The sequence below is a fragment of the Lissotriton helveticus genome, chromosome 1_2, assembly GCF_964261635.1.
Source record: "Lissotriton helveticus chromosome 1_2, aLisHel1.1, whole genome shotgun sequence".
Lineage (NCBI taxonomy): Eukaryota > Metazoa > Chordata > Amphibia > Caudata > Salamandridae > Lissotriton > Lissotriton helveticus.
The window spans coordinates 264,474,119-264,618,297 of record NC_136058.1 but is presented as its reverse complement, the minus strand read 5'-3'; positions in this window follow the sequence as shown (position 1 = coordinate 264,618,297).

Below are 144,179 nucleotides of genomic sequence, written 5' to 3'. Positions count from 1 at the left end.
AGTGCTCGCAAATTGCGAGTCGCAAATGACTTGCAATTTACGATGCGCTATTTTGCAGGTCATACATCTTGCCCTGACCTCCTCCACCCCCTGCTGGCTGTAGACAGCCAAGCCACGGCAGCCCCAAACCCTACGTCAGCGCAAAAAATTAAATAATAACAATATTGTGTTGTTACTTGATTTTTCCTTCTTTGCACTGCTAAAAGCCGTGAGATGACGCTCCTGTGCCTTGGCGGAGGAGCCTCCACTGTCTCCACCTCCTCTAAACATTGAACCCCTCAGTTCCTTCAAATACACCCCTCCGAACATTGCAGCCCCCAGGCAATCATATCTTGTTCCCCTGTGCTGTGATGCTGAGTGCCTCTGAACATCACTTGTCAGCGCCATCTTTCCTCTGGGCATCTTTCCATCTCTCTGGAAATTGCCAGCTAATACACTTCTACACTTCAGGAGCTCTTGACCTCTTGACCCCTCTGGCAGTGCCAGGCCTCAGCCCCTCTGCCCCGTTATATCCCCCTCCATTCCCCTCCGCCCTAATCCCAGATGACTCCCAATCTAAATCCCACAGGCCTCATTTATGAAAAGTGACGCATCGCTGCGTGAAAACAGCGATGCGTCACTTTTCACTGCGCCCTCCTTGCGACACCAATGTTGCGTCATATTTACAGTATGACGCATCATTGCGCAAGGAGTTACAGATACGTCAGTATTTCTGACGTATCTGTATGGCGCAAAAGTGACACATTGCTGGAGTGTGTCACAAAAGTGACGCAACTCCAGCAATGCGTCATTCCACATGGGGCAAGCCCCATGTGAAAGGACCTACGTCAGTCTTACGCCTGCTGTGAGGCAGGCGTAAGAAATTGACGCATTTGTGTCCTAGAAGTGGCGCAGTGAAATCTTGCAGATTTCACAGCGTCACTTCTACGACACTTTCTTGCGTCATAACGCCCCCTTGCATACATTATATCTGGCGCAGGTATAATTTGGCACAGGGGTTTACAAAGTGACGTATCTATCTAGATGCGTCACTTTGTAAATATGGTGCAACAAGGCACATTTTTTACGCTGCTGGTGCGTCACAAAAAGTGACGCACCGGCGGCGTAAAAGTGACGCACGGCCTCATAAATGAGGCCCCACCTTTTTTTGCCTGCCCTGATCCTTGTAAGTCACAGCTGCAGAAGCAATAGGCCCAAACGATGACCTTCCTGGCTTCGTGACTTTCATTTGGAGCGTGGCAGGGAGCGCGCAGGGAGCGCGCCCAACTTCCTCCTCTGACTGAGTTCCCTGAACTGCTTTTCAGGGAATAGCAATGGGACGTGACTTTTCTTATTCGCATGTCTATGGGGAAGTTGGCAGGAGTCTATGCCTCGTCTCCTTGATCCCAGAGGTCTGTTTGTCTGCGTGACACAGAGCACAGCCGCACGCGTCGTCACCTGCATTGTTTGCAGCATCAGAGGAAGGTGATGGCCGAGGAGGAACAAGGTGTCTTTGTAAGAGGGCCGAGCAGCTGAGGATGTGGGGGGAACCCGGGGCCCTCAGATGTGCCCTCGCCTTCGTGGAATCCTCTCTGCTCCACAAAGCTCCCTTGTACCTGTCATTCCTGGTAACCCAACTTCTTTCGGTAATTTCCTTCCCCAAATATCTGTCATAGCAACTTTGTGGTTAAATGTTATTAATAACCATGTGACCGTGCATTGTATAAAACGCAATGGGATTAAGAACACTCTTTACAAAATTTAAGAATATGTTGAAATATACAACAAGCATTGGCAAAGCCAATAGGGTTTGCTCATGCGAAAGCTATTGACTTTGGGGAAACAGCCATATAACCACCCGATGCTGTTACTCCGAAGCTATTACACGCATAAACCTTTACGAAGCATGCCTTTAGCATGCATGCCTTTACCACGCATGCCTTTACAAAGAATTTGTATCAAGGAGGGTTTTGGCAAAAGCACAGTAAGGCTGTGCCAGATACTAAATGAACAAAGAGATTGCCAGTACTGTGCAATTATTTATATTAGTTTGACCAGGTGTTGAGCAGAAAAGTTTACTCAACCCAAAGACCACCAATTCAGTCTTGAGTCTTTATGAAAATAGATTTATTTTTTTATTATATTTATTTTGACTTGTTTCTTTTTTTTCTTTTTTCTCATAAACGAAAGGTATATATAACCAAACAAATTGACCAAAAAATGTATTACAACAAAGAGTGTTCACAGAACGCTCAACAAGTAAACACCAAAATTTTTTTAGGGGCTTTTTAAATGATAACAAAAGCCAAAGACAACAGGGTACAAACCCACAACACAGTTCGCCAATACAACATCAATGGCACATTTCGACAACAATTAGACAATAGACAATCGACAACATATAAAGGTAATAGGGCTAACTAAAGCCACTCTTTAGATGCTAACTATGCAAGGTAAGGCCTATTGCAGAGTTTCTGCTCAAATTTTAAGACAAGGCCTATACATCTAAATGAAAACGTGCCAAATTAGACATATCTTTTTGTATATACGACCACACACTGTGTGTATATTTTCAATATTTTGAAATAAAGGTTGGTCGCAAAAACAGAATGTATCAAAATCAATGAGGAGAGAGGGTCAATTAATGAAGGAAGGGGGTCGACGCGTTTCGAATCTCTACTTAAGTTGAGAGATTCTCTTCAGGACCGACAGACATAATCTGTTTAAGCTTGGTGCAACTATTCAAGTCCTTGTAATTGTTGCGCTGTCCTATTTTGGTTGTTCCTCACTCACACGGAAGACGCCATCTGGTGTGGCTTGTTCCAAACCAGATGGCGTCTTCCGTTACAAGGACTTGAATAGTTGCACCAAGCTTAAACAGATTATGTCTGTCGGTCCTGAAGAGAATCTCTCAACTTAAGTAGAGATTCGAAACGCGTCGACCCCCTTCCTTCATTAATTGACCCTCTCTCCTCATTGATTTTGATACATTCTGTTTTTGCGACCAACCTTTATTTCAAAATATTGAAAATATACACACAGTGTGTGGTCGTATATACAAAAAGATATGTCTAATTTGGCACGTTTTCATTTAGATGTATAGGCCTTGTCTTAAAATTTGAGCAGAAACTCTGCAATAGGCCTTACCTTGCATAGTTAGCATCTAAAGAGTGGCTTTAGTTAGCCCTATTACCTTTATATGTTGTCGATTGTCTATTGTCTAATTGTTGTCGAAATGTGCCATTGATGTTGTATTGGCGAACTGTGTTGTGGGTTTGTACCCTGTTGTCTTTGGCTTTTGTTATCATTTAAAAAGCCCCTAAAAAAATGTTGGTGTTTACTTGTTGAGCGTTCTGTGAACACTCTTTGTTGTAATTAATTTTTTGGTCAATTTGTTTGGTTATATATACCTTTCGTTTATGAGAAAAAAGAAAAAAAAGAAACAAGTCAAAATAAATATAATAAAAAAATAAATCTATTTTCATAAAGACTCAAGACTGAATTGGTGGTCTTTGGGTTGAGTAAACTTTTCTGCTCAACACCTGGTCAAACTAATATAAATAATTGCACAGTACTGGCAATCTCTTTGTTCATTTTTTACAAAGAATTTGGCTCTAAAGGTATGAATGATAAAGGCATATGTGTGGTAATAGAGAAGTGGTAACAGCATCGCAAAAAGAAACACAAATCACAGTAATAATAATGCAGGCAAAGGTAATATTCAAGCAACGACCCCGCCACCGCCAGAGCCAACCTTCACGAAGGGATGAAAGAGGTAGCAGAATGGATGAAGAAGAGCCGCCTGAAACTGAACTCGGACAAGACGGAAGTCCTCATCCTGGGATCTTCACCCTCCGCCTGGGACGACTCCTGGTGGCCCTCCGTCCTAGGCAACGCACCCAAACCAACAGACCACGCACGCAACCTGGGCTTCATCCTGGACTCCTCCCTCTCCATGACCGGACAAGTCAACGCCGTCTCCTCGTCGTGCTTCAACATCCTGCGCATGCTAGGTAAGATCTTCCGGTGGATCCCCACCGAGACAAGGAAGACGGTCACCCATGCCCTCGTCACCAGCCGTCTGGACTACGGCAACGCCCTCTACGCCGGAACCACCGCCAAACTCCAGAAGAGACTCCAGAACGCCTCAGCCCGACTCATTCTGGACATCCCCCGTCGCAACCACATCTCCAGACATCTGAGAGACCTGCACTGGCTCCCGGTCAACAAGAGAATCACCTTCCGCCTCCTCACCCACGCACACAAAGCCCTACACAACGAAGGCCCAGGATACCTCAACAACCGCCTCAACTTCTACGCTCCCAAACGGCAGCTTCGATCGACCGGCCACGCCCTCGCCACCGTCCCCCGCATCCGAAGAGCCACCACAGGGGGAAGGTCCTTCTCGTACCTCGCCGCCAAGACCTGGAACTCCCTCCCGACCCACCTCCGCCTGACCCAGGACCACCTTGCCTTCAGGAAGCAGCTCAAGACCTGGCTGTTCGAGCAGTAGCCGACCCCCCCCCAGCGCCTTGAGACCCCCCGGGTGAGTAGTGCGCTATATAAATGCTTTGATTGATTGATTGATTGATTGATAAAAACAAATGCAAGCATCCCCAGTGCTTAATTTGTGCCGGTGCTCAGCACCGGCACTTAATTGCCAGCACCCGGGCTTATGACTCTCTGCCATATGGTTATGGTGTCTGCCAATTTAGGTATGAGCACAACAACTTCTGTTTATTATTTCAATTTCAATTTCCAATTATTCGAATTTGCCTCCAAAGCCATTCTTATAGCTTTGGGAGCCTGTAATTGTATGATTTTTCACACTTGTAAGAAAGAGTGTGATGTTTCGTAGTGTGTTGGTGCTGTCATTGGCAGTACTGCCAAGGGCAACGGATGGTGCAAGCTCTAGTGTCCTCCTGTCAAGGGCCCCAGCACTAAGGGGCATATTACCAACAAGTAGCGATATTTATCGCTAAATAGGCTTAGCAACGATTTTTTTATCGCTGCCTATAACTGGATATGTTAGCGGAGAAAACATGCTATAACAACATTTTTCTCCATTGTGGTAAAATATCCAGCGATAGCGGCGAAATGAGTGAATATCGCTGAGAATACAGCGATATTCACGCATTAGCGACAAAATGCTCTTAGCCATGTTATCCACCTCCCATTGGATAACATGGCTAATAACTGGTCTGGGCAGGCGTTAGTATTTGGAGATATTCACGCTTATCGGGAATATTTCTATCGCTACGCCTGCCTTGCTAATAGGCGATAGCGACGTTAGCGACTGCTTTCAGTCGCAAACTGGTTGGGTACACCCACTTTGCATGTCATTAGCGATTAATATCGCTGACATGCAAAGCGGGCCCCAAACCGCTCGCTATCATCTAAAAGCTGTCGCTAACATCAGTTAGCGACAGCTTGCTAATAGAGCGATAGAATTGTTGCCGCTTAGCGGCCGAAAACGGCCGCTAAACTGGCGATAATTGCCTATCGCCACCATTGGTAATATGCCCCTGGGTCTTTGTAGGTCTTCCTATTGTCCCTTTGTTGTTCTTCTGAATCCAGGTGGCTTCATCTTGGTACATTTGCAAAGGGTTGTTCAGATTGTGGGATGGGTCTGGGGAAGCCTGTGTTTGACCCACTGTTGGGTGAGGATGATGGAATTAAACCCTTCAGGCTTCCCATTGGGGCTTACCAAAATTGCGTTATGTGTTTTCTGCATTTGGTGGACTATCTCAGGGGTCATGAGGCAGTCAGAGAGGAAAAGGTTGTCGAGCTGGACCTGCTGTGAGGAAAGAGTGGGAGGGGGCGTTGTCACTGTGGGTGGAGGGTGGACCACTAGGACATGAGCTGCGCAGGCGCCTTGCCTGGGATGTGGAATGCAATGGTCATAGTCACATGATAAGGGAGAACCCCTGTTCTTGCTCTGCCCCATGCCTTACAGGGCCTTTCTGGGGGTTTCAGGGTTTCAGTATTTTACACTTGCTCCAGGGTGGTTCAGATGGGTCAAGGGAGCATGAATGGCCTGATGGAGAGTTGTAAAGCTGATGCATAGGAAGCTGTATCCTACTCCAGAGGGCAATTTCTATTCAGAGCGCCTAGATGGAAGGGTATGTCAGCCAGGCATATAGTGGTGGGCTGGGACATTGGCACCATTACATCTTTCATAATCTGCCATAACACCTGGACTTGACTTTTCTGTGCCTCTTTTCCCCCTGGGGCTCAATGTCTGTTTTACTTCCTATCGCTGACATGCAAAGCGGGCCCCAAACCGCTCACTATCGCCTAAAAGCTGTCGCTAACATCAGTTAACGACAGCTTGCTAATAGGGCGATAGAATTATCGACGCTTACGGCCGAAAACGGCCACTAAATCGGCAATAATTGCCTATCGCCCCCCCTTGGTAATATGCCCCTAAATTGTTTACAAATTAAGCACACTAACCGCTGTTCACTTAAAGCTGCTCTCCGGTCAACGTCCGGTCTTCGGTCATGCTGGTCTCTGGTTTTTAGGCCTCAGGGGCTGTCCTGAAGGGTGGTAATTGGGTTATAGGGATGGTCGGACCCGGAAGTGTGGCATTTAGGGATCAAGAACAGGGACAGGATGGTTTTTAGAGCTGCAGAATCAGGGGGTTTGTCACGAGGGTGGGTATTAACGCTCAGGCAGGACAGTTTTTAGAACTCTAGGTATTGGGCTACAGGGCTGGTGCGCGCCAGCAGCAGAGACAAGGAGGGCGTGTCCTGGGGCCTCTGGCCAACAGGGCTCCTGGGATACACCTGCGCATCATTTAATCCCATCCTGACACCTGGTGTGGCATTTCCTGGTCCCAGACTGTGTGTTTGCCCGTTGGATGGGACGTGGAGGACCCACGTCCAGCCTCCACGATACTGATGGTGCTACTTTTCACCCACCGGCATCATCCGGTCACTGGCCCCTTGCAACACGGGGCACTGTGGGGTTCATGGAGGCCCTCGGACGTGCACCACCCTGCAGCTAACTAGGTACCACTGTACACTCCGCCCGCAGAGCCCTGCTTGCGGCGCACATTACCAAGCATGCCAAATTTGCTGCACATTTATGCCTCTACCAATCATGGCTTTACAGCAAAAATGTCATAGTAAATGCCTGGTAAAACGATATGCGCTGTAAAAAAATAGTAGTAAATGCCTGCGTGGTAATAACGCATACGCTACATTGACAGCGTAGTAAAGGCATGCATGGTAGCATCATACAACCATGTCTTTGCCAACGTCTTTTAGCCATGTAATGGAGCGATCGTGGAGTAGAGTGGAGTGGCATGGCACAGAGTGGTGTGGATTAGTGTATAGTGAGTGGAGTAGAGTGGCCTATAGTCCAGTGGCATAGAGTATCATAGTGTACTGTGCAGTTGCGTAGAGTGTAGTGGCATAGAGTAGAGTGCAATGGCATAGAGTGCAGTGGTGTAGAGTAGAGTTGAGCAGCAAAGAGGGCAGTGGCGTTGAGTGGTGCTGAGTAGAGGGCAGTAGCATAGAGTGCAGTGGCGTAGAGTAGTGCAGAGTAGAGTGGCATAAATTGCAGTAGTGTAGAGTGCACTGGCATAGATGGTGCAGAGTAGAGTATGGTGCAGTAGAGTGTAGTGGCATAGAGTACAGTGGCATAGCTCTTAGTGGAGTACAGAAGAGTGGCGCAGAGTAGAAAAGAGTGGCATAGAGTGCAGTGTCATACAGTGGAGTGATGCAGAGTAGATTAGATTGGCATAGAGGCTGGTGGCATAGAGTTCAGTTTTGCAGAGTAGAGTGAAGTAGAGTGTAGTGACATAGAGTGCTGTGGTGCGGAGTAGAGTTGAATAGAGGGCAGTGGTCTAGAGTTCAGTGGATTAGAGTGCAGTTGTGCAGAGTAGAGTAGAGTGGAACAGTGTGCAGTGGTGTAGAACATAGTGGTGAAGAGTAGAGTGAAGTAGAGTGCAGGGGCATAGAATGCATTGGCATAGACCGCATTGGCAAAGACTGCATTGGTCCAGAGTGCATTGATCCAGAGGGCAGTGGTGCACAGTAGAGTGCCGTGGCATAGAATACAGTGCAGTAACATAGAGTAGAGTCCAGTGCCGTAGATTGCATTGGCTTAGAGTGCAGTGGCGTAGAATAGAGTGGTGTGGAGTAGTGTTGTAGAATACAGTGGGATAAAGTGAAGAGGCGTAAAGATCAGGCATTTGGAGTGGTACATAGTATAGGGGTGTAGAGTGAAGTGGCATAAAAAGCAATGGCCTAGAGTAGAGTGGTGCAGAGTAGAGTGCAGTGGCAGAGAGTACAGTGGCATAGAGTAGAGTGGTGCTGAGTAGAGTGAAGTGCTGTAGAGTGGTGCAGAGTAGAATGCAGTAACGCATAGTGCAGCGGCACCGAGTAGCGTGGCATAAAGTACGGTGACATAGAAGGGTGCAGAGTAGAGTAATGTAGAGTGCAGTGGCATAGAGGGCAGTGGTGTAGAATAGAGTGGTGTAGAACAGAGTGGCGTAGAGTAGAGTGGTGCAGAGTAGAGAGAAGTGGCATAGAGTACAGTCCAGTTGCGTAGAGTACAGTGGAATAAATTAGGTTGCAGTGGCATAGAGTGGAGTGACATAGGGTGTGGATTGGAAAAGAAGCACCATGAAAGGGAGATGGGTGGGAGGGGACAGAAGCTACATGGGCGGGCATATGGGAGACAGACTGAAAACACAAGCACTCATGTGGAGTGCTTGAACATAAAGTTAAAAGTAACTCCAAAAACGGGAGTAGTGGATGGACACATGCACTTGTTCCATTCTCCAGGGGACATGATACCACCATGCTGTGCCAAACTGGGACAAAGGAAATGAGATCTATGCTGAAGCTAATAAATGTATGTTATGAGCAGGCTGTAAGCCCACTGTATATAAACATGTCTTGCTGAGACAGCTCATGCGCTGTCTAGGTGAAACGTAAAAAGTGTAATGGTTTCCCAATTAAAGTATCAGCAAAACTCTCAAAATGGAAAATGGCACCCAATAAATGTGGCAAAATGACCTTCACTCTCTCCAATGTCATTCTGATAACATCATAAATGAAAAAAGTAAAGATATCGCTGAGGTCATCGCATGTGGTACTATCCATGACATCACTAAAGTTTCCAGCGGTGACCTCATCAAGGAGACCAGTCACAGTATTTCAAGGTAATAAGCATTTGTACTGTTTGTTGGACCTGTCCATTTTGCAGGATTATGCTCAATCATTTTGCCTTCCTCCTCCTATTCTTCAGACTTTCATTTTGTTGGTTTTAGGACTCTGGGCCCTTTACCACTGCTGATCAGTGCTAAAGTGTACATATTCTCTCCTCTAAAACATGGTATGATTGTTTTCTCCATGATTGGCATATTTGATTTACTGATATGTCCCTAGTACAGTGCACTACAGGTGCCCAGGGCCTGTAAATCAAATGCTACTAGTGGGCCTGCAACACTGATTGTGCAACCCACATAAGTAGCCCTTCAAACAGGTTTCAGGCCTGCTGGTGCAGACCCTGTGGGGCAATTTTTAAACTGCCATTTCGACCTGGCAAGTTCACCTACTTGCCAGGCCAAACCTTCCCTTTTATTACATGTAAAGCACCCCCAAGGTAGCCCCTGGGAATCCCCATGGGCAGGGCACAGTGTATTTAAAGGGTAGAACATATGCATTTGAGGTTTACATGTCCTGGTAGTGAACAACTGCTAAATGTGTTTTTTACTACAGCAAGGCCTATCTCTTACATATCTTAACATTGGTTCTGCCTTGTAACATCTTTCAAGTTTATCTTCCAATTGAGAGCAGATGGAAAATTGGAGTTTGGTGTCTCTGGGGTTACAATTTAAAAACACATCTTTTAGTGCAGTTGGAAAGTTTTCATTTTCTTACTTAACCATTCTGTGCCTCTGCCTGTTCCTAGAATACATGTCTGGGTTGGATGCCAGCTGAGCTCAGTGAATTCACTATAGACAATCACACAGAAAGGGAGCTAAGGTTAGAGTGGTGGAAGCAGGGGCAGCTTCTCTGTAATGGTGGAGGAGAGTCGCCCCACTCCCCAGGTCTAGTAGCCGATAAATAAAATGATAATAACACAATGTTATTATAATTTTAGTTATCGCTGTCTGAGCTGCAATGGAATAAATATTGGGTGGGCTGGGCATGGCAGGGAGGAGTTCTTTGCACATATAAGTGCGCATGTATGTTTGGCCGGCCTTCCTAGGCCGGCCAAACACACAAGCACACTTAGGTTTCTTCAAATTGGCTGTGCTGCACAGCTGGTTTGGAGAAAAGCCACAGGCTCCTATGCACCGTCTGAGGGGCAAGCAAGGCCGCTCAGACCAATCCTGTTGCTCCTCTCACGCTTGAGAGCAGCGTCTGGACTGGGTGTAAAGCCTGTGTCCTGAGGCCTATCTACATCCGGGTTCGGATGAGAGGAGCAACAAGGAGGCTGCCGTCAGCGGGAGGGGAGAGGTGCAGCGCAGCAGGTAAGTCTTCTTTATTTTTATTTCATTCTCTTCCTCACCTCCAACCCCCTTCATGCTCCCTGCGGCCACCCTACCACTTTATATAAGCTGCGGCCACCTCTGGCAGGGAGGAGCTGACACCTGTATATATGGATATATATATATATATATAAATACAAAGAAGTAGCCGAGTGGATGAAGAACAGCCGTTTAAAACTGAACTCGGACAAAATGGAAGTCCTCATCTTAGGTTCATCCCCCTCCGCCTGGGACGACTCATGGTGGCCACTGGCCCTGGGAAACGCACCCACACCTACGGACCACGCACGTAACCTGGGCTTCATCCTGGACTCCTCTCGATGACCAGACAAGTCAACGCCATCTCATCATCATGCTTCAACATCTTACGCATGCTCAAAAAAATCTTCAGTTGGATCCCCACCGAAACAAGAAAGACTGTCACCCACGCACTGGTCACAAGCCGACTGGACTACGGAAACACCCTATACGCCGGAACCACAGCCAAACTACAGAAAAAACTCCAACGCATCCAAACGCCTCAGCCAGACCCATACTAGACATCCCCCGCCAAGCTCACATATCCAGTCACCTGAAAGACCTCCACTGGCTCCACTGGCTCCCCGTCAACAAGAGAATAATGTTCCGTCTCCTCACCCACGCACACAAAGCCCTCTACGACCTAGGACCCGAATGCCTCAACACGCGCCTGTCCTTTTACACCCCCACCAGTCAACTACGATCATCCAATCAAGCCCTCGCCGCAATCCCACGCATCCATAGACCCACCATGGGGGGAAGATCCTTCTCCTACCTAGCGGCCAAAACCTGGAATTCTCTCCCTACCCACCTTCGCCTTACACAGAACCACCTTTCCTTTAGAAAACAACTAAAAACTTGGATATTCGATAAGTAAAGTACCCCCCCTCCCTCAAGCACCTTGAGACCCTCTGGGTGAGTAGTGCGCTATACAAATGTTAAACTTGACTTGACTTGACCTGAATAGAGCTATGCCGGTCCCCACACAAAGAGCTCCATACCTCCATGTAGTGCGTCTGAAGCCAGGGCCAAGAAGGGCAGGGTCCTGTGCACTACAAAGTCCTTTCTTTGAAGCCTCCCTACTTCAAAGGCCAAATGGGTATAAGTACTGGACCGCTGACACCATATACACAGAACAATTCTGCCAGGAAGAAGAGCTGCTGTGCTGCCAGGAGGGGCTGCCACTTTGCTGTTTAGTTTATTGTGTTGGCCTGCTGCCTGCTGCTTCTTGACTAGAGTTCTGCAGTTTTCTCACTGCATCCTGCTTTCTAAGGATCTCCAATGGCTTGAATGAGCTTGACTCCCGTTGCTGAAGTCTCAGGTACATCTAAGACTTCCCCTGCATCTTGCTACCAGCACCTGGGCTTCTCTGCTGTGAGTCCTGTCCTGCCAAGTGGTGCCAAATACAGTCCTTGGCTCTCGGAGGTGTATTTGGTGCTGCAACCAAGAAAATAATGCACCGACTCCAAGCGTCAGTTCGATACTGACGCCTTCCTGTGTAATCGTCACCTCGCCGCTGCCTGCGCCAAAGACATGGACACCGCTCGCTGAGTGTGTGCCGCATGCACCTCGACTTTCTATTCAGCCCCGATTTTGCCTCACCTCCAAAGAACCATTGCAACGTAAGTTTCGAGCACCGAGTCACAGAACTCTGACACCACCCGGTCCGGCTTTCAACTCACATCAAACTTCAGCCCAGTGGTACGACATCACCGTTGAAGAGTCGATGCAGTGTGTTTGCAACCTCAAGGCATCATCGACACCACGTCGCCTTCTGGAACCAAGGTCTCGCACAAGCAACAGACGCAATACCTACTCTGCGCAATGTATCATTCCGGAGCTGAAAAGCTTCAGAGACCCTGCACCATCTTAAGGATCAGAGAACGCACCTGCATCCACGATACCTCACCTCCTCTGCACCACGCATCATTTTTGATTTCCCACACATCCAAGGTACTGTAAGGGGGTCTGCTTGATTTCTGTATCCGGCCCACACTTCATCGAGGTCAGACTGAACTTTTGGATTTGTCTCGGTCAAGCGCAACCAGATAGCCCCAGCTGGTGGTATAGACCTCTAAACACTGCATTTTAATTTAATCTTTGAAAATTCATATCTTGACTTGTGTGTTGGATGTTTGTTATTTTTGTCTTGTTTCACTAAGATACACACTGGTTATTTTTATATACTGGTAAGTAGTACTTTTGTGGTGTTTTCAATGTGTTACTCTCTGTGTGTGGTCAAATGCTTTACACAGTGCCTCTTTAGTTTAGCCTGACTGTTCTGTGCCAAGCTCCCAGAGGGTGAGCACAGGTAAACTTTTAGTGTGTACAACACTTACCCTGACTAGAGTGGGGGTCCCTACTTGGACAGGGTGCATACCTCTGCCAACTAGGTACCCCATTTCTAACACTTTTTGCAATCACTAGGATCTGTAAACCTGGGAATGTGTCAGAACTGCACGCCTCCCCAGGGAAGGTGTAACAAGAAGAAATATGTTCACTTCTCGTTTTTTTCTTTTTCTTTGTGTGCTGGATTCTGTGTTCGCAGCACATCCAGGAAGAGGAAAACGCCTCCATGGATTTTTTTTTGCAGGAAGGTTACCTTCCTGCACAAAAACAATCCTGCCAACAATGCAGGCACCCTGGTGCCATGGTGCAAAGCTACCTGCATTGGTGCTAGGCACCATATTGTGCAACCAGGTGTAGATGAAAGGGCGGGAATGCACCGTATCTCGTAAACACAGTGCATTCCCGCCTTTTTGATTTGGCTAGGGCAGCACTGCAAATCATTGTAAATGAGGCCTCTAGTTCCCACGGACATGCTAGTATGTGGCTATTTATAGGACAGGTTGATAGTTACTGCACCAAGAGACGTGTATGTTTAGTTTAGTTTCATTTAGTTAGTTAAGTCTAGTTTCATTTAGTTTAGTTTAGGTTTTTTTAAGCGTGGAAATACCCTAAGGTTTCCTGGTGCTGATGTTAGAAGGTAATACATTTTTTAAACTCTCTTAAAAAATTAATACAAATAAGAGTACATCTGAGAAGTTTACATCATGCTTGCCAAACCATGATGCCACATCTAGAAATAGGAACTTATAATTGATGGTCAGGCAAATAGGCAGGCACATAGTTAAACAAAGAGAGAGTAAGGGATCAATTCGCAAAAAGCGAACGGAGTGTACTCCTGGTCCCCTAGGTCCAAAGTCTTACAAAAACAAAAGAGGAGTACCATCTAAGGCATTAGCTACGGACTGAGTGAGATGACTACAAAAGGAAGAGAGTCCTTCTTTTATTTAAAAACCCCTCACTCACCAACCTGGTTGGTGACATGCTTCATCATCGGGGTCCACCCTGACAGCCGAATGCCATCAGGGTGTGCTGCGACACCTGAATTACAGTGGAGCGGGTATTTTGTGTGTGAAGTGAACAAAAAAATGTTAAAAATTGTCCTGGTATCCTTGTGTGAAAATTTTTTATTTGCAAGTTACTGGACAATATTAAAATAAAGTGTGTGGATACAGAGAGGTATGTTATGACCGTGTGTATCACTATGTGTGGTTCAGGTCTACATGTTTCAACCCGTTAAAGGGAAAAACCGGGTTTTCATCAGGACCAAAAAAGGAAGATGGGTGGTCAGGACACACTAACGACCTGCCAAGCCTAAATTCCTTAGGACCGTTGACAAAAAATCTGTCACAGTCAAATACTCACACTCAATGGTGGTGAGAAAAGCAAAAGACCTGCGGAGGAAAAAACATAGGGGTCACGAATATGCATGTTACAAGCCTGTAACGTCGTGCCGTGCTGATTCTCACGTGTCTGCTTGCTTACAGTGCATCCCATTCAGAACTCGTAATTGACGTATTGTGTATATGTAGGCTTGCTCATCACTAAAATTAGTGATTGTGCCTTCAGTAGATATAAATTTATAATAAAGCCTGCCGGGGCTACAGCAAGCACACTGTATCAATGACGGCGTGCTCAGTGATCGATAACCGTTAAACCAACAGTCGACAGCACTCAGCGATTATCTGTGCGTGACTCGACTTCTCACTACAAAGTTAGCGTGAATAGTAACGGCGTGAAATCAAAACCCACTAGTACATTCACATTTAACAAACACACAACACACAATAATAAACCCTCATGGTCAACAGGGCTTACTCCTGTTGTGGATCTTTAGGGCTTCACGGGGTGGAGGGAAGGAAAAAACCTCAGAACGTAACGTATTCTGTCGAGGAGAAAAAAGAAGAGATCGTCTCATATGTGGGGCTTACCGGTTAAGGATAGACGATCACATGGTGCTTGAGTCAGATAGAAGGGGTTTAAATAAACTTACAGTTACTGCGTGGTTAGAACGCCAAGTACCTACTCGCCTCTCCGTGCCTCCCCGCTACTGGGCTAAGGCGCCCGGCAGGGATTAGTAGCGTCGGAAACGCTTCCGGTGTGGGCGTGGTTAGCACGTAAGCGTGATGACGCGTTACGGCGGTAGAGACATAGTTGAAGGACTCGAGTAGGGTTGGGTTGCCGGGCAACTCTGATATACATGTATCAGCCGGCGAAATTAATTAGCGAACTAAGCAATTGGAACGGCGGGGTATGCCAGGTAAACGTAACGTCACAAGAAAATCCTTAAAGATGAGGATAATAAAAAGACTAATAGTAATTAACAGAAAAACTGCTTCCAATAGCGGGTACACGGTAAAAAAACACAACGGAAGGACGGGTCAGTCCTCTTTTGTGTAACCCCTGACGGAGCAGATAAAGGTGATGCCCTTTCACTTACTGTACCTATTGGAAAAAAAAAAAAAATTGGGGGGAATGGAAAAGTTGTTTATGTTGCAAGGGAGCATGCGAGTCCAGTTGGATTGATAACAATGTTCCACCTTGTGACGCAAGCGATGGGAGTACTGGTGCTGCTAACTTCGAAAAAGAGACCAAGGTCCAGTGGATTACATGACACTGGCCCACGGAATATTATCGTTCAATCCTGTGATATGAGTGGAAAGCCTGTATATCCATCTTTGTTCCTTCTCAAACAAGCGTTTCTGCAGGTTTGGACCAGGGGTGATTTGCTCGATGACTGTCCACTTCATGTCATTAGGCGTATGATTGTTTTCAAGGAAATGGTCCGTGAGCCTTGTTGCACTTTTTCTGCAGCGGATGGTGCTGCGATGTTCACAGATTCTCTGTTTGATTTTTCTTGTCGTCATTCCAACGTAGCGCTTATTACAGGTGCATTCTATTAAGTACACAACGTTGCAACTATTGCAATTGGTATGGGATTGTTGTCTCCATATCTTGCCAGTCTCAAGGTTCAAAGTCTTGGTGTCACTTGTGAGGTGGCACACGCTGCAGTTGCCACAATGAAAGTGTCCTGTGACATCAGGTAGACCCCAACTCTTAGTTATTGAGTTTTCGTTAGTCTGTTTTTTAGGCTTGGGCCTTGTGTTCACTAAGCTGTCTTTCAAGCTAGGTGATTTTTTGTAGGAAAATAGAGGTTTTTCCCAATGGAGACTACCAGATTGGAGAATGGACCAGTGCCTATTGATGCTTTTGGATACCTGGTTAGAGATGGCATTGAAGGTGGTAACACAAGTGAGTGGTATCTCTTCCCCTTTAGCTGGTTTCTTCTCAAGGAGGGCTTCCCTTGGCTGGTTTCTTGCACGTTTTTGACATTTGGTTATGATCTTTGTTGGGTAACCACGGATCTTAAGTTTTTCTGTTAAGTCGGATGCCTGTTTTTTATAGTCACTGAGTTTGCTGCAGTTGCGCCTGAGTCTCAGGAATTGCCCATATGGGAGATTTTCCCTCAATGGACGCGGATGAAAGCTCTCAAACTTGAGGAGGTTGTTCTTGGCGGTTGGTTTATAGTGCGTTTTGGGATCCAGATGTTCAATGTTCTTTGTAATGACTACATCTAAGAACACTATTTCTTTGTCACTGAAACAGTGAGTGAACCTCAAGTTCGGATCGCATGTATTGATCCAGGTGGTGAACTCGATCAGTCGCTCGACGGGTCCCTGCCAGATGGCAAGGACATCCTCGATATAGCGCTTCCAGAATTTTAAATTGTTTCTGAAGAGATTGTCATCACCCAAGACAAATTTGAGTTCAAAGTTGTGGACATAGAGACCCGCCACGCTAGGAGCAAAAACACTGCCCATTGATGTTCCCCCCGTCTGGAGGTACAGAGACCCTTCAAATTCAAAGAAATTGCGTCATCTTACTAGAACCGTTGTCAAGATTTTGTGACTTCTTTCTAAAGACCATCGTGCAGTCCACATCGACCTACTTACAGGACACAAAGAGCCTACTGAGTCTACTACAGGAAATCACCGTGGATGAAAATACTATTCTGTTGAGCTTCGACATAGAGAGTCTCTACACGAGCATACCCCAAGATGACACACTATCAGTTCTGGAGAAAACACTAGGAGACATGAATTGGACATTCAACACACCAAGAGCGTTTATCATTGAATGTGCTAGATTAGCACTAAAACGCAATTTCTTTGAATTTGAAGGGTCTCTGTACCTCCAGACGGGGGGAACATCAATGGGCAGTGTTTTTGCTCCTAGCGTGGCGGGTCTCTATGTCCACAACTTTGAACTCAAATTTGTCTTGGGTGATGACAATCCCTTCAGAAACAATTTAAAATTCTGGAAGCGCTATATCGACGATGTCCTTGCCATCTGGCAGGGACCCGTCGAGCGACTGATCGAGTTCACCACCTGGATCAATACATGCGATCCGAACTTGAGGTTCACTCACTGTTTCAGTGACAAAGAAATAGTGTTCTTAGATGTAGTCATTACAAAGAACATTGAACATCTGGATACCAAAACCCACTATAAACCAACCGCCAAGAACAACCTCCTCAAGTTTGAGAGCTTTCATCCGCGTCCATTGAGGGAAAATCTCCCATATGGGCAATACCTGAGACTCAGGCGCAACTGCAGCAAACTCAGTGACTATAAAAAACAGGCATCCGACTTAACAGAAAAACTTAAGATCCGTGGTTACCCAACAAAGATCATAACCAAATGTCAAAAACGTGCAAGAAACCAGCCAAGGGAAGCCCTCCTTGAGAAGAAACCAGCTAAAGGGGAAGAGATACCACTCACTTGTGTTACCACCTTCAATGCCATCTCTAACCAGGTATCCAAAAGCATCAATAGACACTGGTCCATTCTCCAATCTGGTAGTCTCCATTGGGAAAAACCTCTATTTTCCTACAAAAAATCACCTAGCTTGAAAGACAGCTTAGTGAACACAAGGCCCAAGCCTAAAAAACAGACTAACGAAAACTCAATAACTAAGAGTTGGGGTCTACCTGATGTCACAGGACACTTTCATTGTGGCAACTGCAGCGTGTGCCACCTCACAAGTGACACCAAGACTTTGAACCTTGAGACTGGCAAGATATGGAGACAACAATCCCATACCGATTGCAATAGTTGCAACGTTGTGTACTTAATAGAATGCACCTGTAATAAGCGCTACGTTGGAATGACGACAAGAAAAATCAAACAGAGAATCTGTGAACATCGCAGCACCATCCGCTGCAGAAAAAGTGCAACAAGGCTCACGGACCATTTCCTTGAAAACAATCATACGCCTAATGACATGAAGTGGACAGTCATCGAGCAAATCACCCCTGGTCCAAACCTGCAGAAACGCTTGTTTGAGAAGGAACAAAGATGGATATACAGGCTTTCCACTCATATCACAGGATTGAACGATAATATTCCGTGGGCCAGTGTCATGTAATCCACTGGACCTTGGTCTCTTTTTCGAAGTTAGCAGCACCAGTACTCCCATCGCTTGCGTCACAAGGTGGAACATTGTTATCAATCCAACTGGACTCGCATGCTCCCTTGCAACATAAACAACTTTTCCATTCCCCCCAATTTTTATTTTTTTTTCCAATAGGTACAGTAAGTGAAAGGGCATCACCTTTATCTGCTCCGTCAGGGGTTACACAAAAGAGGACTGACCCGTCCTTCCGTTGTGTTTTTTTACCGTGTACCCGCTATTGGAAGCAGTTTTTCTGTTAATTACTATTAGTCTTTTTATTATCCTCATCTTTAAGGATTTTCTTGTCACGTTACGTTTACCTGGCATACCCCGCCGTTCCAATTGCTTAGTTCGCTAATTAATTTCGCCGGCTGATACATGTATATCAGAGTTGCCCGGCAACCCAACCCTTCTCGAGTCCTTCAACTATGTCTCTACCGCCGTAACGCGTCATCACGCTTACGTGCTAACCACGCCCACCCCGGAAGCGTTTCCGACGCTACTAATCCCTGCCGGGCGCCTTAGCCCAGTAGCGGGGAGGCACGGAGAGGCGAGTAGGTACTTGGCGTTCTAACCACGCAGTAACTGTAAGTTTATTTAAACCCCTTCTATCTGACTCAAGCACCATGTGATCGTCTATCCTTAACCGGTAACCCCCACATATGAGACGATCTTCTTTTTTCTCCTCGACAGAATACGTTACGTTCTGAGGTTTTTTCCTTCCCTCCACCCCGTGAAGCCCTAAAGATCCACAACAGGAGTAAGCCCTGTTGACCATGAGGGTTTATTATTGTGTGTTGTGTGTTTGTGTTTGTTAAATGTGAATGTACTAGTGGGTTTTGATTTCACGCCGTTACTATTCACGCTAACTTTGTAGTGAGAAGTCGAGTCACGCACAGATAATCGCTGAGTGCTGTCGACTGTTGGTTTAACGGTTATCGATCACTGAGCACGCCGTCATTGATACAGTGTGCTTGCTGTAGCCCCGGCAGGCTTTATTATAAATTTATATCTACTGAAGGCACAATCACTAATTTTAGTGATGAGCAAGCCTACATATACACAATACGTCAATTACGAGTTCTGAATGGGATGCACTGTAAGCAAGCAGACACGTGAGAATCAGCACGGCACGACGTTACAGGCTTGTAACATGCATATTCGTGACCCCTATGTTTTTTCCTCCGCAGGTCTTTTGCTTTTCTCACCACCATTGAGTGTGAGTATTTGACTGTGACAGATTTTTTGTCAACGGTCCTAAGGAATTTAGGCTTGGCAGGTCGTTAGTGTGTCCTGACCACCCATCTTCCTTTTTTGGTCCTGATGAAAACCCGGTTTTTCCCTTTAACGGGTTGAAACATGTAGACCTGAACCACACATAGTGATACACACGGTCATAACATACCTCTCTGTATCCACACACTTTATTTTAATATTGTCCAGTAACTTGCAAATAAAATTTTTTCACACAAGGATACCAGGACAATTTTTAACATTTTTTTGTTCACTTCACACACAAAATACCCGCTCCACTGTAATTCAGGTGTCGCAGCACACCCTGATGGCATTCGGCTGTCAGGGTGGACCCCGATGATGAAGCATGTCACCAACCAGGTTGGTGAGTGAGGGGTTTTTAAATAAAAGAAGGACTCTCTTCCTTTTGTAGTCATCTCACTCAGTCCGTAGCTAATGCCTTAGACGGTACTCCTCTTTTGTTTTTGTAAAATAGGCAGGCACGTCACAATCTCCCCAAGAGAGACTGCGCAAGGGCCATTCTCAACACTCCATAGAGGTAATTTCAGCTTTCTCACAACCCTCTTCTCACAAAGTGCCTCATTAAAGATATAAAAGGTTTTAAAAAGCATGTAAAATGAGCCAGACATGGCAGGAAGAAGATCAATAGTTCCTGGACCACTCCATAATTAGCTTGTTATACATGTTTTCTCTTGTTATTGAAATTTGTCTTAAATGTACTTGGAAATTCCCTCCTCCATGTTCAGGAATTTCTCATAATTACTAAATAGCTAAAATCTTTCTAGGGCTTTTTTTCTGATCTGTGCAAACAAAGTGTCAGTAATGGGAGAAAGTCAGGGGTACCAACTAATGGAGGCAGCTTGGGATGTATCCAATGTATGTGGGACAGCACCTTCATCATATTTCTATAGGCCACCAAAATAGGATTTTTTTCTAATTGCTCTTTAGTGAAACTTTAGTAAACAGTGACAAAACAGAGGGCCTAATTTACTATATTTTGATGCACTGCAGCGCAGCAAACCTTCTTGCTGTGCTGCCATGCTTCAAAATAAAAGGGCAGGAATACGGCTCATTCCTGTCCTTCTCCCCTGCGCTGGAGCACAAACAGCAGCGGTCTGCCAATGCAGACACACTTGCGCCATGTTGCAGCAGTGTGTGCATTGTGGGGATGATTGCTTTTGTGCAGGAACGGACACCTTGGGACGCCGCTTTCACGCAGAATAATACGTGTAAGGGGCCCATATTCACAAGGCAATAAAAAGTCACGCACGGTGACTTTACATGGCCTTGTAAATATGAGCAAGCCCATTGCACTGCCAGTGCGTCCAAAAAAGTGATGCACCCGCGGTGTAATGGGCTTGTAAATGAGGCCCAGAAGTTGGAATAGACACATATCCAGACACAGTGTGCAGGGTTACATACAGTTATCAACCATTGTACATAACAAGCAGGCCTAACAAGGGTCATGTCAGGTCGGGAAACAACCTTTACAACGCAACTTTTACAACGCACTACCATTACAACAAAACTTTTACAACGCAACCTCCATTACAACGCATGCCATTACAACACAACCATTACAACGTATGACACTAAAACGCACTCCAGTACAACGCATGTCTTTACAACGCAGTCATTACAACGCACACCATTACAACGCATAACATTACCATCCAACACTTACCCTACTGTTGCACCCCCTGGAGTTAGAATAGTAATTTTTACCCCTACACTATCCAACACTTACCCTACTGTTGCACCCCCTGAAGTTAGAATAGTAAATTTTACCCCTACACTATCCAATACTTACCAAACATGCAATGTAATGTTATGCGTTGTAAATGTAGTTTTTGAATTTTCATTGTAATGGCATGCGTTGTAATGGAATGCGTTGTAATGGATGTTGCGTTGTACAAAATGCGTTGTAAAGGTATCCGTTGTAAAAGTGTGCGTTGTAGTGACATACATCCTGTCAGGTCATATCCAGATGAATACCGCAAGGCGTGCAGCAGTACATGCCATGTGGAGTGTGCTAGAACACAGTGCACAGCATGATCTTCCAACCTAGTGTGGTTGCACAGTGCAGTAAAAGGTGTTGGGGAGCATCAATGGTAATGGGCACCTTAACAAGAGTAGTTCTGCGGCCAGGGGGCTCTGCGGGCAGCGTGCATGCCTAGTGATGTGGTGAAAGTGGGAATGGGCAGTCGCCGGCCACGTCGAACCTAAGACTGAGTCCGGTCCCACCCTGTAATTTGTGTACTCTGTTTGGCTGTGCATGGCAGCTGCTGCATCACATCATCTTCAGAATGTGCCCTCTGAAAGAGATTGAGAGGCTTATTTACAATCCCCTTGGACCACTGGTGCGTCACTTTTAATATGGGAAAAGTGACTTTCTGGCAGCACAAGGGGCTTGTAAATAAGCCCCTGAGTTTCTAGGTAGATACCAAAAGAGGGGAGCCTCCCTTCAGTTCAGCCCAGCCACTGGTTTTGCTAATGCATGACCAGATCGATGAACTTGATTACAGCCTTCTCCAACTTGGGATGGGGCATACAGCCCAGCAAGTGTGTTTTTTGCGGTTTTAATGTCGTGTCTGCCAATTATGTGTGTAAGGTAATCACAGACTACAGCACTGCCATGTCATGTGATAAACGTCTGCGTGGTCGGAATTGCACCTGTGGTCAGGGTGGACTGGCCATAGCAGGCACCGGGCATTTTCCTGGTAGGCCGCTAGGGTGTGGGCCGGTTTTGGGCCCCTGGGGGCCGTTTTTGTTTCAGGGGGTTGGCAATATTGGAACCCTGTAACAAAATCGTCCAAAACTGGCCCTCGCAAACTGCTCGGCTGTACTCCCCCTCACCCCAGGGGGGGCGGCTGAGCAGTTTGCCATGATTGGTTTCTGTTCCCAGTCCGGCCCTGCCTGTGGTATTTATGCAATGCACTTCAGAACATCCTATGAAGCCACATTGGAAATCAAAATAGGTTTAATAACAGGAGTCTAACATTTTAGTGATGACCCTAGAAGAAATGAAAGAATGAGAGGTAGGGAGGCAGCAGTAGATTATAGGGAAGCAGTCTTAAGCATTGAATGATCCACAAAATGAAACCTCAGAATCGTTCAGTCATTTATTTTCAAATATAACACCTTTAAATGAAGTTAAAGGGTCTGTCAAGTAAATGATGTGATAATTAGTTTCAAACCCTAAGCAGAAGTCATAAAACTCAGGAACATTCTAGAATGCCTGTTAGACCTCTGGTCTTGCGCGCCCCTCCCCCTTTCTGCCGCATAGCTCCCGTGACTGAGACCGCGATTAGCCTCAGCGATCCAGTCACCACTGCCACAGTTCGCGCCCGCTGCCCAGAGCCTGATTCCTGCTGGTAGCTAACTTTTGTTTTGCTTCTTTTGTTTGGCCTCATTGTGAAACTATATTTGGCACTATTGCACCATTACTGTTATTTCTGCATATTTTATAAGGTTAATATTTGTGTCCTGTTAGACGCTTGTCCTGCTGGTTGCCCCACCCATTTCTCCCACCGCTTCTCTCCCATCTACTTTAAGAACAATGGAGCGGTCAATAGTGCGTCAATAAAGAAGCTTGTTCAGTGTCTTCGTTGCATCAATCTTTATTTTTAACAATCCATACGGTTTGTAAAGCACATCAGCCAATGCGTTTCGTTCAAGGATTGAACTTCGTCAGGGCAAAATGGTGGACGAATTGATAAGTGACTATCGAGTAAGAAACGTGAGTTTGACGGGTCCAACCTGGTCCGGACCCTGTTCTGGAAATGAAGCCATTAGCACTCGGTCATGTCACTGCAAAACGGTGTAAGAGCCTCCTTGATAAGGGCCTGCAAAGTGATCCTGTAAAGTCAGTTATAGCGTATCAGCATACTGGCTGCTGTTCCTGCTTCTCGGCCTCCCACTTCCAGCATAGCCCCTAGCACCTCCCAGGGCTACTTATGGAAGCCGCTGTACGGCCTCAGTAGCAGCCCCTGAACTCTGGTCTTGCACGTTGCTCCCCCTCTCTGCTGCATAGCTCCCGTGACTCAGACTGTGATTAGCATCAACGATCCAGTCCCCACTGCCGACAGTTCACTCTAGCTGCTAGAGCCTAATTTCTGCTAGTAGCTAACTTTTGCTTTGCCTTTTATTGTCTGGCCAAATTCTGTCACCGTATCACTGTATTTAGCACTATTGCACTGTTACTGTTACTGTTATTTCTGCATATTTTACGTTGTTACTTTTGTGCCTTGTTAGGCGTTTGTCCCGCTCGTTGCCCTGCCCGGTTTTCCCACTTTCTCTCTCCCACCCATCGCTATTCCTGCTCTCTGCCCTCCTGCCTCCCTGACAGCACCTTCCAAGGCTACATATGGAGGCTGCTGTGCTGTCGCGCCGCTGAGGCACCAAAGCTAAGTCCGTCTGCACCCGCCCATGCCTGGACCATGCCCAGCATCGAACCCCTGGTCTCCCCTCTATCCTCCATTACACCGCTGAGGAGCTCCTTGCCTTGAACCACAGACACCGGAACAACAACTGCTTCACGGCCGCCCATGATCAACCAAAGAACCCTTCACCTATTGCCATTGCTGCTTCATGTGGCACACCGGAATCCCTGCCAACACCAGACCTCACACCGCTCCTGCTCTGAAGACTACAAATGACCCAGCACCACTCCAATGCCTCCTGCTCAATGCTCGATCAATTCGCCACGGAAATCTGGGATACCATCACCACCTTCTCCTCAGACATTGTTTTCATCACCAAAACATGGCTCAACCCCTTCTTGAATCCTGACATGGTCATCCCTACCCTGAAAGGCTACCAGACAATACACTAAGACCGCACATATAAACATGACGGGGGCATCGCCATCATCTTCAAGGCTTAGGCTTAATTGAGACATGTTTCCCACAGTGGTGCTTCTCCTTTGCTTTGTATTTATATTTCTAGATAGATGTTTGGTCAATGTTTTCATTTTCCTGCTACTTGGACTCCGCTACTCACACACAATATTCCATGCACTGATATTTTGTTTAAAGTTACGAAGTTGCCACTACAACGAACAGAAGATATTACTGTTGTGAGATAGATTCAGCACTGGTGCAATTTGCTAATTATAAGTACTGTCCACATGCATTTATGGCTAACACCTGGGACAGTATGAGCAAACAAAGAGTAACTGTGGGTTAAAAAACAATCTGTCGGCTAACCATGTATCTAACACAAAACAGAAAGAAAAAAGAGAATGTATCTAAAGATGTAATACAGGATCAACAGGATACTTTTCAGATGTGAAAAATACCCATCAGTTATCGACCGGTACCGCCCTTGTCATCATCTGGGACCCTTCACACCAGGAAGAGTAAACTTTGCAACCAATTGTGAGTTTGGTCAGAATGTGGGTGCCCCAGTGGGCTATGGATATGTTGGCGTGTACTGATAACTGAAAAGCAGTGCGTGAATGTAAGTGAGGGTGAAAAAACGTGCGTAAAGGACTAAAATTGGAGAGACAGGAGGAAAATAAGTTTAATGAGTACCTCTCAGCTTCCAAAAGATAAAATCAGTACGAGAATATAGTAGTTTCAACAAATAGCTACTATATATATCAGAAGGTCAACATGTTTCTGCAGTCTGTGGACCCAAGTAGGTGTCCGCTGCTTTCATCAGGACCGGAGGTCGCTACTGCTTAAAAAGTGGTGAATAACAAATAAAGTGGTAAAAGATATCACCTGGCCTGGGTATCCTAGGTGTGATCATTCTCCTAGCTGCTGGTGTTTGTCCAAAATAGGATAGCAGTTGAGTCAGATACATAGAGAGACAAACAGAAACAAAACAGATAAAAAAATATTGGCGTTAGACAAATAAAGTGTCAAGCATAGCCAATACTAGGTGTCAAAGAATATTCATAGCACCTCTCGTGTCAAACAAATGTACACCAGATAACTCATCGTGAGTCAAACATCCCGCTTACCTATTTGGTAGGAGAAAAATGCTCCACCTCACCTGGCTGCGGCTCAGGTAAACAGAGCACCGCTCTAATAAGAGAGTACAAGAAAGAGAGAGTTAAAAGGACAGGTCACTAATCACTGACTTCACATAATCACTAAATCAAGAGAGCAACCCCGGGTTCATTGGAAAGAATGTAAACGTATTCCCGTCTTATTTACTTGTTTCTATCGGGTCTAGATTGTAGTATGATCCTGGTAGTAGCCGCATTAGCATACATAGTAGCCTCATTAGCATTCATAAAGAGCAAGGATCTTCTAATCACAATACCCGTGTGCTCCCATCTGCACGCAGTCTGTTTTGGCTGCCCGTTATAGAAAAAATCTCACATGGCGAAATTCGTCCTTGGCGTGCACTGACGTTAAGCCAAATTAAACAAAACCTACTCGTGTGTTACAAAACTTGCCGTGTGACCCTTACTCTTGTTTAGAAGCCTGCGCTCATAGCGCCAAACCTCACCGGCCACTGGCTGCCGAAACCCACAGTGCTCGTACGTCTACAGAACTATTCTACCCAAACCAACCAACGCGCGTTTGCTTACCTGACCGTCGGTACTCCGGGCATCCCTCTGGGCCGATTCAGGGAGGTACCGGGTGAGTCAATCGCGCCATTTTTGTTTGGATTTCGAAAGCGACGGTGTGTCGACGTCACGGACGTTGACGGCGCTCTCCGTCCCAGGCATTCTGGGAATCGTGGTCTTGAGATTCTCTACAGGTTGTATGTACCTAAAAAGATAAAAGTTTTACCGCAATAAAATCACGGGGGTACTCTCAGCAATGGCATCAAAAAACGTCCATACTTGATAGTTAGTATTGCCAAAAATTGCACGTGCGGCTACTATCTACGATCTGATAATTATAATGTAGTATTTGATAGGCCCGACATTTGTACTGGCTGTGTGGAAAAGATGTATATGCGCACTCTTTCAGACACTTGACGCAGAGTCTGCTGGTCATCTGTTGCGAAAAAGAAGAAACGTTACGACGGTGGCTACAGTCCATCGCATGGTTAGTGTGGCCGACAAAAAGCGCCTCATATGCTTTAATGTAAATTCTTCGGTAGTCACGACCTTTTCCAAAAGGGCACGTGCGACGACTATCTCCAATCGGATCTTTATAATATTAAGTGGGTACGACATTTATAATGGTTGTGTGGAGAAGATGCGTATGCACACTGTTCAAACACTTGGCACTGAGTCTGCTGGTCATCTACTAAAAAAATGAACATTGCGATGATGGCTTCAGTACATAGCGTAGTTACTGTGGCCGAAAAAAGCACGTGCAGCCACCACGTGTACTATAGTGTAAATTCTTTGGTAGTCACGATCTTTGCGATGGCTTTAAACAAATTTGTTACGCACTGCTCGGACATAGGCATACAGCATCTGTAGGTCATCTATTTACAAATGATCATCCTTATGAATGTAGAAGGCCTCTATACTTAGCTTAATGTAAACAAGGGTCCCCACCAATATATGTCAACATAAATACGGGTCAATAATGCCCGGAGGTGCAGGTGTCATACTTTAAAAGGGCCTTCATGGATATCTATAGCTAGTCAATGAGATGTATTTTGCTACAGTGATGATGCCCGATCAAATGAAACAGGTCCCTCATGGATTGAGGAACATCCATTTCAATGTTAAGTGTAGGGCTAGTGTGACAGACGCCCATACTGTTAAATATTGATTTTATTGGGAATTCTGGGATAAGAACAAAAGGGACTCATATTGCTCTATGTCTCATGGACGAGAGAGTTCTCAAACTGGAAGTGTTCTACAGACTAATTCTCATGTAGGGGTCTCTATAAGGACATCCAAGGAATGTCCTCATTTAGACCTTCCTTGTCTGTGTTTAATTTATAGACCCATTTTTGTTCTTTTTTGAATAGATATTTGCCGACGTCTACTATCTGCGCAGGAATCAAGGGTTGCTCGATCGATGTCCAAGTGAAGTCCTTAGGTGCATGACCCACCTCTAGAAAGTGGTTCGTGAGGCGGGTCGCCTGTTTCTGGCACCTGATGGTACTTTTGTGATCGGAAATGCGAATTTTCACCTTTCTTGTCGTCATGCCTACGTACTTGAGATGGCACGGGCAGGTTATCAAGTATATCAAATTTTGGCTATTACAGTTGGTGAAACGTCTCTGTTGCCACGGACGATCCCTGCCAATATCGATACTCGTGGAGCTGGAAGTCTCTGGGCAAGCTGCAGAGCTACCACAGGTATGGTGCCCCTCTACTGCTGGCAAATCCCAGAGTGTTCCAACTGTGCGTGCAACCCTACTCTTTGGTCTCGTATGTACAAGCTGATCTTTGAGATTCGGGCCGCGTTTAAAAGCAAATGGCGGCAAAGGTAGGCTGTCAGTTCCTGTATTCAAAATACCCCAATGTTTCTTTATAATCTTTTGTATACTATTGGATTGAGTACAAAAGGTATTGACACAGGTGATCTGCTCATTCTTCTCTTTAGGGATTGGTTGTTCCAATAGGCACTCCCGGTTGTTGTTGGATGCTCTCTTTAAGGACCGTCGTATCAATTTCTTCGGATATTTCCTCACACACAGTTGTTTCTCTAATGTTTTTGCATGATCATAGAAAGTCTCTTTTTTAGAGCAATTCCATTGTATCCGCAAAAACTGGCCATATGGCAGGTTGTCTTTCAATGCCTTCGGGTGACAACTTTCATAACATAACAACGAATTTCGGGCCTTAGGTTTTCGATATAGCTCGGATTGTAAGCCCGAAGATGTTGTTGAGCTGAGAAGGTCTAGAAAGGCCAAATTATGCCTATCGTGTTCGACCGTGAAACGTAGGAAATCATTTCTACTATTAAGCCATTCATGGAAATGTAGAAGATCTTCCATAGTTCCACGCCATACCACCAGGATGTCGTCAATATAGCGTTTCCATTAACGCAGCGAGGTGTAATACGGGTTGGTAGGCGTTAGAACATGGTCCTGTTTGAACTTGTGTACATAGAGATTCACAAGACTTGGGGCAAAATCACTGCCCATGCTGGTCCCGGACGTTTGTAAAAATATAGTGTCTTCGAACCAATAGAAATTTTCTTTCATTACCAGGCTAGCAAGATTCATAATCAAAGACACCGGAGTGATGGATTTCAGGTCTCTTGCTTGCAAAAGATTCTCTATAACTTCCAAAGTCTCGCCTTGCGGAATGGAAGTATATAAAGACTCAACGTCGAAGGACAGTAGTAGATCGGTGTACACGTCAAATTCAATCTCGGGTAGGATCCGGAGCACATCCTTAGTATCCTGCAAGAATGTGGGCATCTCTTTCACCATAGGTCGTAAGAAAAAATCCACAAAGATGGATAAGGGTTCCAAAAGAGAGCCGATCCCAGATATTATGGGGCGTCCCGGTGGTGGTCGTTGTTTTTTATGCACTTTCGGAAGCACGTAGAAATACGGCATGGTTGGGTGTACCGTGCGTAAATACTGTGCTTCATTAGTAGTTAGCCAACCTTCTGCAAGTGCCTCTTCCACTAAGTGGCCTATGGTGTTAGTTAACCTCTCTGTAGGGTCCTCTGTTAGAGGTCGATACGATCTGATATCGTTCAATTGCCTCAGACATTCATCCCGGTAGGAGGTGGTATCCAACAGCACTATGGCACCACCTTTGTCAGCTGCTTTAATCATCACTGACTCATCTCTTGTCAGACTCCTGAGTGCATCTTGCTCTCTCTTGGGGAAATTAACAAAAGGCTGATGTTTTTGCTGGTAGAGTCTCTTGATATCGCATTCAACCACTTCTTCAAAAGTGAGGACCTTAGCCGGTAGACCTATCACTGGTGGATTGAAGGTCGAAGGTCTCTTAAGGCCAGTGTTCTCATCAATTTCTGTCATACAAGTACTCTCCTCATTATTTTTTGCAAAATAGAAATGTAGACGGATTTTTCTAAAAAACTTGCCCATCTCTACTTGGGTAAGATAAGGGTCTCCAGTGTTTGTTGCCACAAAGCCTCGTCCCCTATTGAGTACTTTTTCCTCGTCCTCAGTCAGTACGTGCGAACTAAGGTTGATCAGGAGGCTGTCCCTGTGGTTGGTTCTGTTTGTTCTTGAGGGATCTTCCTCCCACTCCTCAAAACCATTGAGGGGGTGGTAAGTTCCAGTGCACCTGTCCCTGCTGTGTCCGCCTCCTCCCTCTCGATCTCCCCCAGCCATACCCTAAAAAAGGCTGCATGTTGAAATCGGAGTGGAACTGTTGGGGACCAAAAAGGCCCGCATGTTGTGGAAATATCAGCCCACCTTGCGCCCAGGGATTGGGTTGCCACCAAGGAGCGATTTGGGGTTGGTTGTAATTGTACCCCCTCCAACTTCTGAAATTCCCTCTACCTTGATTTTTAGCGGTAGAGATACCAGGATTGGACGAGTCCGAATCACTGGAAACATCTTCTGAACTTGATGTGCCATATGTGGACCCTCCTCTCTGGCTGTTCCTATTAAATGGAACTGGAACATAGGTGTCGCTAGTATATGGGTAGATTCTCTCGGATGAAAACTTCGCTAGATCCTTCTTAAACTTCTCCAGTTTAGTAAAAAGGACAGAGTCTTTAAATTCCTTGTTGTTCTTATTACTTTCCTCTTGATTTTTTGAAAAATGCTTGCCTGAGATAGTAGTTTTAATTTGGCCTTCTAGCGTTTGTATTTCAATCAAGATCTTGTCGGCCACTTTTTTAGCTGTCTTGATTATAAGCACAAGCCAATCACGTGTGCACCTCCAAGCCTTTTGTTAATCTCCGCAAGAGAGAGCAAGATGCACTCAGGAGTCTGACAATAGATGAGTCAGTGATGATTAAAGCAGCTGACAAAGGTGGTGCCATAGTGCTGTTGGATATTCGTGAGAACATCCGCCTTTCAAGCCCTCCGCAATCTTCATTGGCTTAGAATCACGAGTAGAATTAAATTTAAGGCCTTGTGTCACATTTTTAATATTAAACAGGGCACAGCCCTGAAGTATCTACAGGGTCTCATTTAGGCTTATAAGCCCAGTCGCTGCTTGAGATCCTCGGGAAAAGGCGATTGCATTGTTCCCAGATTTAAGCTGGTGAAGATGGGCGGCCGCTCTTTCTCCCATCTAGGTCCTAAGTCTTGGAATGCCTTGCCCGTGACCCTGAAATTGGAGACGGATCTTTTCCGTTTCCGCAGGGGAATAAAAACTTGGCTTTTCAAGCAGTGATCTGTGCAATCCTTTCAAGTAGTTTGCTTGGCAGTTCTTTCCTCCTTTAGTCTGTCCTTTGGCGCCGGGAAACCCACTGCAGGTAGCTGTGCGCCTTATAAGTTTAAATAAATAAATACATAAATAAATAAATACCACCTCCTACCGGGATGAATGTCTGAGGCAATTGAAAAATATCAGATCATATTGACCTCTAACAGAGGACCCTACAGAGAGGTTAACTATCACCATAGGCCACTTAGTGGAAGAGGCACCTGCTGAAGGTTGGCTAACTACTAATGAAGCACAGTATTTACGCACAGTACACCCAACAATGCCGTATTTCGACGACATCCTGGTGGTATGGCGTGGAACTATGGAAGATCTTCTACAGTTCCATGAATGGCTTAATAGTAGAAATGCTTTCCTACGTTTCACGGTCGAACACGATAGGCATCATTTGGCCTTTCTAGACCTTCTCATCTCAACAACATCTATGGGCTTACAATCCGAGCTATATCGAAAACCTATGGGCCGGAATTCGTTGTTATGTTATGACAGTTGTCACCCGAAGGCATTGAAAGACAACCTGCCATATGGCCAGTTTTTGCGGATACAACAGAATTGCTCTACAAAAGAGAATTTCTATGATCACGCAAAAACGTTGGAGAAACAACTGTGTGCGATGAAATATCTGAAGAAATTGATACAACGGTCCTTAAAGAGAGCATTCAACAACAACTGGGAGTGCCTATTGGAACAACCAATCCCTAAAGAGAAGAATGAGTGGATCACCTGTGTCAATACCTTTTGTACTCAATCCAATAGTATACAAAAGATTATAAAGAAACATTGGGCTATTTTGAATACAGGAACTGACAGCCTACCTTTGCCGCTATTTGCTTTTAAACGAAACGCGGCCCGAATCTCAAAGATCAGCTTGTACATACGAGACCAAAGACTAGGGTTGCACGCACAGTTGGAACACTCTGGGATTTGCCAGCAGTAGAGGGGCACCATCCCTGTGGTAGCTGTGCGGCTTGCCCACAGACTTCCCGCTCAACGAGTATCGATATTGGCAGTGATCGTCCGTGGCAACAGAGACGTTTCACCAACTGTAATAGCCAAAATCTGATATACTTGATAACCTGCCCGTGCCATCTCAAGTACGTAGGCATGACGACAAGAAAGGTGAAAATTCGCATTTCCGAGCACAAAAGTACCATCAGGTGCTGGAAACAGGCGACCCGCCTCACAAACCACTTTCTAGAGGTGGGTCACGCGCCTACGGACTTCACTTGGACAGTGATCGAGCAACCCTTGATTCCTGCGCAGATAGTAGACGTTGGCAAATATCTATTAAAAAAAGAACAAAAATGGGTCTATAAATTAAACACAGACAAGGATGGTCCAAATGAGGACATTCCTTGGATGTCCTTATAGAGACCCCTACATGAGAATTAGTCTGTAGAACAATTCCAGTTTGACAACTCTCCCGTCCAGGAGACATAGAGCAATATGAGTCCCTTTTGTTCTTATCCCAGAATTCCCAATAAACTCAATATTTAACAATAGGGGTGTCTGTCACACTAGCCCTACACTTAACATTGAAATGGATGTTCCTCAATCCATGAGGGACCTGTTTCATTTTATCCGGCATCATCACTGTGTAGCAAAATACATCTCATTGACTAGCTATAGATATCCATGAAGGCCCTTTTAAAGTATGACACCTGCACCTCCGGGCATTATTGACCCGTTTTTAGGTTGACATATATTGGTGGGGACCCTTGTTTACATTAAGCTAAATATAGAGGACTTCTACATTCATAAGGATGATCATTTGTAAATAGATGACCAACAGATGCTGTATGCCTATGTCCGAGCAGTGCGTAACAAATATGTTTAAAGCCATCACAAAGATCGTGACTACCAAAGAATTTACACTATAGTACACGTGGTGGCTGCCCATGCTTTTTTCAGCCACAGTAACTTCGCAATGTACTGTAGCATTCATCGCAATGTTCACTTTTTTTAGTAGATGACCAGCAGACTCGGTGCCAAGTGTTTGCAGTGTGCATACGCATCTTCTCCACACAACCATTATAAATGCCGTGCGCACTTAATATTATAAAGATCAGATTGGAGATAGTAGTCGCACGTGCCATTTTGGAAAAGGTCGTGACTACCGAAGAATTTACATTAAAGCATATGAGGCGCTTTTGTCGGCCACACTAACCATGCGATGGACTGTAGCCACCGTCGTAACGTTTCTTCTTTTTCGCAACAGATGACCAGCAGACTCTGTGTCAAGTGTCTGAAAGAGTGCTCATATACATCTTTTCCACACAGCCAGTACAAATGCCGGGCCTATCTAATACTACATTATAATTATCAGATCGTAGATAGTAGCCGCACGTGCTATTTTTGGCAATACTAGCTATCAAGTATTGCCGTTTTTTATGCCATTGCTGAGAGTACCCCCCATGATTTTATTGCGGTAAAAGTTTAATCTTTTTAGGTACATATAACCTGTAGAGAATCTCAAGACCACGATTCCCAGAATGCTTGTGGCAGAGAGCGCCGTCAACGTCTGTGACGTCGACACGCACCGCTGCTTTCGAAATCCAAACAAAAATGGCGCGCTTGACTGACCCGGTACCTCCCCGAGATGGCCCAGAGGGACGCCCGGAGAACCGACGGTCAGGTAAGCAAACGCGCGTTGGTTGGTTTGGGTAGAATAGTTCTGTAGACGTACGAGCACTGTGGGTTTCGGCAGCCGGTGGCCGTTGAGGTTGGACGCTATGAGCGCAGGCCTCTAAATAAGAGTAAGGGTCACAGGGCAAGTTTTGTAACACACGAGTAGGTTTTGTTTAGTTTGGCTTAACGTCAGTGCACGCCAAGGATGTCATTCTAATGGCGAATTTCTCCATGTGAGATTTTTTCTATAACGGGCAGCCAAAACAGACTGCGTGCAGATGGGAGCACACGGGTATTGTGATAAGAAGATCCTTGCTCTTTATGAATGCTAATGAGGCTACAATGTATGCTAATGCGGCTACTACCAGGGTCATCCTACACTCTCGACCCGATAGAAACAAGTAAATAAGACGGGAATATGTTTACATTCTTTCCAATGAACCCGGGGTTGTTCTCTTGATTTAGTGATTATGTAAAGTCAGTAATTACTGACCTGTCCTTTTAACTCTCTCTTTCTTGTACTCTCTTATTAGAGCGGTGCTCTGTTTACCTGAGCCGCAACCAGGTAAGGCGGAGCATTTTCCTCCTACCAAATAGGTAAGCGGGATGTTTGACTCACGATGAGTTATCTGGTGTACATTTGTTTGACACGAGAGGTGCTATGAATATTCTTTGACACCTAGTATTGGCTATGCTTGACACTTTATTTGTCTAACGTCAATATTTATTTATCTGTTTTGTTTCTGTTTGTCTCTCTTTGTATCTGACTCAACTGCTCTCCTATTTTGGACAAACACCAGCAGCTAGCAGAATGATCACACCTAGGACCCCCAGGTGATATCTTTTACCACTTTATTTGTTATTCACCACTTTTTAAGCAGTAGCGACCTCCGGTCCCGATGAAAGCAGCGAACACCTACTTGGGTCCACAGACTGCAGACACATGTTGACCTTCTGATATATATAGTAGCTATTTGTTGAAACTACTATATTCTCGCACTGATTTTATCTTTTGGAAGCTGAGAGGTACTCATTAAACTTATTTTCCTTCTGTCTCTCCAATTTTAGTCCTTTTCGCACCTTTTTTCACCCTCACTTCCATTCACGCACTGCTTTTCAGTTATCAATACACGCCAACATATCCATAGCCCACTGGGGCACCCACATACTGACCAAACTCACAAGTGGTTGCAAAGTTTACTCTTCCTGGTGTGAAGGGTCCCAGATGATGTCAAGGGCGGTATCGGTCGATAACTGATGGGTATTTTTCACATCTGGAAAGTATCCTGTTGACCCTGTATTACATCTTTAGATACATTCTCTGTTTTTCTTTCTGTTTTGTGTTAGATACATGGTTAGCCGACAGATTGTTTTTTGACCCACAGTTACTCTTTGTTTGCTCATACTGTCTTTATTAGGGGTTGTAGCTGTGCCAGGTCGTTAAATATCCCCTTGGACCCTCCCCTCCCCGTTGTGTTCATAACACCTGGGACGCCCATTCATGTCTTTATCAGGAAGCATTGGAGAAAACCTTTGAAGAAGGAATGGTTGATGGTATTGTGCATGCAGAGTTAGATTGTTTGGTTCACGCAGCGCGGATGAAAGTGACAACTTACATGTCTGTGACCTTCTCAACCCTGGGTTTCAGTATATATATTTTTGAATACTGTTGCAGGTAGTTTTCATGCACATTTGAGATTATGACAACAATAGTTATGAAGGGCCAGGTATTTATCATATATATGAATCTGAAGAGGAAAAAGTGCTAAAACCACGCCTATATTCTTTCCTCAGCTATTTCTGTTTTCAAGGTCATGGTTTAAGATAATAGCTGTGGGCCTGCGCAATTGTGCAATTGGTGAAAACGCCCCTTACCTACAGATAGTAGCAGACTACACACATTCCATTTTGAAAGGTGCACACTCTTTTGTTGAATCTGTCTGTGTAGAAACAGTAATTCAGACTTCAACCAAAAGAGGAAAGTGTTCTTTAAATCTAAACATATGCATTCTCATAAGGTCGAGGAGCTTTCTATACAATGCATGTTCTACTCTGACAGTATTGTAATTAACAGTATTAATCCGCCCACAGGTATTGCCACTCAGTCAGTGCTTTGACCCTCACACCTGGAGGATGCAAGAAGAAGAAAGAACCTAATGTTGTTCTGGAGAATACACAAAAGGATGATAATGATAATTATCATATCACTGGTTCAGACAATGCAAACTGGGATGATTCCAGGACTTCCGGTATTGTGATTAGTGGTTCGTTGCAGCCCAACAATAACGCTTAGTCAATCCTTTGACCCTCATGTCTGGCAGCAGAATGCAAGAGAAATAAATAACGTAATGTTGTTCTGGAGAAACTACAAAAGACTGATTTATAATTATAATGCCACTGATTCAGACAATGATAGTCAAATAATTCCAGTAACTTGTTTTTGGCCCTGACCTGCCAAAAGGACAAAAGATGTCCATTGTCCCATCCCTAGAGATAGGAATATCCCAGAATTAGTCTTTTGTTATATATGCCATTATTAACACTATGTTTGATCCATTTCTTAGTACCCCAATTGTGCACAGTTGTCCCTATATTAGATCGTAAAAGTTACCTGTTTTTCACCAAATGGGGGAGGGTCAATTGTGGCCCAAAGGATAAGGGGGCATATTATCAAGACAGGCGATACAATTATCGCCGTTTTAGCGGCAGAAAACTGCCGCTAAAACGGTGATAATGCGCTTGATAATATCATCTATGGAATTCCAATTGAAGCCCATGTTAGATGTGAAGGACATCTAACATGGGCTTCAATTGGAATTCCATGGAGCGTATTATCGAGCTCATTATCGCCGTTTTAGCGGCAGTTTTCTGCTGCTAAAACGGCGATAATTTTATCGCCTGTCTTGATAATATGCCCCATGGTGCAAGACTCTCAGTCTGAAAGACAAGATTTCAAATCCTGTCATCTTCGCAGTCAGGTGTCTGTTTCATTACAAAAAAGTACAAGTAAAAAATTATGTGTTTCTGTGATTAAAAAAAATATTCTGTGTCTCTTGAAAGGACGAGCTTTTATTTTTGGTGGATCAACTTATTGAGATTCTACAACTCTCTGAAGAAGCCAAATGTCCAGGGATTCAGTAACATTTCTTGTCTAACAAGTCTCAATAAGCTTCGTGTTTTGCTGATAATGCCAATGTAGCTATTTTGCTGAAGGCTCAAAGTCTTGTTTTGTGAGTTTATTTACAAATTATGTGAAATTGCAGGCTCAAAGACTGGTCCAGGAGTTCAGCCTTCCTTTTCAATTGCTATTTTAAAAAGAAAATAGGGATTGAGGGCCAGATGTATGAAGCTCAAATGGGTTCGCAAACGCCGAAAATCGCAGAATTTCGGCGTTTGCAAACTCATTTGAGCAAAATGGTATGTATGTAGCAAATTTCAGTGCAAAATAAGGAATCGCAAATTTGCGATTCCTTATTTTGCGATTGCATTTAAGGAATCGCAAAATTTGCGATTCCTTAAATGCAATGTATGATGCAAAAAAAATTGCTAATTGTCCCTAAGGAATCGCAAATTACCACCAACTTCAAGTTGGTGGTAATTTGCGAATTTCTTGAAAAATGCCCATTTTTGCATTTTTCAAAGTGCCATTTGATGCACATACATGCCCTTAGGGCATGTATGTGCACCACATGTGCACCCATGCTTATTTAAGGGGTGCAACAGGGTGTCCTTTGGACACCGCTGCACCCTTGAAATTATTCTCAATTTGCGATTAGCAAATTGCGAATCGCAAATTGAGAATAAATGAATGGGAAATTATTCCTTAATTGCGATTAGCAACGTGCTAATCGCAATTAAGGAATTTTAAGAAATCGATAAAAAATTGCGAATTTCTACATACATACCATTTTGCAATTCTCAAAAAGCGATTCCTTAAAAATCGCTATTTGAGAATCGAAAAAGTGTATCTTGATACATCTGGCCCATAGGTCTTGGCTTTTCCTCTATATACAAGATACAGTGCTCTCTGAAGAGAGTGTTTGCGAAAAGTTTATGGCACATTCCTGCCTTTTACTCGGCGCTGCCACACAATGTGATGCCTGGCGCCTATGCAGGAACCTTTGCACCATGGTGCAAGAGTGCCTGCACTGCCTGCACTGCATGGAGGATTGCTGAGGAAGGGGCACCTTTATCCACAAAAACAATCCCCTGAGCATATTCCTCTTTCTAGTGTGCCAACTGTTACCTCTTGAGCACCTGGGGGCAGATGTATCAAAATACCTATTTGCGATTCTTAAACAGCGATTTTTTGAGAATCGCTATTTGAGAATTGCAAAATGGATTGTATATAAAAATTCGCTATTTTTTAGCGATTTCTTAAAATTCCTTAATTGCGATTAGCAAACTGCTAATCGCAACTAAGGAATAATTTTCCATTCATTTCTATGGGTCAGGAGGCCCATAGGAAGGAATGTGAAGTTATTCTCAATTTGCGATTCCCAATTTGCAAATCGCAAATTGAGAATCATTTCAAGGGTGCAAGGGTGTCTTAAGGACACCCTGCTGCACCCCAGAAATTTACATGTGTGCGCATATGGCGCACATACATTCCCTAAAGGCATGTATGAGCGCCACATGGCACCTTTACAAATGCAAAAAAGTGCATTTCTAAAAGAATTTGCAAATTACCACCAACTACAAGTTGGTGGTAATTTGCGATTTCTTAGTGTAAATTCGCAAAACGTAATTGCTTCTTACATAGCAGTTAAGGAATCGCAATTTGTGATTCCTTAAATGCTTACGAATATATTAAGGAATCGCAAAATTTTCGATTCCTTAATATTGCGATGCGTTTTAGTTGATACATTCCATTTTCTGGTTTTTTTTGTCGCAAACGCTGCTTTTTACCGATTCGCAGCGTTTGCGACAATTTTTTTTTTGATATATCTGCCCCTTGGTTACTATAGTACCCATATGGTGGCCAGTTTCTAAATACCAATTACCCTCCTTCTTTCTGCAAAGGAGAACTGGCCGATATTTCTCGTCAACAGAGGATAAGGAAGAGCTTTTTCCCAAGGTCAACATCCCGTCTTCCCCTCTATTAATTGGTTGCAAAATGTGTGTTTCTTCAAATTTAGCAAACAATTTCAGTGAATCCCTGGGTTCTTCAAACTATATAGGTTGTGTCAAATCCCCTTCTTCATGTCAAGGTTTTCTCTAAGGCCAATTCATTTACATATAGAAGAATTGTAGCCCTTATAGAATATACCTAAGCCTCTTTCCAAAGAAGCCATAGAAAAGCATTCACTCCACCTTAAGGGTGCCTGTGACCAAATAAGAACAGGCACTGTGAAATGGAGGTCATTGTTTATCTCAGGGATGTTCTTTTCCCAGTAGAATGGATGGTAAAGCTGGACTAGGGACTCTCGCCTTTCTGTTCCAATTTGTTTTGACCATAGGAGGATCCTTCATTTTCACTGGTGCACTAGGGTTTACCAATGTATGTCACACCCCTTTGATCCTATCTCCTGATTCACTGAAAGCGGATGAATGACACATGCGGTATTTATGTGGATTCATCGACATCAATGCACCACATACATGTGCTGGTAATACATCTGATGTATTTTTTTATTCTCTTTAATGACAGTAGAGGTGTGATATGGAGTGGAACAAACATGGATGTACTGCATTGGTTGATTGCAGTATTTCATTAGGTCTGGCTTCAACCAAGACCGTGATATTTTACTAAATATGTTATGTACAATATACGCACGTATACAGGCTTTCAGCCAACCCTCTTCATCCATTTGTCTGTTATTGTGGCATCACAATTTACTTCTGCATGCCACAGCATACAGCGTGTGGTAGCGGGTCAGCCCACTTCAGCCATTGGCTAACTTCACTATGAGTGACAGCATTCTTCCCCGTCACAAAAAACACTTCCACACACAAAGTAGTACCCTTCGGTGCGAAACATCTTTTAGCTCTTTGTCAATTGTCAATTTTTGTTTGTTTTGGAGTTCATTTGCCCACATTTTACATATTGCTGGCTACTTTTCTAGTTTACATTACTTGAACCGCACATGCACGTTTGTGAATGCATTATTGAGTTTTAAGAATGGATTCCACTTAGAAAAAACAAAACTAATCCTAAAAAAAGGAATTCAATATTCACACATTCATGCTCCTCAAATGGAGCCAACCAGGCTTGCTTCCTGAATTTGCACCTTTCCCATTTTGCAGATCTTTCAACTTACAAAGCTTAGGTAACAAATTGAACCTCTGATCCTTATAAGCATGGCTGAGAATCTGTCACAGCATTTTCGAACAAACCTAGGAAATCATTAACTAGCATGTTAGCGCCCATTGACGGGATTTGTGATTATCTTGTTCATTATTATATTTTTTCTCTAGCGCCTACAGCTTCTTCACTATCCAGTGCCACCTGATATCTTGGAAAGCTCATTGGTAACGCCATAGAATTTATGGGAGAAAGTTTTCCTGAAACTTCATGGAATGTGCATTTTTGGATTAACATTTGAACAGTTCATTGAAATTAAGATTGATTCATGTAGGCCTTGTGGTTCCTCGGATAGAGGTTGTTGAAGTTGCCCATTCGTTGATTTCAGATGTATTTGATTTATTGTTTTCAATTGATTGTCAAATATAGTGCTTAACTTGTCAAAAACATATGTGCATAGGCCAAAATGTTCCTTTAGGAGCCTGCCGCTGGCACCCACTGCTGCATGCTGTGGCTGCTGAATACAAAGACTTCCTAGTTTTGATTCCACCTTATGCATCTTTCTTCCAGACCCTACACTTCCTCTCTAGTTATCTCACTCTTTTGAGTTTTTTCGTCCCCACTTTCTCCCTTTGTCACGGTTTTCCTGTCTTTGTCTTCCTCGTTCTTCCTCACTTTTCTGCTTTCGTTCTCTTGTTCTTCATCAAAGTCTGGTGGTGAAAAACAAATCCTGGTCCCAAAAACGAGCGCCGGTGCCCATGACCTGCCTGCAATCACAGGCTCCAATTAATGACTGTTCAGATGACTTACCTGGATAGTTCTGGTCCAAACAGTACTTTGCTAAAGGTCTCTCCACACAGCCGAGATGCTCGTTTTTTTTATGTCTTTCGTGCTCAGTCTGCAGAAATGCGTGTGTGGTACTGCAGGAGGAGGCTTTATTTCACACTGTGACCGCAGCCGTCCACAATTCTGCAAAGAAAAAGATTTGAAGAAGACTCACATCAAGGCTCAGTGCCACCAGTATTCCATGTGTGTTCGTTCATATCCATGCCCATTACCAAGAATCCCTCTCCTGCGCGTTCATAGCAGTGTGAAGTGACTGGAGTTGGCTTCACATACTTGCAGATTTTATTAAATTGTTATTGAAACCCAGGCTAACACTGTTCCGCCACTAAATCAGCCAGTTTGGGCTGAAACCCTGTAAGGACAAAGCGATGACGATTACATGTTACATGTCTGTATGTGGTTTCCAAAAAATAAAAAGTATTTTGTAAATTTAAAAAACAAAAACAAAACAGAAACACATTATAATAAATTGGGTTATTAGTTGTGAAGGATCTGAGTCCTTCACAAGTAATAAATGCCCAATTGTCCAAGCACCTCATTGTTGCACTTGGCTCTCTCAGGGCAGTGAAGCAGAGCAGCCTAAGGTCCACTTAGCGGAGGGGGTGTAGGCTGTCAATCGCAATTCAATGGCACACAACAACACCACTCAATAAATGATTGTCCAGTCAGTGCTTTTTACTTTTTAAAAAGAAAAGCACATTTATTACACACACACTACTAAATACTAAACAATAAATTACAAATATCTACATTCGGGTAGATGGAAGTAGCTTTGGTGACACCTTCGTGACACATTACACCCCTAGTTGGTCCCGAACCTCATAATCACTATACCCTCCTCCTATACCAAATGCAACATCACAATATAAGGGGTGTGATTTCAAATAAGGCAGGCCTACTGCCTTTGACAGAGGGTCATCACATTAACAAGAATAACCACAGGTTATACTTTGCCAATGAAACACATTATAAGGGGTGTTAGTAAATATATAAGGCTAGCCTATTAGTTTGGTCAGGGTGTCACCACATTAATAAAATCAGCAAAGTCATGCTTCAGTCTTATAATATCAATAAAATCAGTTAACACAATATTAACAATCTATAGTATTCATTAATGGGAAATGTTCATTGTTCAATATTAGTGCTGTTAATACATCCATTGACTTCAAACTTGCATGTGGGTCTGAGTCATTCTTCAGAATTTAAAGGTAACACATGCAGCCATAGGATTCAACACAAGAAATCTCTGCAATCTAGAGTCCAAGAGCAAATCCTCCAGCTCTGCAAGTGCATGAAAACAAAGCCAACCCGCTCCCGAGGTCAGGAATGTAATTCCCTGGGAGATGCAGGGTTGATTTTTGAAATTCACCATGGGCGGACACTCCCTTTTCCATCCCGCCAAACACTCCCTAGTACAGGCTGGTGGTGCCCCTGCTCATTTTTGTGGAAGCACGAGACTGAAAATATGTAATTTGAACCCACACTTGGCATTATGGGGGCTCCTGCCACATTTGATTAATTTTTAATAAGCAGGTTCACTAACTGTGCTTCCTTCAGGTTTGCATCCTGCTACACATCTGTTTTCCTTAGTTTTTAGGTTTTGCCTAGCGAAAGCTGCGCTCTGCGCAGCTTTTCGCGCAGGCGAAATCCTGTTGAGAACTGTAGGGTGCTTTGGGTCGGCCCTCGTCATTGATTGGCTGGCTCCGTAAACGGAGCCTTGCCATTGGACGAGGGGCCTGTCCGTCAATGCCGGACCAGACACGGGGGCGTTCCTGACATTCTTTGCCTTTTGCCGACGTCACGCGACGCCGGGAACGCCCCCGAGTCTGTTCCGGCATTGCCGGCACCTCCCTTGCTCTACTGTCATCACCACAACACTGCGCCCATTTTATCCCAAGCTAAACACTCGGAGAGGCGCAGTGACCGGGTCTTTGAAGGCCGCTCTCCCAATGAAAACAAGTTTTCTCTCCGAGTCAGCACGAGCAGGAAGACGAGCAGCGCGCCTCCCAGCTGGCCTCTCGCATCAGCATCCAGAGCTGCCCTGCGCGGTGTGTAGCTTCAGTGGAGCTTCAGAGTGCAGAGTGGAGCTTCAGAGTGCAGCTTCAGAGTGGAGCTTCAGAGTGGAGCTTCAGAGTGGAGCTTCAGAGTGGAGCTTCAGAGTGGAGCTTCAGAGTGGAGCTTCAGAGTGGAGCTTCAGAGTGGAGCTTCAGAGTGCAGAGTGGAGCTTCAGAGTGCAGAGTGGAGCTTCAGAGTGCAGAGTGGAGCTTCAGAGTGGAGCTTCAGAGTGCAGAGTGGAGCTTCAGAGTGCAGAGTGGAGCTTCAGAGTGGAGCTTCAGAGTGCAGAGTGGAGCTTCAGAGTGCAGAGTGGAGCTTCAGAGTGCAGAGTGGAGCTTCAGAGTGGAGCTTCAGAGTGGAGCTTCAGAGTGCAGAGTGGAGCTTCAGAGTGCAGAGTGGAGCTTCAGAGTGGAGCTTCAGAGTGCAGAGTGGAGCTTCAGAGTGCAGAGTGGAGCTTCAGAGTGCAGAGTGGAGCTTCAGAGTGGAGCTTCAGAGTGCAGAGTGGAGCTTCAGAGTGCAGAGTGGAGCTTCAGAGTGGAGCTTCAGAGTGCAGAGTGGAGCTTCAGAGTGCAGAGTGGAGCTTCAGAGTGGAGCTTCAGAGTGCAGAGTGGAGCTTCAGAGTGGAGCTTCAGAGTGCAGAGTGGAGCTTCAGAGTGGAGCTTCAGAGTGCAGAGTGGAGCTTCAGAGTGGAGCTTCAGAGTGCAGAGTGGAGCTTCAGAGTGGAGCTTCAGAGTGGAGCTTCAGAGTGGAGCTTCAGAGTGGAGCTTCAGAGTGGAGCTTCAGAGTGGAGCTTCAGAGTGGAGCTTCAGAGTGGAGCTTCAGAGTGCAGAGTGGAGCTTCAGAGTGCAGAGTGGAGCTTCAGAGTGGAGCTTCAGAGTGCAGAGTGGAGCTTCAGAGTGCAGAGTGGAGCTTCAGAGTGGAGCTTCAGAGTGCAGAGTGGAGCTTCAGAGTGCAGAGTGGAGCTTCAGAGTGGAGCTTCAGAGTGCAGAGTGGAGCTTCAGAGTGGAGCTTCAGAGTGCAGAGTGGAGCTTCAGAGTGGAGCTTCAGAGTGCAGAGTGGAGCTTCAGAGTGGAGCTTCAGAGTGGAGCTTCAGAGTGGAGCTTCAGAGTGGAGATTCAGAGTGGAGCTTCAGAGTGGAGCTTCAGAGTGGAGCTTCAGAGTGGAGCTTCAGAGTGGAGCTTCAGAGTGGAGCTTCAGAGTGCAGAGTGGAGCTTCAGAGTGCAGAGTGGAGCTTCAGAGTGCAGAGTGGAGCTTCAGAGTGCAGAGTGGAGCTTCAGAGTAGAGTGCAGAGTGGAGCTTCAGAGTGGGAGCTTCAGAGTGCAGAGTGGAGCTTCAGAGTGGCAGAGTGGAGCTTCAGAGTGGAGCTTCAGAGTGTCAGAGTGGAGCTTCAGAGTGCAGAGTGGAGCTTCAGAGTGCAGAGTGGAGCTTCAGAGTGGAGCTTCAGAGTGCAGGTGGAGCTTCAGAGTGCAGAGTGGAGCTTCAGAGTGGAGCTTAGAGTGCAGAGTGGAGCTTCAGAGTGGAGCTTCAGAGTGCAGAGTGGAGCTTCAGAGTGGAGCTTCAGAGTGCAGAGTGGAGCTTCAGAGTGGAGCTTCAGAGTGCAGAGTGGAGCTTCAGAGTGGAGCTTCAGAGTGCAGAGTGGAGCTTCAGAGTGGAGCTTCAGAGTGGAGCTTCAGAGTGGAGCTTCAGAGTGGAGCTTCAGAGTGGAGCTTCAGAGTGGAGCTTCAGAGTGGAGCTTCAGAGTGGAGCTTCAGAGTGGAGCTTCAGAGTGGAGCATTCAGAGTGGAGCTTCAGGGAGTGCAGAGTGGAGCTTCAGAGTGCAGAGTGAGCTTCAGAGTGGAGCTTCAGAGTGCAGAGTGGAGCTTCAGGAGTGGCTCAGAGTGCAAGGGAGGACTTCAGAGTGGAGCTTCAGAGTGCTTCAGAGTGGAGCTTGTGGAGCTTCAGAGTGCAGAGTGGAGCTTCAGAGTGGAGCTTCAGAGTGGAGCTTCAGAGTGGAGCTTCAGAGTGCAGAGTGGAGCTTCAGAGTGCAGAGTGGAGCTTCAGAGTGCAGAGTGGAGCTTCAGAGTGGAGCTTCAGAGTGGAGCTTCAGAGTGGAGCTTCAGAGTGGAGGCTTCAGAGTGCAGAGTGGAGCTTCAGAGTGCAGAGTGGAGCTTCAGAGTGGAGCTTCAGAGTGCAGAGTGGAGCTTCAGAGTGAGAGCTTCAGAGTGCAGAGTGAGCTTGAGCGTTCAGAGTGGAGCTTCAGAGTGGAGCTTCAGAGTGGAGCTTCAGAGTGGAGCTTCAGAGTGGAGCTTCAGAGTGGAGCTTCAGAGTGGAGCTTCAGAGTGGAGCTTCAGAGTGCAGAGTGGAGCTTCAGAGTGGAGTTCAGAGTGGAGCTTCAGAGTGGAGCTTCAGAGTGCAGAGTGGAGCTTCAGAGTGGAGCTTCAGAGTGCAGAGTGGAGCTTCAGAGTGGAGCTTCAGAGTGCAGAGTGGAGCTTCAGAGTGGAGCTTCAGAGTGCAGAGTGGAGCTTCAGAGTGGAGCTTCAGAGTGCAGAGTGGAGCTTTCAGAGTGGAGCTTCAGAGTGCAGAGTGGAGCTTCAGAGTCAGAGTGGAGCTTCAGAGTGGAGCTTCAGAGTGGAGCTTCAAGAGGGAGCTTCAGAGTGCAGAGTGGAGCTTCAGAGTGGCTCAGAGTGGAGCTTCAGAGTGGAGCTTCAGAGTGCAGAGTGGAGCTTCAGAGTCAGAGTGGAGCTTCAGAGTGGAGCTTCAGAGTGCAGAGTGGAGCTTCAGAGTGGAGCTTCAGAGTGGAGCTTCAGAGTGGAGCTTCAGAGTGCAGAGTGGAGCTTCAGAGTGAAGTGAGCTTCAGAGTGGAGCTTCAGAGTGGAGCTTCAGAGTGGGAGCTTCAGAGTGCAGAGTGGAGCTTCAGAGTGCAGAGTGGAGCTTCAGAGTGGAGCTTCAGAGTGCAGAGTGGAGCTTCAGAGTGGAGCTTCATGCAGAGTGGAGTGCAGAGTGGAGCTTCAGAGTGCAGAGTGGAGTTCAATGGAGCTTCAGAGTGGAGCTTCAGAGTGCAGAGTGGAGCTTCAGAGTGCAGAGTGGAGCTTCAGAGTGCAGAGTGGAGCTTCAGAGTGGAGCTTCAGAGTGCAGAGTGGAGCTTCAGAGTGCAGAGTGGAGCTTCAGAGTGGAGCTTCAGAGTGCAGAGTGGAGCTTCAGAGTGGAGCTTCAGAGTGCAGAGTGGAGCTTCAGAGTGGAGCTTCAGAGTGCAGAGGAGGAGTGGAGTCGATTCAGGTGGAGCTTCAGAGTGCAGAGTGGAGCTTCAGAGTGGGAGCTTCAGTAGTGCAGAGTGGAGCTTCAGAGTGGAGCTTCAGAGTGGAGCTTCAGAGTGGAGCTTCAGAGTGGAGCTTCAGAGTGGAGCTTCAGAGTGGAGCTTCAGAGTGGAGCTTCAGAGTGGAGCTTCAGAGTGGAGCTTCAGAGTGGAGCTTCAGAGTGGAGCTTCAGAGTGAAATGGAGCTCAGAGTGGAGCTTCAGAGTGCAGAGTGGAGCTTCAGAGTGCAGAGTGGAGCTTCAGAGTGGAGCTTCAGAGTGCAGAGTGGAGCTTCAGAGTGCAGAGTGGAGCTTCAGAGTGGAGCTTCAGAGTGCAGAGTGGAGCTTCAGAGTGCAGAGTGGAGCTTCAGAGTGCAGAGTGGAGCTTCAGAGTGCAGAGTGGAGCTTCAGAGTGGAGCTTCAGAGTGCAGAGTGGAGCTTCAGAGTGGAGCTTCAGAGTGCAGAGTGGAGCTTCAGAGTGCAGAGTGGAGCTTCAGAGTGGAGCTTCAGAGTGCAGAGTGGAGCTTCAGAGTGGAGCTTCAGAGTGCAGAGTGGAGCTTCAGAGTGCAGAGTGGAGCTTCAGAGTGCAGAGTGGAGCTTCAGAGTGGAGCTTCAGAGTGGAGCTTCAGAGTGGAGCTTCAGAGTGGAGCTTCAGAGTGGAGCTTCAGAGTGGAGCTTCAGAGTGGAGCTTCAGAGTGGAGCTTCAGAGTGGAGCTTCAGAGTGGAGCTTCAGAGTGCAGAGTGGAGCTTCAGAGTGGAGCTTCAGAGTGCAGAGTGGAGCTTCAGAGTGGAGCTTCAGAGTGCAGAGTGGAGCTTCAGAGTGGAGCTTCAGAGTGCAGAGTGGAGCTTCAGAGTGGAGCTTCAGAGTGCAGAGTGGAGCTTCAGAGTGGAGCTTTCAGAGTGCAGAGTGGAGCTTCAGAGTGGAGCTGCAGAGTGGAGCTTCAGAGTGGAGCTTCAGAGTGGAGCTTCAGAGTGGAGCTTCAGAGTGGAGCTTCAGAGTGGAGCTTCAGAGTGGAGCTTCAGAGTGGAGCTTCAGAGTGGAGCTTCAGAGTGGAGCTTCAGAGTGGAGCTTCAGAGTGCAGAGTGGAGCTTCAGAGTGGAGCTTCAGAGTGGAGCTTCAGAGTGGAGCTTCAGAGTGCAGAGTGGAGCTTCAGAGTGGAGCTTCAGAGTGCAGAGTGGAGCTTCAGAGTGGAGCTTCAGAGTGGAGCTTCAGAGTGGAGCTTCAGAGTGGAGCTTCAGAGTGGAGCTTCAGAGTGGAGCTTCAGAGTGGAGCTTCAGAGTGGAGCTTCAGAGTGGAGCTTCAGAGTGCAGAGTGGAGCTTCAGAGTGGAGCTTCAGAGTGGAGCTTCAGAGTGGAGCTTCAGAGTGGAGCTTCAGAGTGCAGAGTGGAGCTTCAGAGTGGAGCTTCAGAGTGCAGAGTGGAGCTTCAGAGTGGAGCTTCAGAGTGCAGAGTGGAGCTTCAGAGTGGAGCTTCAGAGTGGAGCTTCAGAGTGGAGCTTCAGAGTGGAGCTTCAGAGTGCAGAGTGGAGCTTCAGAGTGGAGCTTCAGAGTGGAGCTTCAGAGTGGAGCTTCAGAGTGCAGAGTGGAGCTTCAGAGTGGAGCTTCAGAGTGGAGCTTCAGAGTGGAGCTTCAGAGTGCAGAGTGGAGCTTCAGAGTGGAGCTTCAGAGTGCAGAGTGGAGCTTCAGAGTGGAGCTTCAGAGTGGAGCTTCAGAGTGGAACTTCAGAGTGGAGCTTCAGAGTGGAGCTTCAGAGTGGAGCTTCAGAGTGGAGCTTCAGAGTGGAGCTTCAGAGTGGAGCTTCAGAGTGGAGCTTCAGAGTGGAGCTTCAGAGTGCAGAGTGGAGCTTCAGAGTGGAGCTTCAGAGTCAGAGTGGAGCTTCAGAGTGGAGCTTCAGAGTGCAGAGTGGAGCTTCAGAGTGGAGCTTCAGAGTGGAGCTTCAGAGTGGAGCTTCAGAGTGGAGCTTCAGAGTGGAGCTTCAGAGTGGAGCTTCAGAGTGGAGCTTCAGAGTGGAGCTTCAGAGTGGAGCTTCAGAGTGGAGCTTCAGAGTGGAGCTTCAGAGTGGAGCTTCAGAGTGGAGCTTCAGAGTGCAGAGTGGAGCTTCAGAGTGGAGCTTCAGAGTGCAGAGTGGAGCTTCAGAGTGGAGCTTCAGAGTGGAGCTTCAGAGTGCAGAGTGGAGCTTCAGAGTGGAGCTTCAGAGTGCAGAGTGGAGCTTCAGAGTGGAGCTTCAGAGTGCAGAGTGGAGCTTCAGAGTGCAGAGTGGAGCTTCAGAGTGGAGCTTCAGAGTGCAGAGTGGAGCTTCAGAGTGGAGCTTCAGAGTGCAGAGTGGAGCTTCAGAGTGCAGAGTGGAGCTTCAGAGTGCAGAGTGGAGCTTCAGAGTGGAGCTTCAGAGTGCAGAGTGGAGCTTCAGAGTGCAGAGTGGAGCTTCAGAGTGGAGCTTCAGAGTGCAGAGTGGAGCTTCAGAGTGGAGCTTCAGAGTGCAGAGTGGAGCTTCAGAGTGGAGCTTCAGAGTGGAGCTTCAGAGTGCAGAGTGGAGCTTCAGAGTGGAGCTTCAGAGTGCAGAGTGGAGCTTCAGAGTGGAGCTTCAGAGTGGAGCTTCAGAGTGCAGAGTGGAGCTTCAGAGTGGAGCTTCAGAGTGGAGCTTCAGAGTGGAGCTTCAGAGTGGAGCTTCAGAGTGGAGCTTCAGAGTGGAGCTTCAGAGTGGAGCTTCAGAGTGGAGCTTCAGAGTGGAGCTTCAGAGTGGAGCTTCAGAGTGGAGCTTCAGAGTGCAGATTCAGAGTGCAGAGTGGAGCTTCAGAGTGGAGCTGCAGAGTGGAGCTTCAGAGTGCAGAGTGGAGCTTCAGAGTGCAGAGTGGAGCTTCAGAGTGCAGAGTGGAGCTTCAGAGTGGAGCTTCAGAGTGCAGAGTGGAGCTTCAGAGTGGAGCTTCAGAGTGCAGAGTGGAGCTTCAGAGTGGAGCTTCAGAGTGCAGAGTGGAGCTTCAGAGTGGAGCTTCAGAGTGGAGCTTCAGAGTGGAGCTTCAGAGTGGAGCTTCAGAGTGGAGCTTCAGAGTGGAGCTTCAGAGTGGAGCTTCAGAGTGCAGCTTCAGAGTGCAGAGTGGAGCTTCAGAGTGCAGCTTCAGAGTGCAGAGTGGAGCTTCAGAGTGGAGCTTCAGAGTGCAGAGTGGAGCTTCAGAGTGCAGATTCAGAGTGGAGCTTCAGAGTGGAGCTTCAGAGTGCAGCTTCAGAGTGCAGCTTCAGAGTGCAGAGTGGAGCTTCAGAGTGCAGCTTCAGAGTGCAGCTTCAGAGTGCAGCTTCAGAGTGCAGAGTGGAGCTTCAGAGTGCAGATTCAGAGTGGAGCTTCAGAGTGCAGAGTGGAGCTTCAGAGTGGAGCTTCAGAGTGCAGAGTGGAGCTTCAGAGTGCAGAGTGGAGCTTCAGAGTGGAGCTTCAGAGTGGAGCTTCAGAGTGGAGCTTCAGAGTGGAGCTTCAGAGTGCAGAGTGGAGCTTCAGAGTGGAGCTTCAGAGTGGAGCTTCAGAGTGGAGCTTCAGAGTGGAGCTTCAGAGTGGAGCTTCAGAGTGGAGCTTCAGAGTGGAGCTTCAGAGTGGAGCTTCAGAGTGGAGCTTCAGAGTGGAGCTTCAGAGTGGAGCTTCAGAGTGCAGAGTGGAGCTTCAGAGTGCAGAGTGGAGCTGCAGATTCAGAGTGGAGCTGCAGAGTGCAGATTCAGAGTGCAGAGTGGAGCTTCAGAGTGCAGATTCAGAGTGGAGCATCAGAGTGCAGATTCAGAGTGGAGCTTCAGAGTGCAGATTCAGAGTGGAGCTTCAGAGTGCAGAGTGGAGCTTCAGAGTGGAGAGTGGAGCTTCAGAGTGCAGATTCAGAGTGGAGCTTCAGAGTGCAGAGTGGAGCTTCAGAGTGGAGCTTCAGAGTGCAGAGTGGAGCTTCAGAGTGCAGAGTGGAGCTTCAGAGTGCAGAGTGGAGCTTCAGAGTGCAGAGTGGAGCTTCAGAGTGGAGCTTCAGAGTGGAGCTTCAGAGTGGAGCTTCAGAGTGGAGCTTCAGAGTGCAGCTTCAGAGTGCAGAGTGGAGCTTCAGAGTGCAGCTTCAGAGTGCAGAGTGGAGCTTCAGAGTGCAGAGTGGAGCTTCAGAGTGCAGAGTGGAGCTTCAGAGTGGAGCTTCAGAGTGGAGCTTCAGAGTGGAGCTTCAGAGTGGAGCTTCAGAGTGGAGCTTCAGAGTGGAGCTTCAGAGTGGAGCTTCAGAGTGCAGCTTCAGAGTGCAGAGTGGAGCTTCAGAGTGCAGCTTCAGAGTGCAGAGTGGAGCTTCAGAGTGCAGAGTGGAGCTTCAGAGTGCAGAGTGGAGCTTCAGAGTGCAGAGTGGAGCTTCAGAGTGGAGCTTCAGAGTGGAGCTTCAGAGTGGAGCTTCAGAGTGGAGCTTCAGAGTGGAGCTTCAGAGTGGAGCTTCAGAGTGGAGCTTCAGAGTGGAGCTTCAGAGTGGAGCTTCAGAGTGGAGCTTCAGAGTGCAGAGTGGAGCTTCAGAGTGGAGCTTCAGAGTGCAGAGTGGAGCTTCAGAGTGGAGCTTCAGAGTGCAGAGTGGAGCTTCAGAGTGGAGCTTCAGAGTGGAGCTTCAGAGTGGAGCTTCAGAGTGGAGCTTCAGAGTGCAGAGTGGAGCTTCAGAGTGGAGCTTCAGAGTGGAGCTTCAGAGTGGAGCTTCAGAGTGCAGAGTGGAGCTTCAGAGTGGAGCTTCAGAGTGGAGCTTCAGAGTGGAGCTTCAGAGTGCAGAGTGGAGCTTCAGAGTGGAGCTTCAGAGTGCAGAGTGGAGCTTCAGAGTGGAGCTTCAGAGTGGAGCTTCAGAGTGGAACTTCAGAGTGGAGCTTCAGAGTGGAGCTTCAGAGTGGAGCTTCAGAGTGGAGCTTCAGAGTGGAGCTTCAGAGTGGAGCTTCAGAGTGGAGCTTCAGAGTGGAGCTTCAGAGTGCAGAGTGGAGCTTCAGAGTGGAGCTTCAGAGTCAGAGTGGAGCTTCAGAGTGGAGCTTCAGAGTGCAGAGTGGAGCTTCAGAGTGGAGCTTCAGAGTGGAGCTTCAGAGTGGAGCTTCAGAGTGGAGCTTCAGAGTGGAGCTTCAGAGTGGAGCTTCAGAGTGGAGCTTCAGAGTGGAGCTTCAGAGTGGAGCTTCAGAGTGGAGCTTCAGAGTGGAGCTTCAGAGTGGAGCTTCAGAGTGCAGAGTGGAGCTTCAGAGTGGAGCTTCAGAGTGCAGAGTGGAGCTTCAGAGTGGAGCTTCAGAGTGGAGCTTCAGAGTGCAGAGTGGAGCTTCAGAGTGGAGCTTCAGAGTGCAGAGTGGAGCTTCAGAGTGGAGCTTCAGAGTGCAGAGTGGAGCTTCAGAGTGCAGAGTGGAGCTTCAGAGTGGAGCTTCAGAGTGCAGAGTGGAGCTTCAGAGTGGAGCTTCAGAGTGCAGAGTGGAGCTTCAGAGTGCAGAGTGGAGCTTCAGAGTGCAGAGTGGAGCTTCAGAGTGGAGCTTCAGAGTGCAGAGTGGAGCTTCAGAGTGCAGAGTGGAGCTTCAGAGTGGAGCTTCAGAGTGCAGAGTGGAGCTTCAGAGTGGAGCTTCAGAGTGCAGAGTGGAGCTTCAGAGTGGAGCTTCAGAGTGGAGCTTCAGAGTGCAGAGTGGAGCTTCAGAGTGGAGCTTCAGAGTGCAGAGTGGAGCTTCAGAGTGGAGCTTCAGAGTGGAGCTTCAGAGTGCAGAGTGGAGCTTCAGAGTGGAGCTTCAGAGTGGAGCTTCAGAGTGGAGCTTCAGAGTGGAGCTTCAGAGTGGAGCTTCAGAGTGGAGCTTCAGAGTGGAGCTTCAGAGTGGAGCTTCAGAGTGGAGCTTCAGAGTGGAGCTTCAGAGTGGAGCTTCAGAGTGCAGATTCAGAGTGCAGAGTGGAGCTTCAGAGTGGAGCTGCAGAGTGGAGCTTCAGAGTGCAGAGTGGAGCTTCAGAGTGCAGAGTGGAGCTTCAGAGTGCAGAGTGGAGCTTCAGAGTGGAGCTTCAGAGTGCAGAGTGGAGCTTCAGAGTGGAGCTTCAGAGTGCAGAGTGGAGCTTCAGAGTGGAGCTTCAGAGTGCAGAGTGGAGCTTCAGAGTGGAGCTTCAGAGTGGAGCTTCAGAGTGGAGCTTCAGAGTGGAGCTTCAGAGTGGAGCTTCAGAGTGGAGCTTCAGAGTGGAGCTTCAGAGTGCAGCTTCAGAGTGCAGAGTGGAGCTTCAGAGTGCAGCTTCAGAGTGCAGAGTGGAGCTTCAGAGTGGAGCTTCAGAGTGCAGAGTGGAGCTTCAGAGTGCAGATTCAGAGTGGAGCTTCAGAGTGGAGCTTCAGAGTGCAGCTTCAGAGTGCAGCTTCAGAGTGCAGAGTGGAGCTTCAGAGTGCAGCTTCAGAGTGCAGCTTCAGAGTGCAGCTTCAGAGTGCAGAGTGGAGCTTCAGAGTGCAGATTCAGAGTGGAGCTTCAGAGTGCAGAGTGGAGCTTCAGAGTGGAGCTTCAGAGTGCAGAGTGGAGCTTCAGAGTGCAGAGTGGAGCTTCAGAGTGGAGCTTCAGAGTGGAGCTTCAGAGTGGAGCTTCAGAGTGGAGCTTCAGAGTGCAGAGTGGAGCTTCAGAGTGGAGCTTCAGAGTGGAGCTTCAGAGTGGAGCTTCAGAGTGGAGCTTCAGAGTGGAGCTTCAGAGTGGAGCTTCAGAGTGGAGCTTCAGAGTGGAGCTTCAGAGTGGAGCTTCAGAGTGGAGCTTCAGAGTGGAGCTTCAGAGTGCAGAGTGGAGCTTCAGAGTGCAGAGTGGAGCTGCAGATTCAGAGTGGAGCTGCAGAGTGCAGATTCAGAGTGCAGAGTGGAGCTTCAGAGTGCAGATTCAGAGTGGAGCATCAGAGTGCAGATTCAGAGTGGAGCTTCAGAGTGCAGATTCAGAGTGGAGCTTCAGAGTGCAGAGTGGAGCTTCAGAGTGGAGAGTGGAGCTTCAGAGTGCAGATTCAGAGTGGAGCTTCAGAGTGCAGAGTGGAGCTTCAGAGTGGAGCTTCAGAGTGCAGAGTGGAGCTTCAGAGTGCAGAGTGGAGCTTCAGAGTGCAGAGTGGAGCTTCAGAGTGCAGAGTGGAGCTTCAGAGTGGAGCTTCAGAGTGGAGCTTCAGAGTGGAGCTTCAGAGTGGAGCTTCAGAGTGCAGCTTCAGAGTGCAGAGTGGAGCTTCAGAGTGCAGCTTCAGAGTGCAGAGTGGAGCTTCAGAGTGCAGAGTGGAGCTTCAGAGTGCAGAGTGGAGCTTCAGAGTGGAGCTTCAGAGTGGAGCTTCAGAGTGGAGCTTCAGAGTGGAGCTTCAGAGTGGAGCTTCAGAGTGGAGCTTCAGAGTGGAGCTTCAGAGTGCAGCTTCAGAGTGCAGAGTGGAGCTTCAGAGTGCAGCTTCAGAGTGCAGAGTGGAGCTTCAGAGTGCAGAGTGGAGCTTCAGAGTGCAGAGTGGAGCTTCAGAGTGCAGAGTGGAGCTTCAGAGTGGAGCTTCAGAGTGGAGCTTCAGAGTGGAGCTTCAAAGTGGAGCTTCAGAGTGGAGCTTCAGAGTGGAGCTTCAGAGTGGAGCTTCAGAGTGCAGCTTCAGAGTGCAGCTTCAGAGTGCAGAGTGGAGCTTCAGAGTGCAGCTTCAGAGTGCAGAGTGGAGCTTCAGAGTGCAGAGTGGAGCTTCAGAGTGCAGAGTGGAGCTTCAGAGTGCAGAGTGGAGCTTCAGAGTGCAGAGTGGAGCTTCAGAGTGGAGCTTCAGAGTGTCAAGAGCAATGCCAATAGCTCTAACTTTAACAAAGGCAAAACCATTGCATTGTAAATGCTTGTTCTTTATTTTGATGAGTGTCCTGGTCCAACCTGTGTCACCCACAGCTTCAGGTTTGCCAAGGTCCCGGTGGCCGCCCCAGCTCCCCATGTGCTTCCCAAGGTGTCATGGAAGCTGGCACCATTCTTCTCTGCTCCTCTTGGGTGGGAGCCTCCTTTCCTTCTGACTCCCACCTGCAGTGGGAGCAATGCAATATCTTCTGCCTGTGAGGAGCTAGGGTAGAGAGGAAAGAGGTCGAGTCAACTCCAGGCAGAGAGAGGCATGAGGACAGGCAACATGCCTGCCTGGGAATAGGGTGCCAGAGTAGTTTTCCTTTTGGCGGGCCCTAAAAGATGTGGTCCCTGGGGCCAGAATTTGACTTGGAAAGTGGAGGAGGTGGGTTTCACACATGCTCCTCTATCAATGATTTAATGAAATAATGTTCCATCAGCCCACAGGAGATTGACCCTTCCCCGGGAAAGTCTTTAAGATACAGTGGTTTTCTTAATTTCTTTTTTAAAGAGGGCAAACCTTTAAAACTTCCTATTACTAGCCTCGTTGGGCTGATTTTCTTGGTAATCAGGGCTTACTACCAGGAGCATTCATATCAGGCATTCTGGCATTTAAAGAATGTTTTGCACGTGGGGCTAGATCATCACTCCTCCCTGTGTCAAACCTGCCCTCTGCCTGCACTCTAGAGCTCCCTTCTGTGTGGGGGTGTTTTCTACAGCCCCTCCACAACCAGCAAGTAGAACATCCTCCCTGCCACACTCCTCATGTACTATGGCCTTCTGGCTATTTTGCAGAGCACCTATGTGTCAGCAAGGAGTCAAGGGCCAATCCACAGATGTTTGAGTGAAACGTTTCCTCAACTTTCCCTCAGGAAGCATAAGTGGGCCGGCCCCACTTGCCCTGGAAATACCCACCCCTGTCCTGGGGGTCAGCTGGAGTCAGAGGCCCCATCTTTGTAGGGCATCTCCTTCAAGATGGGCATCCTTCCGGTTCCGTTGTGTCCAGGTACAGTGTCTTCTCCACTGTCTCTCCCACGTGTGCAGATTTTTAAGTGGGTGTGGAGAGCTTTAGGGGCCAGGCGCCCCAGGCCAATCTTATAATGCCATATCATCCCTACCCCCGTCCAACCTCAACTTTTCAGCTTTATGGGACAATCTAAAATGGCAACTTCAAGATTTCTCTAGCCAAAGCTTCTTTGAGGGCCTCAGCTCTGCCCATGGAAGACACAGCTACCTGACCTTTTCTACTAGAACGTCAAAGGCTAACCCCTCCTTTGTTGGCTCCGGAGGTCTGGGCTCCTTCCTTTTTTCCCATGGGCATGCGCTGCCGCAACCCAGGTGCAGGGTGACAAGGTAATTATCAAATGCAGATTTCCTTGCCACCGCTTACTTTCCCAAGAATGGAGTCAATCACTGTTCATTGCTTCTTTTGTGTGGGGGGACTGCTGTTCCCACTGCTGGGCAGCAGAGCAATTCACTGTATACTGTAGAGGGAACAATGGCCTTAAATCTGATTATGAGCTGAGCCAGATAAAATATGACAAATACTGAAGTCCCATGAGTTGTGGATGTGAGTTAATGAAACATGCAAATTCAACCTTGGTGTGCAGGTTTTACCCCAGTTTTGTACTTTGCTGTGCCTAGTAGGCTTAAGTGGAGAGAAACTGTATTTTAGGTCAGATTTAACCTATATGTGTAACACAGTGAAAACACCAAAGATTTTCTAGTAAGCAGTATAGACATACACTCCGGGCCCGATTCACAGAACTAACTTAAGACAAAATCCTAAACTTACTACCATTTTGCTATTCACAGAAGGCACTTACTCTTTTCGGTATTCACAGAAGTTAGTAGTCCTAACTTTAGGACTCCTAAATGCGTTCTGTGAATACCGAAAGTCTTAAAATTAGGATTTTTCTCAATTTAGTAGTAGTAAAGGTAGGACTCCTAACTTTAGGACTCCCAAATGCCTTCTGTGAATACCAAAAGTCTTAATATTAGGATTTTTCTCAATTTAGTAGTAGTAAAGTTAGGAGTCCTAACTTTAGGACTCCTAAATGCCTTCTGTGAATATCGAAAGTCTTAAAGTTAGGATTTTTCTCAACTTTACTACTACTAAATTGGGAAAAATCCTAATATTAGGACTTTTGGTATTCACAGAAGGCATTTAGGAGTCCTAAAGCTAGGAGTCCTAACTTTACTACTACTAAACTGAGAAAAATCCTAATTTTAAGACTTTCGGTATTCACAGAAGGCATTTAGGAGTCCTAAAGTTAGGACTACTAACTTCTGTGAATACCGAAATGAGTAAGTGCCTTCTGTGAATACTAAAATGAGTAAGTGCCTTCTGTGAATACCAAAATGATAGTAAGTTTAGGATTTTGTCTTAAGTTAGTTCTGTGAGTCGGGCCCATGTATGCCCACTCATATTATAAGGCCTACCCCATGTCAGCACCAATTGTTGCAGAGTTTTTTCCACAACAAGCTACCTGAGCACAGATACCAGGCTGAGTACGATGGTAGGCTAACATGTACATTCCTAGTACTTGCCCATGTGTGCTCATATGTTCACACACAACCAGCCCAGTGCCGCTTACCCTAGCTGCAGAGCTGCAAACTTTTATTAAAAGGCAGGTACTTGTGGTTAGCAAATTCTAATTGCCATTAATTTACCATGAGTGAGTCTCAGATGGTGAGACATGCTCATAGCCTAGTTGTTTTTGGAAGATTCTGGTGGACTAAATGGGCAGAACCTAGGTGCTACACACGTTATCCTCCAGCTCTAGAGTTGGTAGTCACTTCCCATATCAGATTTAACAGCACACTAGCAACTCCCTTATTAGTAGGGGGGCATTTCACATCTGTTTAAATCAAGTTTATAACCTGAAAATTAAGGGTTCAATTGACAAAGGTTTAAACTTGGACTTGAAGTCTAAGTTTACCTTTGTGAATTGGGCCATTAAAATTCAGGTCTAAGCTTAGACTTCATGTCTAAACTAAGACTTCTGGTCTAAGTTTATCTTTGTAATTTGTGCCCGAAGGGCATTTGTCATTTTTTGTTGTAGAACTCCCTACTATGAAACAAGTTAGGTGAGTTATTCCTTACTTTTTCAAGAAAGAGTTCTCAGGACAAGATGAAGAACATCTGTATTTAAGGGCAAAATTACATCACCAATTGTGAGTGGGTGGGATTTATGTGCAGGGATACTGTGTGGCCAGAAATACATTTTTCAGCTGATATCACTGCACCTAAATCAGGTATTTGGAGTTAATCTCCATGTGCAGAAGGAACACCTTCCTGCACATAAACAATCTTAATAGGCGATTTGCTGTTTCTATGTGTGCTGCAAAGAGCAAAACACTTGGAGGAATGAAACATTTCTCCTCGTATCACCTGCTTAAGACTAGGTATTCCCAGACGATATTTTTAGCGCTTCACCATACCTTGTAAATATGGGGCAGCGTCCAAAAGCAATGGGGTTTGCATCGTAACACCCACTGCAACACCCATTGCATGCCCCTTTCACGCTAAGTGCAGCGTGAATAGGGGCATTATTTACAAGGCGGCGTTAAGCCACGTTAAGTGGCTTAATGTCGCTTTGTAAATAGAGCAAAGGACTTAATGCCAACAGAACTTCAAAAAGTGAAATTCTGGTGGCGTTAACTCTTTTAAAATATGCCCCCTTGTTTCTTTCATATTATTGCTCCTATTTTACACCACTTTTCAGCATTTGGTAAATATGGGTGGGGCCGGGAGGGTGTAAATTAAGGAATATGAGAATATTAGGGAGCAGAATGTGGGCTGGAATGGAGGAGTGGGCCTTGCTCCCTCCCCCCTAGGCTTGAGGAGTGGGATGAGGGAGCTGGGCTGATATTGCAGCCAGAGCGTGTTGTGGTATTACTGGTGCACTTTACCCTACCGGTGAAACTGGGCCTATTGGTGCAGAATAAGAGAAACCTGGATGTGGCAACAATTGCCCATTTGTATTCTGGCAAAGCAGCATCCTCCCTATGCATACCACTTCATCCTACACATAAGCAGGGCCTATGTCTGTCTCTATTGAAATGATATTTCACTGGCATCTGACAGCTACACTTACCTTTTGGGACAAATGTATAACGATTTACCCTGTTCTATAAAACAATTTTATGTAATATGCTAATGCAGGTGGTCATGAAACATACATGGGTATGTGATTCCTTTTAAGATGGGCTTCTCATGGCTGCTTTCTGGAGTTAGTGTGGTGCTACCCACGAAAGTGGGCTGTGGACCAGGGACCTTAATATAGGGAAATTAACTTAAATTTAGTGCAACTTTATTTGAGTCCATGCATAACGCCACTCAAGTTTCAATTGGTATGAAAGACATCATTTTTATCTCTCAATTTCTTTCTCTTTCAACAATGATTTGCAACATCACACAAAAATATATATTCTACTTTCGGATAACATAAATACAAATAATAGAACAAATAAAGCTGAACCAAATTTCAGTCAATATACATGGACATATCTAGGTTAATGAGAGAAATGGATTGATTGGGTTCATTGCCTCAATTAAATTGCACATTTCACAGAGCTTTTTACATTCAAATCTTGACGAACTGAGGGGCAGATTTACAAGCCCCTTGCAACACTTTTACGCCGCCGTTGCGTAATTTTTGCGTAAACAATGCGCCACTATGTGCCATATTTACAATGTGACGCATCTAGTGAGATGCGTCACATTGTAAAGCCCTGCGCTACATTACACCTGCCTCAGGTATAATGTATGCAGAGTGGGCGTTCTGTCGAAAGGAAGCCCCGTAAAAGTGACGCAGTGAAATCTACAAGATTTCACTGAGTCACTTGTATGTCCCCACTGCGTCAAAACCTTACGCCTGCTTGTAGCAGACGTAAGGAGTGACGCAGCACAGCAAGTATAGGGCACCCCGGAGCAGTGCTGGAGTTGCGTTGCGCTTGACAAACTTAAGACAGACTTAAGACAAACTTAAGACAAACTTAAGACAGACTTAAGACAAAATCCTAACTTAAGTGTGTCTTAAGTCTGTCTTAAGTTGTCTTAAGACAAACTTAAGACAAAATCCTAACTTCTGTGAATACCAAAAGTAGTAAGTTCATTCTGTGAATACCAAAAGTAGTAAGTGCATTCTGTGAATGCCAAAAGTAGTAAGGGAATTCTGTGAATACCAAAATAGTAGTACGTTTAGGAATGAGTCTTAAATTCATTCTGTGAATCGGGCCCTATATTCTCAGGATGGAGCTAGTATTTTAGCACTACGGGTACAATATCCATTTTCCTGCTACAGCTCTCCCTCTAAACTAAAACAAAACAAAAAGATAAATTTTCATACGAAGGGCCCTATTACAATGTAGGGCATAAGGCCATCCGATAGCTCGTCGGTGGCGTTTGCCCGACATCTGAGGCATCGGTCCGACCACCGTATTATGATAAGGGTGTTCCGACTGATGGGGTGGAGGGCAGATTGTAATCCCCAGAATGGAGGCGGTGCTGACTCAGGCACCGCCGTGGGGATTACATTGCACGATTCTGACAGTCTTTCTATGGCAGTCCGACCGCCATAGAAAGGCTGTCACAAATGGACTTTGGGGGGCCCTAGCAGGGCCTCCTGCAGCGTCCACTAAGAGGTCTAGGGGGCACCGGCGGTGCCCCCCCAAACATCCATGCATCATGTGGCTGCCACCGCCTGGTGCCTGCCACACGCTGCATGGATGTTTAAAAAGTTCAGGCCTCATTTATGAGAAATGACGCATTGCTGCGTGAAAGCAGCGATGCATCACTTCTCAGGGCGCACTCCTTGCGACATGCCTGATGCGTCATATTTACTGTATGACGCATCATGTCGTAAGGAGTTACAGATACGTCAGTATTTCTGACGTAGCTGTATGGCACAAAAGTGACGCATTGCTGGAGTGTGTCACAAAAATGACGCAACTCCAGCAATGCGTCCTTTCACATGGGGCAAGCCCCATGTGAAAGGGCCTGCGTCAGTCTTTGGCCTGCTGTGAGGCAGGCGTAAGATTTTGACGCAACGGTGTCTTAAAAGTGACGCAGTGAAATCTTAAAGATTTCACTGGGTCACTTCTGCGAGGCTTTTTGCGGCGGAACGCCCCCCCCTGCATACATTATACCTGACGCAGGTATAATGTAGCGCAGGGGTTTACAAAGTGACGCATCTGCTTAGATCTGCTTGCGCATCAGGAGGCAGGTTTTACGCCGCCGATGCGTCACAAAGAGTGATGGATCGGAAGCGCAAAACTGACGCAAGGCCTCATAAATGAGGCCCTGCATATTTACTATTGGGGGATGTCTGCAGCCCGCAGCACCTGCCGCAATATGAAAGCGACACTTGTCCGACCGGCATCGTAATAGATCCTCTAATTTGGAGCCATCTAGTGGCGGTGCCCTAAGGCTGCTGGCTTACCCTGCCTTATGCAACAGTGCCCTTGAATGTTCTGTGTGTGAGGGGAACGGCCAGCAGTTCCAGAAGCCGCTCAATAAAGGTCATCATTGTATTCATTTTACCATGGACTAAGCAAGCCAAATAAAAGCTTCCCAGATCCCACCCGACCGTGGGAAGGAGCGATCACTTGGAAACAGTGAACACAGGAAACAAACAGACGGGGACCAATGCCTCCACACGACAGGTTTCACTGCAATCACCACAAAAATATGAGTAAGACAGAGCCAGACATTCCGGGGCTGCCGCACACACACAGATGTGCGGACAAGAGACAAAACACCGCTGCTCCCATGTTTCTCTATGTGCAGAAACCACAATCAGATGGAAACATTGACCAGACTTGGTGCATTCCGAGTATTAAAAGAGACAACTTTCTACAAAACGCGCAAGGGAAACTACAGACCACTCTTCTCTAGAGGCCACAAACCACAAAACATTATCCCAACTTTTGAAAAGTGTGAACGCCAACCAAACCACCATTCAGCTCTGATGAATACATGAAAGTCATTTTCATGGATTACCCTTCACTGTCTACAGTCAACCAAAACATCTAACAACATGAACAGAGACAGTCCAAATATGAGATCCGAGGAACATGAAGGGATGACAAGTCCAAGGTTTGTGCTTCAGACAGTGCAGGAAGCAGTGCTTAATTTTTAGATTAAAAAAAAAGGAAGTGCTGGTGCCCAATTTTTTTCTGTGTGTGGCTTTGGCGGTGATGCCCAGTGCCAATGGTACCTAGTCTCGACTCCCGCACATGCCTCGTTCTTCCTCCACCATACACCTCCAGTCTATTCAGCTCACTCTTGCTGGTTCTTTCTATTTCTAGCTTTTTGGCTGTTGTTGTTTTCCTATCTTTCTCTTCCTGCTTGCTTTTCCCTTTTCTACCTTTCTCTCTCTTGCTCTGGGTGGAAGCCGGGTTCCAGTACCCACAACAGCCACAGTCAACAGTGCTTAATTTGTAAATAGAGAAGTGCCAGGGCCCAAAGTATTGCTTGGGAGGCTACTGTAGGCTGCACTACTGACTGGAACTGCCATCACTATCACATGCCAGTATAAACACTCAGGGGCATATTACCAAGCAATAGCGATAATTATCGCTATGCATGGTTAGCGGCTAAAATTATATCGCCGCGCTCCGACGATTTTTACCACTGAGATACCTTGATATTATCAAGGTTTATCTCAAAAGCGGTAAAAATCGGCCGAAATGCATGAATATCGCTGTAAAGTCAGCGATATTCATGCATTACCGAGCAAATGCTCTTAGCCATGTTATCCACCTACATTGGATAACATGGCTAAGAACTGCTCTGGGCAGGCGTTAGCTTTTGGAGATAATCGCGCTTAGCGCGATTATTTCCAAAAGTAGGTAATAGGAGATAGCGATGTTAGCGACTGTTTCCAGCCGCTAACATCTTGACACGCCCATTTTGCATGTCATTAGCGATAAATATCGCTGACATGCACAGTGGGCCCCAAGATGATCGCTATCTCCTACTAGGTTTCGCTAACTGGTGTTAGCGACAGCTAGGTAATAGGACGATAAAATTATCGCCGCTTTAGCGGGAAAAATTCCCGCTAAAGCAGCGATAAGGCCCTTGGTAATATGCCCCTCAGTGCCTAATTTGAGCTGGTGGTTTACTTAGCTCGGCACCAGCACTTGTCAGCACAGGCACCTATAGCAGTCTGCCACATGGTGGCGCTGTTTATCCTATTTAGAAAGTAGCATAACATAAGTTATTATAAATTCAGTGTACATTGAAAATGACTAATACCCGCCACCCAAGCCATTCAATTAGCTTGGGTGGCCTGGAATAGTCTGAATTCTCACACTTGTAGGAGTGTGATGGTTAGTAGGTGTGTTTGTAATGTAACTGGCAGCGCTGGCATGGTCAATGGGTGGGGCGAGCTCGAGTGGCCCCATGATGAGGCCCCTGGCACCTATTTTTTTTACAAATCAAGCACTAAATATAACAGTCCTGTAAATGGGACAATTTAAACAATTAGGGGCCATTTAAACCAGTGAGAATGGTTTGGACTTCTGTAGAATTATTTTTTACATTTGTATTTCATTTTTAATGTGATGTGCTCTATCCAAGAATAGACAGATAATGCCACCATGTGGTGGATTGTCGTAGGTAATTGCAGCTGTCAACAATTAAGTGCTGTTGCTGAGCACTAGCAAACACTGGCACAAATTAAGCACTGCACTGGCACAAACTGAGCACCGGCATGAAGTCACCAAAATAACACTTTAAAAAACAGATAGAACAGCAATTGCACACCAAAATAAACCCACCGGTGCATCACACAAGAAATCGCAGCACTCATGATCAGTGGACAACCACTTGACACAGGAGGCACATACTGTCTGACCACTTGGTTAGATTAGATGACAGTATGTTATATGGAGATGGGCAACTCAACAAATTAACACGGAGAGCCGAGCCAAAGGTCTGGCTTGGCTCTAAAAACCCATGCCTGTGCCAAGCTTGTGAAATATTCAGCATGTAAGTCAAGCAACAGATATCAAGTAAAATATGATAAAGTCTCATCAAAATTCAAGAGTGTATTTTTTTAACATGCAAGGTGTTTCACCTTATTACATCAGATTATTTCACTGCATTGTGAGGCATTTATTAAGAGTGATAGGATTTAAAAATGAACTTAGAAACACGCATGCCCCCCCTCCACTGAAAACAATGCCACTAGAGAACTAAGAGGCAGGTCAGTTGTCATGTATGCACTCTGTGTAGCCTAGATTCTTAGGGCCTCATTTATGAGGCTGTGCGTCAATTTTATACCGCTGGTGCCTCACTTTTTGTTACGCACCAGTGGCGTAAAAAATGCGCCTTGTTGCGCCATATGTACAAAGTGATGCATCTAGGTAGATGCGTCACTTTGTAAACCCCTGCGCCACATTATACCTGCGCCAGGTATAATGTATGCAAGGGGGCGTATTGACGCAAGAAAGGGTCGTAGAAGTGACGCAGTGAAATCTATGTGATTTCACTGCGCCACTTCTAGGACACAAATGCGTCAATTTCTTACGCCTGCCTCACAGCAGGCGTAAGACTGACGCAGGCCCTTTCACATGGGGCTTGCCCCATGTGAAAGGATACATTGCTGGAGTTGCGTCACTTTTGTGACACACTCCAGCAATGTGTCACTTTTGCGCCATACAGATACGTCAGAAATACTGACGTATCTGTAACTCCTTGCGCAATGATGCGTCATACTGTAAATATGACGCATCATTGGTGGTGCAAGGAGGGCGCAGTGAAAAGTGACGCATCTCTGTTTTCACGCAGCGATGCGTCACTTTTCATAAATGAGGCCCTTAGATTCTTATTATACGTGACGTAACACTACATGATATTAAATCAAACGCAATAGTTGTTTTTACAGTGTACATCCTGAACTCACACATTTGAAGGTGCTCTCAAAGGTGATAATGAAGAAAAAAGCTTGATGAAATGAAATATTTATTTAGAATCACACAAATTGATCAAGAAGGGAACCCGGAATTGACTCCAGGTTTTCTAGTTTCACATTGTGCATTTCAAGTCACTGCTTTTTTAAAATTCCTTGTGCATGAGATTACAGTGAATTGTAGGCAGAATCCACAGACAAATGTGGCTCATTTTGGACTCGAGGGTCCAAGGGGAGCTCGAGCTGAGCTAGAGCCAGGCATTTAATATTTGCTATCTCAGCCACCAGCTGCCCCGACTTGCGAGGTGGGTCTCCTCTGCAGATTTGGAATAGCGGTGGAGGGCAACGAGGAGAAATCGAGGAATCCGGAGGTGCGGGCGGCAGAACAACTGTGTTGGTGTTCGCGCCCGCCTGATGCCTCGTGACCGCTGTTGGTAGGAGCTTGGAGATTGCCAGCGTGACCCCCTTTTAGTGAAGAGGACAGCCTGGAGGCAAAATGCCCATAATTGAGGTTTAGGAGCCTGGGCGGCTGAGAAGTACAGCGGGGGCGCCCAAACACAATCTGCCTGACTTAAAAATGGCGCCCCCCACTTACAATGCTTATACGCAATTTTGGCGCGCTGGGAGTGCCGGGGCATCACTGCGGGTGCTTGAGGCAGGCGGGAGACTTGTCTTCGTGGCACAGTTCCACCTGCCCTTGAGCGCCCTCCTCTATCCACAAGATGGAGCCCCGCATGACCTCAAGATCAGCCCGGGGATCCAGCATGCTGCTTCCCCCACCACCATCTGGCCTTCTACCCCTATGGACATCTCCAACTCGGGGATCCCTCCAGACCCAAGACCCTCACCCTTGAGTGCAACACCACCTGAACACCTGGCTGAACGATGGCAAGAATTTCCTGCTCTGTAAATATGTAATACATAATTGTCCAAGCCTAATCGCTGTTAAAATGTAATCCTGAGTGAATTTGCATATATATATCTAACTCTAACCACTAATTTTTGTAGTAGACCTTTGTACTTACTACCATTCCATGCGATTTTAGAGTTTATCTGTTTGTATCTCTTCCTTGAGTGACTTTACAACTTGTACATTTGCATTTTTTTCTGTTTGTATCTCTTATGTAACTCATGTAATCCAAAGTCCTTATGTAACACAACTGGTTCTTTTGTACAGGGCTCTGACACCTTCGGGTAATGTTCGCGGTATATACAATCGCATTAAATAAATAACTAAATAAATAAATTAATTTGGCTTGAACCTCGCTCGACCTTTCAGTGACTTGCCGACCTCAGTTGTTAACAAACGCGGGACTTGGCTGCCCGCAATGTGTTGGGTTCAGGGAGGCCAGTACACGTTGGCACATTTGAGACGTCATCACTGCTGTAATCAATGCTGCTGTTTGATATGTCATGAGTGATGTAATATGTAAAGGCTAAGGAGGGAATGACAGGGCAAGAATTCTGGTGAGTTTACCTGCTCATTACCGGATTAGTTTTTTGGTATTGTGTTGTAGCCAAAACTTCATTTTAATTGTGTTTTCTTCAGTGAATTTTTCAGGGGGTTTTAAAACCTATGTTAAGGTGTTAGAACCAAAGGCAAATGTCGCTTTTTTTTTCCAGAACTGGAACAGTTATGAAACCACCACTATAAAATGTGGGTAACTATAGATTAATATGTATCACAACACTTCATGAGCCCCTTTTTTGTTGTGTCCAGTGCCTATTGCAAAACATTTCATTTTTTCATTTATGTCTATTCCTTTGTGGTTCTTCTTGTTTTTCAGTATTAGCTTATATTTTGGGATAGATTTTTTCCTCCCTTAGGTCCCATCCTCTTATAATTTGGTACTGGGACTTTTCTTAAGTTACCCTGATACCTATCTCTGGTCCTGGAGAGGTGATAATGGCACCTGGGGAAGGTCCTCCTTGTGTTCATTTGTAACTCCGGCGATTTGGAAATCATGGGCAATCAGAAGACCATGTAGTGACAAGTTGTTACTACAGCTTGTATTGGATCAATATAATAGTGATCCACACATATTCAAATTTATTAGTTTTCAAAATGATTTACCTGTTTTTATTTATCAATTGTAGTTTATTTCCGTTTTTACGAATACTGTTAACTCTTACCAAACACAAAAAAAAATCACATTTAATTGTAGAGATACCATATATTATTATTTACTTTATAAAACACATTTCTGGGGGCTCTGACAGATGTTTATAGCACAGAAGGTCATCTTTAACTTGTGGTCCTGAGGAAGATACCATGATTCACCAGCGGCCGAAACAGACGGTAGACAGGAATACTGTTTTCTGGTGGGCACCATGTGATGGTGCCGGAAAATGTACATATATTGTGTACCAAAAAGACTTTTGGCCTGATTTAGATCTTGGCAGATGGGATACTCTGTCACAAGATTAACAACTTGGGAGTCTTTGCCTACATAACTTGCAGAGATTTGTTGTGGTTTGCCCATCTTGGAGCATATCCACTTTGTGTGTCTTGAACTCAATGGTGACAATTTGTGTTTGCAGTGCCTTTTGTGCTGACACTTTCCCCAGCATCCCGTCCCTCCTAATGACCATGATCAAAGCTATTTTATTAGAGAGCACATGTGCTTGCATCAGATTTGTGATCTACATTATTTCATGGCATCGTTTCCTGGCTATACTATCTATTTTTCAATTAAAAAAAACTGAGAACTGAATGGGACCCACAGATTCCTGGATCCCTACACAGAAAAATAGATTTTCCGCGACGTCTTGGCCATGCGTTTTTTGTAGTTGTGAATCATTGGTGCGGATGCTTTCTCTCCATCCTTTAAAGGGAATAGGCCACAAAAAAAAAGCAAGAGTCAGGTGAAGAGGAAATGTTTTCCAGGCACTTATGACACTTAGTGATTGAGCAATTGTCTGAGAACCTTGGCAGCATAACTAACCAGGGTTGTTAATGCTTTAAAAAATGAATGCCCTTGCACAGGGCATTCTCAATCCTATTGAAAAAAAGCTTTCTATAACATAAGAGGTGTATTTGTTAAGCGCACAATTACCCGTAGGTGTCTTGGCGCTGAATAACAGATGTTTATTGTTACCCAACTCAATGGTACTCATTTTATCGACCTTTGATGGATGAAAGGCTGAGTGGACCCACCGGGATTTGAACCTGTGACATTGAGGTCGAACACAGGCCCCTGCAATGAACACATTAGTCCACTGAGTCACCAGACCCGACTACAAATTGATTGATAACTTTGCCCACTCAAGGTGAATCACACATTTACCCGTCCAAGGAAAGGCGTCAGAAAAAGTAGCACGCATCCAAATACAAAACCGAATCCACAACAATTCCTTCTTTTTTGGGGACAAGTCAAATTTCCAGTGTCCAAAGGGCTGGCACACACTTTATGGAAAGTGATGGCATTCCCTGCCTTTTACTGCTGCTCTAGCCAGAGTTTATGTCATTGACTCAAATGGATTTCACAGGCTCTGTAGTGCACTGCTTCACCTCCTTTCTCCCCAATAGACCTTCATTGGGTGACTTGGGACCCTTTAGGTTCAAGAGAAGACCTGTGACCTGCAGAAAGTTCTAAGAACAGCTTAGAACCCCTCAGCTCCTTCCTGGCTAACCATGCAAGCCAGACCCATGAATGTGTTGCTGCTTCCAACAAGCATGATTTGTCGCTCAGCACTACTACAAGTGGCCTTACATTTAGCGCCGGGACCCTCCTTGGAGAATGCGTGCGCTTTATAAATCTCAATATTCATCATATTTCCATGCAGCAAGGCAGCAGGCCTTCTCCATCTAGAATCCGGACCAGCATTCCTGTACCCCTCAGGGCTGCCCCAACCCTTTTCAAATTCAGGAAAAAGCAGAAGACCTCACCTCTGTGAAAACACTACATCACAATGAAGTAATGGCCATCTCCACTCTCAGGAATCCAGCTCCCTGAATATATCTGTGGCTTCGACCCAGCACAGCACTCTCTGCCTTTTGGCTGCTTTACGCTGCACAAATACTACATGCATCAATACAGACACCACTGATCCTAGCCCTGGGGGCAGCAGGAACAGCAAATAGCTATTAAGCATGCAATCCCTTTTTTGCGGCAATCTTTGCTAGCTTCAGACTTTGTGATGTTTTCAACATTTAGAAAAATAAGATTACACAAAGGTGGGAGTCACGAGAATTGAAAGTTTTGCACCACCCCTGGAAAAAACGCAAACAAATGAAATATGTTGCATTACAATTAGAAAGAAGCAGCTAAAGCAATGGAATGAAATGACTGGCCATTTGTGGCACTCCAAGGGAAAGTTGCTTGGCTAAAACCGCACACCAGGGGTTGTGAATCACAACTTTGCAAATTCATTCTTTAAACACCTGCATTTCTACACATCAAATGAGTATTACCTTAGTACAATTTATTTTATCGTGCATTTGTATCCATTTTCTTTGTTCATCAGGTTTTGTGTTGGAGTGCTGTACGATGACTATGTATAATTTATAGTTACACATCCTTACACCAGTTAAACTTAAACCTGCCTTTGTGCACAGACCTTTCATTTATGTTTCCTTCGTCTAATGTGCACGTTTTTAACTTTAATGTCTATTTTCTCTACACAGCAAAAAAGGGGAAGGGCAGGCTCAGCTGTAGACCTCTCCAGGCCTCTCCTTCTCTCTCCCAGCTTCCTCCTCCCCCCTCCCAGTCTGTGGAGTTCCCGCCTCATCCTCTTCATTGTGTCCTTGTTGATACTCACTCTCTCGGCAGACATAAAGTCGAAGCTCTCAAGCTTGTGGAAGATGTGTCCTCGGTTCTCTTTATCCCAACCAGAACTTGGCAGAGTGACTCATCATCTCCCGGCCCTTACCCTGGCAGCGGCCATATTGCCCTGGTGCCATGGATCGGCCATCTTGCCCTGGTGCCCTGTGATCATCAAGTTGTATCTCCCCATCCCGGCTTGTCCACCCCTATGCATGACTAAGCAGATATTCCTATTATCCAAGCAAGGCCATCTGTCCTTTGCGCTTACATTTAATGCCTAGCCTACTAACTCCCTGGGATGCCTCTAGTTTTGAGTCACCTTTTCCATAACCTGTACACCTAAGGAGACCATTTTCAAACTTTGGGCAACTTTGACATTTGGGCAGGCACCACAGGATAAAGTGAGATCCTTATCTCCTTGAAGCTTGTGCTGTTGTCTGGAAGTGTTAGAAGGCAGCCGAACCTTCTCAGCACGTATAGATATATGCATGACCAAATCCAATCCTCTCATGATGCACTATTTTTACAGAAACTTAGGTGATGTGGTCTAACCAACCTTCAATGATTTTCAGTCTTTGTCCTGGTCCAACCTTTACTAGATCTGCCTTTGCAGGTCTTGCCTTTAAGAAATGTTGAGTTGAGGAGACCTACACCAGGCTTATGCATCATCAAGTAGTAGAGCTCAATCCAGCGGCTAGCATTGCCTCATTCAGACTGCTCCTAATTCTTCTGAAGAGGCTTTCAAAATAGTTTTCAAGTTTGTACTAAGATGTGCACATACTATTTTCTACTGAACTGTTTTGCTCATTTCTAGCCACAGTTAAGCTTTCTTGCCCACCCTCCATCACTACATCTTCTTCCTCCCTGTCTCTGTGACTCTCCTCTTTCAGCTTTAATTCCATTATCCAACGCCTGAATGTGTTTTAACCTGTCCTTCATTTCAACAGGTCCTCTGCTGGGCACTTGCCCTGCGAATTTGTATGATCTCACTATTGCCTCTATTACCACCCCTCTCATGGATAATTGAAATTTTCCTTTGAACCCAGCCATTTTACAGTGTCTTGGAAACAAAGTGGTGTTTTAGTGTTTTTCCTCTCTTAAAGACAGCAAATGCTGATGTTTTTGTCCTTTTAATTCCCTCCCCAATTGCTATTCTCCCTTTAATCTCCGTGGGCCCGATTCACAGAACTAACAAGACAAAATCCTAAATTGACTACCATTTTGGTATTCACAGAAGGCACTTACTCATTTTGGTATTCACAGAAGGCACTTACTCATTTCGATATTCACAGAAGTTAGGACTCCTAACTTTAGGACTCTTAAATGCCTTCTGTGAATGTCGAAAGTCTTAAAATTAGGATTTTTCTCAATTTAGTAGTAGTAAAGTTAGGACTCCTAACTTTAGAACACCTAAATGCCTTCTGTGAATACCGAACGTCTTAAAATTAGGTTTTTTCTCAACTTTACTACTACTAAACTGAGAAAAATCCTAATTTTAAGACTTCCGGTATACACAGAAGGCATTTAGGAGTCCTAAAGTTAGGACTCCTAACTTCTGTGAATACCGAAATGAGTAAGTGTCTTCTGTGAATACCAAAATGAGTAAGTGCCTTCTGTGAATACGAAAATGGTAGTAAGTTTAGGATTTTGTCTTAAGTTAGTTCTGTGAATCTGGCCCCAAGATATCGGAAACAGAGCTGAATTCCCAACTTTCATCTTATCTGGAACCAAGCTCTCTCTTGCACCTGGTACCAAGCGAGTATCTGGCTCGTCAAAGGACAGAATCAGTTCTGACTAATACCAGTTATTCTTGGTATGGGAGGTTCAGCAGCAGTGGTGGTAGTCCTTGACATATCTATGGATTCTGATATTGTCTTTTATACCATTTTATTATCTGGACTATCTAAAGTTAGGGCAAGGCAGCGCAGAACGGTGGCTGGCTTCCTATCTTGAGGACAGCAGGCAGGCTATACGCTTCCCTTCTTTTGGCTCAGTCTTTCCTCCTGTTCCCTGTGGATCCCTGCAGGGTTAGCCTTCAAGTCCAACATCAGTCAACCTCTGTGTTACTCTTCTTTTAAAAAAAAAATATTTTATTGGATGTCATCCGACCAGGATAATAATACATTTATGACAACTTTAAAAAAATACAAACCATAAAGTTACATATGGTGTACATAGAAAAAAGATAATACAACCACCTCTGCGAAGGATCTATTCGTACTGTATTGTATTGTAATTGTATTGTAATCACATTTATATAGCACTTACTACCCCTGACGCGGCGCCGAAGCGCTTTTTCGGCGAGTACTCTGGGACCCATAGAGGATTAGTGTTGAATTAGTATAGTGAAACATGCAAGTACATTTTAAGTGGTGGATAGGTTTGTCAGTTATTTGGATTTGGAATGATAGCAGAAGGATAGAGGAGGAAAAAGGTTTGTATTTATATAGCACTTGTTACCCCTGATGGGGTGTTGATGCACGCTATTCAAGATGCCCATAAAGGATTAGTGGTGAATTAATATGGTGAAATATGAAGTAATTTCAGTGGTGGATATTAGTCGGTTATTTGGATTGAGAAGGGTTGGGGAGGGGTAGAAAAGAGGGAAGAGTTTAGAAAGGTTTGTTTTAAGGGCTCGGTATAGTAAAATAGGTGTCAGATGATGCAAGGAGGGATAGAGTAGGAGAGAGTCTAGAAAGGGTTATTATGGGGATCATAGTAGTGGTATGGGATTTGGGATAAGAGAATATATTGATAGATGTATAGGGTGAGAAATAGGGTAGTGCATTGGAAAGAGTAGTAGAAAGAAGTTTGAGATGAGTCCGAAGGTTGGGCTAGAAGATATATTGAGCGAAGTATAGGCTGAGAAATAGGGTAATGCATTGGAAATGCTTCATTTGAAGAAAGTGATAAATATATAGATCCATAAGTACATTGAAAGTATATAGATGCATACAGGAGGTAAGTATATTGGGCAGCATTTCTGGCCCTGGTCCTGGTCAGTCTCGAACAGGCTCAAACAGGCAACTGCCCTTGTCCTCTCTGCCCTTAGCCTTGACGCCCGGGCTGAGACACCCTAACCCTGGCCTTTTATAGCCCTAATAATCAGGTGACCCCTTTAGCCAATGGGAACCCTAGCCCTAACACTATCCAATCACAACACTAGTCCTAAAATCTAGAACCAATGGGAGACCAGGACCTTACACCCAATCTTAGCCCTAGTCCAAACACCCAATCAGTTAAAAAACCCTGATCTATACGTCCAATAGAGGCCCTAGCCCTACCAGTAGTCCCAACCCAAGTCCAAGCAACCAATGCACAGGAAGTCCTAGTCCCTACTTCCAATAGACAGGCTAACCCTACTCTTAGTCCCACAACTAGTCCAGCAACCAATCACACCAGAAGCCCTAATCGCTACTTCCAATTAAAGGTCTAACCCTAGCCCTAGTCCCACCCTACTCCCAACAACCAAATAACATAGGAAGCCCTAGTCCCTACTTTCAATAGAAACCCTAACCATAACCCTAGTCCTAACCCTACATTGATTGAATCACAGACCCAGAAACCAATCAGAACCCTCAAATACCCAACCAGAACCCTAATCCAATAGAAACACCAGATACAACCACCATTCAGTGTACACATGTACCAACCACTAGCAGACCATATAAGGTCCATGCGACCTCAGACAAGGTTTGCTGGCCAGGGAGTTGGAAGCTGCTTCTCCTGTTCAGAATCACCTAGGAGACAGACAGGCTCAATCCACACTTTGGACGTCTGCAGGTAAAGGCTTCACTAACTTGAAATCTAACAATACTGTTTGAATAAAACTGTAATCCCTCTCCTGGCCAAAAAAAACTGCACAGTCCCTTGTAAACACAGTTTAAGCAGCTCGCAGAAGCACCTTCTGAGGTAGAATATCCCTGTTGCTGGGGGGGGGAGGCAGGGGCGGTGGTTTCACTGCTTGTGAACACAAAATGGTGCCTGGGGCTACACTGTTTGAGCATACAGGTCTTAGCACAGAGGAAAGGAGAAATTTGGAGGGAAAACTGAATTGTCACCAGGAATAAGAGGAATAAACTACAGAGTTTGGACTGCAAATCCCACAACAGGTTAAATGGAAGCAATAATGGGCAGGAAAAACCACAAGTTTAAAACACAAAACAGGTGATAAAATATGCAATAACGGGCAGGTTAATACTACAATTTTAAACTGTAACAATCACAGGCAAAGACAGTAATCACAGAAAGGGAAAATCGTTTTTTTTAGCAACTTTTGTTTTGGGGAAGAGACAGAACTAGTCTGCCTCCTTACCACTTCCTGGACTCTGCTCACTGCAATCTGGGGCACAGGTAGGCTGCAACTCACAAGATGGAGGAGAATGATTTAGGGTGCACCCAGCAAAGCCTTAAGGGGCCTGAGCAGGTGTGAGGGGAGAGCTCAGAATTGCCTGGTAGCTGAATAGCCAATTCTCAGTCTGCTACCTGGGGTGGGGGCTGGGGAGCTACTTCTCCTGTTCAAAATTTCCTAGGAGCCAGACAGGCTCAATTCACACTTTGAACTTCCGCAGGTAAAGGCCTCACTAACTTGAAATCTAACAATACTGTTTGAACAAAACTTTAATCCCTCTCTTGGCCAAAACACGAAGTGCACAGTCCCTAGTAAACACTGTTTTAACAGCTGACAGAGGCACCCTCTGATGTAGAATATCCCTGTTGCTGGGTGGGGGGGCAGCAAGGGGGCTAGTTTCACTGGCTTCTGAACACAAAATGGTGGTTGGGGGTGCACTGTTTTAACATACAAGTCTCAGCACAGAGCAAAGGAGAAATTTGGAGGAAAAACTGAATTGTCACCTGGAATGAGAGGAATAAAATACCGAGTTTGGACTGCAAATCCCACAATTCAACACGTTAACTGAAAGCAATCATGGGCAGGAAAAACCACCAGTTTAAAACACAAAATAGGTGATAAAATATGCACTCACAGGCAAGTTAAAACTACAATTTTAAACTGTAACAACCACAGGCAAAGACAGTAATCACAGAAAGGGATAATCAATCTTTTTTAACAACTCTTGCTTTGGGGAAGAGACAGCACTAGTCTACTTTCTTACCACATCCTGGGCTCTGCTCACTGCAATCTGGGGCACAGGTAGGCTGCAAATTGACCTCATATATTAGTTGGATATATCAGTTGCTCTCCCATTTTTAAAACCCAACAACTCCAACTTGTCCCTTCCCGCCACCCACTCTCCCCTGAGTGACACGTAAGAATCATCACCACTTATTCTATATTCAGGTCACTGGGTTACATACTATGGGCTTCTAATATATAGTAAAACCAAAAATTGCACCCTGCCTACTCCCTCTCTTCTTTTCCGCTTCTGTCATCCTGTGTTCTCTAAGTTACTACAAACTAGTTAAAGCTAGTACTAGTAATATATTTAAATACACAACAAACCCCAACCCTTATAACCCTTAAAAGATCTTTGCAAAGTTACGTATTTGTCGTGAAGAACAGCAGCACCTTACAGTGATCTGTTTCCGAGAAAATTGACAAAAGTACCACAAATAGAAGGTAGCAGTAAAATAAAATGACCACTAAAGGAAACTAAAAAAAGACTATCTCCCTGTGGAAATGAATGGGATAGCATGTAAACAAAAGTTGTTAAAAAAGTATAAATTAAATAATAGAATAAAATATATACAATTATTTAATATATAATAAAAAAACATTTCTTTAAAATGATTTTAAAAATATGTACTTAAAACAATGTAAGAAATGTTTACAAAAAGTGTTAAACAATGGAAAAAAGTGGAAAATGTACACCATACAAAATCATGAAAAATGTTTTATTCATTTCATATATAAATGTGTACTTTTAGGTTGAAATATATGTTTATAAATGTGAAGTTATATATTAAATAAACTTTGAAAACATAAATAAAATGAGAAAAATGTGTTACTTGACTTTACTCTATAGAAAATGTAATTTGTGATATTGTTGTTGACAAACATACAACTAATTAATTTATCATTATATTTCAAAATACCAACAATACAAATGAAATAACACAAACTATTTCTAATACATGCAAATACATTTAAAACAAAGGATTTCAGCCTAAATGTATAACATTAAATAATCACACTCCAACATAAATCATTTTTAAGGGGTGACATTTACTATTCCCATTCCAATCTAAACCAATTTCTGGACAGTGTTGGGCACAAAAGGGGTGACATTTACCTTTCCCACTCAAATCAAAACCAATTTGGGGAAAGTGTTGGACACTAAAACAGATTTATGCCTAGATCTCTGAACTGGGGTGAATGTTTGACATTGTTCAATACTCTGTCCATCAATTGTTCTTTAAGCATTTGTCACCCTGAGTGGGATGGGTATGCACAGACATGGTTCCTGTGCTCTCCATGCCACTGGAGTCAAGCTAGCCTGGCTCATGAGGGGTGAAACCCCTAAGCCGATCCCAGGATTCCCATTTCCACTCCAGGGTGGACCTAGCCTGGCAGTTCGGGCTGGACTGTTCCCATGGAGAGCAGCTTCAAGAATGATCTGCATATGGTTGGGATAAACTGGAATGGCATGGGGAGCAAAGAAAGAAGGACTTAGGCCCAGACCTCTGTACTGCAGTGAATGTTTGACATTGTTCAACATTCTGTCCATCAATTGTTCAACATTCTGTCCATCAATTGTTCTTTTTGAACTAAAACGGTGTCATTTACTATTCCCACTCCAAACTATAATAATTTGAAGAAGATGTTGAACACTAAAGGGGTGAAAAATACTATTCCCACTGCAATCTAAAACAATTTGGGAACAGTGTTGAACACTAAAAGGGTGTCAGTTTCTATTCCCCCTCGAACCTATACCAATTTGGGGAAGGTGTTGGACACTAAGGGGCTGATTACGATGCGGCCCGGAAAGAACAGCAGCACCTTACAGTGATCTGTTTCCGAGAAAATTGACAAAAGTAACACAAATAGAAGGTAGCAGTAAAATAAAATGACCACTAAAGGAAACTAAAAAAAAGACTATCTCCCTGTGGAAATGAATGGGATAGCATGTAAACAAAAGTTGTTAAAAAAGTATAAATTAAATAATGGAATAAAATATATACAATTATTTAATATATAATGAAAACACCTTTCTTTAAAATGATTTTGAAAATATGTACTTAAAACAATGTAAGAAATGTTTACATTGTTTACAAAAAGTGTTAAACAATGGAAAAAAGTGGAAAATGTACACCATACAAAATCATGAAAAATGTTTTATTCATTCCATATATAAATATGTACTTTTTGGTCGGAGCCTTTCCGGGCCACATCTTGGTTTACTTTCCGACCGCCGCATTCCAATGCTGGCGGTCGGAAGCTAAACCGGCCAGTCATTCCGTCTGGCTTCGGACTGGCTCAAGGAACCTGTTGGCAGGTCGGAGGCCGGCCCGTAATCCCTAAGGGCGTTCTTTCTTCACTTGGGATTATGATACTTGGTCTCAGGCAGGCTTTCCATGTCGTGCTTTCCGACATTAAAAGCCTGTCGGAGAGCGAGTATGGGGGCCCCTAGCAGGGCCCCCTTGTGTGCGCAGCCTCTGTTTGGGGGATGAGGGAGCATTTATGGTGCCCCCCTGTCAATCCCTGCACCCCGTAGCAGGCAACAGAAGGTGCTTGTCACGGGGTGCAGGGATAAACACTGCCTCCCATTTCCCTTTGTGAGCATATACTACGGCCGGTTTACAGCTATAATACATGCTCCCATTGGGAAATGTCAGGATGCAACCGAACAGCGTTCGGTCGCATCTTAATCAGGAGGTCGGGCCACCCCAATTCCAAGACGGTCTCAACATCGTAAACGGCCCCATTGGGACTTATTTGCAAGAGTACTGCGCCGCCGGAGCATCATATTTTTGATGCTCTGGTGGTACAGGCCTCTCAATCATATTTATGAGGCGATACAAAGGCACCCTTCATGTCCTTGCATGGTGTGATAGATATGGAGTAAGGCAGCGCAAAGCACTGCATTGACTTACTCTGGGTCAAGGAGGCATTCCATGGGCATTGCAGTGGGTTTTCCTATGCAACACCCATGGATTTCGACCCTGCCCCTGAGTTACAAAATCACGTAAACCTGGGACAGCACCAAAACCTTACACCTCCCCAGAGCAGGCATAATAACTAAGGAGAAATGTTTTAATGTTTTCATGTTTTTTTCCTCTTTCCGAGTGTGCTGCACACATAGAATGAGGAAAATGCCCCCAAAGAATGTTTTTGTGTTGGAATGTGCCCCTTCCTGCTCAAAAACAATCCTGCCAACTACACAGACACCCAATGGTGCAAGTGTGCCTGTATTGGCTTTAGGCACCTAATTGTGCACTGGATGAAAGGGCAGGAAATGAACGGTAACTCCTGCCCTTTCAAATTGGAGTAGGGTAGCGCAGCAAAAATACTTGTGGCGCTGCCCTACACTAATTGTTTGTAAATATGAAATGAAAATGAAATTTATATAGCGCAATGCCTACCCTCAGGCCTCCCAGCACTGTGGACTAACGCAGAATAACAGGAGAGGAGCAGATTAGATGCATTCATTGAAAAGAAAGGTTTTTAAAAGCTTTTGAAAAGAGAGCAAGTTTTGTTCCTTCCGCAGATGGAGTGGAAGGGAGTCCCATGAGTTAACAGCGTTATGAGAGAAGGAACGCCCGCCCCATCCAGCCTTCCTCATTCTGTGTGAGGTGATGAGGAAGGAGGACATAGAGCGGAGAACTCTGAGGGTTTGATAAGGAGTAATCATAGATTTGAATGAGACTGGGCCCTTCTCCCAGAAGGCCCTATGAGTCAGGCACATGGCCTTAAAATGGATCCTTGCCATTATTGGTTGATTACCATCAAGATCATGAGCACCATCCACTCCGGATCCCCGGAAGACCCCTGCCCAAACCACATCTTCAACAAAGCCAGCAGCACCATCGCACCCCAACTCCGGAAAACCATCAACATCTCCTTCGAGACAGCGACCTTCCCGGAGAGCTGGAAGCACGCAGAGATCAATGCCTTACTCAAGAAACCATGGGGCATATTATCAAGGAACAGCGTTAACATTATCGCCGCTTTGGCAGCAAAAAACTGGTGCTAAAGCGGCGATAATGGGCTTGATAATACGCCCTTGTGAATTCCCATAGAAGCCCATGTTCTGGTATGAACATGGGCTTCTATGTGAATTCTCTACGGCGTATTATCAAGGCCATTATCGCCGCTATAGCTGCAGTTTTCTGCAGCTAAAGCAGCGATAATGTTAACGCCGTGCTTGATAATATGCCCCCAAGGCGGACCCCAAGGACCTCAAGAACTTCCGACCCATCTCCCGGCTCCTGTTCCCGTCGAAGGTTATCGAAAAGGCCTTCAACAAACAACTGACCAGCTTCTTCGAGGAGAACAGTATCCTGTACCCGTCCCAGTCCGGGTTCCGCAGCAACCACAGCACCGAAACTGCCCTCATCGCCACCACCGACGACATCAGGACCCTGCTGGACAACAGAGAAACCACGGCCCTCATCCTCCTGGACCTGTCAGCCGCCTTCGACATGGTCTGCCACCGCACACTAAGAACAAGCCTCCACAACACCGGAATCCAAGAGAAGGCCCTGGAATGGACCACCTCCTTCCTCTCCGGCAGAACTCAGAGCGTCTGCCTCCCCGCCTTCTCCTCCGAAGCCACCGAGGTCATCTGCAGCGTACACCAAGGCTCATCCCTCAGCCCAATGTTGTTAAACGTCTACATGGCACCACTCGCCCATGTTGCACGATGGCACAAACTCAACATCATCTCCTACGCCAACGACACCCAGCTGATCCTCTCCCTCACCAAAGAGCCCCACACCGCCAAAACCAACCTCCACGATGCAATGAAGGCCGTCGCCGACTGGATGGGATACAGCCGACTGAAGCTAAACTCAGACAAGATAGAGGTCCTCATCCTCGGACCAAACCCCTCGGCCTGGGACGACTCCTCATGGCTGACTGCACTAGGAGCATCCCCTACATCCAACGACCACGCACGCAACCTAGGGGTCATCCTCGACTTCACCCTCTCCATGACAAAACAGGTCAATGCCGTCTCTTCCTCCTGCTTCAACACTCTCCGCATGCTCCGCAGAATCTTCAAGGGGATCCCCACCCAAACCAGAAGGATGGTCACCCAGGCCCTCGTCAGCAGTAGACTGGACTATGACAATGCACTCTACGCAGGAGCACCGGCCAAACTCCTGAAATGGCTCCAACGCATCCAAAACACCTCCGTATGCCTGATCCTCGACATCCCTCACCGTAGCCACATCACACCCCACCTGAGAGACCTGCACTGGCTCCCCATCAACAAAAGGATAACCTTCAAAATCCTCACCCACGCACATTAGGCACTCCACGACACCAGACCAGCGTACCTCAAGAGCCGACTCAGCCTCTACATGCCCACCCGCCAGCTCCGCTCCGCAGACCACGCCCTCTCCACCGTCCCCCGCATCCAAAGAGTGACAGGCGGCGGCAGATTATTCTCCCACCTCGCTGCCAAGACATGGAACACCCTCCCCATCCACCGGTGGCAGACCAAAGTTCTACAAACCTTCAGGAGACTCCTCAAGACCTGGCAGTAGCAGCTTCCCCCCCTAGCGCCTTGAGACCCTTACGGGTATGTAGTGCGCTTTACAAATGCCATGAATGATTGATTGAATATTGGCAGCCAATGGAGGCTCCTTAGTGCAGGTTTCACAGATTGTTGATGGGGGGGCCTGCAAAAGCATGCGAGCAGCACAGTTCTGGATGACCTGGAGCTTATGGATGGTGGCCTGGGGGGCTTCCAGGTAGAGGGCATTCCCATGGTCCAGGCAAGAGAGGATGAGGGCTTGAACCATAATCCTTCTCACTTGAAAAAGGAGAAGGGGAAGGATCTTGTGGAGCATCCTCAGGAGGCCGTAGCAAGTGGCTGAGATTTTAATAGCCTGGTAATTAAAGCTGAGCTGGCGACCAAGCCACACGCCAAGGCTCTTGATCTGAGTCTTAGGATCTGGTGTGGGACCGAGGCAGTGCGGCCAGAGCAGAACAGGGTCAGATGAGGGTGAGTTGCCCAGGAGCATGAGCTCGGTCTTATCCCAGTTCAACTTAAGGCACGAGTGTTCAATCCACTTGGCAACTTCCTCTAGGCACGTGCCGAGGGTGCTAGACTACCTCTCGGGGTGGTTTAATGCCACAAGCTGCATGTCATCTGCATATATGATGATTTTAATGCCAAATGGATGGACAATCTCAGCCGAGGGTCTCATATAGATGTTAAACAGCGTGGGGCTCAGGGAGGAGCCCTGAGGAACCCCACAGCTGAGAGACCCCCGGTTGGAGACAACATCACACTCAAAGACCTGAAAGAACCAATCACTAAGAAAAGATTGTAGCCTAGTTATGGCTGTCCCAGTAACTCCCACACTTTTTAGCCGGTGGATCAGGGTGCAATGGTTAACAGTGTCTAAAGCGGCACTGAGGTCAAGTAGGATGACCGCTGCCTTGCCTCCCTGATCCAGTATCCGCCTCGCCTCCTCGGTTACTGCCAGAAGAGCAGTTTCGGTCCCTTGTTGGGGGTGAAACATGGGTAACATTTACTATTCTCACTCCAATCTATACCAATTTGAAGAAGGTGTTGGACACTAAAGAAGTGACATTTACTATTCCCACTCCAATCTAACCATACTGGGAGTACATTCTTGGACAGTAAAGGAGTGACATGTACTATTCTCACTCCAGTAAAGCCATCTTAGGGGGAAGGTGTTGAACATTAAAAGGGTGAAATTTACAATTCATACTACAATCTAACTATTTTTGGGGAAGATTTTGGACATTAAAGGGGTGGCATTTACTACTCTCACTCCAATCTAACCAAACTGGGGGAAGGTGTAGGACACTAAAGGGGTGACATTTACTATTCCCACTCCAAACTAAGCCTATTTGAACAAACTGTTGAACGCTAAAGAGGTGAAATTTACTTATTCTACTATAATCTAAAACATTTTACACAAGGAAATAAAAAATAAACATTTTATATACACAATCAATACACCATGCTCACTCACATATTTTTAATTTTAAAAAATAAAGTATAATTTACTCTAAAAACACACTAATCAAAACAACAAACCTATATATTCATATTTATACATTAACATATAGCAAATATTTTTATTACCAGAAATAATTAATATATTTTTAAATATTTGCTGCCATTCCTAAACTTTAAGCCATAAACGGAAAAAAAATAGTAATCCAAAATTAACAATCATAAAATAAAAAAATGCATCCAATTTTTTAAATTTAAAAATACAAATATATTTGTAATAGAAAATTATATTATACTTACATTTATTTCAGAAACAAATTATAAAATGTAAAACTTTTCAATTTAAAAAAAATTGAATTATTTAACATTTGTATATATTTGTATTTTTTTAATAGTTAAATAATTTAAATATGTGTAATGTTTTTTTTTTAATGTAATATGATATATATATATATGTATATATATTGATTAATTATACATGAAACTTTATTAAAAACATGAATGCTAGAAAATACATTTACAAACTGTAAAATATGAATTTGCATATCATTAAGATAATTAACTTCAAAATATACACTTTTTAAAAATCTCTCCACCCATATCCCCTAATAACCCAATATCCCGCAGTTAAATATATTGAAAGCATTATTAATAAACAATAATATAGCTAAAAATACAAATTTCAACAGTTTCATAACTTATAAAATACAAATAAAATACATTATTAAACATATATAATCAAACACACTACAGTAAACTACATACTAATTAACACTTACAAACGATATTACATCCAACAAAATTTTATAAATCCAAATTTTTTACAATTATATTAAAAACAACATGTTTACCTTCAATATTCCTGTCGACAATGCTCCTGGTCACCCCCTATGGCATAAGGGGTCACCTTTTTCTCTCTGTACAATGGCTCTGGCCTGTTCGGCACAGCAAAGTCTTCAAAAACTTCCCCTCCGAGCATAAGGGGTCGCAGCTCACCAAGGCACAAGGACTACGGCCCACACCGCATGTCAATTTTCTCATGGAGGCCCCTTCTGGCATACAGGGTCAGGGGCCTCAATGCTCACCACTGCACAAGTGCTACCGGCATCAGAACACGGCAGTCGTCTTGCACCTCATGGCAAACTCCTTACTATTCTCGGGCTCCGGTCTAATCGGGGCAGTGATACACACAGTTGAATTCACAGAGTCCATTCTACGGCAAAAAAGGGTCACCGATTTTGTCCTGCAGACGGGCAATGACCTGATCGGTGCATCAGCAGTCTCCTCACAACTCGCAAAGGGAATCCACTCAACATTGGACCTTGCTCCCTCCAAAACGTTCCTCTTCCATACAGGGCACACTAGTCTTGACAGATAGACAGGCGCTGGTGATCAAGGCTCCAGGGCTGATGGACTTGGATTCCCTGGGTACTGGCCCGTCACCTAGCAGGTAGACTATCAGGCCTTGGCCCTCAGTCCTGGTCACCGGCAGACTTCTTGCAGAGATTCCCCTCCTCACACACCACGCCTGGCTGCTTTCCAAATGACGATTTTTGGGGTCTCAACCTCCCACCCTATAGTCTATTTCCAGGTACCAAATGTGATTAAGAGCCTGAGTCTTTGAAATTTAATTTGGAGTTCTGTTTCTTTTAAGGTCCCACTTCTTTGTCCTCACTACTTGAAAGCAGTCTTTCACAGCATGAGTGACTCCAAAGCCTCACAACACAGTCCACTGAAGTGATTAGAGTTCACATCTGAATATTAGCCGCAGTGATATATGCATCAAAAGTTAGTCCAGGGCCCTAGCCCTACTATTTATGATTCTCTTATCAGCCCATCTCCTTCCTGAAATGTGCCCAGGCCCTTTCTTGTGACTTCTCATTGATTCAAAGAGCACCCTTTGAAGTGTACAGGGGAAGCCTGGCTATCCCCTCTCACGTGTGTGTCCCATCCAGTTTACAGGAATGCAGCAATTCACAAATATGTGAAGGGGAATTCCTTTACCTCCTCTGCATGTTTCACCCTGCAGGCCTGGGTCTCCCAAACTCCCAAACTGGAACCAAGGACCCTCCCTGTATTGTACCATCCACAGGCACACATACACCCAGTGCATGTACCCAACCTACATGCACTCCACAGCACAGTATCCTTCATGTACTGTACCACTCATAGGCACCCATGTATCCAGAACCTGAAATTAACATGCATGCACTGCACAGCGCCTCATCCTTCATGTCTGTACCGCTCAGGCACACATATATCCTACACATTAATTTGGCATGCACGCACTGCACAGTACGGCATTATCCCTGTATTGCACAGTTCCCAAGCACACATACACCCAGCATAGATATACCACTCATTCACTGCTCAGCACTACACATCAAACTGATATAGGCCAAGGAAGAGTTAAGCCACAAAGCAGCAGAAATGTTTACATAGTGAGCTTGTAGGCCTCACTCCAGTGACGCAGGTTATAAAGGACCTGCTCTCTCCTATTGATCACTACACGTTATGTTGACACCACTGTGCTGCTTATCTCCTAATGAAGACCTCTCACCAATTTGAGGGTTGCCCTTTTGATGCCCATGCCAGTCCAACAAGACCACAATCCATGAGACAGGCCTATGTCATGGCGCACATGCATGATCTGTGCATCCTATGACAACCAAAATCAGCATTAGGGATACAGACACCCGTACAGTTAGGACGCTCAGGGCTGGGGTGAACATCCATCACTATGCGGAGGATGTTTCCACCCCCACAGATATTTAATAGATGTTTCATGTCTCTGGGCCAATAGCTGAAGCCCTTTAGTGACCTTGGATTAAGGTAGGATGTGTCACTGTGAGCAGGGTGTAGAAGACTTAAAGTTGTGACTAAAATATGTTTCACTGCCTTATTCTGATGACATTTATCCAGCACATGGGATGCTTGCTGTGTGATCCACTTTCCTTAATACCATTAGGTTCTTACTGCCAACTCCTCAGTCAGCTGCAATGCAGATGTCAGAGACTAGAATATTTTAGGGGTGGTCTGCCACTCCCCCAGCCCCCCCACCACAGCTCTGAGTTATTGCCCACTAACAACACTGGCGACATGTGTGCGCATGGAGCATAATGTACTTGCATGCTATGAGCGACGTGGACATTAATTCAGACGTTATGCACTAACCACAGAGATCTTTGTTGTGGGTCTTGGAAGGGAGACGTGCAGAAAAGATCTGACAGTCACAAGCACGACAAAATGGTGAGTTATACCACCACATGACCAGCTCCTTGGTTTAATATGTGGCTTCAAAGACGGAGTTTCAAAGAACTCACATTTAGTAAATCAACTGGATCTTTCTTTAAAGAAGATTGAATTTTTATGTATACTTTGTATTAAGTCTTTCTAACAGAGATGCTAAACAGAGCGGCAGTGACTATGCCTCAAGGCACACTGGTAAACTAGAACAAGAGCTTAGTTGTTGGGACAAGAATGTCCTCTGCATGTTGTACAGCTGTGCCCTCCTACCCTGAGTGCCGGACTGCATGTACGTGGCATCCTTTTTTTAAATTTTGGCCTGGCATCACCCAGGTGGGGCCAGGGAGGCCTAGACCTGAGAATCTTGTGACCTGAATGCATGCATCAAGCAAGTCTTCATTCCCTAAAAGAGAACTACTGTCCCTTGCTATTATGGGTTTCACACATAGAGCAGTAGTTGCAGCATACTGTGTTTTGTGAATCCAATGTACCAGTCCATTTTTATTCGTGTCACTGGAGTGGAGACCTATTGGCCCACTCATGTAAAGTTCCTTTTCTATGTGCCTGCCCAGTTCCTAGCACTGACATCCCAAGTGTATGTTGGGACTGTTTGGGTATATAACCTACATGTATATGCAAGGTGGGTGGGAGTGACCAAGCAATGAGGGCCTTTGGAATCTATTGTGGATAGCCCAGCCCTGGCTTATGCACAAGATGAAGGTGACACTGTGGAAGTGTATTGCTGACATTCCTCCGATAGAGTGTGAAGACCTAGACACTTAAGTGAGAGGAGTGGAGACAGGGTCCATTCAATTTTTGATTAGCCATTTTTCTAGCAAGGAGCTACTGATTTGTATCTCTGAATGGTGCCATTTGATAGATGGTAGGAGAGAGGGGTAGGACTACAGACTGGTTTGCAGAGGCAACAGATCCGTTTGATGAGACCTGTCCTTTTGTCTTTTCCTGAATATGTCTTCTGTTAGCTGATGACAGCCAGGTGCAGAAACCTCACACCTCTCTGTGCCTCTGGCGTGGGTGCTCCAGTTTGGAGACTGTGCTGCTCTGAGATGTTTGACTCAACACAAAGGCTGTGTCTGGAGAGCAGCCAGGAAAGGACACTTAAAAGGAGAACCACCACATATCGGTTCTACAGTTGCAGACAGGAAATACACAACTCCTGACTGAGTTTGGTGTAAAAAAGTGCGACCTTACTATCCCACTTGTTTTTCCAATTCTAAGACCTTTATGGCCAAGGAAGGGAGTGTGCTGCAGAGTACTCAAAGGACTGCTGTGCAGTCAGAGCTGGTTTGCCAGGTTTGAGGGGACATCATTCCAACCTATGTCTCTTGCTAGAAGAGCTGTGTACTTGCCCTGAAGTGTCTAGATCAATGCCTGCTGCTGCTTCTGCTGAGAGACAGAGGGAAAGTGCCTACAAGCAGCAGGAGTGGTAGGTGCAGCATGTCATAGATGTCTGTGGGTCACGCAGAAGAGAATGACTAGGGAGTGCCACTGCAGGATCCAAGTATCTATAGACCTGCAGTCTCTCCATCCTGATTCCTCTTGGGAACTGTGAATATCGCAATGGAAATTGCCAAGGCCTGGTTGGGGTTGTGATGATAGGTCATAGTGATTGCAACTGCCCAGACTGACCACCATGTGCATAGTTGCAACTACCCCTAGTGATTGGCCTGAGTGTGGCCACAACTACCCTGAATGATCAGCCTATCTGTAGCACTGCCAGCCCATGCAGTGTTACATCTGATGATGTTGTGGCCAACCGGAAGAGGCTGCACCTGAGGCTGTCGGCAAAAACCCAAACTTGCTGTAACACTCACTTGAAGTCCAATGCGGACCCTAAACACCCAGGACTGGTATCTCTGTTTATGCCAGACGTACTGCACTGAAGCGGGGCAAGTGAACAAAGCTGAACTCATGGAAGATGCTGCCGGCTGGCGCAACCCCTCAGGAGAGAGGGCGTGAGTGTTCTGCAGAGCCAGTCAGCCGTGCCAATCCTGCAGGGACTGATCCATTCCATGTGGTAAGACTGAGAGCTAAAAATTGCACGCACTCAAAAAAAAAAAAGATTGCACGCACTGATTTCAGGAATGCTGTAACTGCACTTGAACCATAATTATGTTACTTCCTTGTACCTCATAGAAGCTGGAGGTATCTAGATTAGGGGAACTGAGCCTGAATCAAGGGGCAAGGTCGGGAGAATAGCAGATAGAGATTCACAGTTGCCTGACTGCACTCAGTGAGTACCATACGCTTTTGAGACACTATTGGGGGCTAACTACAGGGTTTAGGGTGACGGTGTTACTTGGCCACTGTTTGTGACATAGATGATTCTTTTATTTTCAGATTAAATAGGACACTCGGTGCTATTGCGTGAGTATTGTGAAAGCATATTTTCAGCTTTCTTCGGCAATGATGTTAATTGAGATCGTCTATACTAAGGGGATATTTCTGATTTCTGGACATTGTAGGTGATGAGATATATTCCGAACCTCAGTGAGAACAGTTTTTGTTTGTCTTCTGCTTTACCACATGATGTAATATAAGTTGTTACATGTTTGTTGTGTCATTGTTACATGTTTGTTGTGTCATTAGATTGTGGATAATCATACCCTTCTTACATTACATCACTTCTGGCTGGAAGTCTTTGGAAAATGTGAGTTTTTAAAGTGATTGAATGTGGATTATTGATAGTCACTTTGGGGCATATTATCAAGGACAGGCGATACATTATCGCCGCTTTTATCGGCAGGAAACTGCCGATAAAGCGGCGATAATGGCCTTGATAATATGCTCTATGAATTCCAATCGAAGCCCATGTTAGATGTGAACATAATCGAAGCCCATGTTAGATGTGTTCACATCTAACATGGGCTTCGATTGGAATTCATAGAGCATATTATCAAGGCCATTATTGCCGCTTTATCGGCAGTTTCCTGCCGATAAAAGCGGCGATAATTTATCGCCTGTCCTTGATAATATGCCTCTTTGTTCACTATTTTGGGGTGATATGTGTTTTGGTACACTGGTGTTTTTGTATACTGATATATGGAGTTTTCCTTTTTCTTTTTGCACCGTGAGGGTGTTTTATCATTTGTGATTTTTTTGGGGTGAGCAGACGACACTTTATACATGCAGGGACATTAAGGATATTTCCTTTTAAAATGTTTTATTAGATATATATGTGCAATTTTTCGTCCTGGTGATGGTCCTGAGGATCTAATAGACCAACGGGGGACCTAAACGTCGACGCCCAACATCGTTTTGCTTATTTATCATTTGAGATTCTGAATTTTGTAATTTGCAATGTGAAGATTATGTTTTGTATGGTATTTCCTTAATCCATACCTAAAGCAAAAGGTGTTTTGTATACTACTATCAATTGTGTTTAAAACCTCAGTAGTATGGATGTTGCCATGTTGCAATAATAAGAAAAGAACAGAAAAGTATAATTAAATACATTTTCATGACATTTGTGCAAATTTCCCTGCATTTGTGGATTTATGATCACTGATGTGACATCCTTTAAATTGTAATTATTCCCAAATGATTCCTTAGGGGGCAACTTATGTTTTTGTTATTTACGATACCCAGACCTCCTGGGATTATTGGGTGGCTCTATTGTGTGTGACAGCACCAAGAGCACTAAATTGCACCTTGTTTTTACAGTGTGTAGTATTTCGCACTAAGGTTAATTAAAGTATGTGCCTGTGCCGGATGCCGTGATGGTGCAAGAACTCACAGAACTCGTGTCCCTGGAACGGAGGCCCGTTGTCGCTGCGGAGCTCATCCGGACATCCGAACATGGTGAACATCTTTTCTAGAGCGGGGCCAACATGCAGGAAGGCTGTTAAGTACACAACCTCTACCACCGGGTATTTTGAGTAGCTGTCGATGAGGGCTTAGGTCACTTGCCCATCAGGGTAGCTTCCAAAGTCTACGCTCACCTTTTCCCTGGGGCTTTGCCCGTGTTCTTCAGTGTGAATGGGTGTCGGCCTCTCGGGCCCACTCGTCACTTGACCGGATGGGCATTTCCAGACTGTCTCTTCTACCCAGGTATTCATCCCTGGGAACCAGATCTTCTCCTGCATGCAAGCCTTCATCTTTTCCACTCCTTGGTGCCCTCCGTGGGCGAGCTGGGTTGCCCATAGTTGCAGGGATGCAGGGATGACGATGCAGGGTCCTATGAGGAGAATGCCTCCTTGGGTGAGGCTCAGCTCCTTTCTGCCTCTCCACATGTGCATCAGGCTTTCCTTTTCCAGGCTTGACCAGGAGTTTGCCAAGTGTAAGAAGTGATGCCACTGCCCACCTTGGACTGCGTCCCGGACTTTGAACATGACTGGGCCCCTTTCGGCTGTGGCAGCTACTTCTTCAAGTGTCAATGATCGAGGGCAAATGAGTGCTGAGATCATGTTTATGTGTGCTTCGGTGACGTTGGTGCTTGGCTTTTCGCTTCCATCTCGCATTGTGTCTGGGTGTCTCGACAGGAAGTCGTCCGGGTTCTTGGCACCGGGCCGGTAGGCTACCTCCATGTCATAGTGTTGGAGCCCAATGGCCCCCCTTTCGATGCGTGGTGGTGGGTGAGGCACGGACCCTGTGCACAGTGGCACCAGGGGTTGGTGATCTGTGATGACGGTAAACGGGTGTCCCCATATGTATCGGTGGAAGTGTCTGCAGGCCCAGTGTATTGCTAGGGCCTCTCTTTCGATTTGAGCATATTGCTTCTCTGTCGGGGATAGCGCTTTGCTGGCATCGTCCGGGCTCTTGTTCCTGAGTGAGGATGGCCCCTATGCCTACCGGGCTGGCGTCCACAAGTATTTCTGTCCTTTTCACGGAGTTGAAGTATACCAGCATGGTGTGGTCGAGGAGGGCATTCTTGACAGCCTGAAATTCCCCTTCTTCGGTTGGACCCCACTGCCACATGGCATCTGCCCGGTTGAGGTTTCGGAGTGGTTCTGCGATGGTGTCTAGATCTGGAATGAAGCAGCCGCAGTACGTGGCCATCCCCAGGAAACTGCGGACGTCCGCCATGGTGACCGGGGCCGATGTGTTCTTGATGGCTTGGGATTTCCGAGGGTCTACCTATATGCCTTCTTGTGTGAATGTATAGCCGAAGAACTCTATCTTCTATTGGAACAGCATGCACTTCTCCTTGTGTAGGGTGAACCCGTGGTCCTGGAGTTTCTTCAGTGTGGCCCTCACATGCCGGTAGTGTTCTTCCACCTTTGCGAGTGGATGAGGATATTGTCACTCACGTTCAATACGCCAGGTTTCCTTGACTGCGTTTTGGAATATTTCTGCGGCAGAGGATATGCCGAAGTTCAGCCACTTATACCTCCAGAGGCCTAGGTGAGACCTGAACATGGTTATGTAGCGATTGTCTTTGGCTAGGGTCAACTGGTGATAACCTGTATTCAGGTCCAAGTTTGAGATCCATCTGAAGACTATCAAGTCAGCCACAATGTCATCCATTGTCGGTGTTATGTGTAACCCTGGACTATGAACTCCGCTCCGCTACAGGAAGTTGCAGAGATTTGGTAACTACGCATTTCATTGAAAACACGGAATTCATGGAAAAATTTCCACTTCACTATGGAATGGAGTTACCTACGGTACCCGCCACCCTTTGGTAAACCAACTTTACCTTTACATACTCATAAGCATATAACCAATTCACAAAAGTGAACTTTGAAAAACATCAGGCAATGAGAGAGGTGATGCTTTTGGGGTCACTCCTTACCTAGGGGGAGGGCAAGCAGATGATTTGAACACAAAGAGAATATCATGCTGAACAATTCGGTGGTGGTCCCATCCTCCTAGGACAACCCCAAGCAAAGGTATGGGCAAAAATACAATGCCAACCAAAGGCCCAGAAAAGCATTATGGGGGCGAGATTCTAGAGTTTAGTGAATATTATAGTATTTGCTCTCAGCTGAGCCTGAGAGCCTGCCCCTTGAGGAGTGTTTTGATATTGGTTGATGACATGGATGTCGATGATGATTTTGGTGCCTTCGGACCACACTGGCACAGTCATTTTGCCTCGGAAAGGTAATGGCAAGCTGCTACCGTATGCAAAGATTTGGACTTTTGACGGTCTGAGCTCGGGCTTGGGCCTTAGTTTGTTGTATTGCTGGATCCCCATTACTGTCACTGAGGCTCCGGTGTCAATTACTGCGTTGACTTCTGACCCTGCAATCTGTATCGGGCAGCAGAGTTGGGGTCGTCTCCTACTTTTCAGGGCTTGGGTGAACGAAACTAGGTATGTCTCTCTTTCAACCTCCGACGAGGAGCCTCTTCCAGGTAGGCCGTTCGCTCTTTCTTCTTCCCTCCAGGCTGTGATGCTAACGAGACACTCCATCGTTGGCGGACCATCCTCCTCATCTGTTTGGGTTGGTTCCCTTCTTTGTGCTGTGCTTTCTTTCTGCACACAGATGCGAAGTGGTTCGCGATGCCACAGTTGGTGCATGTCTTCCCTTGTGCCAGGGATGACTGGGGGAGTGTTCCTCGTACCCGCAGTGGTTCCTTGGGGCGTGCGGCAGGCGATCTCGTGTTCTGTGGGCCTTTACTCTTGTTCTAACTGCATCGGTCCTTTCCGCCTTGACGACAACACCCTTTTCTGCCCAACACACCAGCGCAATGTCCATCTCCTCCGCTCGCACTGATAAAATGTCGTGAGAGCGTGCTAGTATGAGGATGTTGTTCATTGGTATGTTCGGCTGCCTGAGTATGAGGCCACACAGGACGTTGCTGCGTATTCCAAGCATCAGTTGAGCTCTGATCTCTTCAGCGGCTCTGTCACCCACGAAGTGAGTATCAGCTAGTTCCCTGAGCCGTGCGTGAAAGGCGTCAACCGATTCACCCTCCCTTTCCTTGGCTTACCTCAGATTGAAGTGCTCGTATTCTGGGTTAATCTGTGGGTCAAAGTGTGCGTTTAGGGCTACCACAGCTACTGCGTAGTCATCCAGGGGCCCTGTGTCCGGTAGATGCTTGAACAGTAGGTAGATCTCCTCCCCCGCATAATGGAGCAGAAGTGAGCGTTTCACTGCACCCTCCTTCTCCCTAGTGGCAATGAAATAGTTCTCCAGGTGGCCAACATCATGTTTGCCACTGAAAAGCTGCTGTGGTAGGGTCCGCCAGCTCACTAAATGGAGGCAGGACCACTGAGAGGGGTTCTGTGCTTGGTTGCTTGCGTCGGGGCCTGTGCAGCATTATCTTGGTTCCTCATGGTGGAAGCCGGTAGGAGGCACTGTGCGCAGCATCGATGGTACTGCGCTCAAGAGTGGCCCTGGGGTGGGCAGCGCTGTTGAGGCGTCAGGCTGTGTGTGCTCCGCTTATGGCACAGCCTGGTGGCAGGTGGGCAGGCCGGTCTGGGTCACAGTGCATGCATGTGGCCTGCTTAGGTGGCGTACGTGACTCACCCTCTGCAGTGTGGGCACTGGATGCTATGCAGGACCATGCTGATGCTGATGTGGGGCCACATGCTGCTTCCAGTCAATCTGCTGCGTGGGCCACTCAGCAGGTATTAGTCTAGCAGCGGGGCTTCGGAAACACACTGACGTCCTTGTCCACAGAGGTGCATAAGCACTACCCAGCGGGGGGGGGAGGCACAGACGAGCGTGTATTGCACCACCCTTATCACCAGTGTTACACTCGGGGGGCTGCACTCCGGGCCGTAGTGCGCATAGCGGGGACTCGCTAGCACACCAAGTAATTACACGCCAACACTTGGAGGTCGATTCCGATTCGGGAAAAAAAACGTCCGTACGATTTGTATCCGGAGCCCTTTCCGTACGAATCGTACCCGTCCGTCCGAGTCGCGAAGTACGATCCGTATTCCGTGAATCCGTCCGAATCGTCGCGATCCATACGTATTGCAAGGCTGAAACCGTGAACCGTACGACTCGTACACATACCATATGACTCGTACACATGCCGTACGACCCGATGAGTACGATCCGGACTGGGGTGTGAGGACGCGATTCGTATGGTCCACGTCAGGTAAGGGCGAGTCGTACGGAAAAGCACACAAACACATACACACCATGATCGCAGGGGTGTACGAGCCGTCCCCCATTGTACGATCGGTGTACGAGCCGTATCCCATTGTACGATCGGTGTACGAGCCGTACCACCATTGTATGATCGGTGTACGAGCCATACCCCCATTGTACGATCGGTGTACGAGCCGTACCCCCATTGTACGATCGGTGTACGAGCCGTACCCCCATTGTACGATCGGTGTACGAGCCGTACCCCCATCGTACATGGGGTACGGGGTACGGCTCGTACACCGATCGTACAATGGGGGTACGGCTCGTACACCGATCGTACAATGGGGGTACGGCTCGTACACCGGGGTACGGCTCGTACACCGATCGTACAATGGGGGTAAGGCTTGTCACCGATCGTACAATGGGGGTACGGCTCGTACACCGATCGTACAATGGGGGTACGGCTCATACACCAATCGTACAATGGGGGTACGGCTCGTACACCATCGTACAATGGGGGTACGGCTCGTACACCCCATGATTGCAGGGGTACGGTGTGTACCCCTGCGATCATGGGGGGTACGCACTGTACCCGGGGGGCCGTTCCGTACCTGTTTCGGCGCGAACTCTGCTTTTATGGCTGTTTTCAGCTCCCGTAGAAAAAGGGTCGTACGGTGCGTACCTGACACGTATCGTACTTGCTGGGTCGTAAAAACCAGCAGCGAACCGTACAGATGTCGCGTACAGCGGGTTGCGAGGGAGAATCGTACAGAGATTAGAGTCGTACGGTGTCTTGTACGACTCGTACGGAGTACGGCTCCTGGTACAAATCGTACTTCGTCGTACGTACGGGGGACGTTGCAGGGTACGATTCGTATAGGAAAAACGCTCCGAACGGCTATTCGGAGCGGTTTTTCCCGAATCGGAATGGACCCCTTAGTGTAATAGTTTGGTGCGGACTGCGTCGCAGCTCCACCCATCTTTATTCATAGTCACGCTCATGCCAGCCGGCGTGAGCGCAGAGTCTGGGACCTCCGGCATGTGCCGCAAGACAACCAGTAGTCTGCTGACTGCCACATTCCTCACCTTGGGCGCACCGCTCCCCAACGATGTTCACTCGTCGTCCCCGGACCAGGGGCAGTCATCGCCCTTGTTGCCTTCCAGCTCCTGCACCCCGGATCAGGCTCACCAAGTTTCCTGACTGCTCAGGGGTACTCCCCCTCTGTCTCACGGCTCCCTCTGCAGGTCCGCACCTGGACTCGGCACTCCTCAGGATGTCTCATGGGGTGATGGGGAGTCCGCGCCCTGTTCCACCACCTCAGTGCTTCTCTCATCCTCCTCCCGAAGCTGCACGGCTGGCTCCGGCCCCTCCGGATTAACTCATGGCCGCTGGGGGAGTTGCACAGCGGCGCCTCTCTTTTTGCCTTTCGCGGCCCAGTGGGCGGATACCGCTCTTGTTATCTCTTGGGCCGTATATTCTGGATCAGCAGCAGTATCGCACCTCATTGTGCGATATCCACTGCAGGTCCTCACCCGGATGTGGCACTTATCTGCAATCCCAGATGAGGACGAAGTGGCCTTATGCCGTCTCCTCGGTTCGGTGTTTCTGCTCCGGCGGGTTCGTGGCTGATCATTCCTTCACTTCATCTGGCCTTCAGGAACTTTCCACGAGTAAAATTATGGGCTGGAGGGTGATTTGCATATGGTTTGATGTTGCATTCTGTCGAGGGCTGGTAGAGTCGGCTCACAATGCTGCTAGTTGGCCATCTTGCTGGCCAAGCCCCAGGCATCAAAGTTCACTGTAAAATTGACTTGCTGAGAGGTTATAAATCTGCAGGCCAGCTGAAGTAATTTCTGTGGAGGCCTCTTTGCCCAAGATTAACACCTCTTTTGGGCTCCAGTTAAGGTGAGGAAGCTCTCCTTTGACCAGTAGTGGATGTGATTGGGACACTCTGAAATGTTAACCATCGCCTGTATGCCTTTAAAAGTCCATCTGGTGCTGAGCCTGAACTTTCACCAGGAGAGCATGTTGAGGCTGAAGAGCAGCGATGGGAACCCTGTGGGGGGTCCTTCATGCCAGTAGGTAGTAGAGTGAGCGGGAGGGAGTGGTAGATTAAGTATGGTACATGGGTGAAGATGAAGGTTGCATCGAAAGAAAGGGAGACCATAGCGAAGGCTCCAGCAGAAGTGAAGTCTAGTTAGGTATAGGTAAGTTATTGACAACGCTGCACAAAGGGTGAGATGGGGACAAAATTTTATTTTTAGTTACTGTATTAGGTGCTAAAATGCTACTTTATGGCCGCTTCATACCATTCTGGGACACTATGGGGCATATTTACAAGCCCCTATCGCCACAGCAATGTCACTTTTAGTAACGTTCCTGTGGTGATATGTGCTTTGCCTTATTTACAATGCAGAGATAAACCATTTAACGTGGCTTAAAGCTGACTTGTAAATAAGGCACCCTTTCACGCTGTACTTAACGTGAAAGGGGATGGCTAGGGGTATTGCGGTGGGCGTTACCCCACAACACTCATTGATTTTGACGCTGCCCCCTATTTAGAAGGGCAGCATAAATTGATCAAGTTCACGGAAAACCTGGGTGCAGATTTACAAGCCCCTTGTAACACTTTTATGCCGCAGTTGAGTCACTTTTGTGACGCAGCGGCATCGTAAACAATGTGCTACATTCCGACACATTTACAATGTACAATCTAGGGGGACGCGTCACGGTGTAAAGCCCTGCGTCACATTATACCTGCTTCAGGTATAATGTATGCAGTTTATGTGCAGGACACCTTCCTGCACATAAACAATCTTCCCCTCAATGCAGGCACCCTTGCACTATGGTGCAAGGGTGCCTGCGTTGGTGCTAGGCTGCTAAATTGAGTGCCAGCGCAGGAGAGAAACGCAGGGCTGCACAATATTCTTGTAAATACGATGCAGTCCTGCATTTCAGAAGGGGCGGAGCTTGGGGTTAAGCCAAGAAGGCTAACGCCACTCTCCGCCACTTCGTTGTGAATATGCCCTTATCAGCCTAAAGAAAAAAGAAAGCAAAGTGTACAGCCAGTTTGAGCAGTTATTTTGCAGATATTGAGGAGAATGCATGTAGGAAGGGTGGTGCCTGATGTAGGAGGAAAGGTGCAAGTGGTTATCAAAGTGAACTTCTAGGCAGGGAGAGCAGAAAGGGTGGCGGAAGTCACGTGGGAAGCTAGGTAACAAAGTGATTTCATCTTGCTTTGTTGCACTTACAACAGACGACAGAAGCTCTGCACATGGCAGGGCTTCGTGCACAAGAATATTTGCAAGAAGAAGGGTGGTAATAATAATAAGAATGTATTTTTTTAAATGTAGATTACCACTGCAGCATGTGCAGATCAGAGCAGATGTCAGCAGCAAGCGTTTAACCCACAGAGCCATGTTGCTGGCATAAATGATGCTGTGAGGAGTGATAGGCGGACCAGTATGTAGGAGACAAAAGCAAGAATAACATGTAGACCCACATTATCGACAGTATGAGCACGAGATGTAGAGAGTAGGGGTGATTTGGTTTTACTGACATGGTCTCTCCATGTTAAGGTTGATGGGGCTTGGGGTCATGTCTGAGCTCTGCGATGGATGTGAGTTGACCGGGGAAAGTTTTCACAAAAAGAGCAGACCTGCCCACTTCTGAAAATAATTCACCATATGAGGAGGGGCATTAGAGGTGGTGGGCATTGTGCCGAGCACATCCTGTGGTCCTTCTACCCACAGCCCCACAAAAAAAGAAACACGCTTCTGAGGCTGCCACTAATACCCTGTGGTGTCACACCCCGAAATGGATATTGACTAAGCAGAGCTTCAGAATAGGAGCTGGAAACCAACCCTGTGAAGGGGTTTCAGCTCACCTTCCATTTCAAGGTGTAAGATTGACTATTCACCAGGACTCCGTGTGACGGGAGGTCATATCGTGTGACACACAGTGGGACCGTGTGAGTTGTAAATTATAAAAGAGGACTACAGAGATGCAACTATCTGTACTTTGAGGGGTGCACAAGGTGGGAAGAGCAAGAAGAGGAAGGCTCAAAGGATGCAGGAAACGTGATGGCAGATGGCAGGAGATCAGTTGAGAAAGGTATTGGTCTATGATCGCTTTTATGACCTTGAATACTAACTAGTATGAGACTCATCACCATCAAAGGTCAAGAGACTGAGGATGGAGAAAATGTTGCCCTGGAGTGCAAATGTAATGATGTGATCAGGCCAAAAGATGGTTTGGGGATGGCGTAGGAAACTCCAGAGTTATCTTAGCTGGTCAACATATGGTTGTGCCACGTACCTCTCGTGATGTACTTGCATGACCACACAGCTTTGGATTACCAGGAATATACCAAACATTTATTTTGAGACGTGGATGGCTCAAGGGTCTTACCTAAAGTCTCAATAACAGCCAATGCCCTGGCCAGTCTTACATGAAGTGGGAGGTGGGTGTAGCCATCAATAGTGCAGGATCCATAGGTGTGAGATGTTCACTGCACCCCAGTTATACCTACTTCCAAACCAGGCGATGGCAGTGCAAGTTCCTTATTTGCATGATGGTCTATGCAGTGGTGCAGAAACACATTTCAGAGTGGGAGTGCTGCTATTAATGTTACATCACAGAACTCATAGATATTGTACAAAAAGCCAAATGTCATGCAAAGAAAAAGTGTAGAAAATGAGCTACAGCCAGCTGGCAAGAGAGTGGTGTAGTATATAGCAGGTGGTGCATTTTGTTGCACACTGTTGCAAATACATTACTATCGCATGGAGGGGTAGAGCACTGCCATTTACAGACTGCACATTCTCATTTGAAATGGCTAGTAAGGGCCTCATTTACGAGGTTTTAACGCAGGGCAGTGCCACAAGGAATTTTGCTGCGCTGCCTTGCGTTAAAAGAAAAGGGATGCACCATATCTTTGAGATACATCATATTCCTGTCCTTTTCAACCTGCACAGGCGCACAATGGGCAGACATGCGCCAACGCAGGCACCCTTCTGCGTTGCTTGGGTATTGTTTTTTGTGCAGGAACACGCACCTTCCTGCACAAAAACAATCACAAGAGGTGATTCTCTTTTTTATGTGCGCTGCAGAATGCAGCACACTTAGAAAGAGGAAAAAATGAGGAGAAATAAGGATATTTCTCCCCGCCGCGCCTTTAGAATCTGAAGCATTCCAAGGTTTATGATTCCTCATAAATCTAGGAATGCTTCAGATTCCATGGGTGTCACATGGTAACATCACAGCAACACCTATGGAACGGCCCTGTCACACAGTGTTCTGCATGAAAGGGGCACATATTTACAGGGCTATGAAAAGGCACGTAAAGTGGCTTGGCGTGGCCTTGTAAATATGCTGCTGTACATTGCGCCACCAGAGCGTCAAAAGAGTGACTCTCTGACGGTGCAAAAGTATCGCAAGGGGCCTTGTAAATGAGACCCTAAATTTGCAGAGGCATGCAATTTTACTGATAAAACCATACAGCACACAAAAGATAATGAGAGGAAATTAGGTTTCAGCAAAAATATGACATTTGAGCATCCCCAAGTAAAGAGTCTTGATTTGTTTTGATATTATTAAAATCTTTGTGAGCAACAAAACTGAGGGCAGAGGCTGTTAAGAACCGCACTCAACACTTGAATAGTGTCCTAAAGTAACTGATGGTGCACGGAACCAGGGAGTACTTCCCTCTCCACTCCCCACAATATAGGCACTAGGCCTACCAAACTATGAACACAAAATTGGTTCCAGCACACTTCACAATGATATCAGAGTTTTTGTTGTTATCACTAATCAAGAAGTTCAAATAGTTCAGCCCATAGAGAATAAAAACGGTATCCAAATCCAAAGTATATTTTTCTTTATCCAAATGTTCTTTATTTTTCACAAACAGATTCTTCTTTTGTAAATTCATTCAACATAGCCAACACGTTTCGTCTCTCGAGAGACTTCTTCAGGGCTTCTCAATGTATAGCATAAGATGAATTCTCCAAACAAAACACAGTATTTCAAAAGCCAGTATGAGTGAGGTTTTTATACAATGTTCAGACAATCGAAAAGCGGCATGGTAACCGCCAGCAGTCAATTTATGGCTTTTATCACAGTATTTGATGTACACAAAAGATAAACTATGCAAAACAATTTGAGCAGATGCTTTAAATAGACCTGTAAATGTACATTGGGTCTACAGATATAAAAGAGTGTGTTATGGGAATGCCCAACTTTGACTATTGTTTTGAAGGGACATATCATCTTTCTTCTTTGTGTCTTTTGTTCTCTGTGTACGTATCAATGCTCAAATAATTGATTTCAAATATTTGTTTATGAAATTTGAATAAAGAAAAGAAATAGAGATATTTCCAATATAAAAAAGCTTCTGTGTTACTAGATTTGATTTGATGAAATATGTCTTTACCGGGACAACAAAATCCTGAAGATGACACTGGGCAGAGAGAGAGAGAGTAAGAGGTGCAGGTTGGCAGAGAGATGAAGTGTGGTTTAGATAGTGAAATAAGCATAGTGGACAGTGGTCCAATGGACAGATCTTGGAAAATGGGGTTCCTGGCCAATTGCCCACTTTGCCCATGCCTTAAAATGTCTCTGAAAACAAATAAGTGGACGCACAGGAATAACCTGTGTAATGCCTACTCGACGCAGGGTAAGGCAAGGCAGTGCAAGGTGCTGCGTTGCATTACTTTGCAGGTAAAAAGTGATTACCAAAATTTCTCCTATTACTCAGGCGTAACTGAAATTCCACTAAGTCCTAGAAAAAATACATGCTCGATTTATTTTGGATCAGAACTAGAGACTGGAATTAAATGCTAACATTAATTTCAAGTCAAAAGGTGCTGAACAAATGACATTCTTCTTCCTTGCATCATGAGAACCTTTCTCTCCTATCCATGCATCCCTTCTCGCTTCTGCTTACCAGCCACCAATCACAAGTCAGGGGCGGAGACCAGGCTGGTGGGGTGATGGTGATCTCTGCCTGGTGCAGCTGCCTTGTCTCTCTTTCCATTGGCTCATGGAATACCAAGAGGTTTCTTGAGCAACAGGGAGGGAAAACTGTTCACCTGCACTGCAACCCAAGGCCCCACAGCAACCTCTGGGACTTCCTCCTAAGTGGATTCTCCCATGGTGCATATGAGTCAGGAGGTGGTACCTTGGCAGCTGGAGGCTAACACCTCCCTTGGGCATGGTTCAAACACTAGCCTCAGTATCTTATGACGTCAGAATGACTCCTAACAGAATTTCCCTTCTTGGGTTCAGTGGAATGGTTAGGCCTGGTTTGCACTGCCCTCCTGTGGTGACAACGAGCATGTCCCAATGCTTTGGAGCTCTTTTGCTGGCTGCTCAGGTATGTAACTTGAATCCCAGGGGAGAACTGCAAACAGCTCCAAGGAGCAGACTATGCAGGACATCTAACCCGGGCTTCTATTGGAAATCTATAACGCATATTAGCAAGCCCATTATCGCTGTTTGAGCGGCAGTTTCCTGCTGCTAAAACAGCAATAATTTTAATGAGGTTCTTGCTAATATGCCCCCATATGACTTGTGAAGAACTCACTTTACAATTGACTATGGAGTACTAACGTCTAAGCCTTTAAATGTATATATATCGTACAACCAGGTACCGGCTGGCTCTCCAGTACTCCAGTATTGCTCAATTGACTACCTGTGTCTGTGTAGTGTCCCCACTCAAGGGCACAGGTATTTATACGGATGAGAAGTTACTCTGCTCAAGGGAGGCGTTCCATGGACATTGCGGTGGGTGTTCCCACACAACGCTCATGGTTTTTGGTGCATTCCGGGATTTACAAGGACTTGCAAACCTGGGAACGTGCCAAAATCTTACGCCTCCCCAGGTGAGGCACAACGAGAGAAACATGTTTATTTCTCCTTTTTTTCCTCTTTCTACATGTGCAGCACATGTAGAGAGAGGAAAAAGCCTCTCAGGATTGTTTATGTGCACGAAGGTGCCCCTTCCTGCATATAAAAAATCCGGCCTACAATACAGGCACCCTTGCACCATGGTGCAAGGGTGATTGCTTTGGCTGTAGGCTGTCAAAATGGCACCAGCGCAAGAAGAAAGAAAAGGAATAAATGCATCACATTCCTGTCCTTTACCAGTGATGCAGAGCAGCGCAGCAGGGTGACTTGTTGCACTGCTCTGCATCACAAATTTCATAAATATGCCCCTAAGTGACTTCCCCAGAATCACAGGATGGTGAGCAGATGCCAGGACTCGAACCTGGTTCCCCATTTCAAAAGTCAGCAGCTCTGGACATTAGGCCACGTGTTATGTTAAAACAATTGTACAGTGCACAGCTACTCAGAGAGTGTCCTGGTGCTCAAGGCTTAAGGCACCAACTTACAACCCAATCTGAATGCGTGAAAAGCCAGGTTTTCAATTTCTTTTTGAAAATGGTGGGCTCGCTGATTAAGCGAAGGTCTCTCGGAAGTTTATTCCAAGTGAGCGGCCCTAGATAGGAGAAGGATCTGCCGCCCATTCTAAGTTGATGGATCCAAGGGACTCTTGCCAGGTAAGTAGAGGAAGAGCTTAATGTGCGAGCTGGAGAGTATTTATGGATCTTCTCTCTGAGGTAACCAGCTCCAGAGTCATGCAAGGCCTAGTGCACTAATACCAATGCCTTAAATTGCACCCTCTTTTTTACAGGAAGCCAGTGGAGGGTCTTCAGATGCGTGAACATGTGAATCCTAGGTGGGAGTTTGAGTAAAAGTCTGGCTGCTGAGTTCTGCACTCGCTTAAGTCTGCTAAGAAGGTACTCAGGGAGTCCGAAATAAATGCCATTCCCATAATCCAGTCTCATAGTGATCAGGGCCAGGATAACTTTTTTGCTGGCTGACTCAGACAGGTGCGGTAGGAATTTTTTCAGCATACGGAGAGTGCTTAAAATTGAACACATCAATGCTTGTATCTGTGGTTGGAAGGAGAGGGTGCGGTCAAATTTGATACTTAGATTCCTTACAGAATTCTGAAGAGGCCCTGGCTGCAGCTCATCCTTAGGCCAGCAAATTCTCAGAAGTTAGGAGGAGCCTCTCCAAACATCCCAATCTCCATCTTATCCGGGTTGCATTTCAGTTGGTGCCGGGCCAACCACGGAAACACCTTATCGAGACATTTTGAGATGAGCTCCCGCCCAGCTCCCCTCCCCTGCCACATGAGAAGAGAAGCTGCGTATCATCCGCATATGAGATTACTTTTGGGCCCATTGACTCTGCACATCTTCTCCCATAAAACAGTGCATTGGTGCATACCCACGTGAGTAAGAATTTGGTTGTTTTCTGTGCAAGTAGATATTCAGCACCCTTTCGCTGAGGAGAGGGGAGTACATTAGTGAAAGACAGCCCCGTAGCTCCTCCTTTCACTGGGTGTGGATCCACCTCACTTTTATGTGGGGCAGGCATCTCCTAGCACGTGGATGCAGTGTGTGATTGCACCTGTCTTCAAGAGAGTGCCTGGGTGTCCTCTGGGACCTCTGTGCCCCTCCTCCCAAGGGGCGTCATTTGGTGTGGACTCACTGACTGTGCACTACTTCATACATAGGACACAAAAAGTGCACCTTCTGATGGCTTTGCCCCTGTACATACACAAACCGCAACTTAGCCATCATTTCTTTTTGCTCACAGAGCCAGGTCAGACACAAATCAGCCATATGTAAATCAGTCTTGACCCCGCTCCCATAGGAACAGTCCAGCCCAAACTGCTAGGCTGAACAGGGAACAGAAGCAGGCCTAGAACAGTTTTGGGCTGTTCAGGCCTGATCAGGAGAGTGTAGCTTGAGTCTTATGGCACTGTGAGCACAGAACCCAAGTCTAGGCATACCGGTTGCATAGACGGCATCAATCCAAGGATAACAAAAAAGAGATGGGTGGATTGCTTGAATTAATCTAAGCTAGTGGTAATTACTCTGGACTGCAACTCAGTCCATACTTTCTTTCCCACTGTGCCCCTTCGGACAGAAACCAGCCATATGCAAATCAGTTTTGCCCTATGCCTATAGGAACACTCCAGTCTGAACTGCCTGACCAGGCCTCCTGAAAATGGGAACACGAGAAACCCAAGACTGATTTTGCCAAATTTGGATTCTTCACTGGGGTGCAGTCTATGGCACAGCGAGGGAGGGATCCATGTCTGGGCATACCCGTCGGGCTTAGGACACTTTTTAAAATATGAATCTTTATTAGTATTTAAGGAAACTTACATAAGTGGCACAAATTGTCAATAGAGAATGAATAGAGAATCGATCACACTTATCGACATACACAAATAGAGTGTGCATTGCTGTACAAGCATTGTTCATGTTTATTTATTTATTTATTTATTTTGAAGGTCTTATATAGCGCGGACAAGATGCTTGCCGATATCAGAGCGCTTTCCAATCAGCGAGGCTAGTTATACATGATAATGAAAGAAGGAAAAATCACGAGTAGCATTACAAATTAAAAGGAAATTCTAAGGAGGCAGGATCATGCATGACAAGAACAGTTAATGTGATACCATAGCACTGTGTGCCACATTCGTCAGCAACAGCATGTAGAAACAACTGAAAGATTTAAATAGAAAGGAAACATGACCAGCAAACCCAGATAACCAGAGTTATGCAACAATGGGAACTTATCAGAGGGCACTCCCTGCAATCCCTGGGGAAGAAGCCCCCGTATGGGGTGGGAGGGATGCAAAGAATTGGGGAAAGGAAGGGGAAGAGTTGGGGAGTTACAAGAATGCATAATCGGGTTGGTACCGCCAGGATTCCTTGATGGCATGGGATCACCGGGGGAGGGAGAGGTAGAGGGGTGAAGGGGAGGGGGGATGCCCACCAGTCACCAACAAAAAGAAAATATATATACATATCATTCCCCCTGACTGACTCATTCAACTGATCAGCGCCTTGTTCCACATTACAGACACTTTTTTAAATGTGAATCTTTATTAGTACTTAAGGAAACTTACATAGGTGGCACAAATTTCCAAGAACAAATAGAGAATCTATCACACTTATCGACATACACAAATAAAGTGTACATTGCTGTACAAGCATTGTTGATGTGATACCATAGCACTGTGTGCCACATTCGCCAGCAATGTGTTACAGGAAAAAAAGGATGGACGGAATGCTGACAATACAAACATTCCCCCCCAGTCAAAAGATCTGGGTTAAATCCATTGTTTGTTTGCCCACTCCGCCACCCCAGTTTGGACTCAGTCATATGCAAATCAGTATTGACCCTGTGCCTCATGGGAACAGTCCCGACCGAACTGCCAGGCCAGGTCCTCCTTGGACCAGAAACAAACATCCTGGGAAAATTTTCAGGGTATCTCACCCTTCTTCAGCCAGGCTAGCTTGAATCCAGTGGAACAGTGAGCAAGGGACCCACGTCTGAGCTTACCATCCCACTTAGGGCGAAAAGTGTTACAGCAAACAAATGATGGTCGGAATGCTGACTATGCAAACCTTCCCCCTGACTGACTAATTTAACTGATCAGCGCCTTGACTGTGATCTGATTTGCATTCGCTACCCCTCTTTCTCCTCACCATCTACGCTCCCTTATTCTCGTTTTTCTATTCTATGTAACGTCCTAGTAACTGATGTATCTTGTATATGATGTAACTTTGTAACAATATGTAACTCTCATGTAAAGCGCTCTGATACCTTCGGTTCTAGCCAGCGCTATATAAAACTCATTAAATAAATAAATAAATAAATGTATGTACATTGCACCCAGGAGTGCATGGCGGCTCTCATCTAATTTGGCTTCCACCGTGGCCATTTACCTCTCCCAGTCAAGGAGTGAGGCCGGCCCATCATGTACCATACTGGCTCTGCACAACATGTCCTGTTCCTCCAATTTTCCAGAGTGTAAATCTGAGAGCCAAAGCTGTAAGGGGGAGAGGACCGACTTCCAGCATATGGCTATTCAATGCATGGCAGGGATTCCAGACAGATTGATGAACTTGTTGGGGGGGGGGGGTATGTTTGCTGGTGCATTTACTGAGACCCAATAGACAATGTAGTGCATCTTTCATCAGGCGGTAACCTAGTACATCCAAGATGTGAGTATCTCTTACCAGAAGGCGCTGATAGGAGGGCAATCCCACACCATGTGGATAAATCAGCAGCATCAGCTGAGTAACGGGGCAGGCATCCCCGGCACCCGGAAACATGTGGGCTATCCGTTTGAGGATGACGATGTGATGTAGATGACTGAATTGGGTGTATATTAGTCTAGAGTTAGTGGAGACAGTTTTAACAATCCCTAGATATTTTATCAATTGCTTGTCCAAGAGCATCTCATCCAACACAGCCTCCCAGTGGCCCTCCGAGCTGGGAACGATGTGCCCTATCTCTGTGCATAGTACTGTAAAGGCAGGCAACCGCCTGCCTAGCCCCACCTTGTGTGAGTATTGTCTGCACAAAGTCGGAAGACTCTGTTTCATTAAGTGTCCTATGCCAGTCCCGGTACAATTGAAAAGTGAGTGCAGCATAAAAGAGGAACTAGCCTGGTAAAATGCCATTATCGTCTACCAAGCCGTCAAAGGTGTACAGAACTATGTGGCATATTATCAACAACTAGCGATATTTATCGCTAAATAGGGTTAGCGTCATTTTTTTTATTGCCGAGCATCATAGGATTTTATCGCAGTGATAACGTGCTATTAGCAACGTTCATCTCTGAAGCGATAACATTTCCGGCAATAGTGGCGAAATGCGTGAATATCGCTGTAAATCCAGCGATATTCAGGCAAAATCGCTAACAGGGACTTAGCCTGAATATCCACCTCCCATTGGATATACAGGCTAAGAACTGGTCTGAGCAGGCGTTAGGTTTTGGAGATATTCGCGCTTAGCCTGAATATTTCCATCGCTACGCCTGCGTTGATAATAGGCGATAGTGATGTTAGCAACTGCTTTCAGACGCTAACAGGTTGGGTACGTCCACTTTGCATATCATTAGTGATACATATCACTGACATGCAAAGCGGGCCCCAAACCGCTCGCTATCGCCTACAAGCTGTCGCTAACTGCTGTTAGCGACACCTTGCTAATAGGGCGATAGAATTATCGCCGCTTCGCGGCTAAAGCGGCAATAATCTCTTATCGCCCGCCTTGATAATATGCCCCATGTCATTTAAGAGGTCTCCCCACGTAGTGAAGCCCACCTCTGTCCACTGGGCAACATTATGCCGCTGCCAGAGCGTAGAGCAGCTGGGCATCACCCAGAGTGTCAGACCTGGTGCGTAGGGGAACTCTTTGTGACGTGTGGTAGTATAGGTGTCCCAGCAGGCTCTGGCCACAAGCATAAGGATGTTCCCGCCCCCTTGCGAGATCACCTCCGTAGAGCCAAGCAACCACCTCAGTACGTCCGGAGAGGCTGCTTCCCAGAACCAGTGTCCTAATTCTGATGTGGCCTCTCCCACCAGCCAGCGCATCGCCCATTGTAATTGGGCTGCCGCATAGTAGTATTCATAATTCAGGCTACTAAACTGTCCCAGGACAGTGGGGCAAATAGTTTGGTGATCGCTACTTGGCACCTCGCATTGCCCCATATCAACACTATGAAGAGTAAGCGTAGCTTTGTGAAAATTAAAAAACCTTTGGCCAAGAGTTCCAGAATGGCCAAGAAAAAATACTGTAGTTGTAGGAGTAATAGCATTTTGGAGATAGCGATGCACCCCATTGAGGAAAGCAGAAAGACCTTCTAAAATGGGAGGGAGCTTTTGATGAATGATAATACTACCCTCCTGTATTGCTGTCTTCCAGGTTGTCAATGTGGTAGATTCCGATCCCCAAGTATTTAAAAGTGTTGCCGCTTCAGGGGAGGAGGGTACGAGAAAGCCTCTGTTGCTGCTTGTCCAACATCGTCATCACGGGGAAGGGGTGGGATTTACCCCAGTTCACCTTGAGGCCAGAAGTCTTACCAAAGTGATGCAGTAGGTCAATCAGGTGTTGTATATTATCCTAATTTTCACAAAGATAAACCAGTGTGTCCTTGGCATACAGCGAGACTATATGCCACTGGTCCACAACCCAAATATCGCACACTGGGGTCCTGGTATGTAACGCACATGCTAGGGGTTCCATGGCCAGAGCAAAGAAGATTGTGATAGGGGACAACGGGAGGTACCAACAGTCTGAAATAAATAAATCTGATGGAACCTAATAGTGTCCCACATTTATACTGAAACCACAAAGTTAGTCCAGAGAAGTAACATTGTTATACCAGGAACAGTGAGAAAGAGAAGATACAAAGTCTGAAAAACTAGAAAAAGTACCCATCAGCCGACTCAAAAGTGGAATCTCGTCATCTGGGTTATTTGCGTTGGAAAATGGTGTCCTATAGGCTCCTCCTCAAGGAGAATCTGAGGCTGCCTAATTTCGGACCCAGTGGTTGAGCATTCAACCAAAGAAGATGACAGTGTGTGAGTTGAAGGGGCAAAAGTTGCAGTGCTCAAAAGAAGACAAAGGAAAATGATCCACGTGATTTAAAAATACCTACTTTGATGTCATAAGAATAACTTTATTAGGTCTGTCCATCAATGTGGTATCATTAAAAGCAGTGTAATGATAGCATGCAAGGAATTGCTATTCACCATGTGTGTTATTTGGTCAACATGTTTCAGCCTTAACCGGCTTTCGTCAGGACCTATGATGTACTACTGCAACACTTACTCAATGTGATGTGATTGGATAATCTACACCCACTCTCCAATTTCCAAAAGAAAATTGGTGTATCTTCTCCTGTATATACAATGTTGGAAACAAAAACAAGACAGGGTTAAGAGTATACACATCTGTCGCATGTTTCTCATGTTTCTGTGCAAGTTACGTATTTGATTTAATGATTTTCACTCACCCTAGTTGAAGGGAGAAAGAACCTCACCTCACCTGGCAACTGCTCAGAGTAAAGGAGGCCACGCACTGGAAATAAGCGCATAGATCTGAAATTAACTCCAGATTCAGACTTAACAGTCACAAATTAAAACATTTCATCTGTGATACAAATGAAGGCAATATGGCAGGCCTAGATTTTTTGATGCAAATGGAGGGAAGAGTTCTTAAAATGAAGATGCGTCTATCTAGACTACCTGATTTGGCTCAACTAAGCTGCCTCGCATAGTGATTAGAGCAGCAGAGTAACCAGATAACAGGAGCCATGGACGCTTTCTCATGAAATGTGAAGTAATTACTTCCCAAGTATAAGATCTAACAATTACAACACACGTCTATCTGCACAACCGTCTATCTGAACAAAAGCAGCCTCTTTGTATAATACAAACCCGCGATCACTCACCTCTCCGTCGTTGCCTCGGGTTAGAAACTGAGCCGAGGGGGAGGTGGTGACGCAGAGTTGTGCACGGGATTTTGTATGTGCTTGGCGGACCTTGGAGGGAGCTGTCAAGGGCAGTGCTCGATTGGACCAGTGGGTGCTGGTAGTCTGAACCAATGAAAGCTCTCCCTTCGTGTGGCGACTCGGGGAGGGGCTGTCCGAGGCGGTTGTGTGATTGGTACCGTAAGGACCAATAGGAACCATTACTTAATGCGCAGTTTTTTGGGCGTATCTAGGTCTGCGTTTCTCAGCAGGTTCCGAAAGGCGGGGATTGTTATTAGCGCTACAACGCATAGCGGACTTTGGAGGGAACTGGTATTAGTTCAGTACGGGCTAATCAGCGCCTTTGCTTGATGTGCCGTACGTCCGTTCATATCAATAACCACGTGTTCCGCAGGTACTGAGAAATAGGAGTCATTGTCTCTTACAACGCATGCGTCCGCATGCGGACTCGTCTGATTGGTTGTCTCTTTACAAGACGGAGACGAACAATCGCTAATGTAAAAAAATAGAAATGAAAGCGCAAAGCAAATGTTTATGTATTATATATATATTCCTGCGCATATGTTAAAGTGTTAAACGGCACATATGAGGCCCGGGAAGGAGTAGTGAAAAGGAACGAATACATTGAGGTAACCCGCGCAATAAGGGAAAAGGGTCGGTTGTCAGCGTGTGATGTGTGAGCAACCGATGCCCGGTCCCAGCAAGTGGGTTGTCAGGTCAAGTGTAGTCAAAAGGTGAACAGATACAAAGTGCGTTAGTGTGGCACCAGAGGAAAACAGCTGATCATGACGAAGTAAAGTGTGGTCTGTAGTAGTAATCAAGTGATTGCGGAGACTCTGCGGAGACTTCAACGATTATGCCACCTCATATTCAGGGACCCTAGTTGGAAGTCTAGCAAAACACTTGGGGGCCACTATGTTGATGTTCTAGAAATAGGGAAAACTTCCCGATGCTGTGGGAGAAGCTCAAAGTAGGCCTCATTTAGAGTGACACCAAATCCTATCGGATGTTGTCAACTCTGGAGGTTGAATTTGTGGGTATACAGATGTATGACTGGACTTACAGCTGCATCCACGGGATGTCGTCATTCAATCCCTCCGTGTCACTGCGTAATTTGAAGACCCACCTTTGTTCTTTCCTCAATAGGAAAAGTGAGACATCTGTGACATGATCAGGTATATATGGTTGTTCTAGGATTAGCCATTTCAAATCATCAGGATTGTGTTTTTTATCAAGAAAGTGCGAGGTGAGCCGGGTCGCTTGCTTATTGCGCCTGATAGTGCTCTTGTGTTCTTGTATGCGCAATTTAATCTTCCTTGTGGTCATTCCTACATACCTCAAGCCACACGGGCAGGTAATCAGGTAGATTACTTTATCACTGTTACAATTGGTGTGGAGTAGCCATGGTCGAGTGGTGCCAATATCAACTGAAAGAGTCTTTGTTGTTTGTGGACACACCGAGCAATTCCCGCATGGGTGATGTCCTTGAACTGGTGGAAGGTTCCACAAAGTGGCCATGGGTTCTTCCACATTTTGTCGAGGTCTCGTGTGGACCAATTCATCTTTCAAATTTGTGCCTCTTTTGAATGAGAACAGTGGGAGAGGAATATTCTCACCGGAGCTATTTAAGATCCGCCATTTCTGTCTGATTATTTTCTGGATCTTAGAAGATGAGGTGTTATACGTGGTCACACATACCAACCTATCCATAGGTGGTTTCTTGACTGGAGGTTCCAACAGGGCCTCACGGTGGTTATTCGCAGCACGTTTTAAGGATGTTCGGACTAGAGTGTTGGGATAGCGCCGCATTCTCAACTTAGTAGAAAGATCCTTCGCTTTGGAATGGAAATCTGCGGTAATAGAACAATTCCTCCGAACCCTCAGGAACTGCCCAAACGGGAGGTTCTCCCGGAGGGAACGGGGATGATGGCTGTCGAATCTCAGCAGTGAGTTGCGTGCCATGGGTTTACGGTATAGAGAACTGGCCAGGTGCCCTTCTTGTGGAAAGATTACAAGGTCCAGAAAAGGAAGTTCAGTTCTGCTGTAATCTAGTGTGAACCTTAAATAGGGGTTCTGACCATTTAGCCAATCCTGAAAAGACAATAGGGATTGTACGTCACCACGCCAGACAACCAGGATGTCATCAATGTACCTCTTCCACATCATCAATTGCTGATGATGTGGATTGCTGGTATTCATTACATGGTGAGTTTCGAAATGGTGGACGTACAAATTCGCCAGACTGGGCGCAAATTTGCTGCCCATCGATGTCCCTGATATCTGTAGATACAGGGAGTCTTCAAAGGCAAAAAAGTTTTCAGTCATAGCAATTCTTGCCAGTTCCATTATGAAACGAATTGGTGTTGCCATGTCAAGAGAAGAATTCTCTAGTAGTTCTTGTATGGTTTGTAACGTTTCAGTTTGAGGTATACATGTGTATAATGATTCAACATCAAAACTAGCTAGTATGTCTGAATTGATGTCGAAATGAACCTCAGGTAATGTACGTAGAACATCCTTCGTATCCTGAAGGTATGTTGGCATTGTTTTCACAATAGGACTCAAAAAGACATCAACAAAAGTTGATAATGGTTCCAGCAAAGATCCAATCCCTGAAATAATGGGACGGCCTGGCGGTGGTCTGGCCGGGTTATGGATCTTTGGAAGTGTGTAGAAATAGGGGGTGATCGGACACTTCGTAACCAGAAAAATAGCCTCTTGTGGGGTAATCCATCCTTCTGTGCTGGCTTATTCCACTAGATGTTTGATCTCATTTGTGAGTCTAGCGGTGGGATTCTCAGCAAGCGGAGTATAGAACTGTGTGTTGTCTAGTTGTTTAAGACATTCAGTTCGGTACGCAATAGTGTCCTGAATAACTATGGCACCCCCTTTGTCTGCAGGTTTAATCACTATTTTGGTGTCCTTAGAAAGGGTTTCAAGGGCAACCCTGTCTTTTCTTGAAAGGTTTTGATAGTTGCCATCTTTGGAAAAATCAATGGATTTGAGATCTTGTAGTACTGCTGCCTCAAAAGTACCTACTTTGGATGGTACTTGTTGGAGTAGAGGCATAAAGGTGGATTTGACTTTTAGCCCTGTGCTAGTGTCTTCAGTCAGTGTATCTTGCTCTTTGTCTTTGAAGAAATAGTGTAGCCTTACTGTCCTGAAGAATCGTTCGATTTCTCCTCGTATTAAGAAAGGTTCTCCGCTGTTGGTGGGAACAAAGCCGAGACCTTTGTTCAAAACCTCCTGCTCATTAGGGGTAATAACCCGACTGCTCAGATTCACTACCAGATCCTCGGTTTGCTGAGGTCCGATGTTTACTGGCCTCGTTTGTTGTGGGTCATTGAGGGATCTTGATTGTCTGCCCATTGCACTTGGCCTTGGCCCTGACCTCTCCGTCTTCCTCGGTTCCAACCACAGCCTTGTCCCAAAAAAACCTGGTTGTCAAAATACTGAGGCTGCATAGGGTAATGAGACATAGGTGGGGGAAATTGGGGATAGCCCCATGGGGCTGGTGGCCACCATGATCCTGTTTGGTACATGTTCCCACGTCCATTGTATCTCCGGTTCGGTCTATTATTACGACCTCTACCTCTCGGCTGACTGGTGTCTCCATTTTCTGAGCTGGAGGATTCAGTGTCTGAGGATGTGGCATAGGAGGAACCCTGAGTGTGTTTCTGTTTGTTAGAGTCAGTGGGAGTATAGTTGTCACTAGTGTAGGGATACACTTTCTCATGTGAGAATTTCGCCAAATCCTTTTTAAATTTGTCTATTTTAGCAAAGAAGATGGGTTCCTTATACTCCTTGTTGGCCTTATTGGAGTCCTCTTGTTGTTTTTAAATTTTTTTTGTTGTTATTGTAGTTTTAATTTGTCCTTCCAGGATATGTATTTCCACTAGAATAGCGTCTGCAATTCTTTTAGCTGTGGTTATAATCAGAATGAGCCAGTCTCTCGTGCAGCGCCAGGCTATCAAGGACCAATCCTTAATAAAGGCTTTGTCTGTTAGAAATAGCCTTGGCGCATTGGTGACTATGAGACCTGTAGGTGAACATTTCCCATGTAAATACTCCGCCATTATCTGCCCGTGTATTATGGTGCGCGAATGGCTCTTCTTTAGATTTAGTACTGTCTCCCAGTCTCCCACCGTTGCAGGGGCTGGGGTAGGAATTTGGTCTAGCATACTTGGATTTTCAGATAGAATAGATGAAAGAATTTCATCATCAAAACCTAGGCCGCCAAAATCTCCAGAGTTGACAACATCCGATAGGATTTGGTGTCACTCTAAATGAGGCCTACTTTGAGCTTCTCCCACAGCATCGGGAAGTTTTCCCTATTTCTAGAACATCAACATAGTGGCCCCCAAGTGTTTTGCTAGACTTCCAACTAGGGTCCCTGAATATGAGGTGGCATAATCGTTGAAGTCTCCGCAGAGTCTCCGCAATCACTTGATTACTACTACAGACCACACTTTACTTCGTCATGATCAGCTGTTTTCCTCTGGTGCCACACTAACGCACTTTGTATCTGTTCACCTTTTGACTACACTTGACCTGACAACCCACTTGCTGGGACCGGGCATCGGTTGCTCACACATCACACGCTGACAACCGACCCTTTTCCCCTATTGCGCGGGGTTACCTCAATGTATTCGTTCCTTTTCACTACTCCTTCCCGGGCCTCATATGTGCCGTTTAACACTTTAACATATGCGCAGGAATATATATATAATACATAAACATTTGCTTTGCGCTTTCATTTCTATTTTTTTACATTAGCGATTGTTCGTCTCCGTCTTGTAAAGAGACAACCAATCAGACGAGTCCGCATGCGGACGCATGCGTTGTAAGAGACAATGACTCCTATTTCTCAGTACCTGCGGAACACGTGGTTATTGATATGAACGGACGTACGGCACATCAAGCAAAGGCGCTGATTAGCCCGTACTGAACTAATACCAGTTCCCTCCAAAGTCCGCTATGCGTTGTAGCGCTAATAACAATCCCCGCCTTTCGGAACCTGCTGAGAAACGCAGACCTAGATACGCCCAAAAAACGGCGCATTAAGTAATGATTCCTATTGGTCCTTACGGTACCAATCACACAACCGCCTCGGACAGCCCCTCCCCGAGTCGCCACACGAAGGGAGAGCTTTCATTGGTTCAGACTACCAGCACCCACTGGTCCAATCAGAGCACTGCCCTTGACAGCTCCCTCCAAGGTCCGCCAAGCACATACAAAATCCCGTGCACAACTCTGCGTCACCACCTCCCCCTCGGCTCAGTTTTTAACCCGAGGCAACGACGGAGAGGTGAGTGATCGCGGGTTTGTATTATACAAAGAGGCTGCTTTTGTTCAGATAGACGGTTGTGCAGATAGACGTGTGTTGTAATTGTTAGATCTTATACTTGGGAAGTAATTACTTCACATTTCATGAGAAAGCGTCCATGACTCCTGGTATCTGGTTACTCTGCTGCTCTAATCACTATGCGAGGCAGCTTAGTTGAGCCAAATCAGGTAGTCTAGATAGACGCATCTTCATTTTAAGAACTCTTCCCTCCATTTGCATCAAAAAATCTAGGCCTGCCATATTGCCTTCATTTGTATCACAGATGAAATGTTTTAATTTGTGACTGTTAAGTCTGAATCTGGAGTTAATTTCAGATCTATGCGCTTATTTCCAGTGCGTGGCCTCCTTTACTCTGAGCAGTTGCCAGGTGAGGTGAGGTTCTTTCTCCCTTCAACTAGGGTGAGTGAAAATCATTAAATCAAATACGTAACTTGCTCAGAAACATGAGAAACATGCGACAGATGTGTATACTCTTAACCCTGTCTTGTTTTTGTTTCCAACATTGTATATACAGGAGAAGATACACCAATTTTCTTTTGGAAATTGGAGAGTGGGTGTATATTATCCAATCACATCACATTGAGTAAGTGTTGCAGTAGTACATCATAGGTCCTGACGAAAGCCGGTTAAGGCTGAAACATGTTGACCAAATAACACACATGGTGAATAGCAATTCCTTGCATGCTATCATTACACTGCTTTTAATGATACCACATTGATGGACAGACCTAATAAAGTTATTCTTATGACATCAAAGTAGGTATTTTTAAATCACGTGGATCATTTTCCTTTGTCTTCTTTTGAGCACTGCAACTTTTGCCCCTTCAACTCACACACTGTCATCTTCTTTGGTTGAATGCTCAACCACTGGGTCCGAAATTAGGCAGCCTCAGATTCTCCTTGAGGAGGAGCCTATAGGACACCATTTTCCAACGCAAATTACCCAGATGACGAGATTCCACTTTTGAGTGGGCTGATGGGTACTTTTTCTAGTTTTTCAGACTTTGTATCTTCTCTTTCTCACTGTTCCTGGTATAACAATGTTACTTCTCTGGACTAACTTTGTGGTTTCAGTATAAATGTGGGACACTATTAGGTTCCATCAGATTTATTTATTTCAGACTGTTGGTACCTCCCGTGTGTTTAACTGTCAAGTTGGGGGACTAGGTACCATTTGGTCTATAAAAACATTTTCCCCTCGGACCCTCTACCACTTCTTTTGTTTTTTTGTCATTTTGTGCAGCTAAGGCTGCGGGTCCCTACTCGTTAATAAGTGCACTACATCAATAGTGTACTGTGCAGTTTCATCCAGTGATACTATGGCAGATTTTGGCGGCCTAGGTTTTGATGATGAAATTCTTTCATCTATTCTATCTGAAAATCCAAGTATGCTAGACCAAATTCCTACCCCAGCCCCTGCAACGGTGGGAGACTGGGAGACAGTACTAAATCTAAAGAAGAGCCATTCGCGCACCATAATACACGGGCAGATAATGGCGGAGTATTTACATGGGAAATGTTCACCTACAGGTCTCATAGTCACCAATGCGCCAAGGCTATTTCTAACAGACAAAGCCTTTATTAAGGATTGGTCCTTGATAGCCTGGCGCTGCACGAGAGACTGGCTCATTCTGATTATAACCACAGCTAAAAGAATTGCAGACGCTATTCTAGTGGAAATACATATCCTGGAAGGACAAATTAAAACTACACTAACAACAAAAAAATTTGAAAAACAACAAGAGGACTCCAATAAGGCCAACAAGGAGTATAAGGAACCCATCTTCTTTGCTAAAATAGACAAATTTAAAAAGGATTTGGCGAAATTCTCACATGAGAAAGTGTATCCCTACACTAGTGACAACTATACTCCCACTGACTCTAACAAACAGAAACACACTCAGGGTTCCTCCTATGCCACATCCTCAGACACTGAATCCTCCGGCTCAGAAAATGGAGACACCAGTCAGCCGAGAGGTAGAGGTCGTAATAATAGACCGAACCGGAGATACAATGGACGTGGGAACATGTACCAAACAGGATCATGGTGGCCACCAGCCCCATGGGGCTATCCCCAATTTCCCCCACCTATGTCTCATTACCCTATGCAGCCTCAGTATTTTGACAACCAGGTTTTTTTGGGACAAGGCCGTGGTTGGAACCGAGGAAGACGGAGAGGTCAGGGCCAAGGCCAAGTGCAATGGGCAGACAATCAAGATCCCTCAATGACCCACAACAAACGAGGCCAGTAAACATCGGACCTCAGCAAACCGAGGATCTGGTAGTGAATCTGAGCAGTCGGGTTATTACCCCTAATGAGCAGGAGGTTTTGAACAAAGGTCTCGGCTTTGTTCCCACCAACAGCGGAGAACCTTTCTTAATACGAGGAGAAATCGAACGATTCTTCAGGACAGTAAGGCTACACTATTTCTTCAAAGACAAAGAGCAAGATACACTGACTGAAGACACTAGCACAGGGCTAAAAGTCAAATCCACCTTTATGCCTCTACTCCAACAAGTACCATCCAAAGTAGGTACTTTTGAGGCAGCAGTACTACAAGATCTCAAATCCATTGATTTTTCCAAAGATGGCAACTATCAAAACCTTTCAAGAAAAGACAGGGTTGCCCTTGAAACCCTTTCTAAGGACACCAAAATAGTGATTACACCTGCAGACAAAGGGGGTGCCATAGTTATTCAGGACACTATTGCGTACCGAACTGAATGTCTTAAACAACTAGACAACACACAGTTCTATACTCCGCTTGCTAAGAATCCCACTGCTAGACTCACAAATGAGATCAAACATCTAGTGGAATAAGCCAGCACAGAAGGATGGATTACCCCACAAGAGGCTATTTTTCTGGTTACGAAGTGTCCGATCACCCCCTATTTCTACACACTTCCAAAGATCCATAAACCGGCCAGACCACCGCCAGGCCGTCCCATTATTTCAGGGATTGGATCTTTGCTGGAACCATTATCAACTTTTGTTGATGTCTTTTTGAGTCCTATTGTGAAAACAATGCCAACATACCTTCAGGATACGAAGGATGTTCTACGTACATTACCTGAGGTTCATTTCGACATCAATTCAGACATACTAGCTAGTTTTGATGTTGAATCATTATACACATGTATACCTCAAACTGAAACGTTACAAACCATACAAGAACTACTAGAGAATTCTTCTCTTGACATGGCAACACCAATTCATTTCATAATGGAACTGGCAAGAATTGCTATGACTGAAAACTTTTTTGCCTTTGAAGACTCCCTGTATCTACAGATATCAGGGACATCGATGGGCAGCAAATTTGCGCCCAGTCTGGCGAATTTGTACGTCCACCATTTCGAAACTCACCATGTACTGAATACCAGCAATCCACATCATCAGCAATTGATGATGTGGAAGAGGTACATTGATGACATCCTGGTTGTCTGGCGTGGTGACGTACAATCCCTATTGTCTTTTCAGGATTGGCTAAATGGTCAGAACCCCTATTTAAGGTTCACACTAGATTACAGCAGAACTGAACTTCCTTTTCTGGACCTTGTAATCTTTCCACAAGAAGGGCACCTGGCCAGTTCTCTATACCGTAAACCCATGGCACGCAACTCACTGCTGAGATTCGACAGCCATCATCCCCGTTCCCTCCGGGAGAACCTCCCGTTTGGGCAGTTCCTGAGGGTTCGGAGGAATTGTTCTATTACCGCAGATTTGCATTCCAAAGCGAAGGATCTTTCTACTAAGTTGAGAATGCGGCGCTATCCCAACACTCTAGTCCGAACATCCTTAAAACGTGCTGCGAATAACCACCGTGAGGCCCTGTTGGAACCTCCAGTCAAGAAACCACCTATGGATAGGTTGGTATGTGTGACCACGTATAACACCTCATCTTCTAAGATCCAGAAAATAATCAGACAGAAATGGCGGATCTTAAATAGCTCCGGTGAGAATATTCCTCTCCCACTGTTCTCATTCAAAAGAGGCACAAATTTGAAAGATGAATTGGTCCACACGAGACCTCGACAAAATGTGGAAGAACCCATGGCCACTTTGTGGAACCTTCCGCCAGTTCAAGGACATCACCCATGCGGGAATTGCTCGGTGTGTCCACAAACAACAAAGACTCTTTCAGTTGATATTGGCACCACTCGACCATGGCTACTCAAACGCCACACCAATTGTAACAGTGATAAAGTCATCTACCTGATTACCTGCCCGTGTGGCTTGAGGTATGTAGGAATGACCACAAGGAAGATTAAATTGCGCATACAAGAACACAAGAGCACTATCAGGCGCAATAAGCAAGCGACCCGGCTCACCTCGCACTTTCTTGATAAAAAACACAATCCTGATGATTTGAAATGGCTAATCCTAGAACAACCATATATACCTGATCATGTCACAGATGTCTCACTTTTCCTATTGAGGAAAGAACAAAGGTGGGTCTTCAAATTACGCAGTGACACGGAGGGATTGAATGACGACATCCCGTGGATGCAGCTGTAAGTCCAGTCATACATCTGTATACCCACAAATTCAACCTCCAGAGTTGACAACATCCGATAGGATTTGGTGTCACTCTAAATGAGGCCTACTTTGAGCTTCTCCCACAGCATCGGGAAGTTTTCCCTATTTCTAGAACATCAACATAGTGGCCCCCAAGTGTTTTGCTAGACTTCCAACTAGGGTCCCTGAATATGAGGTGGCATAATCGTTGAAGTCTCCACAGAGTCTCCGCAATCACTTGATTACTACTACAGACCACACTTTACTTCGTCATGATCAGCTGTTTTCCTCTGGTGCCACACTAACGCACTTTGTATCTGTTCACCTTTTGACTACACTTGACCTGACAACCCACTTGCTGGGACCGGGCATCGGTTGCTCACACATCACACGCTGACAACCGACCCTTTTCCCTTATTGCGCGGGGTTACCTCAATGTATTCGTTCCTTTTCACTACTCCTTCCCGGGCCTCATATGTGCCGTTTAACACTTTAACATATGCGCAGGAATATATATATAATACATAAACATTTGCTTTGCGCTTTCATTTCTATTTTTTTACATTAGCGATTGTTCGTCTCCGTCTTGTAAAGAGACAACCAATCAGACGAGTCCGCATGCGGACGCATGCGTTGTAAGAGACAATGACTCCTATTTCTCAGTACCTGCGGAACACGTGGTTATTGATATGAATGGACGTACGGCACATCAAGCAAAGGCGCTGATTAGCCCGTACTGAACTAATACCAGTTCCCTCCAAAGTCCGCTATGCGTTGTAGCGCTAATAACAATCCCCGCCTTTCGGAACCTGCTGAGAAACGCAGACCTAGATACGCCCAAAAAACTGCGCATTAAGTAATGGTTCCTATTGGTCCTTACGGTACCAATCACACAACCGCCTCGGACAGCCCCTCCCCGAGTCGCCACACAAAGGGAGAGCTTTCATTGGTTCAGACTACCAGCACCCACTGGTCCAATCAGAGCACTGCCCTTGACAGCTCCCTCCAAGGTCCGCCAAGCACATACAAAATCCCGTGCACAACTCTGCGTCACCACCTCCCCCTCAGCTCAGTTTCTAACCCGAGGCAACGACGGAGAGGTGAGTGATCGCGGGTTTGTATTATACAAAGAGGCTGCTTTTGTTCAGATAGACGGTTGTGCAGATAGACGTGTGTTGTAATTGTTAGATCTTATACTTGGGAAGTAATTACTTCACATTTCATGAGAAAGCGTCCATGGCTCCTGGTATCTGGTTACTCTGCTGCTCTAATCACTATGCGAGGCAGCTTAGTTGAGCCAAATCAGGTAGTCTAGATAGACGCATCTTCATTATAAGAACTCTTCCCTCCATTTGCATCAAAAAATCTAGGCCTGCCATATTGCCTTCATTTGTATCACAGATGAAATGTTTTAATTTGTGACTGTTAAGTCTGAATCTGGAGTTAATTTCAGATCTATGCGCTTATTTCCAGTGCGTGGCCTCCTTTACTCTGAGCAGTTGCCAGGTGAGGTGAGGTTCTTTCTCCCTTCAACTAGGGTGAGTGAAAATCATTAAATCAAATACGTAACTTGCACAGAAACATGAGAAACATGCGACAGATGTGTATACTCTTAACCCTGTCTTGTTTTTGTTTCCAACATTGTATATACAGGAGAAGATACACCAATTTTCTTTTGGAAATTGGAGAGTGGGTGTAGATTATCCAATCACATCACATTGAGTAAGTGTTGCAGTAGTACATCATAGGTCCTGACGAAAGCCGGTTAAGGCTGAAACATGTTGACCAAATAACACACATGGTGAATAGCAATTCCTTGCATGCTATCATTACACTGCTTTTAATGATACCACATTGATGGACAGACCTAATAAAGTTATTCTTATGACATCAAAGTAGGTATTTTTAAATCACGTGGATCATTTTCCTTTGTCTTCTTTTGAGCACTGCAACTTTTGCCCCTTCAACTCACACACTGTCATCTTCTTTGGTTGAATGCTCAACCACTGGGTCCGAAATTAGGCAGCCTCAGATTCTCCTTGAGGAGGAGCCTATAGGACACCATTTTCCAACGCAAATAACCCAGATGACGAGATTCCACTTTTGAGTGGGCTGATGGGTACTTTTTCTAGTTTTTCAGACTTTGTATCTTCTCTTTCTCACTGTTCCTGGTATAACAATGTTACTTCTCTGGACTAACTTTGTGGTTTCAGTATAAATGTGGGACACTATTAGGTTCCATCAGATTTATTTATTTCAAACTGTTGGTACCTCCCGTGTGTTTAACTGTCAAGTTGGGGGACTAGGTACCATTTGGTCTATAAAAACATTTTCCCCTCGGACCCTCTACCACTTCTTTTGTTTTTTTGTGATAGGGGACAGCCTTACCTTAAGCCACATTCAATGTGTAGTAGTTTAGATATGGTTCTGCCTGCCTTCACCATTGCCACCGGCGCGTTATACTGCAACAAAACCTCGGCCATGAACCTGGGTCCTACCCTAAGCCGGCAGAAGAACACAGGTTATGCCCATACTGAAGAAGCCTAATGCTGACCCTTTAAATCCAGCAAACTAAACGCCCATCTCCCTTCTCCCTTACCTGGGCAAGATTATGGAAGGCTTAGTTAACCATCAACGTACTCAGTATTTGTTATCTAATTCAATCTTCACAATCTGGGTTTAGTCTTTCATAGGACTGAAACAGCGCTGATGGGAGTTCCAGATACCAAAAGACTGAGGGCTGCTGAGCGAGGCTTGTGTTGCCAGATCTTTCAGCTGCCTTCGATACCATCTAACACATAGTTTTGATTCAAAGACTCGCAGAGATTAGTGTTGTTGGCAAAATCTGAGAATGGATGCAAAGCTTTCTCAGCAATCATACCCAGGTTATCAATTTAGGGGCATATTAGCAATGCTTTGCAATAACTATCGCAAAGCGCTCATTTTTTTAACGCCGGCTATCGCAGCTTTTTATTGCCGAAATATTGCGTTATTAGCAATGCCTATCTCCAAGGCGATAAAAATTCCTGCGATAGCGGGGAAATCGCGCTTTTGCAGGGAACATCCCTAGTTTTCCAGTGATGTTCCCTGCAAAACAGCGATAACCTTGCTGATACGACCCTGTGTTCGTATCAGCATAATCCACCCCCATGTTAGGGATAGCTAAGTCAGGGTTTTAGCAGACGTGCGCTACAATCCTGTGGGCTGCCTCGTAAATATCGCAATGTGAACATCAGCGATATTTTAAAAGATAGTCCATTGGGGTACGCCCAGTGACGACCACTTTGCATCTCATTAGAGATGCAAAGAGAAGCGTCGGGAAAAAGGGTGCTAACATGCGATTATGCATGTTAGCACCCTTTTGTAAAGAGGGCGATAGTTTTATCTCCGCTTTTTTGGCTGTTTAAGTCAAATAACGATGGATTAAACCAAGATCTGTGACGGGGTGAATGCTTTGCCATTGTGCAACATTCCGTCCATCATCTTGTGTGTTTTGCTGTTCACTTTATGTGGGAAGGGTATGCCCAGACGTGGGTCCCGTGCTCACTACACCACTGGAGTCAAGCTATCCTGGCTGAAGACGGCTGATAGCCAGAAACCGGTTCTAGGATGCTTGATTCCGGTCCAGGGAAGACATGGCTTGGCAGTTCGGTCTGGACTGTTCCCATGTGGCACAGGGTCAAGACTAATTTGCATATGGCCATGTCTGAACTGGAGTGGCTTGGTGAGCAAAATAACGATGGATTAAACCCAGATCTGTGACTGGGGGTGAATGTTTTGCCATTGTGCAACATTCCATCCATCATCTTGTGTGTTTTGATGACACTCAACTGATCATGTCCATGGGCCCAAGCCCGGACTCCACTAAACTGAAGTTCGGAGAATGCATGAGCAACATTACCTCTTGGATGTCCCACAACTGCCTGCAGCTTAATAGTGACAAATCAGAAATAGTGCTGTTCAGCAGGGCACATGACTACTGGACGAGCGGTCGGAGGCAATCTGAATTAGGCACCCCCAACCATCTAAGGTGGTAAAAACCTGGGCATTCTATGCGACGATAGCCTCACTGCACAAAACAAATCAGTGGATGCGTTCTCCTATGTAAACTGCAGAATGCTGCACAACTAGAAAGAAGAAAAAACAAGGACAAATAAAGTTATTTTTCCTCGTATGCCCGCCCTGGGGAGGCATAGGCTTTTGATGCATTCCCAGGTTTACAAGTCCTTGTAAATCTGGGAGTGCGTCAAAATCCATGAGTGTTGTATAGGAATACCCACCGCAATGCCCATTGAATGCCTCTTTAACGCAGAGTAAATCAACGCAGCAACTTGCGCTGCTTTGCCTTGCTCCATATCTACAAGACCATGAAAAGCCATGCAAAGTGGCTCTGTTTGGCCTCATAGACATGGGTCTGCACTCTGCACTCCTGGTGCATCAAAAAAAGTGATGCACTGGAAGTGCAATGGGCTTGTAAATAAGCCCCTTTGGGCCTTATTTACTTATTTTTGGTGAAGGGCAGCATGGCAGGTCATCAGTGGCGACTCTTCTGCTAAGGCAGAGGAGTGTCGCCCCACTGCCAAGAGCAGCAAAGAAAGGAAAAAAGAAAATGATAATAATGGAATGTTATATTCATTCCATTTTTTCCTTCTGCTGCAGCAGAGCGTGATGAGACACGCAGAGCTGCAGGGGAGGAGTTGTAGCACACTCCTGTGCGCAATGACTGTTTGTTCGGCCCTCTTGGGTCGCCCAAAACAGTCATGCACACTTCCCTGTTCTCCATGCCAGCTGCATTACAGCCTGCATTGAGAACATGCCCACCCCTCCAGCCCCTGGCTGAGGGCCATGTCACGGCGCTCAGACCAATCACAACGCTGCATTGCAGCATTGTGATTGGCTTAGGGGTGAAAGCCTAGCTGCCAGTTTCCTCTTTCGACCTGGAGTTTGACACAGGCGAGCAGGAGACTGTTAGATTTGAAATGTTAGTCCCCTAATGCACATGAACGAACTGCTCTGTTTGCTATTTTCAAATCTCTATTCTTCTAAAGTTAGCATGCATGGCACCATCTTTATTGACTTCATAATCAAAAAGACCTGAAGCACACCCTTCTTTTATCCCAAAGTTTCTATTGAACAAGTTTATCAATTTTGGCGTGCATACACTCTTGAAGCGCTCCGTTCCTTTAGCACCATGCGATATCTCACCAAGATGTGACACGCTCTTTTGCGTGTCAAAAAAGAGTTGCACAGCCTGATACACGTTTGTGAACAAAATAACCACGTACACGATGACGTTCTCAAAATTAACCCCATGTGTTGTACAATTTACCCAATGCATTTCGGTCGTATAAGACCTTCTTCAGGGGTATCTCTAAACAGCTTGCAGTTTAAACAACAGCGTTATTTCCTCATGCCTGGCGCGTTTAGAAGGAATGAAGTTGATACGTGCCTGGGAATAGGCCTGGATGGGCAATTACTGTGCAAGTGAAAATGCTTGAAAATATGAAACTTTGTATCTTTGACGTGACAGACAAAAATGGACAAACATGGAGAATAAATGGGATTAATTTTGAGAACTTCATCGAGTACGTGGTTATTTTGTTCACAAACGTGTATCAGGCTGTGCAACTCTTTTTTGACACGCAAAAGAGTGTGTCACATCTTGGCGAACCATCTTTATTGACGCCATCTTGTTTTGTAACCAAGACCGAGTGTCTGTCTCAAAACTGGTTAGTTTTGAGACAGACACTCGGTCTTGGTTTTGAGACAGACACTCGGTCTTGGGTTGGTCGCCCGTGCAAGAAAACTGCCCTGCTCCTTTGCTGGTACTTCTCAAGGTTGAAGCTTTGATGTACTAATGAATGCCCTATTCATTGTTGCATAACTTTGCTGTTAGATACACTCGTTCTCACCGTTTCACATGGTAGAAAGCTGCTGCGCAGCCTCGGCACTGAGATAGCATGTTCCTCGCCCAGTGGCACTGCCCATCTTTTGTTCCCTCTTTGTTCATCGTGGCCTGATCTGGAAAATACCGATTTGGGCGGGACTTTGGAGGTGTTGGAATTGTATCATTTGTATTGCCATGAAGAGGGAGACCAGACCCCTTGACCGTCATCTCAGGAGACCGATCAGACTGGGCTCCGCTGAAGCGTAATAGCAATAAAATAATTGGTTTGTATTCTCTTCTGTTTGACCAACTCTTCATTTATTGGGAAGGCATATAGATGGTCGTGAGTGACTCGGGTGACCCATTTTGGGTCACGTCCTTCAAGACGCGGGACACAGCAGCAGCACGGTAAGTTTTATTTATTTTTCAAAGCTGCCTGCTACTTTCGCACCTGCCTCCCCACCCACGAGCTGTGCTGGTCTCCGCCTTCAAGCCATGCTGCTGCCGGCCACACGTCAAAAGAAAAGGGCAGGAATGTGCTGTATCTATGAGATACAAAAGACACACAAATGATGGATTGAATACAGAACAAATCAAACCTTCACCCCCAGTCAAGAGATCTGGATTAAATCCATCCTGTTCCAGCTTGAATCCAGTGTCACTCTTAGCCCGGGAACCACGTCTGGGCATACCTGTCCACTTTTACTTCGCTGGTTCTCAAATGGCCGCCTTGCGCCAACACAGGCACCCTTGCTCCATTGTACAAGGGTGTCTGCATTGAAATCAGGTTGTTTTTGTGGCGGAAGGGACACCTTCTTTCACAAAAACAACTCATGCCCCCCTGGGGAGACGTAGGCTTTTGACGCATTCCCAGGTTTAAAGCATGATGTAAATCTGGGATTGTGTCAAATGCCATAACACCCACTGTAACGCCCATGGCACGCCTCCCTGTGGAAGTGTGAGGCAACCCAGCAACTTGCACTGCATTGCCTCACACTGGGCCTCATTTATGAAAATTGACGCATCGCTACGAGAAAACAGCGATGCGTCACTTTTCATTGCGCCCTCCTTGCGACCCCAATGATGCATCATATTTACAGTATGACGCATCATGGCGCAAGGAGTTACAGATACGTCAGTATTTCTGACGTATCTGTAAGCGCAAAAGTGACGCATTGCTGGAGTGTGTCACAAAAGTGACACAACTCCAGCAATGTGTCCTTTCACATGGAGCAAGCCCCATGTGAAAGGGCCTGCGTCAGTATTACGCCTGCTGTGAGGCAGGCGCAAGATTTTGACGCAAGTGCGTCCTAGAAGTGACGCATTGAAATCTCATAGATTTTACTGCGTCACTTCTATGACCCTTTCTTGCATCAGAATGCCCCCCTTGCATACATTATACCTGGCGCAGGTATAATGTGGTGCAGGGGTTTACAAAGTGACGCATCTACCTAGATGCGTCACTTTGTAAATATGGCGCAACAAGGTGCATTTTTTACGCCACTGGTGCGTCACAAAAAGTGACGCACCGGCGGCGTAAAAGTGACGCACATCCTCATAAATGAGGCCCACTATATCTATGAGGCAATGAAAAGCCACGCAGAGTGGCTTTACGTGGCCTCGTAGATATCGGTAAGCCCAGTGTGCCACCTGAACGTCAATAAAAGTGACGTTCCTGCTGAGCACTGGGCTTGTAAATAGCCCCTGAGCTCTTTGCATTTCTTTGCATTATTCATCTTTCTTTGTGACTCACCATAAGGCAATGTTTTCTTCTGGCTTATTTGTCACCCCCCAGGAGGCACTTTAATCTCTTTCTTTACCACAATGAGGCACTTTATTATTCTTGTTTATTTGCGACTCACTTTAAGGCACCTTATTATTTGTGTCATCCCAACTCATTATGAGTTCATTAAAAATCAAATTATGCAACTCACTTTCAGAAACTTTTATTCTTTTTTGTTTCTTTCTGACTCAATATGATTTACTTAATTCTTCTTGTTTCTTAGAAACTCAATTTAGGCAATTTATGCTTTTTTTTTTTTTTTGGTGGAGAACATGCTTGACTCAGTAGCTAATTTTCCCAGAACACGATTTCTACATATTTGTAGAATTTATTCAGAAGCCGGCACCTGCAAAGCTGAAGAAGCCGGGGCTCGCCTTGTTGCTGTCAGCGCCATATGGAGGGTTGTTTAAATATCAGTGTCTGAGGAAAGGAAAGAAAGATTAATCTTACTGGGCCTGTGAAACACGAGCTGGGCGCACGCCAAGGCATGTAAATTACATAATAAAAATCGCGACATTGATTTAACCTTGGCAGAAACATCCCAGAGCCCGTTAATCTGCCTTAGCTCAACGCGCTGCAATATGGTTTGATTATGTAATCTTCTGCAGTTTACATTTTTCGAGGCTGGGTACTGCTGGGAAAGAGTAACACTCATTATCTGGCTATTAAATAGCTGTTTTTAGGTCTAGCCTTCAGACAGCTTTAGCTGTTTTTGTTGCAGACCAATTGTTTCTCATACATTGAAATACATGCATAGAGTGGCCTTTGGGTCAGCCCCTTGTTCTCGACTGGATGGCGTGCTTGTCAATCATGCTTTCTATTCAATGGCGTTCCTCCTTATATTTTGTTAGTGTCTCCTTTGCAATATTTCCTCTTTACTATGTTCTGATTGGATGGTTTGTGATTTTTCACTGCTTGCATTCAGGGAACTACAGGCCTTATTATCAAGAACAGGCGATACAATTATCGCCACTTTATCGGCAGGAAACTGCCGCTAAAGCGGCGATAATGGCCTTGATTATATGCCCTTGTGAATTCCCATAGCAGCCCAGGTTAACACGAGAACCTGGCTGCTATGGGAATTCACAAGGGCATATTATCAAGGCCATCATTGTCGCTTTAGCGGCAGTTTCCTGCTGATAAAGCTGCGATAATTTTATCGCCTGTTCTTGATAATATGGCCCTACGTTTTCTTTTTAGATCGAGCCTGGGCAGTGAATGTGCTGCTCTGTGAGGCATGCTGTATTCAGATAGCGACTTGAAGCTCCATCCACTCCCCACCCATATTTTTTTCATTGGCTTGTGTCACTGTCCTTGGTAAAAAAACTGGCTTCTGATTCGTTAAAAGGCTTGCTAGTCCCTCATTAGTACCGCCTTGTCTCATTTTGTAACCTCTCACAGGATTTGGTAGCCCACAAAGAAAGGTTCTGGTCCAGGTATACCAGGGAATTATTGCTGCATTTTAGAGACCAGAGTCGTCATTCTGCGTAAAAGGAAATTGGTTTATCTCTATTCTAAGTAAAGGTACCAAGCAAGAAAACACATGCACTTCGACTGAGTGCTAGAAAAAACAAGCATTTGCAATGCAATAGGTCTTGTGTTTAAGAGAGTTTGAGCTATTGGTATTGTAAATGACAATGCCTTTTATTTATGTGTTGTTTTTAAAACAGTTCATTAAAAGACATTGTCATTTACAATACCAATAGCTTAAACTCTCTTAAACGCGAGACCTCTTGCATTGCAAATGCAGCATTAGGAGAGAGTGTGTTCTGCCTGCACAAGCAGGCAGGACAAATTCTATTTGAGAAAATAGTGCTCGGAGGCTGTAATTAAAGCCTACTGAGTAACAACACATATAACAGGGGGTGACTGAAGTAAGTGGTAAGTGGGCACAGTCTGGACTGTGGGCACTTATGGGGCAATAATTCCCAGGTATACCTGGACCTGAACCTTTTTCGTGGGCTACCAAATGCTATTTAGTGCATCAGTCGAACTCACTCATCCCTGGAAACCTTCTCTCCCAGAGGCCCCTGGGGTACTAGCAGCTCTCACATTCTGTCTACATGAGGTAGTGCACCGACCTGATGTTTCACAGTCTCCACTTGGAACTGGCACACTGCCCCCCCAACCCCTCCCACTCCCTACCTCCACCGCCACTCCCTTTGGAAACCCAGGGTGTCTCAATCACCTTTCCTTAGAGGAATGGATAGTAAACAGAGAGGCAAATGACAAGAATGCATAAGATGGCCAAGAGAAGGACTCTCCTGTGTCTCGAGGGGTAAACGTGGCAATCGAAGAGGCCTGAATTCTCTGCCTGGGAGACTGAGGACTGAATAGCAGCAGGGTGCATGGTCTGGGCAGGTCCTTCTCTGGGATATGAAGCCGGTCTGGCCAGTGCCAGCTTGGATCTCCTAGACTGGAAATCACAACCTGGTCAACATTGCCTTTTTATTGTCTTATAGCATACCATGGCTCTGCGTCTACAATGGCTCCTCCACATCTTCAGCAGCATCTGGAACTGCAAAGAAGGGCTGGGACCATGTGTGCTGTCAAAACGTGGTCACCAGTGCCTAGTGCCAACCTATCGGAGGTCAAGCACCTTGACCCTGCTTTGTCTGACAACCCTTTCATCATATTATGACTGCCCTGAAATGTTTGCACTTTAGTCACAACCCTACAACCCTACAAGCACTCGTACACCATACACAGTGTAAGCACCCCCTCATATGACAGCACACACTCGCGAAGCGACATGCGGAAGGCCTTCAGTCTCCAGACATACTCACACCAGCAAAATACATGCTTCCGTAGTCTTCTCTTGTTCGTGTCACAACCGAAGCATGCTAAAACAAATGAATTTAAATTCATTCGTTTTAGCACGCTTCGGTTGCCACACGGACAAGAGAAGACTATGGAAGCATGTGTTTTACTGAACAGAGAGCCTAAACTTTGCCACAACTTTTCTGTTATGTACTGCTATTATACTGATCTTCAACATTACATGAGATGTGTCCAATACCCAACTTTGCAAAGCAAAATTTAAGCCATGATGATCTGACATCTACAAGACTACCCACAACAGCTGTTCACCGTAATTGTCAAGTCATTTTTATTTTCTTGGGACTCGCCATACTCCCTTGGCTAAGCCTTGAAAATGTTACGGATGTGACGAAACACGTGTCGGCTGTTTGTTTTTTCTTCATCAAAGATTGGACTGTTGTCACTTTACTGAAAACAAATATATCGTTCAGGACTTAGGAAACATCACTTTGATAAAGTGTTCAGTCCTTGTACATTCTGTTTTATATTTGGAAATATATAAAACTGACTAAAGAAAATTAATGAGATAAATAAAAAATGAGATAAATAAATCGGTGAATATTTCAAAACTAGTTACAATACCTGTGTTTCCTGTGTTTAGAGTATATAAAATTGTTTCAGGATTCTTGATTAAACTATATCAACAATGAAGCATTAAATGGTGGGAGTGCAGGGGTACATTAGCTTGTGATGTTATAACACGAGGAACATTTGTTAGCTAATCGTGTATTTACACCTGAGTTAGAGGGGTGTTCCATTACCCTGAGTGGCACCAAGACCATTCTTTCTTGTTATTTGAACTAAATTAGTACTTCATTGCCCACACACATTGCCCTTATCACTGATGTGCGACTCTTTCTTCTACCACTACCTTCCATCAGGTTTTTTTTGTTTCTTCCATCAGTTTTGTATACCCACACCTGCGTAGTGATCTTTCAAGGTGATTAAAACATTTGATTCCTACTTCAAACATTTCCGCAAAATTAAAGCAAAAGTAAGGAAAGTCTATAATATAAACATGTCGTGCACTTCGTGCACCATTGGCCTCTTGGGAGAATTGTGGCTACCCCGCACAGCAAGGGGGCGTTATTGTGCACATACAAATTGAGGACTCCCTAAGGGGTAAGAGAAACCTTTATATATTTGTTTATACAATCAACCCCCACTGATTTCAATAGGAACACCAAAAAGTTTCATCCCTCACTTGAAAAAATATGTGTGATCTAATTCCCAGGGCATGCATCTTACTCATGGATCGGCACTCGTTTTTCTTCCTTTATATTAAACCTCTAGCTGGTTTCATATAGCTCTTTTATCTTCTAAATCTGTCATGCCACTGACAGCACTGTTATGCCGGCCAGGGCTTAACTTGTGCCGGAGGTTTCAGGTGCTGGACACCACCATTGAGTTTTAATGACTTTAAGTCATCTTTCCTCAGACTTTAACCCAGAACTGAGACAGAAAGGGAGAAAAGGGAGACAGAAGTGGGAAGAGAAATATAGGACAAGTGTAACGAAGAGAGACAACAGGGATGGAAAAGCGACTGCAAGAGTGAGATAAAAAGACAGGTGGAGCGGTGGAAGAGAACGGAAGGACTGGAATCAAGACCAGGCACCTGTGGCATTCTGCAGCCACAGCATGCAGAGGAGTTGGAGGCCGGCTCAGGATAGAAAACTTCCAGCACACTTATGTTTGTCTTCTTACAAATTATGCACGCCAGCTGCTAAAAGAGGTAAAGCCAGAGTTAAAAGTGGAAGAAAAGTTGTCAAATGTATTAAATTTCTGGGGATGTAAAGCAGATGATGTGGGTTGCAGGTAGACACAGCACACACTGGAAGCTGCTGGCACCCCTGGATTTTGCCATTTGTGGCAGGGAAAAACGTATGAATTTCTCCTAATTTTGAACGACGTTTTCGAAAATTGAGTATGGCCCATTCGTTTTAAAATATTTATTTACAATTAAGGAAAATTCCAATACCATGATTTTTTTAAAATATGACAGAGGGAAGGAGGGCTACTGACAATTCACAAAAAGCTCTGGTTGGTGGAAGTGACATCACGTCCCCTCTGACTGCAAATGACATCACAGGATTGACCTCTTGTCCCATCCGTAGTCCCTCATCAGCCTCGTTTCAGCGGCCGAGTCGTCGGACGGGAGTGAAGGGTTGGAAAGTACAAAAGGAAACCAGGCTCTTACAACCACCTTTCTGTACTTGCCTCTGCTGTCATAACCCTAATTCCAGGGGTACCAAAGGTGAGCTCGGGGCATCAGGTATTGCCCCTGGGTGTCCATAAGTGACGACGTCCATGATGGTAGGGGTGGGTCGATTCGCTGACAAGGGCAGTTTGGCATACTCCTTCAACTGGAATGCCCCAAAGACTTTGGAAAATCTCCAATTTTCAGCTGTCTCAGAGCCGTGTATCAGTGGATGACTTGGAGCCATCTCAAATTAAATGCTTCAAAAACTGAAATACTCACGTGTGGCGATTGGAAAAATTACAACCCGCTTGCCGCATGGCCTGATGAACTGGGATCACTGCCTAAAGTATCGAAGGAAGTAGGAAACCTTGGAATGACCATGGACTCCAAGCTGTCGATGAATGCCCAAGTGGATAAACTAGCAAGATCAAGCTTTGCTTCTATAAAAACGCTGCAACTAATTTTTCCTCATTTGGGATATCCACACAAGGTCCAAGCTACCATCTCCCTTGTTCTGTCCAAACTCAATTACGCCAATAGCCTCTACCAACGGATCACCTTTAACGACCATGAAAAGACTACAAAGGATTCAAAACTCGGCTGCCAGAATACTCTTGCTTATCAAACCGCAAGACCACATCTCCCCTGCCTTGAAAGCCATACATTGGTTACCCGTTGCCAGACGATCCACGTTCAAGCTGCTTATTATCACCCACAAAGCAATACATGGAATAGGACCACTCTTCATCAGGAATAAAATCACCAAACACATTCAACAAAGGAACCTCCGCTCTAAATGAGCATCTCGCCTCAAAATCCCACCATAGAAGAAAAAAACCATGGGTGGCACATCCTTCTCTGTTCAAGCAGCCAAACTATGGAACTCTTTACCCCCCAACATAAGATCCACCGACAACCACCTTATCTTCAGAAAACTACTCAAGATTTGGCCCTTCCCCACATAAGCACCATAAGCAAACAGAAATTTACAGCATATCCCTCTGTATATAAGCATTTGTTTTCACTATAGATATGTACCTATCTTTGTGTATTACTTTGTAAAAACATGTAAAGTAATTATGTTGTTAAGAGAGAAAAATAAAATAAAATAATAATAATAATAATAATAATAATAATAATAATAAATAAATAAAAATCATCTTTGGTCCACATGTACATACTTCCATTGTGCATCTATGTACCTTCCATGTACTTGGATCTGTCTGTCTGTTACTTTTCTACTTAAAAAGCATATCCAATGCACTAACCTATTTCTCATCCTGTGCCTCTTTCAATATCTTTAATCTACATATACTTACTTCCTTTATGTGTCTATATACTTTCAATGTACTTATGGATCTATATATTTATCACTTTCTTCTAATTTAGCATTTCCAATGCTCTATACTATTTCTCAGCCTATACTTCGCTCAATATATCTTCTAGTTCAATCTTCTGACTCATCTCAAACTTCTTTCTACTACTCTTTCCAATGCACCACCCTATCTCTCATCCTATACATCTATCAATATATCGTCAACATCCACTGTCTCATTTATCCCAAACCCCATACCACTACTGTGATCGCCAACATGATCCTTTCTAGACTCTCTCCTACTCCACCCCTCCTTGCATCATCTGCCACCTCTTTTTACTATACCGATCCCCTAAAACAAACCTTTCTAAACTCTTCCCTCTGACTCCTCTCCTCCAAAACTCCTTTTTACTCATCCAAAAGCTTCCTCCTACTGCTAAGACCTAAAAAAAAAAGAAAAAAAATCCTTCACTCTTTTATCCCTCCACTATCCTTTTCAATCAAAATTAACAGACTAACATGTTCACTTCTCAAATTCCATATTCAACTATAATAACATATCTACTACTCAAATTACTTCATATTTATACTATACTCATTTTCATCACTAATCCTTTATGGGTTCCGGAGTGGCGTGCTACTTGCCAGAAAATCGCTTCAACACCCATCAGGGGTAACAGGTGCAATATGAATGCAAATCTTTTTTCCCCTTTTATCCCTCTGCTATCCTTCTCTCACCACTGAAATTACCTCATATTTCGCCATATTAATTCACCACTAATCCTTTATAGGCTTCCTGAATAGCGTGCGTCAACAAGCGCTATATAAATACAAACCTTTGTCCTCCTCTATCCTTCTGCTATCATTCCAAATCCAAATAACTGACTAACCTATCCACCACTTAAAATGTACTTGCATGTTTCACTATACTAATTCAACACTAATCCTCTATGGGTCCCGGAGTAGCGTGCTACTCGCCGAAAAAGCGCTTTGTCGCCTTGCCAGGGGTAGTAAGCGCTATATAAATGCAATTACAATACAATACAATACATGTCACGTGAGGGATTCACCGGGAACAGCACAGGCTGTGGGTCAAAACACAAAAAACACCAAAAGACAAGACCCATAGTGATATTTGAGAATTAGACTCACAAAAATCCCTCCATGCCTGCAACATTTATGTCAGAAAAATGCAGGGGGTAGGGTGGGTGGGCAGGAAATCGAAGATGAAATTGGGGCAGGGCCGAATGTAACTTCAAACGCGGGATGGATGACAAATCGCGTCTTTAAAATAGAGTTTGGGCCTGTAGAAAGCTATTACAGACAGAAACCCAGGAGACTGTCCACGGGCAGCTGTGAGTGATGTCCCTCCAGTTGGATTTCATGTCGGAAGCCCGGAGACCTGATTAAAATGCTAACATAAATTCACCAACTGGCCCCCTGCAGCTCCTATCCTCTGCATTCTGCCCCGGGCTCCCCTGGAGACGGGCAGGCCTGTCAGGGGCAGTAAATTTAACTTGACCTGTAAAAAGTCTCTTTTCTGTTTTGTCCATCACCTGCCCGTCCGCTCCCGTGTCGGCTGTTGCGCCTTTGTTCTCCTTTCTGCTTCTATGTTTCGCTCTTCCCTCTCCTGGTACCCATGGACCAGCGTTGCAGCATGCTCATGGCTTGCAGATGACAGAAGGGACTTGTGCCTCATTGCATACAGGCCAGGGGCACCACTTTGCTTTTTTTGTGGTGGTTCAGCCTCTGTCACCCTTTTGGCTGGCAGGCAGGCTTCTTTTGCTGACCATAACATTATAGAAAAGAGTATCAACAGCCTCTGCAAATCCATCTCGAGTCTAGTGCTTAATTTGTAAAAAAAACAACAAAAAAACATCATCGCCAGGGCTCTCGATAGGAGGCCACTGCAGCTTGCACCACGCATTGCTACTGGCAGCGCTGTCAAAGATAGTAACAACACAACTATTACCCATCACACATTTACAAGTGTGAGAATTCCAACTATTCCATGCCCCCAAAGGTATAAGAATGGCTTCGATGGCAGGTAATAGTCCTTTTTAATGTATATTGAATCAATAATTGACTGTTGTTGTGGTCAACTCGAAATTAGCCAGACAGTGCCACCTTGTGGTGGCAAACTGTCTCATGCGCTGGTGTTGACAATTAAGTGCCGGGCACCAGAATCCACCGGCTCAAATTAAGCACTGCCTTGAACCTGCAGTTGGTAGATTCTTCAAGGAAGAACTAGAAGTTAGCACCTTCGTAGCATACTGTGGACCAGTGCTCTTCAAAGTCGGGCCTGGAGGGCTGGATCCATGCCAGATTTTTAGCATATCCCCATTTAGATAAATGTAGTTATCTTAAAAATCGGGCATGTATCCGGCGCTCCAGGACGCACTTTGGAGAACCCTGCTGTAGATCAAGAAGCGTTATTTTTTCTTGGTTCATAAAAGTTATTCTTCATGGGTTGTATGGCAGAAAGTCGAGAGCACAGTGGCGTAACAAAGATTCATGCCCCCCCCCCTCCGCAAGGTACAGTGACGGGACCCCCTACACGAACCTGCCAACCAGTCTTCCCCCCATTCAAGTGCCTCACCACTGCAACCCACCGCACACTAATGCAGTTTCAATGATACCCATTAGTTCATATTAGCATGTTCTGTAGTTAGACAGGAGGGACAAGAGACTGATCTATACTGATGCTGCCAAGAGGAAGGGTAAAGACCATCTAAAGCAACGGAGGTCTTACACAAAGCACCCTGAAAGAAATGTAAGCTGCTTAAAACTTTTCAGAGTTATTGGTTTACAAGATGGGGGCCAGGAGACAGTGGTGTGTGTTCCAAAACTATAAAGAAACAGATCACTGCAACTTTTAAGAAAAAATTCTTTAGGTGCCTGCTTTGTAAGAGAGGTTCAAATGCAAATAAAGTCCTAGTAGCAGCATCTTGACTACCTTTACCACTTGATTTAAAACCTTGGTTTCCTTCCTTCATGCACATTTTTCTAGGTGTATCCTTCTTTGATTTTTGGTCCAAGGAACCTCTCAAACTGAGAAAGCGTACCTTTAGGAATGAAAAAGTACAGTTTTTGGTGTGTGTTGTGGGTTAGCAGTGTTCACTCCATCACAAAGGAAGAGGTCAGTCCTTCTTCCATAAATTCATGTTTTAACAGGACAGTCAGCCTCAAAAAAGGAGTGCAGTGTGGGGCAAAGAGCCCCCGCTGCCCTCTCCTTGTGAAGGCTTTGCACTTAAAGAGACACTGCTCTTAACATTGTTGACTAGCAGTGGCAGCCGGCACAGGTAAGCAGAGTGGAACAGTGAGGCGGGGGTGGGGCAGGGTGGGAAGGGCGGGGATCCGGCATACGATGGAATAGGTATAATTAAATAAATAAATTATACCTATTCCGTTGTCTGCCGGCTTCCCCCCTGCTGTGCCCTGCCACACCCCACCGCCTCACCGCACTTACCTGTGCCGGCCGCCACTGGTGACTAGGGGCCCGATTCACAGAAGTAACTTAAGACAAAATCCTAAACTTACTACCATTTTCGTATTCACAGACGGCACTTACTCATTTTGGTATTCACAGAAGACACTTACTCATTTCGGTATTCACAGACGTTAGGAGTCCTAACTTTAGGACTCCTAAATGCCTTCTGTGAATACCGAAAGTCTTAAAATTAGGATTTTTCTCAATTTAGTAGTAGTAAAGTTATGACTCCTACCTTTAGGGCTCCTAAATGCCTTCTGTGAATACCGAAAGTCTTAAAATTTGGATTTTTCTCAATTTAGTAGTAGTAAAGTTAGGAGTCCTAACTTTAGGACTCCAAAATGCCTTCTGTGAATACCGAAAGTCTTAAAATTAGGATTTTTCTCAGTTTAGTAGTAGTAAAGTTGAGAAAGATCCTAATTTTAAGACTTTCGGTATTCACAGAAGGCATTTAGAAGTCCGAAAGTTAGGAGTCCTAACTTTACTACAACTAAACTGAGAAAAATCCTAACTTTAAGACTTTCGGTATTCACAGAAGGCAATTAAGAGTCCGAAAGTTAGGAGTCCTAACTTTACTACTACTAAATTAAGAAAAATCATAATTTCAAGACTTTCGGTATTCACAGAAGGCATTTAGGAGTCCTAAAGTTAGGAGTCCTAACTTTACTACTACTAAATTGAGAAAAATCCTAACTTTAAGACTTTCGGTATTCACTGAAGGCATTTAGGAGTCCTAAAGTTAGGACTCCTAACTTCTGTGAATACCGAAATGAGTAAGTGCCTTCTGTGAATACCAAAATGGTAGTAAGTTTAGGATTTTGTCTTCAGTTAGTTCTGTGAATCGGGCCCTAGCTTCCCATTGTCCAAGCCATAATACAACTAACGGTTGGTGGTAGCAGATAGTCGGATACTGGTGTATTTACCTGCACCCAACAGCGTAGTTTTCTTACTGGAGCTGCAAGTTAAATCTACGTAATGTGTCATGATTGGCTCCTCGTTCTTGGGATGAGAACATTCTATATGATGAATACTGGGATACATGATAGGTTGGGGTGCTCTAGCATGACATTTCTCCTTATGCAGTCCCATGACTGCAGGCTGCAGGTATGCATTCCCGGTTGTATGACATTACAACGCATGCTAATACATCACATGCCATTACATCGCGGTTTTTACAACGCAAGTCGCTACAACGACTTGCGTTGGAGGGAGCTGGACTTAGGAGTAGTATAATTTACTATTCCAACTCCAGTCTACATACAGTAGGGAAGGTGTTGGATAGTAAATTATACTGTTTCTTGTCCTAGAGCGCCATCCAGCGCAAGTCGTTGTAACGACTTGCGTTGTAAAAACCGCGATGTAATGGCATCGCGTTGTAACCACCGCGTTGTAAATGACGTTCCCCGCATTCCCAGGTCACGTGGTGCTGATAGCTCAAAGCAGCAATCTGTTTCTCTTTCCCTACTTGCCCCCCTGCTCTGCTTGCTCTCCTCACCCACCCAACAAGCCATGGCAAGGCAGGTATTGTGTATCTGGTTCCAGATTCACTTCCACCTCAATGGAGAAGGAAGAATTCTTTGCATTTAGTTTGCTTTGATCAAATCAGATGCAGCTGGTCTTCATGGGCCTTAGGGAAGGAGAACCTGAACAACAAACTGTGGGCAAGGGCAGGACCATTTCTATACAGTTCAATAAACAAGCTGGGTTGTCTCTGAAACCCCCTGTCATGTATCCAGCTCTGGCAGGGCCAGATAATCCAAGCAACACTCACTGATTGCCTCAAGAGTACCTGGGTATGATATATGGACACTGTAGGCATTATGGGATGTTTACAATTAATGTGGAATTGTCCAAAAACAAGGGATGCCCAGTATCCCAATATGTAACCATGGGAGGTCAACTAAATATGGAAAACATGGTTAACGGTGGACTCATTTTTAAAGAGTAAATAACAATTATGGTTGATGTAATTATTATCCACAGTTGTGCTACTTGTCACAGCTGAAAAAATACATAAGCAAGCATTTACCAATAATGTGGACTGTGGATATTGTGGAATTTTGTTCTGCATGAGACGAATATCCACAGGAAGGTGTAATTAAAATTGGTGGACCCTTTTCACATTTCAAGCGTGCTTTTAATCTGAATGGCTGGTTTGTCTGACACCAACTGAAATCATTTTGGACATAATCTGGCTAGGGGGCAGACATCCAAGTTCATCTTTTGTTTTGATGTCAAAGATCACGGTACACATGACACACACACACACCCCTTTCAGGCAGCAATAAAAATGTCAAGTTAATGATTGTGATTATGTTCCTGCTAGAGAGAGAGATCAGACTTTTGTCTAGTGGCAATTTTGACGCCATAAAGCAGCGCAGAGGGCCTGCTGCAAAGGACAGTTCTGTATTTTATGTGGGTAGCTGAGTGGATTAGTAAAGCCAGGCATTACAAACACTTTACAGTAAATGAAATGTATGTGAGAGAGGGTCTATGGAGGCATGACGGGCATGGTTGCTGGCTGTTATTGAGGGCTCCAAGGAGGAGGTCATAACAGAATGTGTAGTTGTAAAATGGACATTCACCCGTGGACATCTTGGCGCTAAATAACAGGGGCCTCATTTATGAGGCTGTACGTCACTTGTACGCCGCCGGTACGTCACTTTTTGTGACGCACCAGTGGCGTAAAAAATGCGCCTGTTGTGCCATATTTACAAAGTGATGCATCTAGGTAGATGCGTCACTTTGTAAACCCCTGCGCCACATTATACCTGCGCCAGGTATAATGTATGCAAGGGGGGCGTTTTGACGCAAGAAAGGGTCATGGAAGTGACGCAGTGAAATCTATAAGATTTCACTGCGCCATTTCTTGGCCGCTAATGCGTCAAAATCTTATGCCTGCTTCATGGCAGGCGTAAGACACATTGCTGGAGTTGCGACACACTCCAGCAATGCGTCACTTATGCGCCTGCAGATACGTCTGAAATACTGACGTATCTGTAACTCCTTGCGACATGATGCGTCATATTATAAATATGATGCATCAATCATGACGCAAGGAGTGTGCACTGAGAAATGACGCATCGCTGCTTTCACGCAGCGATGCATCATTTCTCATAAATGAGGCCCCGGATGTTTATAGGAGGTCATGGGAGGGTGGGCACCAAAATGATTGTCGCACAGGGTGCCACCAGCTCGAAAGGCTGTGATAATGTTGTATGTGGCAAGGTGAAGGAATACTATGTCTTTTTAGTGTCTTTGGAGAACCTGCTGATTTTGGAAAGGTAAGGTAAGGTAACTTTGTCATTATTTACTGTTGCACACATCACTCATGAACACACCCATCTACTGGTTTAAATCAACACCCTATCAGCCTTCTACGTAAGACAGGGTTTTAGGATGGATTTAGGCACCAACAGAGATGAATGTTGCCCAGGCCCTAAATCTGGTTCTGCAGTGCAGCTCTGAGGCAGGATCAGAGACTGAGACAGCAGATACTGAGACAGCTTCTGAGGGAGAGGACAATGGAGCAGAATCTGCGAGTGAATTTTCAGTTGGCGCGGTTCCATCAGACAGCTCATCTTCCAGTAATTCTGAGGGAAACAATTATGATCCTTTGCAAGCACAGACTGGGCAGTGGGACAACAGTAGCAGGTTAGACATACCCAAAGAGCAGGCACATGAGGTGGCAAGCACAGACGGAGTGCTCTCTTGGCAGCCCCCAATTTAGTTGAGCCCGAAATACAGCCTTTCACTGGTGACGCTGGATGTAAAGTCGACATGGCCAATTTTTTGCCCATTGACTACGTCCATCTATTTTGGATGTTGGCTTCGATAAAATTGTGCAGCAAAGAAATTTGCATTCCAAACAATTTCTGAGGGAGCATGGAGGCACTATTGGGCCTCATTCTAGGGCACGAAAGTGGGCTCCCACTTCATTAGGGGAGTTAAAGATATTTTTTGGCCTTATGCTCAAAACAGTGGTAGCACATAAACCAACCTTGCTGTCCTACTCGTCTACTCGCATGGTTTTGTTAACCCCCATCTGTAGGAGAGTGGGGTCTGCAATCCTATGGTCACCCCAGATTTTTGCTTTTTGCTTCACTGGTTTACGACTTTCCCTGGCTGTGGGCCTGCTAATCAGACCCACAGCCTAGCTGTTCTCTCTCTAAATTGACAACCATGTACTTTAGGTGCATTTACCAATTGGTACTGGGCCACCTTATCAGTCCCTGTACCCAGGGCATAGGTGTACCCAGGGCCTACCAGGGGCTGAAGCATGTATTATGCCACCCCTGGCTGGCCATCTAAATCTGACACAACTGGCTGCATGACAGCTGGGGCAAGGTGGTGTAAACACCCTTTGCTGTAGATATAGTATACCTATATCTAACCCTAAAATGGACACATATATTCCTATCAGTCACTCCTATGGAAGGCCTTATCAATCCTGAAGGCAGAGTGCTTGGAATTATGTGAGATGGTGCTCTGGCATGAGCTGAGCCCGTTTGCAGCTTGCGGAACCAAGTCCTAATAGCTGTTCCATGATAACGCTATACCATATACTCTTAAGTGCATTATCAACCACGCGGTTAAATGCTAACTCTGGTATAACATTATAAAAACATGTTGAGTAAGGTGTCATACGATTTGGAATACTACCCCCTCGCCAAGTCTGGCGACGGGGGTAGCATTCCACCCTTCTAGAGGGACATGACATGTATGTAACTGTGAACCCCGGTTAAAGTTAACTCGAGCATCAGCATCACAAAATGGATGCTGCCACTACAGACACAAGTCTGACCTCCTGCTGCTGGGAGTCCTTCCAGCGAGGATGGCTTGGACAAAGGGTTTCCTGCCTTGGGAGGTGCTAGCACCACCCCAGACAGGATTTTGTTTATTGGGGAGGATAGGCCTGAAAGGAATGAGACATGCCTGGGGCACACAAGGTGTCCTGTGCATACACCGGTTCAAACCAGTTGCTGGGGCATCCCTGCCCCAGCTCTGGCGAGAAACCGGACAAAGGATAGGGGGTGTAACCACCCCCCTTCCTGGTCCCACCCAGGGGAGGGACCTAGTCAGTAGTGCAGCCCCCTTTAGGAGAATAAAGGTAGGAGCTGGTCCCATTCCAAATTAGATTATCCTGAACTATTCAACAAGAAGAAACTCTGGCCTTCGACGTTCTGCTCCACAGAAGACTGAAGAATCTCCCTTGTGGGCAAGGAGTGTCCACCCTGCAACTGCAGGCACCATCAAGCGTCCAGCGGCTTCACTTTGTCATCTTCCCTCGAGGATCCAGACTTCAGAGCCCAACGAGACCCAGATTCCCAGACCTCTCCGACCTCAACTCACATCTGCAGCAAAGCTGAGACCTGTGGGTGCGACGAGACACGTGGGACCGGCCATCTTGAATGAACCTGCACTTCGCTTCCAGCACAACTCCCGAGGTAAACTCGACCAAGTGCTTTGGGGATTGAGAAGCCCCAGCCCCGAGCAACCCCTGCACCGAAGATCAGCCCTCCAGCATCCACGAGATCTGCGTGGGGCCCTTCTGCTTGTTTGCTGCTTGATGCGTTGTCTGGTCAATTGCCGGCTGGCTAGTCGCCTCCTAGACGATGTACCTTTGAATCTTTTCTGCTGGTCTGGTTGCTCCAGACTGGCCCTTGCTTCCTTCCAAAAGAGGGGCACTCCGGACTCTCCTAGTCCGCACCAGACGTCTTTTCCCTTCACCGCGTGGGTTGCCTTTGCCAAGGCCTGTTGACTCCAATTCTGGATCCGACACCGCCGACAGCGAGATCCTACGTGGGACAGCTCGTGCCTCCATCCTGGTTGTCGAAGACACCTCCTGGTCCACGTGGCTGCAGAGTCAAGCGTCCACTCTTCACCTGATCGCGACGACAGCATCTGGTTCCTTCCTGGTTCCACACCGGTCACTGGCTAGTGACTTTGAACACTGTCCCCTCTGCTTTCAGGTCCTCTTCTTCACCGATCCACCCTTGGATCGCACCGGACATCTTCCTCCTGGTCGCCTGCAGCATCTTTTCTTTCAGGCTCCATTGACTTCAACACGAGAACCCGACAAACTTTGGCACCTATGCACCCGCAGCCCGTGGGTGAGGTAACAAGAGCATTTCGGTGCTCAAGGGTAGTCTAACTGTCCTAGTGTCCAATTCCACAGTCGTTGTTGTCCTAACTAGTCAGGATTGTCCGTACTCACCTTTAACTTGAACTGTACTGTCCATAGACGTTGTTACGCATCTCGCGTGTGAGTTCACACTCTGCACACGCGTTCCGTGGGCCTCCTATTACTTACCTAGAGTTAGTGTAGCGTGGTCCCATCGATCCTACAGCCTCTGGACAGCTCCATTCCTTTTATCGACTTTCACATTCCACTTACTTAGTATATGGTTTGTCGTGCCCCTAGGGCACCATTGTAATTTTGTGCCACTTTTCGTATTTTTCGTAAGAGATTGTCATGTGCTTAGCCCTCTGACCTCATAAAGAGTTCAGAGGTGTTGTTATTAATAAATATACTGTTTATTTTCATAACAACCTGTGTAGTGTCCTTTCATCTGGTATTCAAGGGGTTATATTGTGGTAAAACAGCTGGCTTCACATGCCAAAAGAGTTTAACCTAAGACTGCTTTGTCCATGCTACCATTAGGATAGCTGGTTTATAAGGTTGACTTACAACCAATCACCATAAGGGTTGTTTGGGCTGATACAAGGTGATCACTAGAACTAGTGAGCATCATATATCAGGCCAACTTCTCACACCATCTTCATACCGTACATGAGCAGAGATTTTTTTTGATATTGCAGCGCATGATTCATATTAATGATAATTCTCCTGCATTGCCCCGGGGCCATCCAGACCATGGCAGGTTGTTCAAAATTCAGCCTGTCGTGAAACATTTGTGTGCCAGGTTTCCAGAGGTTTATACTCCTGGAAAGAATATAGCCATCGATGGATCCTGTGCAAAGGGCGGGTGATGTTCTGGGAGTACATTGCGAGCAAACAACTCACTATAGCATCAAGCTGTACATGCTGTGCGAGAGCTGACCTGGTGATGTATGCAGCTTGAGAGTGTATACAGGGTAGCACTCCACTTTCAACCCTCTAGGTTGCCCTCCCACTCTAGGAGTCACAAGGAGATTTTGTGGGAGCTTGTCCAGCCTCTCCTTCATAAAGGTTGTAACCTTTATGTGGACAATTTCTATACGGGACTAGAGCTGTTCAGTGATCTGTACAAAGCTGGCACTGTGGTCTGCAGAACTGTTTGTTGTCCCTCAGGAGCTTGTTTGTAAGAAGCTCCAGATCCCAGATCACTGCATTGCATTCCAACAAAATGATCACAGTCAAGTTCTCGAAGACGCATGATGTGCACGTGCTCACTACAATTCATGATGAGAGCACTTCTAATGTCACTGTTTGGGGTCAGATGGCCGAAGTTCACAAGCCCACTTGCATATTTGATTACAACAAGCACATGGGCATAGTGGGTAAGAACATCAAAGGTTCTTCAACCATTAAATGCGAGTCGTAAAACTCGTACTTGGTGTGAGAAGTTGGCCTGATATATAGTGCTCACTATTCTAGTGATCACTTTGTATCATTCCAAACGACCCTTATTGATGATTGGTTGTAAGTCAACCTTATTAGACCAGCTATCCTAGTAGCGTGGACAAGAGCAGTCTTTAGGCTAAACTCTAGAGGGCGTGTTAAGCCAGCTGTTTTACCATCACATATACCCCTTGAACACCAAGTGAAAGGACACCACACAAGTTGTTATAAAAATAAAGGATATTTATTAATAACAAGTCTACCCTGAACTCTTTATGAGTCAGGGAGCTAAGCACAATACAAAACTCTTACGAAAATACTACAAGTTGCACAATTTACACAAATGCCCGAGGGGCACGAAAAACCATATACTCTAAAGGTGGAATGCAAAATACTAGCAGGTAAGTAACACGATCCAGAGGCTTCAGGACCGCTAGGACTACCTTACTGAACCCTTAGGTTAAGAGGAGGAGGCCTAGGGAACCCGGGTGCAGAGTGGGAACTCTTACACGGGATGCGGGACAAAGTCTATGGATGCTAGCAGTTTCTAAAGTTACTGTTTCCGGACGAATCCGACTAGGTAGACTAAAAACGAAAAAGGATCTGGACACTAGGATAGTGAACCTGTGCTGGAGCACCGAAATGCTCGAGTTACCTAGCCCAGGGGCTGCGGCTGCATAGGGTTCAAAAGACGTCGGGAATCCTCGTTGTAGTCTATGGAGCCTGAAAGAAGATGTTGCTGGCAGGCGACCAGTGAAGATGTTCGGTGTGATCCAAGGCTGGATCAGTGAAGGAGACGACCTGAAAGCAGAGGGGACTCAGTTCTTAATCACTAGCCAGTGATTGTGTGGGCACCAGGATGGCACCGGATGAGGTCACCGCGATCAGGTGAGTGGGTGACGCTGGACTCTGCAGTCACACGGGCCAGGAGGCGTTGTCGGCGTCCAGGCTGGAGGTGCGAGCTGTCCCACGATGGTGTCTGCTGTCGGCGATGCTGGATCCAAGATTGGAGCAACAAACCTTGGCAAAGGCAAGCCCACGCGGTGGAGTCAAAATGGCGTCTGGAGTGGACCAGGAGGGTCCGGGGCACTTCTTGTTGACCAACGAGGAAGGGCCAGTCTAGAGGACCTAGACCAGCGGTGAAATCGTCGTGGTACGTTGTCAGGAGGGCCACTAGCCAACGGGCAAGTGACCGGACAACGTGGCAAGCAGCAAAGAAGCAGAAGGGCCCCACGCAGATCTCGTGGATGCTGGGGGGCTGGACTTCGGTGCTGGAGCTGCTTAGGGTTGGGGCTTCTCAAACCCGAGTGCACTCACTCGAGGGTCCCTCGGTGGTCGTGCTGGTTAAGCGTCGTGCAGGTCTTGAAGATAGCCGGTCCCACGGGTCTCGTCGCACCCACGAATCTCAGCTGGGCTGATGATGCAGGTAGAGGTCAGAGATGGCAGGGAATCCGGGTCTTGTCGAGCTGGGCAGTCTTGATCCGGAGGATGGACGTGCAGCAAACCGCAAATGCTTAGATGGTGCCTGCTGGTGCAGGGTGGCTACTCCTTAGCCACAAGGGAGAGTCTTCAGAGAATGACAAGAGTTCCTTTCGTGGAAAGTAGTTCAAGTTTCAAGATGATCTAATTTGGGAAGGGTGCCCCCTCCTACCTTTATTCTAAGAAAAGGGGGTGGCACGCGACTAGGTCCTGCCCATGGGTGGGACCAGGAGGGGGGTGGTTACAACCCTCTCCTTTGTCCGGTCTCTCCCCAGCACAGGGGCTGGTGTGCCCCTGGAACTGGTTTGAGCCGGCATATGCACAGTGAGCACCGGGGTTGCCACTTGCAGTCACCTTCCTCTCAGCCCTGCCTACCTGGGATACACAAAATCCTGTCTGGGATGGTGCTGGCACCGCCCCTGACAGGAAACCCTTTGTCCAGGCCTCCCTCGCTGGAAGGACTCCCAGCAGCAGGAGGTCAGACTTGTGTCTGTGGTGGCAGCATCCATTTTGTGATGCTGAGGCTTGAGTTAACTTTAACCGGGGCTCACAGTTACATACATGTCATGTCCCTCTAGAAGGGTGGAATGCTAACCCCGTCGCCAGAAGTGGCGAGGGGTTAGTATTCCAATTCGTATGACACCTTACTCGACATGTTTTGATAATGCTATGCCAAAGTTAGCATTTGACCGCGAGGTACATAATGCACTTAAGAGTATATGGTATAGCGT